The 127,502-nt window shown below is 45.9% G+C and overlaps 1 protein-coding gene across 1 annotated transcript; it reads right to left on the reverse strand.

Annotated features, from left to right (window-relative positions):
* Positions 1 to 300: 300 nt before the first annotated feature.
* LOC143767430 (uncharacterized) lies at positions 301 to 59,610 on the reverse strand. The gene is made up of 11 exons (XM_077255765.1): positions 59,571 to 59,610; positions 57,413 to 57,562; positions 57,104 to 57,283; positions 56,898 to 57,021; positions 56,717 to 56,814; positions 56,477 to 56,626; positions 56,168 to 56,347; positions 55,961 to 56,084; positions 55,790 to 55,881; positions 13,753 to 13,843; positions 301 to 1,155 (listed from the first exon to the last, which is right to left on the reverse strand). The coding sequence occupies exons 1-11, from the start codon at positions 59,595 to 59,597 to the stop codon at positions 302 to 304; spliced, it is 2,070 nt and encodes a 689-aa protein (XP_077111880.1). The 5' UTR covers positions 59,598 to 59,610; the 3' UTR covers position 301.
* Positions 59,611 to 127,502: the final 67,892 nt, after the last annotated feature.

A 127,502-nucleotide genomic window follows, 5' to 3' on the forward strand; every position in this document is an offset into this window, starting at 1 on the left:
GAATTCCTTTCCGATTAAAACATTTCCCACATTCTGAACATGAAAATGGTTTCTCCCCTGTGTGAATTTTCTGATGCTGAGCAAAAGATAAATTGTCTGAAAAACTTTTTTCACATTCTGAGCATGAAAATGGCTTCTCTCCTGTGTGAATTCTCTGATGTCTAGTAAGATCAGATTTCGATATACAGCATTTCCCACATTCCAAACATGAAAATGGCTTCTCCCCTGTGTGAATTCTCTGATGTTTAGCAAGATCAAATTTCGTTCTACAACATTTCCCACATTCTGAGCATAAAAGTGGCTACTCCCCTGTGTGAATTTTAAAATGTTTAGCAAGATTTGTTTTCCGATTAAAACATTTCCCACATTCTGAACATGAAAATGGTTTCTCCCCTGTGTGAATTATCTGATGCTGAGCAAAAGAGGATTGATCTGAAAAACTTTTTTCACATTCTGAGCATGAAAATGGCTTCTCCCCCGTGTGAATTCTCTGATGTTTAGTAAGATCATATTTCATTAGACAACATTTCCCACATTCTGAACATATAAATGGCTTCTCCCCTGTGTGAATTTTTTTATGCCGAGCAAGAGATGATTTGTTTGAAAAACTTTTTTCACATTCTGAGCATGAAAATGGCTTCTCCCCTGTGTGAATTCTCTGATGTTTAGCAAGGTCATATTTCGATATACAACATTTCCCACATTCTGAACATATAAATGGCTTCTCCCCAGTGTGAGTTTTCAGATGTGTAGCAAGATGTTTTTTCCAATTAAAACATTTCCCACATTCTGAACATGAAAATGGCTTCATCCCTGTGTGAATTTTCTGATGCTGAGCAAGAGTTGATTTGTCCGAAAAACTTTTTTCACATTCTGAGCATGAAAATGGCTTTTCCCCTGTGTGAATTCTCTGATGTTTAGCAAGATCATATTTCGATTTGCAACATTTCCCACATTCTGAACATGAAAATGGCTTCTTTCTTGTGTGTGCGCTTTGATGCTCACCATCCCTTTTGTTACATTTATTTTTCTTAAGGACGAGAGGTATGTCTGACATAATGGGATGCTCTTCAAAGGTATCGGGTGTGATACTAGGATCATTTGCACTAAAACCTGAAAATATCAGGTATTTTTCTAAGATCACGGTCAAGTTACCTGCCAAAAAAATGTGTATTTATTTTTCAATAGACATTGAATCATGGCTAAAAATGGATCTTGGGTTGCTGTGCTTCTTATGGTTATATGTCCACCTGCTTCACTTTTCTGCATGATCTAAATTATTATTATATAAATTGTGCCTTGCCACAATTCTATCTCTGAGCTCCTTGGCCAGTTCTTTTGACCTCATGATTCTCATTTGGTCTGACATGCACTGTGAGCTGTGAGGTCTTATATAGACAGGCGTGCGCCTTTCCAAATCAAGTCCTATCCGTTTAATTAAACACGGCTGGACTCCAATGAAGTAGTAGAACCATCTCAAGGAGGATCACAAGGAAACGGACAGCATGTGACTTAAATATGAGTGTCTGCGCAAACGGTCTGAATACTTATGACCATGTGATATTTCAGTTTTTCGTTTTTAATAAATTTGCAAAAATTTCTACATTTGTTTTTTTTTTCAGTCAAGTTGGGGTACAGAGTGTACATTAATGTGAAAAAACATGAACTTTTTTAAATTTACCAAATGACTGCAATGAAACAAAGCGTGAAAAATGTAAAGGGGTCTGAATACTTTCTGCACCCACTGTAAATGCTCCCCTCCCTTCTGAGCCCACAGTGTACCTTAACCTCATATTGTGTCCAAGTTTGGCATTTCTGAAGCAATAAGAGCACACCTAAATTATGGGTGCATGCCTCCAGAAGCACGGGCTGGGCATAACGTACTGGTGACTACATCGTACTGGTCACTATAGCGTACCGATCACTACAATGGCAGTTTGCAATTTTCACTCAGCAACATTCATTGCTGTTTGTTTCTGGTAAATAGCCATTGAGTCACTACACCTGTAGATTAATTTCCCAAGGGGTATAGTTTTCAAAATGTGGTCACTTGAAGGGGAATTCTGCTCTCCTAGCATTAAGTGGCTCTGTAAATGGAGTCCGCAAACTGTTCTAGGAAAATCTGTGCTCCAGGAGGCAAATAGTGCTATGTTCCTCCAGAATGTCTCCATATAGCTAAGTAGTACTGTACAGCTACATATGGGGTATTGCATACCTCCCAACCGTCCCGGATCCCGCGGGACTGTCCTGATTTTTACAGTCAGCCCCGGGATCCCGGGAGGGACATTAGTTGTCCCGCACTACGTGCCTAGGGCGGGGACAATGCAGGGGGCGGCACCTGAGTAACTTAGGTTTGTGGCTGTTTTTTTTTTTTTATAAAAGCTGGGCCACCTCCCCATCGACCCCGTCCCTTGTGCGGCGCTGCGCTGCCTGCCACACTGAGGGAGAGAGCCAGCAGCGATCAAGATGAGAGGTCAGCGACTCACTACCTCCTGTGTGTGCACGGAGCTCTGGCTTCTCCTGCTCTTATCTAGTATCCCGGCAGAGAAGGAGAGACGGGGGAGGTGCCGGGACAGTGCAGAGCTGTGAGCAGCCAGAGAAACTGAAGAGCTGCACATGGACATCAGCCGCCCCTGCACCACAGAGGAGAGTGTGTGTGTGTGTGTGTGTGTGTGTGATATGCTGCATGTGTGTGTGTGTGTGAGATGCTGCATGTGTGTGTGTGAGATGCTGCATGTGTGTGTGTGTGAGATGCTGCATGTGTGTGTGTGTGAGATGCTGCATGTGTGTGTGTGTGTGAGATGCTGCATGTGTGTGTGTCTGATGCTGCATGTGTGTGTGTGTGTGTCTGTTGCTGCATGTGTGTGTGTGTGTGTCTGATGCTGCATGTGTGTGTGTGTGTGTGTGTGTGATTCTGCATGTGTGTGTGTGAGATGCTGTGTGTGTGTGTGAGATGCTGCATGTGTGTGTGTCATGTGTGTATGAGGTATCTGGTGTGTATGAGGTATCTGGTGTGTATGTGATGGCTGCGTGTGTGTGATGGCTGCGTGTGTGTGATAGCTGCGTGTGTGTGATGGCTGCGTGTGTGTGTGATGGCTGCGTGTGTGTGATGGATGCGTGTGTGTGTGTGATGGCTGCATGTGTGTGTGATGGCTGCATGTGTGTGTGTGATGGCTGCGTGTGTGTGTGTGATGGCTGCGTGTGTGTGATGGCTGTGTGTGTGTGTGATGGATGCGTGTGTGTGTGATGGCTGCATGTGTGTGTGATGCTGCATGTGTGTGAGCTGCGTGCGTGTGTGAGCTGTGTGTGTGCTGCGTGTGTGTGAGCCGTGTGTGTGAGATGTGTGCATGTGTGTGAGCGTGTGTGTGAGCTGCGTGCCTGTATGTCATTATACAGTATGGAGAACTGTGGCCATTATACAGTATGGAGCATCATGTGCAGTCATTATACAGTATGGAGCATCATGTGCAGTCATTATACAGTATGGAGCATCATGTGCGGTCATTATACAGTATGGAGCATCATGTGCAGCCAGTATACAGTATGGAGCATCATGTGCAGCCAGTATACAGTATGGAGCATCATGTGCAGCCAGTATACAGTATGGAGCATCATGTGCGGTCATTATACAGCATGGAGCATCATGTGCAGTCATTATACAGTATGGAGCATCATGTGCAGTCATTATACAGTATGGAGCATCATGTGCGGTCATTATACAGTATGGAGCATCATGTGCAGCCAGTATACAGTATGGAGCATCATGTGCAGCCATTATACAGTATGGAGCATCATGCGCGGTCATTATACAGTATGGAGCATCATGTGCGGTCATTATACAGTATGGAGCATCATGTGCGGTCATTATACAGTATGGAGCATCATGTGCGGTCATTATACAGTAAGGAGCATCATGTGCGGCCATTAGACAGTATGGAGCATCATGTGCGGCCATTATACAGTATGGAGCATCATGTGCGGTCATTATACAGTATGGAGCATCATGTGCGGTCATTATACAGTATGGAGCATCATGTGCGGTCATTATACAGTATGGAGCATCATGTGCGTTCATTATACAGTATGGAGCATCATGTGCGTTCATTATACAGTATGGAGCGTCATGTGCGTTCATTATACAGTATGGAGCGTCATGTGCGGTCATTATACAGTATGGAGCGTCATGTGCGGTCATTATACAGTATGGAGCATCATGTGCGTTCATTATACAGTATGGAGCATCATGTGCGGTCATTATACAGTATGGAGCATCATGTGCGGTCATTATACAGTATGGAGCATCATGTGCGGTCATTATACAGTAAGGAGCATCATGTGCGGCCATTAGACGGTATGGAGCATCATGTGCGGCCATTATACGGTATGGAGCATCATGTGCGGTCATTATACGGTATGGAGCATCATGTGCGGTCATTATACGGTATGGAGCATCATGTGCGGTCATTATACAGTATGGAGCATCATGTGCGGCCATTATACAGTATGGAGCATCATGTGCGGTCATTAGACAGTATGGAGCATCATGTGCGGTCATTATACAGTATGGAGCATCATGTGCGGCCATTATACAGTATGGAGCATCATGTGCGGTCATTATACAGTATGGAGCATCATGTGCGGTCATTATACAGTATGGAGCATCATGTGCGGTCATTATACAGTATGGAGCATCATGTGCGGTCATTATACAGTATGGAGCATCATGTGCGTTCATTATACAGTATGGAGCATCATGTGCGTTCATTATACAGTATGGAGCGTCATGTGCGGTCATTATACAGTATGGAGCGTCATGTGCGGTCATTATACAGTATGGAGCATCATGTGCGTTCATTATACAGTATGGAGCGTCATGTGTGGCCATTATACAGTATGGGGCATCATGTGTGGTCATTATACAGTATGGAGCACTGTGTGGCCATATTTTTTTGTTTATAATTATTGTATATGAAACAGTGTGATCAGCAGTGCTAAATGGGTGTGGTTGGGACGTGGATATGGGTGTGACTAATTATGAATGGGTGTGGTCAGAGGCGTGGCCTAAAATTTGCCGCGGCGCGCTTTGCGCGCCGCAAACTTTATCCCTCTTTCCCGTCTTCAAAAGTTGGGAGGTATGGGTATTGTGGGACAAATTTTGGTGCCATTTTTACCCACTTCTTATGTGAAAATGTAAAATCTGGGGCTAAAACAAAATTTGGTAGTAAAAATTTAGTTATTTTTTCTTCACTGACCAATGGTATAAAATTCTGTGACACGCCCGTTGTGTCAGTATGATCACTGCATCCCTACATGAATTCATTGAGAGGTGTAGTTTGTAAAATAGGGTCACTTATGGGGGTTCTGCTGTTCTGGCTGTTCTGTATGGGCTATCCCAGTGGGTCATGGCACCTGTAAACCATAACAGTAAAATCTGGTGCTCTTTGCCTTCTGTGCTTTGCATGGTGCCTGAAAAATATTTCCCGATTACATGTAAGGTAGTGGCGCACTCAGGAAACAATGGACATACGTTTGTTGTAAAAAAAAATGTCCTATTAGCCCTTAGAAAAATTAAAAACTTGGGGCTAAAACAACATTTTAGTGGTAAAAATGTAATTTATTCTTTCTTCACCGCTCAGTGGTATAAAATTCTGTGAGGCACATGTGGTGTCAAAATGATTACTGCACTATTAGATGAATTCATTAGGGAGTGTAGTTTGGAAAATGAGTTCACATATAGGGGGATTCTGTTGTTCTGGGACCTCAGGGGTTCTGCCAATGTGACATGGCACCCTTAAACCATTCCAGCAAAATCCAAACTCCAATATGACACCGATTCCCTTCTGAGCTTTGCACAGTGCCTCAAAAGTAATATTCCCCCACATTTGGGGTATCAGCATACTCAGGAGAAATTGCACAACAAATTGTATGTTGCATTTTTTTCTGTAAACCTTATGAAAATGCAAAATTTGGGGCCAAAATAACATTTTTGTGGGGAAAATTTGATTTTTTTTTCATTTTCACGGCTCAACATTATAAACTTCTGTGAAGCACCTGGGCGTTCAAGGTGCTCAACACGCATCTAACTACATTCTTTGAGGGGGTCTAGTTTCCAAAATGGTGTCACTTGTGGGGGGTGTCCACTGTTTAGGCACATCAGGGGCTCTCCAAATGGGACATTATGTCTGCTAATGATTCCAGGAAATATTGCTTTCAAAAAGTGAAATGACGCTCCTTCCCTTCCGAACCCTCCCCAGCAGTAGTTTTCTCCCTCATATTGGGTATCGGCGTACTCAGGACAAATTGCACAACAAATTGTATGGTGAAATTTCTCTTGTTATCCTTATGAAAATGTAATATATTGTGCTAAAACATATTTCTGGGAAAAATTTGATTTTTTTTTAATTTTTACAGCTCAACGTTACAAACGTCTGTAAAGCACCTGAAGTTTCAATGTGCTCACCATACAACTAGATCAGATCCCTGAGAGGTCTAGATTCCAAAATGGTGTCACTTGTGGGGGATTTTCACTGTTTAGGCACAACAGAGGCTCTCCAAACGCAACATGGCGTCTGCCAATTTTTCTAGCAAATTTTGCATTCAAAAAGTGAAATGGCGCTCCTTCCCTTCGGAGCTCTGCCGTGCACCCAAACAGTGATTTTCTCCCTCATATGGGGTATCGGCATGCTCAGGAAAAATTAAACAACACATTTTGGGGTACATTTTTTCCTGTTACCCTTGAAAAAAAAATTTGATCTGAAGAAAAAAAAATTTGTGAAAAAAAGTTAAATGTTCATTTTTTTCCACATTCCAAAAAATCCTGTGAAGCACCTGAAGGGTTAAGAAACTTCTTGAACGTGGTTTTGAGCACCTTGAGGGGTGCAGGTTTTAGAATGGTGTCACTTTTGGGCATCTTCTATCCAATAGACCCCTCAAAGGAACTTCCAATGTGATGTGGTCCATAAAAAAATGGTTTTGTAAAAATAAGAAATCGCTGGTCAACTTTTAACCCTTATAACTTCCTAACAAAAAAAAAATGTTGGCTCCAAAATTGTGCTGATGTAAATTAGACATATGGGAAATGTTACTTATTACCATATATACTCGTGTATAAGCCAAGCTTTTCAGCACATTTTTTTTGTGCTGAAAACGCCCCCCCTTGCCTTATACACGAGTCATGGTCCAGAAAGCCGGTGGGGGAGGGGGAGAGGAGCAGTGGAGCAGGAGCAGGAGCCGGCGGCTGTGACATCATACTCACCTTCCTCGTGCCGTCGCTGAATCTCCCTGTATCTCCGTTGTCCTGATGGCAGCTCTTCCTGTGCTGAGTGGTCAGGTGGTACCGCTCATTAAGGTAATGAATATGCATGCGTCTCCACTTGCATAGGCGTGGAACGCATATTAATTACTATAATGAGCGGTACCACGTGACCACTCAGCACAGGAAGAGCTGCCATTGGGACAACAGAGATGCAGGGACATGCAGCGACGGCGCGAGGAGGGTGAGTATGATAGGGGGAGGACAGGGGAGAGCGGAGCCAAGTTATGCATGCAAGATGGGACGGGGAAGAGCCATGCATACAAGGATGAGACGGGGAGCTGAGCCATGCAAAAAGATGGGACGGGGGAGCCATGCATACAAGGATGGTACGGAGGGAGCCGAGCCATGCATACAAGGATGGGACCGGGGGAGCTGAGCCATGCATACAAGACGGGATGGGGGGAGCCATGCATACAACGAGGGGACCGGGGGAGCCATGCATACAACAAGGGGAGCCACACAGGGCAGCACAGGATGGGGGAAGCCACACAGAGCAGAACAGGGATGAGGGAACAATACATACCCGGCTTATACTCGAGTCAATAAGTTTACCCAGTTTTCCGTGACAAAATTAGGTGCCTCGGCTTATACTCGAGTATATACGGTAAGTATTTTGTGTGGCATATTTCTGTGATTTGAGGGTATGAAAATTCAAAGCTGTAAATTGCAAAATTTTCAAAGTTTTTGCCAAATTTCCATTTTTTCACAAATAAACCAAGTCATGGGGAGGCTTTGTTTTTACTTGCATTTTTATCTTGGTGCTATATGGTGTTTAATAAAATATAATTGCTTTTCTATTCTTGTATGCACCTTTTTCTGTATTGCTTTTTTTCTCTTGATAGTATTGAAAGGGTTAAGAAGCCCTCAAGAGGAGGAGAATGGATAGGAGACAAAATGAGTACTAAATCTTGAGGCTCGAAGAGATGGATCTCATCTAAATCTGTCACCATCTTATATACAGTATATTTCAGTATATTTTTCTCTTTTTATTATTATATCTCTTTTCTATGTTTTTAAGACATACTTTCTCCTATTGGATTAAGTGATTATTCCTATACCATGTAGTCACCAGTGTTTAAAATTCTGATAATGGGTATTGTTCCCCAAGCTATGAATAAGGACTGTGAACAAGCATGAAATGCGTTGGCAGAGATGTTGCCATAAGTGTATGTGTTTTTTGTTAGCAAATGCCTGCACAAAAGCAATAGTTTTAAGGCCAGGTTCATACTGCGTTAAAGCAGCCTATTCAACGCATAGCATTGACGGGCTGCGTTAACGCTATAGCATACATGCCATCGCGTTAAGCTATACCGCTAGCGCAGATGATTCATCTGCGCTAGCGGTGACGGAGCCTCAGACGCTCCAGCCCGCATCCGAGGCTCCGTCACTGAATGACAGCACATTGCTAGTGCATGCCTATTATGGCATGCGTTGGCAATAATGAGCCCGATAATAGGGGTTAATGGCAGAGTTAACGGACTGCGTTACACCGCGCTATGCCACGGTGTAACGTAGTCCGTCTAACGGACTGCCATAACGCAGTGTGACCCGAGCCTAACCAGGGAATGAAAGTGATGTTTTAACCCCTTCCCGACCTGTGACGCCACATAGGCGTCATGAAAGTCGGTTCCAATCCGACCTGTCTTGCCTATGTGGCGTCATGGAGGGATCGCGTCCCTGCAAATCGGGTGAAAGGGTTAACTCCAATTTCACCCGATCTGCAGGGACAGGGGGAGTGGTACTTCAGCCCAGGGGGGGTGGCTTCACCCCCTCGTGGCTACGATCACTCTGATTGGCTGTTGAAAGTGCAACAGCCAATCAGAGCAATTCGTAATATTTCACCTATGAAAATGGTGAAATATTACAATCCAGCCATGGCCGATGCTGCAATATCATCGGCCATGGCTGGAAACCCTGATGTGCCCCCCCCCCACAGCCACCGATCGCCTCCCCAGTCCTCAGTTCTGTCCCGTAGTCCCCTCCGTCTGCCTGTCCGCTCCCCCGTCCTCCTGCCCGCTTCCCCCGTGCTCCGATCCACCCCCCGTGCTCTGATCCACCCCCCTCATACTTACCGAGCCTCCCGGAGTCCGTCTGTCTTCTCCATGGGCGCCACCATCTCCCAAAATGGCGGGCGCATGCTCAGTGCGCCCGCCGAATCTGCCGGCCGGCAGATTCGTTCCAGGAACATTTTGATCACTGTGATAAAACTTATCACAGTGATCAAAATAAAAAAAATAGTAAATAAACCCCCCCTTTATCACCCCCATAGGTAGGGACAATAATAAAATAAAGAAAATATTTTTTTTTCTGCACTAGGGTTAGGGTTAGGGTTAGGGTTAGAGTTAGGGTTAAGGTTAGGGCTAGGGTTAGGGTTAGAACTAGGGTTAGGGTTAGAATTAGGCTATGTGCACACGGTGCGGATTTGGCTGCGGATCCGCAGTGGATTGGCCGCTGCGAATTCGTAGCAGTTTTCCATCAGGTTTACAGTACCATGTAAACCTATGGAAAACCAAATCCGCTGTGCCCATGGTGCGGAAAATACCGCTGTGTTGTATTTTCCGCAGCATGTCAATTCTTTGTGCGGATTCCGCAGCGTTTTTTTCACCTGTTCTTCAACAGGAATCCGCAGCTGAAATCCGCACAAAAAACACTGGAAATCCGCAGTAAATCCGCAGGTAAAACGCAGTGCCTTTTACCAGCGGATTTTTCAAAAATGGTGCAGAAAAATCTCACACGAATCCACAACATGGGCACATAGCCTTAGGGTTAGGGTTCGAATTAGAGTTAGGGTTGGAATTAGGGGTAGGGTTGGAAATAGGGTTAAGATTAGGCCTGTGGTTAGGGTTATGGTTAGGGTTAGGGGTGTGTTGGGGTTAGTGTTGTGGTTAGGGTTGGGATTAGGGTTAGGGTTGGGATTAGGGTTATGGGTGTGTCGGGGTTAGGGTTGTGTTTAGGGGTGTGTTGGGATTAGGGTTGTGATTAGGGTTATGGCTAGAGTTGAGATTGGGGTTAGGGGTGTGTTGGCGTGAGTGTTGGAGTTAGAATTGAGGGGCTTCCACTTTTTAGGCACATCAGGGGTCTCCAAACGCAACATGGCGCCACCATTGATTCCAGCCAATCTTGCGTTCAAAAAGTCAAATGGTGCTCCCTCCCTTCCGAGCCCCGACGTGTGCCCAAACAGTGGTTTACCCCCACATATAGGGGTAACAGCATACTCAGGACAAACTGGGCAACAATTATTGGGGTCCAATTTCTCCTGTTACCCTTTCAAAAATAAAAAATTGCTTGCTAAAACATAATTTTAGAGGAATGAAAAATTATTTTTTATTTTCACGGCTCTGCGTTATAAACTTCTGTGAAGCACTTGGGGGTTCAAAGTGCTCACCACACATCTAGATAAGTTCCTTGGGGGTGCTGAATTAATTTACCTATTGAGGTATGAAGTGACACATTAGTGAATAAAAGTAAAAAAATCTTTATTAACATATAGTTTTAAAATTACAATTCTTAAAAAGACAGGATGATGTAAACATCATCCTGTCTTTTTAAGAATTGTAATTTAAAAACTATGTTAATAAAGATTTTTTTACTTTTATTCACTAATGTGTCACTTCATACCTCAATAGGTAAATTAATTCCGCATCTATAATCGAAGTGCTAATGTTCTGCCTTTATCAAACCCTTCTTTTATTCGGATTATGGGATTAAAGTTCCTTGGGGGGTCTAGTTTTCAAAATGGGGTCACTTGTGGGGTGTTTCTACTGTTTAGGCACATCAGGGGCTCTGCAAACGCAACGTGACGCCCACAGACCATTCCATCAAAGTCTGCATTCGAAAACGTCACTACTTCCCTTCCGAGCCCAGACGTGTGCCCAAACAGTGGTTCCCCCCACATATGGGGTATCAGTGTACTCAGGACAAACTGGACAACAACTTTTGGGGTCCAATTTCTCCTGCTACCCTTGTGAAACTAAAAAATTGCTTGCTAAAGCATAATTTTAGGGGAAAGAAAAATGATTTTTTATTTTCACGGCTCTGCATTGTAAACTTTTGCAAAGCACTTTGGGGGTCAAAGTGCTCACCACATATCTAGATAAGTTCCTCTGGGGGTCTAGTTTCCAAAATGGGGTCACTTGTGGGGGGTTTCTACTGTTTAGGCACATCAGGGGTTCTTCAAAGCAACGTGACGCCCGCGGACCATTCCATTAAAGTCTGCATTTCAAAAGTCACTACTTCCCTTCCGAGCCTCGACGTGTGCCCAAGCAGTGGTTTACCCCAACATATGGGGTATCAGTGTACTCAGGACAAACTGGACAACAACTTTTGGGGTCCAATTTCTCCTGTTACTCTTGTGAAAATAAAAAATTGCGGGCTAAAAAATAATTTTTGAGGAAAGAAAAATGATTTTTTATTTTCACAGCTCTGCGTTATAAACTTCTGTGGGGGCTTAAAGTGGTCATCGCACATCTAGATTAGTTCCATGGGAGCTCTAGTTTCCAAAATGGGGTCACATGTGGGGGAGCTCCAATGTTTAGGCACACAGGGGCTCTCCAAACGCGACATGTTGTCCGCTAACGATTGGAGCTAATTTTTCATTCAAAAAGTCAAATGGCGCTCCTTCCCTTCCGAGCCCTGCCGTGTGCCCAAACAGTGGTTTACCCCCACATGTGAGGTATCAGTGTACTCAGGAGAAATTGCCCAATAAATTTTAGGATCCATTTTATCCTGTTGCCCATGTGGAAATGAACAAATTGAGGCTAAAAGAAATTTTGTGTGAAAAAAAAGTACTTTTTCATTTTTATGGATCAATTTGTGAAGCACCTGGGGGTTCAAAGTGCTCACCATGCACCTAGATAAGTTCTTTGGGGGGTCTAGTTTCCAAAATGGGGTCAGTTGTGGGGGAGCTCCAATGTTTAGGCACACAGGGGCTCTCCAAACGTGACATGGTGTCCACTAAAGATTGGAGCCAATATTTCATTGAAAAAGTCAAATGGCACTCCTTCCCTTCCGAGCCCTGTCGTGCGCCCAAACAGTGGTTCCCCCCCACAAATGGGGTATCGGCGTACTCAGGAAAAATTGTACAATAACTTTTGGGGTCCAGTTTCTCTTTTTACCCTTGGGAAAATAAAAAAAATTGTTGCTAAAAGATCATTTTTGTGACTAAAATGGGAAATGTTCATTTTTTCCTTCCATGTTGCTTCTGCTGCTGTGAAGCACCTGAATGGTTAATAAACTTCTTGAATGTGGTTTTGAGTACCTAGAGGGGTGCAGTTTTTAGAATGGTGTCACTTTGGGGTATTTTCAGCCATATAGACCCCTCAAACTGACTTCAAATGTGAGGTGGTCCCAAAAAAAAAGGGTTTTGTAAATTTCGTTGTAAAAATGAGAAATCGCTGGTCAAATTTTAACCCTTATAACTTCCTAGCAAAAAAAATTTTTGTTTCCAAAATTGTGCTGATGTAAAGTAGACATGTGGGTAATGTTATTTATTAACTATTTTGTGTCACATAACTCTCTGGTTTAACAGAATAAAAATTCAAAATTTGAAAATTGCAAAATTTTCAATATTTTAGCCAAATTTGCATTTTTTTTCAAAAATAAACGCAATAATTATCGACCTAAATATACCACTAACATGAAGCCCAATATGTCACGAAAAAACAATCTCAGAACCGCTAGGATCCGTTGAAGAGTTCCTGAGTTATTACCTCATAAAGGGACACTGGTCAGAATTGCAAAAAAACGGCCAGGTCATTAAGGTCAAAATAGGCTGGGTCATGAAGGGGTTAACCTATGTGGTGCTGGATTATCGTTGTACAAGTCCTGATTCTACATTTTCTCCGAATCCTTATCGAGGTCATACACGTCCATCATTTAAGAGGTTACTTAGCTCTTCTGTATGGCCACAGCATTAAGTTCATGGTGGGAATGGTGCACAACGCATGTCCTATACACATTAATACCAAGTCCAAGTCCCTGAAGGGTTTATATTTTATGAGAAATAATTATTTTTAATAATCCCCTTCCACTGATGGCCAGGTGCCCCACCAGTCTCCGTGTCTCCTCTTTAGGATGAACTCGTGACTGATTTAGCCAATCACTATCAGCAGCCTAGACTAATCCTTTCCTGCTGTAGATGGAGTTAGGCTGAAGCAATCACATGGCCAAAAGGTCAGAGCAGATTGTACAGAGATCTGCCCCATATGTTTCTTTGTGGGAAAACTGTATTATTTTAGTTTTTGCCTGTGAAATGTTGTATCTAAAAAGTTTTAATAGACAAAGATACTAAAGAGGGTGTTCTTTAGTTTAAGCACTAAATCTTTTGGTCAGTAAAAATGCACATCAAAAAGTTTTGAGAGAACAAGCCCTAAACATGAAACAGAATTCTACAGGAAGGATAATCTGTGATTTCTCTGCATTTAGTGATTACTACTCACCTTTCCTGTTATCTGCAGGAATCTTCCTTTTACACCGCTCATCACCCCACACATATGTCTCTGTAGTATTATTATGGGTCAGATCTTTACCCTGAAACAAATATTGTACAAGTCACAGACAGATGGAGAAGTTACATCTATGATCAGCTCTAATCCTGCCATCTCCACCGTTCTCATTACAAAAGAAAGAAATCTATAATACTGGTGAATAAAACAAGACCGAACACAAGACCTTCACAGCCATCTACACATCACAAGGGAGAGCTCATGACTAGTAATGATTGAAAAAATTTGTTACTCACATGAATAGTACGGTATTCGGGCTATTCGTTACTTGGCAAGTAGTTAGGTATTCACCTTGTCATATTCAAGTGACCCGTTGTCACGGGAGACCTAGGCAGGAAAGAGCTAATAACCCGGGCCCCTGCGATTTCCCTCAGACTAGGGAAACCCTGACTGACCCTCTCTCAGAGTTTACACTAATGGTGTGCATGTCTGAGCCTCCACCCTCGCCCTATCTCCTGTTTCAACCCTAGGCTGAAACCACCACCCAGTGAAGAGTCCACACTCCAATACCCACAGTTAGCACAGACAAGGATAACGGAAAAATAAGCACCACGCCACAGTCACACAGGAATACACTATAAATGCAAAGGGCAAAACAAATACAAATATAGGAAGGAGCAAATAAGACAAAGGGAAATACACCACCAGCAACGATACTCCAACTACTAGCTCACCACTCCAGACCGAGATAACCACGCACAAGACAGAAGCTATAATCGGCAACGCCCAATGTTCAGGAGAACTATTTAAAGGTAGTGGGCATGGCCCAGCTTCCAATCCAAGCAGCAGGTAAATTAACCCCAAAGCATCTAGATAAAACCTAGCCGACGCCAATGAGCACATAGTGGTCAAAAGCGGAATTACCGCTGTCTGTCAAACGACCTGGTCTGAACAGTGTCCGAAATGAGGGACCCCAGGACCCTCACGGTTTATAGGACCCGGCTTGTCCGGATGGCGGCGGTGAAAAAACCTGACCAGCCGATCCGCATGAACGTCCGAGGCTGGTACCCAGGACCTCTCCTCAGGCCCATAACCACACCAGTGTACCAAGTACTGTAAAGTGCGGCGCACTACACGAGAGTCAACCACCTTGGAGACTTCAAATTCCAAATTACCATCCACCAAGACTGGAGGTGGCATAGGCGCCATGTCCACGGAACCCACCACCTTCTTCAAAAGAGACCTGTGGAACACGTTGTGTATCTTGTACACCATAGGAAGCTCCAACCGGTACGCTACTGGGTTAATGACGGCGGTGACCCTAAACGGACCAATAAACCGTGGACCCAATTTAAGGGATGGTATCTTGAGTCTTATGTTTTTTGTGGATAACCACACCCAGTCATCCACACTCAGGTCCGGACTTGGCACACGCCTACTGTCAGCCACACGTTTGTACCTGTCACCCACACTCAACAGGCGCTGTTTAACTCTCCTCCAGACTGATGACAATTGTGCTCCTAACTGGTCTTCCTCCGGGATGCCGGAAGAGCCCCTCTGACTCAAAGTACAAAATTGAGGATGTAGCCCATAAGCACAAAAAAACGGAGACTCCCCAGATGACTCCTGGCGGTTATTATTGATGGCAAACTCAGCCAAAGGAAGGAACGTCGACCACTCCTCCTGGTTGTCTGAAACAAAGCAGCGTAAGTACTGTTCCAAATTTTGGTTCATACGCTCGGTCTGACCATTTGACTGAGGATGAAACGCCGAAGAATGAGACAACATGATCCCCAGCCGTGAGCAAAATGCTTTCCAAAATTTTGCCACAAACTGAGACCCCCTATCAGAAACGATGTCAGACAGAACCCCATGAAGTCTGACCACTTCCTGCACAAATACCTGAGCCAGAGTTTAGCGTTAGGCAACGAAGGGTAAGACACAAAGTGCTACAATTTTGAGAACCGATCAACAATCACCAAGATGACCGTGTTCCTAGCTGGAAGGCAAGTCAGTGATAAAATCCATGGAGATTTCCGTCCATGGCTTACAAGGTACCTCGAGAGGAAGTAGTGTGCCAACAGGACGGGAGCGGGGCGTCTTAGTCCTAGCGCACGTGGTGCAAGCCGACACGTATGAGACCATGTCCTGTCGGATCTTGGGCCACCAAAACCGATGTGACACCAACTCCAAGGTACCCCTAACCCCTGGATGGCCAGCCAGGACAGCATCATGATGCTCCGCCAAAACCTTTAAGCGGAGATGAAGCGGTAGAAACGTTTTGTTGATGTGAAGCGCAGATGGTACCTCCTCCTGAGCCTCGGCAATCTCAACCTCAACCTCGGTAGTGAGAGCCGAAACCACAGCACCCTTTTGGAGGATGGGTACTGGATCCTCCCGAGGTTCTCCCCCCGGAAAACACCTGGACAAAGCATCCGCCTTAGTGTTTTTAGAACCAGGTCTGTAAGTGACAACAAAGTTGAACAGCGTGAAACACAATGCCCAGCGAGCCTACCTGGGAGACAGACGCTTGGCAGACTCCAAATAAAGCAAATTCTTATGGTCGGTAATAACCGTAACCTGATGAACCGACCCCTCCAAGAAGTGTCGCCATTCCTCAAATGCCAGTTTGATTGCCAACAACTCTCTGTTGCCGATATCGTAGTTACGTTCAGCGGGTAACAGTTTCTTGGAAAAATAGGCGCACGGACGCAAACCGCTCAAGGATGAGCCTTGTGACAACACTGCCCCCACACCAACCTCAGATGCATCGACTTCTACAACAAAAGGTTTCGATACATCTGGCTGCACCAGAATGGGAGCCGAAACAAACCTGTTTTTAAGAGATTCAAATGCGCACACAGCAGCCTCAGACCAAACGGAGAAATTGGTACCCTTTTTAGTCATGTCAGTTAGCGGTTTAGCAATGATAGAAAAATCCTTGATAAACTTCCTATAGTAGTTAGAAAACCCAAGGAACAGCTGAAGTGCTTTCAGGTTATCAGGCCGTTCCCAATGCAACACCGCTTGCACCTTAGCGGCGTCCATTTTAAAACCAGAAGCAGACACAATATAGCCCAAGAAAGGCAACTCCTGTACCGAAAATACACATTTCTCCAGTTTTGCATATAGCTTGTTCTCTCTGAGAAGCTGTAACACCTGCCTGACATGATCTAAATGAGTATCACGGTCGCAAGAATATATGAGGATGTCATCAAGGTACACAATAACGAATTTCCCCAAAACATGTGAGAACACATCATTTATGAAATGTTGAAACACTGCAGGTGCGTTTGTCAACCCAAATGGCATCACCAAATTTTCAAAATGACCCTCAGGGGTATTAAAAGCCATCTTCCACTCATCACCTTGACAAACTCTTATGAGGTTGTACGCCCCCCTGAGGTCAAGCTTGGTAAACCACTTAGCACCTGCCACCTGGTTGAACAAATCCGGTATCAATGGCATAGGGTATGGATCACGAACCGTAATCTGGTTTAACTCCCTGCAATCCAGATACGGCCGTAGTCCACCATCTTTCTTCTTAACGAAGAAGAACCCTGCTGCCACTGGTGAGGATGAAGGCCTGATGTGCCCTTTGCTCAAACTTTCAGCAATGTAATCCTTTAGCGCTTGTCTCTCCGGACCGGAGATGTTAAACATCCTTGCTTTAGGCAACTTGGCCCCTGGTTTGAACCTGATAGAACAGTCATAGGAGCGATGTGGTGGCAACTCTGAACAACCCTTCTCAGAGAACACATCCACAAAATCCAGAAGTGACTCAGGAATGCTTGGAGTCACAGCAGAAACACATGTGGCCAAGCAATTCTCCTGACAGCAATCACTCCACTGAATTAAGTCCTGAGTTTTCCAATCAATAACCGGGTTGTGTGTAGACAACCATGGAAAACCCAGAACCAATTGTGCCGGAAGACTCTTGAGCACCTTACATGTAACCTGCTCGAAATGAAGAACCCCAATGTGGAGTTTAACCTCAGCCACGAACTTAGTAATCTCCCCCTGTGGGAGAGGAGCAGAATTGATGGTGACTACGCGGATAGGATGAGGCAGTTTTTCAATCCTAAAACCAGCAGTGCGCACAAACTCCTCATCAATGAGATTTGAGGCAGAACCACTATCCACAAAAACAGTGATTGGTAGCTCTCTGCCAGCGACAACAACTTTGGCAGGGAGCATGCACTGGGAAACCATCATGGAGGATATACATAAGCTCAGATTGGACTCCTCCACACCCTCTGAGCTTAGAAGTTTTCCGCCGTTGCGTTTTTCTTTAACAGCAGAGGACAGATACTAATAAAATGACCAGTTTTACCGCAGAAAAAACAGGCTCCCTGCTTCCTGAGTACAGGGGCTTGATTCTTAACATGTGATACCCCTGCGATTTGCATAGGTTCCGTGGGCTCACCTGCAGCAACCTCACGTGAACCTAAACCTTCACCCACAGGCGGCGTCTCATGATCCCCCTGACACAAACGGCGATCAATGCGGACAACAAGACTCATAGCGGAATCTAGTGAAGCAGGAGTCTCGTACATCAGGAGGGCTTTTTTAACCCTATTAAAAACTCCATGAATAAAGTGACTCCGCAGCGCAGGCTCATTCCAGTGTGTGTCAACCGCCCAGCGGCGAAATTCAGAACAGTAATCCTCTGCAACTCGCTCCCCCTGGCAAATAATGCGTATCTTAGATTCTGCTAGAGCCATTCTGTCAGGCTCATCGTAAATGTTTCCAAGAGAGGAAAAAAAACTCTCCACAGAGTCAAATGCAGCAGAATCAGATGGCAAAGAAAACGCCCATGCTTGGGGATCCCCGCTTAATAATGACAACACCAGGCCCACACGCTGAGCCTCATTACCGGAGGAGATCGGGCGCATACGGAAATACAGTTTGCAAGCTTCACGAAAAGAAACAAATTTACTGCGTTCCCCAGCAAATTTTTCAGGCAAAGGAAATTTAGGCTCAGCAACTTTACCTGAAACTCCGGCTTGCACATTAGACACTGCTAGTCCCTGTTGCTGTACTGCCCCCCTTAACTCAGTGACCTGTAGAGACAGCGCCTCCAACTGGCGGGTTATGGAAATCATGAGATCCATGGAAATAATGTTGGCCGATTATAATGTCACGGGAGACCTAGGCAGGAAAGAGCTAATAACCCGGGCCCCTGCGATTTCCCTCAGACTAGGGAAACCCTGACTGACCCTCTCTCAGAGTTTACATTAATGGTGTGCATGTCTGAGCCTCCACCCTTGCCCCATCTCCTGTTTCAACCCTAGGCTGAAACCACCACCCAGTGAAGAGTCCACACACCAATACCCACAGTTAGCACAGACAAGGATAATGGAAAAATAAGCACCACGCCGCAGTCACACAGGAATACACTATAAATGCAAAGGGCAAAACAAATACAAATATAGGAAGGAGCAAATAAGACAAAGGGAAATACACCACCAGCAACGATACTCCAACTACTAGCTCACCACTCCAGACCGAGATAACCACGCACAAGACAGAAGCTATAATCGGCGACACCCAATGTTCAGGAGAACTATTTAAAGGCAGTGGGCATGGCCCAGCTTCCAATCCAAGCAGCAGGTAAATTAACCCCGGAGCATCTAGATAAAACCTAGCTGACGCCAATGAGCGCATAGTGGTCAAAAGCGGAATTACCGCTGTCTGTCGAATGACCCGGTCTGAACAGCGTCCGACATGACACCCGTCCGGCATATTTGGCACTTTATTTGCAGCCAATGAACATGCTGGGCTGGCTTTCCAATCACATAAATGTTGCCATCTTTGGTATAGCATTACTGTGATTGGCTGGCCTTACAGCATCATAGGGACTATTTAAAGGCTTCCGGCGCCATCTTGCGCACATTGCAGCCAAAAACAGCGTAGAGAAAGCGTAGTTTCAGCGAAGGGAGAGTGAAAGTAGCATAGGGAGAGTGATAGGAGCTTATAGTATTTATTCCAAAAAGCTATTTTAAGAGCTGAAGATTGTCAAGAGATTACTTGTTTGTTTGGTGGGGATTTAAGTAGGGAGAGATTTAATAGGAGGGAGGGTGAGAGACAGGCAGCTGTGTTTTCTTATCATTGTGAGTACATCCTGCAGCTCTCTGCTATTTTCCACTTAATATACCTAATATTTGTCTAGCAGTTGTGCTACTTGCGTAATCTAAGTAGAAATAATTGTACATGACAATTGAGCAGGGGCAATAATCTTCATTACTCTGCATTTGGAGTGTGTCAGCAAGGCGTTCTCCAAAAAAATAGCCACACATTGCCAGATACAGTGAATTTCTACATAACACCTTTGTAAAGGTACTTGTAAAAAATGAAGCCAGATGAAACAACTGTAATTTGCAGCATCTGCCAAACCAAGCTAAGAAGAGGCAAGAACACTGTCAACCTGAGCACCACCTGCATGCAAAAGCACATGGCAGCCAAGCACCCGAATAGGTGGGTGGAACAACCTTGGTTCCAAACCTGTGTCTGAGGATCAAACCACTGCCTCTTCCCCTGTGTTACGGGCCGGCATTTCCAATCTGCTGACCAAGAAGCAGTCGCTGATGCCTCTTGCCCACAACCAGCGATTGCACACACACAACAGTCAGCAACCATGTCCACATTGTTGTCCCTGCGCAGCGTTCAGTTGTTCCTGAGCCAGACATTTACTAGAAAGCAGAAATATCTAGCCACCCACCCACCCAAACGCTAAACACCCGCATTGCCAGACTGCTAGCCCTGGAAATGTTGCCGTTTTGACTTGTGGATACTGAGTCTTTCCGCAACCTCTTGGCGGTGGCAGCCCCACAGTACTCGATTCCCAGCTGACACTATTTTTCCCGGTGTGCCGTCCCTGCGTTACATAAGCACGTGTTACACAATATCAGCCGTGCTCTGGCCAACTCAGTCACAGAGTAGGTCCACCTAACCACAGACACGTGAACAAGTTCTTGTAGAAAGAGACAATACATTTTCCTGATGGCACACTGGGTTAACCTGGTGGAGTCTGGGACAGAGTCAGAGGTTGGGACATCACACATCTTACCCACACCAAGTATAGCGGGCACAACTTCCATCAGGGTTTCAGTCTCCTCGTATTCCACTTCCTGTCCCTCATCCTCAGTGGAACTAACCTCTCCAGCACTCCCCAACTGGGAAATCTGCAGCACTGCCTTGGCGAATCGGCAGCACGCTCTGCTGAAGCTCATCTGTTTAGGTGATAAAGCTCACAATGCAGCCTAGCTGTTGAAAGGGATAAAAGAACAGACCGATCAGTGGTTCTCCCCGCTGAACCTCCAAACAGGTCTGGTTGTGTGCTATAAATGGGCTTAACTTGATGGATGCTTTAAAGCTTGGCAAGCTGGTACATGTTTCAAGCATGGCCCACATGATGAAATTGGTTATACAGCAGTTTTTAAAAGCATACCCTGAATTGCCTGACCTACTTGCCAAGGTACGCCATGTCAGAGCACATTTCTGTAAGTCATCTCAGGCTTTCTCCAGTCTAGCTTCGCTGCAGCAGTGCTTTTTTCTTTTGCTTTGTCACCGACTGATTTGTGACCTACCCACATACTGGAATTTGACCTTCCATATGTTGGCAAGGCTTAGTGAGCAGCAGAGGGCATTCTCTGAGTTCCAGCTTCTCAATGCCCATCAGAGTAACACTCAGCCCCCACACATAACTGCCAAGTGGTGTGGATCGCTGACCTATGTGAGGTTCTTCAAAACTTTTGAGTACTGCTCCAAGATGGTCAGCACTGATGATGCTATTATGACTGTAACCATCCCACTGCACTGTCTATTAAAATGTTCACTACAGAATGTGAAAGATGAAGCTTTGAATGCCAAGCAAGTGAAAGATGAAGCTTTGAATGCCAAGCAAGTGGCTATGGAGCAAGATTGTACAGTAGGTGATACCACACAGCCCAGCCTCACACAGTATTCTCAGGCCACATTGGGTGATGATGAGCAACAAGAGGAGGATGAGGAGGAACAGGATTTTTTGCTCTGTGCTACAGAGGGGACTCCCAATCCCAGGTTCATGCCTGTCCAGCATGGATGGCTTGTAGAGGAGGAGGCTATGTGTTGTGAGGAGAAGAGGATGGTTACTGTTCTTCCTGGTGAGGACACTGAACGTTTGAATCTTTGTAGTCTGCCACACGTCAGAGATCATGTCCAGATGCCTTTCCCAAGACCCTCGCGTGAAAGACATTTTGTCCACCATGAAATACTGCCCGTGTACCTTTCTTGACCCACGGTACAAGGATAAATTTTCTTCTCTAGTGTCGGAGGCAGACATGCCATTTTCAGTGTATGCATGCCAGAGGGCCCTAGTGGAAGACTTTCTCAAAAGATTACCCTCAGACAACGCTGGTGGCAGAGGTACTGGGTCTTTTCACCCACAAGGATTACAGGGGAGAGCCACAAACACCAGGTGCAACTCAATAGGGGGAGGGAATGTCCACCAACTGGGCCATTTTCATGAGACCGTACCATCAGCAAGGACTATCTGTGGGTGTTACTATGACGAGGGAGAAGTTGACCAAGATGGTGAAGGACTACTTAAGTGACCATACCAGCATCCTTCCTGATTCTTCAGTGCCCTTTATCTATTGGATGTCCTAGATACACACTTGGCCCGACCTCTCCTTGTACGCCTTGGAGGTACTGCAATGCCCTGCCACAAATGTGTTGTCTGAGCAGAATTCAAGTTCAGCAGGTGCAATCATAAAGGATAGGTGCACATAGCTGTAACGGGAAATGCAGACAATCTGACTTCTAAAATTGAACAAGGGCTGGAATTTGTCCAACTTTGTAAGCCCTATGGATGACAGCAAGGTTCATAGATTCATAGAATGGTAGAGTTGGAAGGGACCTCCTAGGTCATCTCATCCAACCCCTTGCTCAACGCAGGATTCACTAAATCATTCCAGACAGAAGTCTGTCCAGCCTCTGTTTGAAGACTTCCATGGAAGGAGAACTCACCACCTCTCATGGCAGCCTGTTCTACTCATTGATCACCCTGTCAAAAAGTTTTTTCTAATATCTAATCTGTATATCCTCCCATTCAGTTTCATCCCATTGCTTCTAGTCTTTCTTTGTGCAAATGAGACTAAAGATGATCCTTCTACAATGTGACAGCCTTTGAGATATTTGTAGACAACTATTAAGTCTCCACTCAGTCTTGCAAGCTAAACATTCCCAAATCCTGTAACCGTTCCTCATAGGACATGGTTTGCAGACCAGTCACCAATCTGGTCGCTCTTCTCTGAACTTGCTCCAGTTTGTTGATGTGTTTTTTAAAATGTGGTGCCCAAAACTGGACACAGTATTCCAGATATGGTCTGGCAAAAGAGGAGTAGAGGGCAATAATGACTTCACGTGATCTAGACTGTATGCTTCTGTTAATACATCCCAGAATTGCATTTGACTTTTTTGCTGCTGCATCACACTGATGACTCATGTTCAGTTTATGAGTTTATGATTTATTTGTATACCCGTCTTTTTCACATGTGCTGTTGCTTAGCCCTATTCCTCCCATTCTGTATATGCTTTTTTTTATTATTGTCCAGACGTAGTACTTTGGATTTTTCCTTGTTAAAAACCATTAGTTGCTGCCCACTGCTCCAGTTTATTTATATCTTTTTGAATCCTCTCTTCTCTAGTATTAGCTATCCCTTCTAGCTTTGTGTCGTCAGCAAATTTAATCAGTGTACCCTCAATTCCTTCATCTAAATCATTGATAAAGATGTTGAACAAAACAGGGCCCAGGACAGAACCCTGTGGTACCCCAATTGAGACATTCTTCCAACTGGATGTGCAGCCATTTAGACCACTCTTTGGGTCCAATCACTAAGCCAGTTATGAATCCACCTAACAGTTGCCTTGTCCATTCCATACTTAGCCATTTTTTCAATAAGGATGGTGTGAGATACTTTGTAAAATGCTTTGCTGAAGTCAAGATACACTATATCTACAGAATTTCCCTGATCCACCCAGTCAGTGATTCTGTCATAGAAGGACATTAAGGTAGTCTGATATGACTTATTAGTTACAAACTCATGCTTACTCTGGTTAATCACTTCATTCTTATCCAAGTACTTACATACATGTTGTTTAATAATTTGTACAAAGATTTTTCCTGGTATAGAATTCATACTCCCCGGCCTATAGTTCCCTGGGTTCACCTTCTTCCCCTTTTTGAAGATAGGATCAACATTTGCTCTTCTCCAGTCTTCTAGGACTTCTCCTGTTCTCCAGGAATTTTCAAAGATTATAGAGAGTTGTTCAAAAATTACTTCTGCTATCTCCTTCAGTACTCTGGGGTGTAATTCATCTGGACCTGGAGACTTGAATTCATTTACCGTAAATACTCGAGTATAAGCCGACCCGAGTATAAGCCGACCCCCTTAATTTTGCCACAAAAAATGGGAAAACTTATTGACTCGAGTATAAGCCTAGGGTAGGAAATGCAGCAGCTACCGGTGAATTTCAAAAATAAAAATAGATGCTCCATACTGTTCATTATTGCCCCATAAGATGCTCCATATAAAGCTGTGCCACATAAAATACTCCATACATTTCATTATGGCCCCATAGATGCTCCATATAAAACTGTGCCATATAGAATGCTCCATACATTTCATTATGGCCCCATAGATGCTCCATATAAAACTGTGCCACATATAATGCTCCATACATTTCATTATTGCCCCATAGATGCTCCACATAAAACTGTGCCACATATAATGCTCCATACTGTTCAATATTGCCCCATAAGATGCTCCATATAAAGCTGTGCCATATACAATGCTATGCCCCGTTCATTATGGCCCCATAGATGCTCCTTATAAAGCTGTGCCCCATATACAATGCTCTGCACCGTTCATTATTGCCCCATTGATGTGCCATAGAAAGCTGTGTCCCATATAGAATGCTCTGCACCGTTCATTATTGCCCCATAGATGTGCCATAGAAAGCTGTGCCCCATATACAATGCTCTGCACCGTTCATTATTGCCCCATTGATGTGTCATAGAAAGCTGTGCCCCATATAGAATGCTCTGCACCGTTCATTATTGCCCCATAGATGTGCCATAGAAAGCTGTTCCCCATATACAATGCTCTGCACCGTTCATTGTTGCCCCATAGATGTGCCATAGAAAGCTGTGCCCCATATACAATGCTCTGCACCGTTCATTGTTGCCCCATAGATGTGCCATAGAAAGCTGTGCCCCACATACAATGCTCTGCACCGTTCATTATTGCCCCATACATGTGCCATAGAAAGCTGTGCCCCATATACAATGCTCTGCACAGTTCATTGTTGCCCCATAGATGTGCCATAGAAAGCTGTGCCCCATATACAATGCTCTGCACCGTTCATTGTTGCCCCATAGATGTGCCATAGAAAGCTGTGCCCCATATACAATGCTCTGCACCATTCATTATTGCCCCATAGATGTGCCATAGAAAGCTGTGCCCCATATACAATGCTCTGCACTGTTCATTGTTGCCCCATAGATGTGCCATAGAAAGCTGTGCCCCATGTACAATGCTCTGCATCGTTCATTGTTGCCCCATAGATGTGCCATAGAAAGCTGTGCCCCATATAGAATGGTCTGCACTGTTCATTATTGCCCCATAGATGTGCCATAGAAAGCTGTTCCCCATATACAATGCTCTGCACCGTTCATTGTTGCCCCATTGATGTGCCATAGAAAGCTGTGCCCCATATAGAATGCTCTGCACCGTTCATTATTGCCCCATAGATGTGCCATAGAAAGCTGTTCCCCATATACAATGCTCTGCACCGTTCATTGTTGCCCCATAAATGTGCCATAGAAAGCTGTGCCCCATATACAATGCTCTGCACCGTTCATTGTTGCCCCATAAATGTGCCATAGAAAGCTGTGCCCCATATACAATGCTCTGCACCGTTCATTATTGCCCCATAGATGTGCCATAGAAAGCTGTGCCCCATATACAATGCTCTGCACCGTTCATTGTTGCCCCATAGATGTGCCATAGAAATCTGTGCCCCATATACAATGCTCTGCACTGTTCATTGTTGCCCCATAGATGTGCCATAGAAAGCTGTGCCCCATATACAATGCTCTGCACCGTTCATTATTGCCCCATAGATGTGCCATAGAAAGCTGTGCCCCATATACAATGCTCTGCACCGTTCATTGTTGCCCCATAGATGTGCCATAGAAAGCTGTGCCCAATGTACAATGCTCTGCACCGTTCATTGTTGCCCCATAGATGTGCCATAGAAAGCTGTGCCCCATATACAATGCTCTGCACTGTTCATTGTTGCCCCATAGATGTGCCATAGAAAGCTGTGCCCCATATACAATGCTCTGCACCGTTCATTGTTGCCCCATAGATGTGCCATAGAAAGCTGTGCCCCATATACAATGCTCTGCACCGTTCATTGTTGCCCCATAGATGTGCCATAGAAAGCTGTGCCCCATATACAATGCTCTGCACTGTTCATTGTTGCCCCATAGATGTGCCATAGAAAGCTGTGCCCTATACAATGCTCTGCACCGTTCATTGTTGCCCCATAGATGTGCCATAGAAAGCTGTGCCCCATATACAATGCTCTGCACCGTTCATTGTTGCCCCATAGATGTGCCATAGAAAGCTGTGCCCCATATACAATGCTCTGCACCGTTCATTGTTGCCCCATAGATGTGCCATAGAAAGCTGTGCCCCATATACAATGCTCTGCACCGTTCATTGTTGCCCCATAGATGTGCCATAGAAATCTGTGCCCCATATACAATGCTCTGCACTGTTCATTGTTGCCCCATAGATGTGCCATAGAAAGCTGTGCCCCATATACAATGCTCTGCACCGTTCATTATTGCCCCATAGATGTGCCATAGAAAGCTGTGCCCCATATACAATGCTCTGCACCGTTCATTGTTGCCCCATAGATGTGCCATAGAAAGCTGTGCCCAATGTACAATGCTCTGCACCGTTCATTGTTGCCCCATAGATGTGCCATAGAAAGCTGTGCCCCATATACAATGCTCTGCACTGTTCATTGTTGCCCCATAGATGTGCCATAGAAAGCTGTGCCCTATACAATGCTCTGCACCGTTCATTATTGCCCCATAGATGTGCCATAGAAAGCTGTGCCCCATATACAATGCTCTGCACCGTTCATTGTTGCCCCATAGATGTGCCATAGAAAGCTGTGCCCCATATACAATGCTCTTGTCACGGTACACGGGTATAACTGCTGCTGGGGAAACTGCATCCAGCAGAAACAGAGCTGGACCAGAAAACCGGGAAACTAACATGAACACCAACAGGACCTTTCACATGAGACAGAATGACTAAGTAGAGCAAAAGGACCTACGATCATGTGACAGAGTGGGAGGCGGTCAGGGGGCGGAGCCAAACGCTGGGGAAACAGGGAAGGGATAAGCATAAAAGAATAGTGAAACAAGCCGAAGTCGTACCAGGAGATTACAAGATACCAACAGGGATAGTCAGAGAATAGTCAGAAGCCAGGCCAGGGGTCAGTAATCCAGGAAAGCGAATAAAGCAGGTAACAGTAAGACACAAAGCAAGCCAGCACACACTACAGAGGTCAAGCACACAGACTGCAGAAAACCTATAGCTGACAGGGACACCACGTTAGGAGCGAGTATAAATAGCCCTCCCATGCTGAAAGAGAGGCTGAGAACATTTAACCCTGAGAGTACAAGACATAATCTTGTCCTAACCATGACAGTACCCCCCCTTTAATGGGAGGCCACTGGACTCCCAGGCTTCTCAGGGTACCTGGCATGAAAAGCCCGCACCAGTCGATCAGCATGCACAGAACTGGCCGGAACCCATGACCGATCCTCAATAGAATAACCCTTCCAATGTATTAAGTACTGAAGCCTTCGACGCATCCACCGTGAATCAATGATGCGCCCTACCTCATACTCTGGCTGACCCTCAACCAACACTGGCAGAACATTATGTGAGGAATCTTCTCTAACCGTCCCCACAGGTTTTAATAGGGACCTGTGAAAGACATTAGATATTTTGAAGGAGGCGGGCAACTGTAATCTATAGGCCACCGGGTTGATCACCTCTAATACCTTGTATGGACCTATAAATCTGGGGCCCAACTTCATAGAAGGTACTTTAAGTTTGATGTTACGGGTAGACAACCATACCTTCTCCCCCACTGTCAGTGTTGGAGCTGACCCCCTCCTTCTGTCTGCAAAATGTTTGTACCTCCTTTGAGCTTTGGAGATATTACCCTGAACCTCCCTCCAAAGAGTTCTTAACTGTTGCACCAGACCCTCAGCACCAGGGCAACCAGAATCCATACGGGAAAATTCTCCAAATTGCGGAACAAATCCATAGTTAACCTGAAAAGGAGATTTGCCAGTAGACTGATTAATACGACAGTTGAATGCAAATTCTGCCATGGGTAATACCTCACACCAGTCCTCCTGTCTGGAAGAGGCAAGACATCTTAAAATCTGCTCCAACGACTGGTTGGTGCGTTCAGTCTGACCATTAGATTCCGGGTGATAAGCAGAGGAGAAAGACAACGTAACCCCCAACTTTTTACAAAAAGCCCTCCAAAATCTAGCAACAAATTGCACACCCCTGTCAGACACCATATTCACAGGGACTCCATGCAACCGAACTATATGCTGAATGAACAAACGAGCTAAGGTTTCAGCAGAAGGCAATGTAGATAATGGCACAAAGTGGGCTTGTTTAGAAAATCTATCAACTACTACCCAGACTACAGAGTTGCCCTTTGAAGGAGGAAGATTAGTGATAAAATCCATGGACAGGTGTGTCCAAGGTTTATCAGGAATTGGCAAAGGTACCAATTCCCCGGCCGGCCGGACCAGAGAGCTCTTAGAGCGAGCACACACCCCACAAGAATTCACAAACTTTTTAATATCAGTACCCATAGAAGGCCACCAAAAATTCCTAGCTACTGCCCCCCGGGTAGCTGCAATCCCAGGATGTGCACTCAACACAGAGTCATGAAATTCTTGCAGAAGTGTTAGACGGAAATGATCAGGTACAAACAATTTACCTTGGGGTTTATTCCTGGGAGCTTGTGACTGTGCTTCCAAAATCTCTCTCTGTAACTCAGATGAGATTTCAGCCACAACCACTCCAGGTTGAAGAATGGAGGAAGGAGGTTCAGGAGGGGACACACAATCAAAACTCCGGGACAAGGCATCCGCCTTTACATTTTTAGACCCTGGTCGGAACGTAATGGTAAAATGAAACCGAGAAAAAAAAAGTGCCCACCGAGCCTGTCTGGGGGTCAATCTCTTAGCAGACTCGATATAGGCCAAATTTTTGTGATCCGTGATGACTGTAACGGGATGTACAGCCCCCTCCAAAAAATGCCTCCATTCTTCGAAGGCCAATTTAATTGCCAACAATTCCCTGTTGCCGACATCATAATTTCTCTCAGCTGAAGAGAATTTTTTAGAAAAAAAGGCACAGGGTTTAAGGTTAGTGAGGGTAGACGAGCCCTGAGACAACACTGCCCCCACCCCTACCTCCGATGCGTCAACCTCCACGATAAAAGGTCTCGACGGATCGGGTTGTATCAACACAGGGGCTGAAATAAAACATTTCTTCAGGGTCTGGAAGGAATTTTTTGCGGCCTCGGACCAATTTTTTACCTCCGCCCCTTTGAGTGTGAGGTCCGTTAAGGGTTTTACCACCTGCGAAAACCCTTTAATGAACTTCCTATAATAGTTAGCGAAGCCCAGAAATCGCTGCAACCCCTTCAGATCATGAGGCTGCACCCAATCTGAAATGGCCTGAACCTTCCCCGGATCCATGCGGAACCCATCCCCAGATACAATTAATCCCAGAAAAGACAGTTCTTGCATAAAGAATGAGCACTTCTCCAATTTAGCGTATAAATGATTCTCCCTGAGTCTCACAAGAACTGTCTGAAGATGGTGTAAGTGAGACTGACTGTCCTCAGAGTATATCAAGATGTCATCCAGGTAAATGACAACATAGCGCCCAATCAGGTCAGAAAAAACAACATTAATGAAATTCTGGAACACAGCAGGGGCGTTAGTGAGACCGAAGGGCATAACCAAATTTTCAAATAAGCCCTCGGTAGTCAGAAACGCTGTTTTCCATTCATCTCCCTCTCGAATCCTTATCAGGTTATAAGCCCCTCGTAAGTCATGCTTAGAAAACCATTTGGCCCCAGTAAGTTGATTACATAAATCAGGAATCAGAGGAAGAGGATACGTGTTTTTCACAGTAATCTTATTAAGTTCCCGAAAGTCGAGGCATGGTCGCAAACCACCATCTTTTTTCTTCACAAAGAAAAACCCCGCAGCGACGGGTGAAACAGAAGGCCGAATATGCCCCTTGCGGAGACTCTCAGTGATGTACTCTTTCATGGCTTGGCGCTCGGGCCCAGACAAATTGTACAGACGAGCCTTGGGCAATTTGGCTCCTGGGATTAAATTAATAGCACAATCACCAGGTCGATGTGGTGGAAGCGCCTCGGCCTCACTTTCGGAAAACACGTCTTCGAAGTCTTTCAGGTACTCCGGAATACCCTCCAGACCGACAGACGACACAGATACAGACTTTATCGGGTTAACAAAAGGTCCCGGGTTACAACACGGACCATCACTTTTACATCTCCATTGAGTAATCTCCCCCGCCCCCCAATCAATGGCAGGATTGTGGCGTTGCAGCCAGGGCATTCCCAAGACCAGTCCTGCAGGCAGATTATTCAACACAAAACAACTTAATTGCTCCACGTGAGTGGAACCCACTTTCAGAGAAAAAACATCAGTCCTGAAACAAATTCCATCCCGGGTAAGAGGAGATGAATCAACAGCCACAATTTTAACAGGGTTTCTTAACCTAACTGTCCCTATCTTATTACGAGTCACAACTTGGGCATCAATCAAATTAATGGAAGAACCGCAGTCAACAAAAGCCGTTGTCACCACAGGACCACCAGCAAGTTCCAATTTCACTTGGAGCACAAGTTTTGTATGAGAGAAAAAATGTACCTGGGAGTCTGGACAACCTCCTCGATTGTTGCCCAGACTCAGTCGTTTCTCAGATGGTTTCACAGAAGGGCAGGATGGACAATTCCTTTTCCAATGATCAGAGGCTCCACAGTAAAAACACAGTTGATTGTCCCAGCGGTGTCTTCTCTCTCTCTCAGAGACCGAGACTGACCCAATCTCCATGGGCACAGATACAGGTGCAGCGTCACATAATTTAGAGAACAATGAAGTCTCCTGTTGCATCATTCCTCTAGCACGGAGTCTCCGATCCATACGAACTGCCTGTGTCATGGCGTCCTCGAGGGTATCAGGAGGAGGATGAAGTGCCAAAGCATCCTTCAGACGGTCAGACAGACCCATGCGGAATAACCCCCTCAGGGCTGCATCGTTCCAAGAAACTTCAGCTGCCCAGCGCCTAAACTCTGAGCAGAACCATTCAGCGGAGTGCTTCCCCTGTGTCACACTCATCACCATATCTTCTGCAAGACGCACTCTATCAGGCTCATCATAAATGAGCCCCAGGGACTCAAAAAACAGATTCACAGACATACGCTCAGGAGCAGAGGGAGAGAGAGAGAAAGCCCATGCCTGCGGGGAACCCCTTAATAAAGACATAACTACCCCCACCCTCTGCCTTTCATTTCCAGAGGCCCTGGGACGTAACTCAAAAAACAATTTACATCCCTCCTTAAAGACCCTGAACAATTGTTTATCTCCAGAAAAAGTGTCGGGTAATTTTACCGGCGGCTCAGGGTCTGCTAAGGATACATCAAAGGGACCCCCCTCCCGGGACCGAAATGGAGCAGACACCTGTAAAGCACCTGCCACATCTCTCTGCACCTGTTGGTGTGAGTGGACCAGGGCTTGCTGTTCCACAGACAGCTTCTGCAAAAGCTGAGAAAGCTCATAAACCTGTGCGGTGAGATCCTGTACAGGGTCCATGGTATACAAACACCACCCCCCACACCAGGGAGAAATCTATCAAGGTCAGCTATAATGTCACGGTACACGGGTATAACTGCTGCTGGGGAAACTGCATCCAGCAGAAACAGAGCTGGACCAGAAAACCGGGAAACTAACATGAACACCAACAGGACCTTTCACATGAGACAGAATGACTAAGTAGAGCAAAAGGACCTACGATCATGTGACAGAGTGGGAGGCGGTCAGGGGGCGGAGCCAAACGCTGGGGAAACAGGGAAGGGATAAGCATAAAAGAATAGTGAAACAAGCCGAAGTCGTACCAGGAGATTACAAGATACCAACAGGGATAGTCAGAGAATAGTCAGAAGCCAGGCCAGGGGTCAGTAATCCAGGAAAGCGAATAAAGCAGGTAACAGTAAGACACAAAGCAAGCCAGCACACACTACAGAGGTCAAGCACACAGACTGCAGAAAACCTATAGCTGACAGGGACACCACGTTAGGAGCGAGTATAAATAGCCCTCCCATGCTGACAGAGAGGCTGAGAACATTTAACCCTGAGAGTACAAGACATAATCTTGTCCTAACCATGACAGCTCTGCACCGTTCATTGTTGCCCCATAGATGTGCCATAGAAAGCTGTGCCCCATGTACAATGCTCTGCACCGTTCATTGTTGCCCCATAGATGTGCCATAGAAAGCTGTGCCCCATGTACAATGCTCTGCACCGTTCATTGTTGCCCCATTGATGTGCCATAGAAAGCTGTGCCCCATATAGAATGCTCTGCACCGTTCATTATTGCCCCATAGATGTGCCATAGAAAGCTGTTCCCCATATACAATGCTCTGCACCGTTCATTGTTGCCCCATAGATGTGCCTGTTGTGAATTCCGCTCTTGGGCTCCCTCCGGTGGTTGTAAATCGCATTTTTGTGAGTTCTGCTCTTGGGTTCCCCCCGGTGGTTTTAAGTGGAATGGCTGCTCCTTGGATTTAGCTGTAGCAGCTGCTTCCACTGATTGTCTCTTCTGGCTCGGCTATTTAACCTGGCTCTGATCTTCAGCCATTGCCAGTTGTCAATGTTTCCAGGTTTGAGTCACATCTCTCCTCGGATTTCCCTGATATTCTGTCCAATTCAGCAAAGATAAGTCCTTGCTTGTTCTTTTGCTGTCCACTTGTAGTGGACTTAATCGTTCAGCTCAGCCTATGTTTTTCCTAGTCCAGCTTGTCAGTATGTATGTATTCAGTTAAGCTGGAAGCTCTGGGGAAGCAGATTTGCCCTCCACACCTTTAGTCAGGTGTGGAGATTTTGTAAACTCTGTGGTGGATTTTTCTAGTTTTAATACTGACCGCACAGTATTCTATCCTGTTCTATCTATCTAGCTAGAAGTGGCCTCCTTTGCTAAATCTTGTTTTCATTCTGTGTATGTCATTTCCTTCTCCACTCACAGTCAATATTTGTGGGGGGCTGTCTATCCTTTTAGGATTTTCTCTGAGGCAAGATAGCTTTCATGTTTCCAGCTTTAGGGGTAGTTAGTTCTCCGGCTGTGACGAGGTGTCTAGGAGTGACAGGAACATCCCACGGCTACTTCTAGTGTTGTGTTAGGTTCAGGAACTGCGGTCAGTACATGTACCACCTCCTCCAGAGCTTGTCCCATGTTGCTCCTTAATCACCAGACCATAACAGTACAACTGGCCAACCATGTGTTAAATGCATCTCAAAAGAAGGAAAAAAAAGTTCTGAGCCATTTTTTTTTTCTGCAGTCTGTTTTGTCTTTTTTTTCCCCTTAATCTCTGGGTGGTTCAGGATTTTGGCGCTGACATGGATGTTCAGGGTTTGTTTTCTCGTGTGGATCAACTTGCTGCAAGAGTACAGAGTATCCAAGATTATGTTGTCCAGACTCCGGCTTTAGAGCCTAGAATTCCAACTCCTGATTTGTTTCTTGGAGACAGATCTAAGTTTTTGAACTTTAAAAATAACTGCAAATTGTTTTTTGCTTTGAGACCCCGTTCCTCTGGTGATCCCATTCAGAGGGTGAAAATTGTTATCTCTCTGCTGCGTGGTGACCCTCAGGACTGGGCATTCTCCCTTGAGTCAGGGGATCCGGCATTGCTTAATGTACAGTAGATGCATTTTTTCAAGCGCTCGGATTATTGTATGATGAACCTAATTCTGTGGATCAGGCAGAGAAAACCTTGTTGGCTCTGTGTCAGGGTCAGGAAGCGGCAGAATTATACTGCCAGAAATTTAGAAAGTGGTCTGTGCTCACTAAATGGAATGAGGATGCTCTGGCTGCAATTTTCAGAAAGGGTCTTTCTGAAGCCCTTAAGGATGTTATGGTGGGGTTCCCCACGCCTGCTGGTTTGAACGAATCTATGTCTCTAGCCATTCAGATTGATCGGCGCCTCCGCGAGCGCAAAGTTGTGCACCATATGGCAGTGTCCTCTGAGCAGACTCCTGAGCCGATGCAATGTGATAGGATTTTGACTAGAGCAGAACGGCAGGGATTTAGACGTCAGAATGGGCTGTGTTTTTACTGTGGTGATTCTGCTCATGTTATCTCTGATTGCCCTAAGCGTACTAAGAGAGTAGCTAGGTCTGTTACCATCAGTACTGTACAGCCTAAATTTCTCTTATCTGTGACCCTGATATGCTCATTATCGTCCTTTTCTGTCATGGCATTTGTGGATTCAGGCGCTGCCCTGAACTTAATGGACTTGGAATTTGCCAGACGCTGTGGTTTTTACTTGCAGCCTTTGCAGAGCCCTATTTTTTGTGAATTCCGTTCTTGGGCTCCATCCTGTGGTTATGAATGGTATTTTTGGGAGTTCTGCTCTTGGGCTCTTTCTGGTGGTTTCTAGTGGAACTTAGCAGCTGCTTTCACTAATCGGTTCCCTGGCCTTGCTATATAACTTAGCTTTAGTCTGTAGTCCATGCCAGCTGGCAATGTTTTCCTGTTGGATTCAGTTCTCTCCTGGAAGTTCTCTGTTGGCCAGTCCATTTCAGCTCAAGATAAGTTTGCTAATTCTTGGGTTGTTCCCTGCTTTTGACCTTCTGTTCAGGGTTAAGTTATGTCTCTTTTGTCCAGCTTGTCATTATGAAATACTCAGACTAGTTGGAAGCTCTGGGGTAGCAGATTTGCTCTTCCACACCGTAAGTCGGTGTGGAGGTTATTTTTTGTAAACTCTGCGTGGATTTTTTAGTTTTTATACTGCCCGCACAGTATCCTTTTCTATCTCTGTCTATTTAGATAGTATTGGCCTCCTTTGCTAAAATCTATTTTCATTTCTGAGTTTGTTGTTTCCGTCTCCACTCACCGTCAATATTTGTGGGGGGCTATCTTTCCTTTTGGGGGTTTCTCTGAGGCGAGATAGTTTTCCGTTTCCATCTTCAGGGGTAGTTAGTTCTTAGGCTGTGACGAGGCGTCTAGGAAGAGTTAGGAACGCTCCACGGCTATTTCTAGTGTTGGTGCTAGGAGTAGGGATTGCGGTCAGTAAAGCTACCACCTCCCCAGAGCTTGTCTATTATTTGTCTTACCCACCAGGTCATCTCAGTGCTGCTCCGTAATCACCAGGTCATAACACCTATTCCTCTGAGGGGCCTAGATGCTACACCATTGGCCAAGAATAAACCTCAGTACTGGACTCAGCTGACCATGTACATGGCTCCAGCACATCAGGAAGATTGTCGTTTTCTGGTGTTGCATAATTTGCATGATGTTGTTGTACTGGGTTTTCCATGGTTGCAGGTACATAATCCTGTGCTGGATTGGAAATCTATGTCTGTGACTAGTTGGGGTTGTCAAGGGGTACAGACTGACGTTCCTTTGATGTCAATTTCCTCTTCCCCCTCTTCTGAAGTTCCTGAGTTTTTGTCGGATTTCCAGGATGTATTTGATGAGCCTAAGTTCAGTTCCCTTCCTCCACATAGGGACTGTGATTGTGCTATTAACTTGATTCCTGGCTGTAAGTTCCCTAAGGGTGGACTTTTCAATCTGTCTGTGCCGGAGCATGCCACCATGTGGAGTTATGTTAAGGAGTCCTTGGAGAAAGGGCATATTCGGCCGTCTTCGTCACCAATGGGAGCGGGATTTTTTTTTGTTGCCAAGAAGGATGGCTCCCTGAGACCCTGTATTGATTATCGCCTTCTTAATAAGATCACGGTCAAATTCCAATACTCTTTACCTTTGCTTTCTGATTTGTTTGCTCGGATTAAGGGGGCTAGTTGGTTTACTAAGATTGACCTTCGAGGGGCGTATAATCTTGTCCGTATTAAACAGGGTGACAAATGGAAAACTGCATTTAATATGCCCGAAGGCCATTTTGAATACCTTGTGATGCCATTCGGACTCTCTAATGCTCCATCTGTGTTTCAGTCCTTCATGCATGATATCTTCCGGAATTATCTTGATAAATTCATGATTGTTTATTTGGATGATATTTGGATTTTTTCCGATGATTGGGAGTCTCATGTGAAACAGGTCAGGATGGTATTTCAGATCCTTCGTGATAATGCTTTATTTGTGAAGGGGTCTAAGTGCCTATTTGGAGTTCAGAAGGTTTCTTTTTTGGGTTTCATTTTTTCTCCCTCGTCTATAGAAATGGATCCTGTTAAGGTCCAAGCCATTCATGATTGGATTCAACCCACATCTGTGAAGAGCCGTTCATCGCCGTTTCATTGCCAACTTTTCCAGTGTGGTTAAGCCCCTGACCGATTTAACGAAGAAAGGCGCTGATGTTACGAATTGGTCCTCTGCGGCTGTGGAGGCCTTTCAGGAGCTTAAACGCCGATTTACTTCTGCCCCTGTGTTGCGTCAGCCAGATGTTTCTCTTCCTTTTCAGGTTGAGGTTGACGCTTCTGAGATTGGGGCAGGGGCCGTTTTGTCTCAGAGGAGTTCTGATGGTTCTTTGATGAAACCGTGTGCCTTCTTTTCCAGAAAGTTTTCGCCTGCAGAGCGTAATTATGATGTAGGCAATCGGGAGTTGTTGGCTATGAAGTGGGCATTTGAAGAGTGGCGACATTGGCTTGAGGGAGCCAAGCACCGTGTTGTGGTCTTGACTGATAATAAGAATCTGACTTACCTCGAGTCTGCCAAGCGGTTGAATCCTAGACAGGCTCGATGGTCCCTGTTTTTCTCCCGTTTTGATTTTGTGGTCTCGTATCTTCCGGGATCTAAGAATGTTAAGGCTGATGCCCTCTCTAGGAGTTTTTTGCCTGATTCTCCGGGAGTCCTTGAGCCGGTTGGCATTCTCAAGGAGGGGGTGATTCTTTCTGCCATCTCCCCTGATTTACGGCGGGTGCTTCAGGAATTTCAGGCTGATAAACCTGACCGCTGTCCAGTAGGGAAACTGTTTGTCCCTGTTAGATGGACTAGTAAGGTAATTTCTGAGGTTCATTGTTCGGTGTTGGCTGGTCATCCTGGGATTTTTGGTACCAGAGATTTGGTTGCTAGGTCCTTTTGGTGGCCTTCCTTGTCGCGGGATGTGCGTTCTTTTGTGCAGTCCTGTGGGACTTGTGCCCGGGCCAAGCCTTGCTGTTCCCGCGCTAGTGGGTTGCTTTTGCCTTTACCGGTCCCTGAGAGGCCTTGGACGCATATTTCCATGGATTTTATTTCGGATCTTCCTGTTTCCCAGAAGATGTCTGTTATCTGGGTGGTTTGTGACCGGTTTTCTAAGATGGTCCATTTGATACCTTTGCCTAAATTGCCTTCCTCCTCTGATTTGGTTCCATTGTTTTTTCAGCATGTGGTTCGTTTGCATGGCATTCCGGAGAATATTGTGTCTGACAGAGGTTCCCAGTTTGTTTCTAGGTTTTGGCGGTCCTTTTGTGCTAGGATGGGCATTGATTTGTCTTTTTCTTCGGCGTTCCATCCTCAGACAAATGGCCAAACTGAGCGAACTAATCAGACCTTGGAAACCTATTTGAGATGCTTTGTGTCTGCCGATCAGGATGATTGGGTGGCTTTCTTGCCGTTGGCCGAGTTTGCCCTTAATAATCGGGCTAGTTCGGCTACTTTGGTTTCGCCTTTCTTTTGTAATTTTGGTTTTCATCCTCGTTTTTCTGCAGGGCAGGTTGAGCCTTCTGATTGTCCTGGTGCGGATTCTGTGGTGAACAGGTTACAGCAGATTTGAACTCACGTGGTGGACAATTTGAGGTTGTCCCAGGAAAAGGCCCAACGTTTTGCTAACCGCCGTCGGTGTGTTGGTCCCCGGCTTCGGGTTGGGGATTTAGTCTGGTTATCTTCTCGTCATGTTCCTATGAAGGTTTCTTCCCCTAAGTTCAAGCCTCGGTTTATTGGTCCTTATAAGATTTCTGAGATTATCAATCCGGTATCTTTTCGTTTGGCCCTTCCAGCCTCTTTTGCCATCCATAATGTTTTCCATAGATCTTTGTTGCGGAGATATGTGGTGCCCGTTGTTCCCTCTGTTGATCCTCCTGCCCCGGTGTTGGTTGAGGGGGAGTTGGAATATGTAGTGGAGAAAATTTTGGATTCTCGTTTTTTGAGCCGGAAGCTTCAGTATCTTGTTAAGTGGAAGAGTTATGGCCAGGAGGATAATTCTTGGGTTGTTGCCTCCGATGTCCATGCCGCCGATTTGGTTCGTGCTTTTCACTTGGCTCGTCCTGATCGTCCTGGGGGCTCTGGTGAGGGTTCGGTGACCCCTCCTCAAGGGGGGGGGGGGTACTGTTGTGAATTCCACTCTTGGGCTCCCTCCGGTGGTTGTAAATCGCATTTTTGTGAGTTCTGCTCTTGGGTTCCCCCCGGTGGTTTTAAGTGGAACGGCTGCTCCTTGGATTTAGCTGTAGCAGCTGCTTCCACTGATTGTCTCTTCTGGCTCGGCTATTTAACCTGGCTCTGATCTTCAGCCATTGCCAGTTGTCAATGTTTCCAGGTTTGAGTCACATCTCTCCTCGGATTTCCCTGATATTCTGTCCAATTCAGCAAAGATAAGTCCTTGCTTGTTCTTTTGTTGTCCACTTGTAGTGGACTTAATTGTTCAGGTCAGCCTATGGTTTTCCTAGTCCAGCTTGTCAGTATGTATGTATTCAGTTAAGCTGGAAGCTCTGGGGAAGCAGATTTGCCCTCCACACCTTTAGTCAGGTGTGGAGATTTTGTAAACTCTGTGGTGGATTTTTCTAGTTTTTATACTGACCGCACAGTATTTTATCCTGTTCTATCTATCTAGCTAGAAGTGGCCTCCTTTGCTAAATCTTTATTTTTATTCTGTGTATGTCATTTCCTTCTCCACTCACAGTCAATATTTGTGGGGGGCTGTCTATCCTTTTGGGATTTTCTCTGAGGAAAGATAGCTTTCATGTTTCCAGCTTTAGGGGTAGTTAGTTCTCCGGCTGTGACGAGGTGTCTAGGAGTGACAGGAACATCCCACGGCTACTTCTAGTGTTGTGTTAGGTTCAGAAACTGCGGTCAGTACAGGTAGCACCTCCTACAGAGCTCGTCCCATGTTGCTCCTTAATCACCAGACCATAACATGTGCCATAGAAAGCTGTGCCCCATATACAATGCTCTGTACCGTTCATTGTTGCCCCATAGATGTGCCATAGAAAGCTGTGCCCCATATACAATGCTCTGCACCGTTCATTGTTGCCCCATAGATGTGCCATAGAAAGCTGTGCCCCGTATACAATGCTCTGCACCGTTCATTATTGCCCCATAGATGTGCCATAGAAAGCTGTGACCCATATACAATGCTCTGCACCGTTCATTGTTGCCCCATAGATGTGCCATAGAAAGCTGTGCCCCATATACAATGCTCTGCATCGTTCATTGTTGCCCCATAGATGTGCCATAGAAAGCTGTGCCCCATCTATAATGCTGCTGCTGCAATAAAAAAAAAATGACATACTCACCTCTCTTGCTGCCCGCAGCTCCTCAGCGTTCCGTCTCGGCGTCTCTCCACACTGACTGTTCAGGCAGAGGGCGACGCGCAGATTAGTACGTCACCGTGCCCTGTGACCTGAACAGTCAGAGCAAGAGGACGCGGAAGACAGAGCGGCGCCCGGCGTGTGGAATGCGGACAGGTGAATATGACATACTTACCTGCTCCCGGCGTCCCTGGCTCCTTCTCCCGGACAGCTGGTCTCCGGGTGCCCCAGCCTCTTCCTCTGTCAGCGGTCACCGTTACCGCTTCATTAGAGAAATGAATATGCGGCTCCGCCCCTATGGGGGTGGAGTCCGTATTCATGACTTTAATGAGCGGTCCCACGTGACCGCTGAACAGGGGAAGAGCTGCGGCACCCGAAGACCGTGGGACTGCAGGGACAGCGCCAGGAGCGCCGGAAGCAGGTAAGTATGCCTCAGACATCTCTCCCCCTCACCCGCCGACCCTGCCGCCGACAGTGACTCGAGTATAAGCCGAGAGGGGCACTTTCAGCCCAAAAATTTGGTCTGAAAATCTCGGCTTATACTCGAGTATATACGGTATGTTAGCTAAGTGTTTCCTCATTATCTTTCTGTTTATAGATATCCTGGATTCTTCTATTCCTTGAATATGACAGTGAAGATCAGTTGATGTTACATTTCCTTTCTGAGAGAAAACAGATGAAAAATATGAATTTAAAAGTTCAGCCTTCTCAACATCCTTTCTTACCATTTCATCATTTTCATCCTGTAAAAATCCTATAGTATCTTTGACTTTTCTTTTACTTTTGACATATCCCCAAAATCATTTTTATTGCTTTTGATGTCTCTTGCAAGCCTTAACTCTGTCAGCTTTAATAATCTGATTTGTGCCCTGCAGTTTTCTGCAGACAGAATTATAGTCTTCTTTAGATATGCCTCCCTCGTTTCATTTGATAAACATTTCTTTCTTCCTTTTTAGCATGTGTTTAAGTTCTGTGTTTATCCATCCTGATTTCCTTAAATGCTTCATATTCTTACCTCTTTTTGAAATTGTTAATGATTGTGCTTTGAGAATCTAATTATTCAAGATTTCCCATCCTTCCTGGACATTTTTGTCCTTAAGGATATCCAACCATTGGATCCATACGATTCTCTTTCCGAGTCCCTTAAAATCTGCCTTTCTGAAATCTAACCATGAAGTCTGAGTCTTCACAGGTCTCCCTCCTCTAGTTATCCAAAATTCTAAAATAGCATGGTCGCTACCTCATAGGGTTCCAGCCACTCTTACCTCCTCAACCATTTCCTCCCTGTTTATAAGGATTACATCCAAGGTAGCAGATCCCCTTGTTTTATCCCCCACCTTTTGGAAGATAAAGTTGTCAGCAAGAGAGGATAAGAATTTACTTGACCTCAGGGCCGGACTGGGACTAAAATTCAGCCCTGGCATTTGAAGTCACACAGGCCCACTTGTCGCATGGTGACTGTATAATATCTTTGTACACTTGTAGGCTACAAGAAGTGAGGGGAGTGTAACACGACTATATAACATATAATTACAGCTGTATCCAGCATTACAGCTCAGTCCCCATAGAATGTAACACAGCACAGCCCCCATAGACTATAATACAGCTCAGTCCCCATAGAATGTAACACAGCACAGCCCCCATAGACTATAATACAGCACAGCCCCATAGAATGTAATACAGCACAGCCCCCATAGAATGTAATGCAGCACAGCCCCCATAGAATGTAATACAGCCCAGCCCCCATAGAATGTAAGACAGCCCAGCCCCCATAGAATGTAATACAGCACAGCCCCCATAGAATGTAATACAGCACAGCCCCATAGAATGTAATACAGCACAGCCCCCATAGAATGTAATACAGCACAGCCCCCATAGAATGTAATGCAGCACAGCCCCCATAGAATGTAATGCAGCACAGCCCCCATAGAATGTAATGCAGCACAGCCCCCATAGAATGTAATACAGCCAGCCCCATAGAATTTAATGCAGCACAGCCCCCATAGAATGTAATGCAGCACAGCCCCCATAGAATGTAATGCAGCACAGCCCCATATAATATAATGCAGCACAGCCCCATAGAATATAATGCAGCACAGCCCCATACAATATAATGCAGCACAGCCACCATACAATGTAATGCAGCCAGCCCCATAGAATATAATGCAGCACAGCCCCATAGAATATAATGCAGCACAGGCCCATGGAATGGAATGCAGCCAGCCCCATAGAATATAATGCAGCACAGGCCCATGGAATGGAATGCAGCCAGCCCCATAGAATATAATGCAGCACAGGCCCATGGAATGGAATGCAGCCAGGCCCATAGAATATAATGCAGCACAAGCCCATAGAATATAATGCAGCACAGGCCCATGGAATGGAATGCAGCCAGCCCCATAGAATATAATGCAGCACAGGCCCATGGAATGGAATGCAGCCAGCCCCATAGAATATAATGCAGCACAGGCCCATGGAATGGAATGCAGCCAGCCCCCATAGAATGTAATGCAGGCATCCACCATACAATATAATGCAGCACAGCCCCCATAGAATGTAATGCAGGCAGCCCACATAGAATGTAATGCAGGCAGGCAGGCAGCCCCCCCCCCCAATAGCCCCACAATCCAGTCATCGCTCATTGATAAAAAAAAACATACACTCTACTCACCTCTCTCCTCGTGCCCCGCGCTGCTCCTGGCTCCGGTCTCAGCAGCTGCAGTCTGCCCGCCCGGTCACACAGCAGGTGCGCGATGATATGACGTCATCGCGCACCCGCAGTGTCAGCGGCAGGCAGAGCGGGGAATGATGGGAGAGGGGGCGTCTGTAGACGCTCTCTCCTCCATCATTGCATTCAACTGTACCGGCGTCTATGACGCCGGTATAGTTGAATGCGGGGCCGGGAGTGTGCCGCGACAGCGTGCGGAGTGTGCCGACAGCGGCACACTCGAGCGGCCCACTACTGCCATCGGCCCTTCTGGCATTTGCCAGAACTGCACGATGGCCATTCCGGCCCTGCTTGACCTGTTAGTTTTGCCTGAGATTCCCAAAAAATGTCTGGATGGTTGTAATCTCCCATGACCACTATGTCATATTTTTTTGGATAGCTTGGCCATTTGATGCATAAAGAGTTCATTCATATCTTCAGCTTGCACAGGTGGCGTGTAGTAAATGCCTACAATGGTGTCCTTTCTGTTGTTCTCTCCTTGTATTCTTACCTAGTTTCCACAGAACTCCCAGTCTCTGAAGCTTCAATCTCTGTGCAGATATACGCTTTTCTAACATACAATGCCACACCTCCTCCTCGTTTATCAATTTTGTTTCTTGCAAATAAGTTGTATCCTTCTAGCCTTGTATTCCAATCATGTGTATTGTCCCACCAAGTTTCCGTGATTCCAATGACATCATATTTCTTCTCCTGTGTTAGTAGTTCCAATTCTCCTTGTTTGTTGCCCATGCTTTGTGTCATTTATCCCCACATGTATTAGCAGGAATGGGTGGTCGTCTGTAGGTCTGAAGAGTCCTGATATTCTGTCAGACACATCTTTAATTTTTGCATCTGGAAGACAGCACATTTCTCATGAGGTTATATCCGGTCTGCAGATAGCGGCCTCTCAACAGGGAATCCCCCATGACCATAATTCTCCATTTCTTCTTCACAACATTTTTCTTTCTCCATCCAGGAGGACTATGAGGGCGTTGTTCTTTGTGGGTTAAGTCTTATCTTGATGTATTTCTTCATCGTTCAGAGCCTGGTATTGGTTCCTGAGCAGTATGGGTGCTGACTGCCTCCCGATCCTCCTGCTTCTCTGGGTCACATGCTTCCATTCCTCTGTTTCTTCTGGTGCACTTCAAATTTCTTCTCTTTCTGTGACATGAAGAGATAATTCTGCTCTGTCTAAGAACTCTTCACCTTCCTTAATGGTTTTCAATGTAGCTAACCTCTCTTCTAGATTTTGCAACTTTTCTTCCAACAGGAACACAAGCTTGTGCAGCGCCTCAGAGTCCTGGTTGTTGCAGTACTGTGGCTCCGCCGCTAAGGTGGGCTATGGTACGTCTGACGGCACTGAAGGAGTTCATCTGACCAGGTATCACATACACCAATACATTTCACAGTCTGGCCTCCAGGGGGAGCTATGGTTACTATTCATTAGGCCACTCCTCACAGTCTGGTAAAACTGGGGGTTAGGCAGGAAGTGAGAGAGAACACTGACTGGGTTGGAACCAGGCAACACCTTGTGGCAGAGGGTGTTGTAGGGGAAGATTCGGTAGGGTCCCTGTCAGGGATGGGATCCTGACAGAGGCCTGGCAAACAGAGAGAAAGCTACGGAACCGCGCCTGCACTTGATAGCGGCGGTGCCCTAAGAAAGGACAAGAAGCGAGATTTATTGTGCTGAGTGAGAAACGAGATCAAAGCAAGAAGGAGAATACCAGTAGGAGTCGTGCTGTAAGATCGAGGCAACATCCTACTGAGGTGCAAACAACCGGCGGCCGGAACGCCGAGGAGGTACAGAGCTCTAAGCCATACTTCAAACCAACGGCAGGACAGTCAGTCACAGGCGGGCTGTCTCACCTAAATCACCTACGCAGACATAGGGGTCAACCTTTGGAGAGGGGCGACTCTAGGGTCCCGGAAGAGCTCCGAGCCTACCCGTCATACGGGTGTGTCCCAACCATAACACCAGGGAGGGACGGAGGATTAGCAGAAGATCATCTAATCGAGTTGTGAGGGAACAGGAGAAACAGACACAACAGTTGTGGGGACTATCCCGTAAGCTCAGCAGGGGAGGACCACAACACATAGCGCTAGTAGGAAGGCACAGATTTCCACCTAAAAAGGGAACTCTGGAGGTGCCATCGGACCGGCTGGACTTGCGCAGCCTGGTTAACCGTATTCCGGATTGAGGACTTTGAGACCTTCAGTAAAGAGGTAAAGAGACTGCAACCTGGTGTCCTCGTTATTAACTGCGACCGGCACTACACCGCACCACTACCAACACCTATTATTTATTTGGAGCGCCCCTCAGCAGGGTTACAGACCGGGCCTAGCCACCGTGACAACCCCAGAGCAGAGACTCAGAGGCCCGGTACCGGGTACCCCTCGGCCCTGCGGCAGTGGGGGCGCTGCAAACTTGGAGTCACGAACAGGATCTACTTAAGCCTGAGGAATCGGGTCATGTGTGCCTTGGAACTGTAATTTACTGTGCTTGGACTGTACTTTATTGCAAAGACTGTGTGTTGTCGCTTGCCGCCAAAAAGTTCCCACCAAAAGTCGCCGCCATTGCAGCGCCACAGGGAGCGCAGAGGGAGAAGAAGGGCGTGCCATGGGAGGAGACTACCAGAACGGCGCCAGAAGTGGCGACCGCCCCCTCCGACTCCTGCTGCGAGAGGACGACCTACCCAGCAGCAGAGGAGAACCGCCCCCTGATTTGCAATGGCGGGAACGAGGTGAAGAAGGAGCCCGACCTCGGAGAAATGGCAGAGCCAGGTGCATGCGTTGCCGCCAAATGCCAGACAGCGACAATGAGCAGCAAGTGCCCGAGCAACAGCGAGGTGATCCCGGCTTGTCCTCACCCATCAGAGGCGGACTCGCGTCCACCGCCGGTGAAGGACCTGAACTCCTTGGAGCCGCCAGTGGAGGAGCCGAGCCTACCTATCCCAGCCGCGGAGCCATGGAGGGCGGAGCCACATCAAGAGGCCACTCCGGAAGAGCCGCGGTCCGGGCTGCAGCCGATTCCAGTGTCCTCGTCAACGGAACAGATCGACATCGGTGGAATCACATCAGGCGCAGGTATGGACGGCACCCCTACTCCCCCGGCCGATTCTGCTCTCCCGACCAATCCGGCTCCCCTGACCGATCCCGCTCCTATGACCGCTCCTCACCCCAGCAACAATAACCGTTTCCTCTCAGTGGAGCGGGTAGTCCTCACCCCCGACGCGATGGGGAAGCTGGTACCTCCACTACCGACCAAGATGGGGGAACCCATAGATGTAGGCCCGGACGGGGTGATCCTCCGGTGGGACACCCCCTGGAACGAGCCGTATGGAGCTCCGGGGGAGAGCCTCACCCTTGCTGTGCTCACTTGGGAACAGTATAGACAATGTCTGATCCAACACTGGAAAAACCGAGATGGAACAGAACAATCTGATATGCCGAAGACGCAACACAGGAAGCCTGCGCATAACAGGAACGACGTGGTAAAGCGGGGGACTGTGCTAGCCTTCCACCCGAAGAGGGGTTGGGGCTCCATACAGGAACCGGGACTACCAACTGACGTCTTCGTTACTAGCTACAACGTAAAAACTCCCTGCTGCAGTCGAGATGGTGACCCATTGCAAAGGGGGGATCAGGTGATCTACACTCGCCGCCGGAATGCACAAGGATGGTGCGCTCGGAACGTCCACCGGTGTGAACCTGAGGGAGCGTCACCTGTTGCCGTGGCCCCGATTGATCCAGATTTGACAGATCTCGTTAATATCACCACCGTCCGCCTTGTAGCAGCCGCCGAGCTTGCAAGCAGGGTTAGCCTTCAAATCCAGACACCGGCTGATCTGATGGCACCTGAGAGACCAACTACCAGCACAGGTGCTGCCTCGGTCGGGGATAGAAGACCACCCCCTGTACAGCCACCATCAGAGTAAGCAAAAATGCTTTAATGATTGTAAATAGTTCATTGTTTTTCTCTGTTACTTTGCTGATAAAACCCGTAGGGGTTAGTAGTGAGTCCTCCTAGGAGCCATATAGAGATGGCTCAGTGATCCTAAACTGAAAGAAAAATGATATGTTCTATACTGTGTATAGTAGTGGAAGGACAGTAGGCTCGGGCGGAAAGGAGCGGTCCTGTAACAGAAAGGAGAGGCAGTAGGTCTGGAGCAGTTAGGACAGGCGGTCCTGCAAATTTAAAGAAGGAGAATGCATAAAAGTTAATTAGCCTTATATGTGATATAAGAAGGTCTTTAGTGGATTTAGCGAGTACGTCCTTAAAGGCAATGTTAAATTATTGTTTACAAGTTTTGCACTGAGTAGAATACCCGGTTGGGTAAGAAAAGTTATTTATAGTAAAGTTATTTAAAAAGTATTTAACCATGTTTGTAACGTTAAAGTGTCCTCACCTCCCATAAAGGGAAGCTCTGTTAAAAAGTTGACTTGTACTTGCATTTTCAAAATTGTATGTCTTTTTGCTGACATGTATTGTTGTTTTCTTCCCAGTCCAGGAGTACTGGATTTAACCGGGGGGGGGGAATGCAGCGCCCCAGAGTCCTGGTCGTTGCAGTACTGTGGCTCCGCCGCTAAGGGGGGCTATGGTACGTCTGATGGCACTGAAGGAGTTCATCTGACCAGGTATCACATACACCAATACATTTCACAGTCTGGCCTCCAGGGGTAGCTAAGGGTACTATTCATTAGGCCACTCCTCACAGTCTGGTAAAACTGGGGGTTAGGCAGGAAGTGAGAGAGAACGCTGACTGGGTTGGAACCAGGCAACACCTTGTGGCAGAGGGTGTTGTAGGGGAAGATTCGGTAGGGTCCCTGTCAGGGGTGGGATCCTGACAGAGGCCTGGCAAACAGAGAGAAAGCTACGGGACCGCGCCTGCACTTGATAGCGGCGGTGCCCTAAGAAAGGACAAGAAGCGAGATTTATTGTGCTGAGTGAGAAACGAGATCAAAGCAAGAAGGAGAATACCAGTAGGAGTCGTGCTGTAAGATCGAGGCAACATCCTACTGAGGTGCAAACAACCGGCGGCCGGAACGCCGAGGAGGTACAGAGCTCTAAGCCATACTTCAAACCAACGGCAGGACAGTCAGTCACAGGCGGGCTGTCTCACCTAAATCACCTACGCAGACATAGGGGGCAACCTTTGGAGAGGGGCGACTCTAGGGTCCCGGAAGAGCTCCGAGCCTACCCGTCATACGGGTGCGTCCCAACCATAACACCAGGGAGGGACGGAGGATTAGCAGAAGATCATCTAATCGAGTTGTGAGGGAACACGAGAAACAGACACAACAGTTATGGGGACTATCCCGTAAGCTCAGCAGGGGAGGACCACAACACATAGCGCTAGTAGGAAGGCACAGATTTCCACCTGCAAAGGGAACTCTGGAGGTGCCATCGGACCGGCCGGACTTGCGCAGCCTGGTTAACCGTATTCCGGATTGAGGACTTTGAGACCTTCAGTAAAGAGGTAAAGAGACTGCAACCTGGTGTCCTCGTTATTAACTGCGACCGGCACTACACCGCACCACTACCAACACCTATTATTTATTTCGAGCGCCCCTCAGCAGGGTTACGGACCGGGCCTAGCCACCGTGACAACCCCAGAGCAGAGACTCAGAGGCCCGGTACCGGGTACCCCTCGGCCCTGCGGCAGTGGGGGCGCTGCACTTGCCTTTCTGGCATGTGAAGTTTGGCTTTTCCATTGGTACGTCTGTGAAGTTGTAGCAAGAAATGCAGCTCCCCAAATGGCTCCTGGCCTCATTCATGTTCTTTCTGTTAAAGAGATATCAAAGCGGTGAAAAACGTAGGTGCACGGTTTGCAGATGCCTTCCTTGCAACAGCCAAAATCCAATGTTCTTTGAGCTCGCGGAGACTCTTCACTTATCCCAGAATGCACTGGGAATATGCAAATTCTCTCCTCAGGACACCTCCCTTGGTTTACCGATCTGCTTCTTTCAGCTGAAATGGCCAAAATCCAATGTTCTTTGAGCTCGCGGAGACTCTTCACTTATCTCAGAATGCACTGGGAATATGCAAATTCTCTCCTCAGGACTCCTCCCCTGGTTTATGTAAATGCAGGCCAAATGTTTTTTTTTTGGAAGTTGCCTTAATGTCCATCCCTTACCATCCAAAACCATTTTGTTCAGGTAATCAACTCCTCCTCCTCCTCCACCAACTCCTGCTTCTGCAACAAGTACTTAGTGTTCATCTATGTATAACCCACGTGGGTATTGTTTTGTACTTTTTGAAACTTGTACTCTATTTCTCTACCTCTTGTAATAGCTGCTAAGTGTATTGTGATGTTCCCATCACGGCGTCTTTCAGCTGGTCTGAGAGAAACCCCTTGGCTAATTTTTTTTAAACCTTTGCACATTGTGCAATGGTGAATCTAGGAACTCTATCTCTACCTAGTGTTATAACTGCAAAATGTATTGTGAGGTCCCCATCACGGTCTCAGCGTGTATGATACAACCCCCTTGAGGTAATTTTTGGAAACCTTTGTACATTGTGCAGTGTGTCTGATAAGCTGATGTTGTTTTTTGGGTCTGCAGTTGGACATTTTGGAACATGAATGCATTAATATGCTCCTCACAATTCTTCACGTTTCAGCCTTACATGGAATAATAATATGAGCAATATAACATGTTCTACAGGGTGGGCCATGTATATGGATACACCTAAATAAAATGGGAATGGTTGATGATATCAACTTCCTGTTTGTGGCACATTAGTATATGGGAGGGGGAAAACTTTTCAAGATGGATGGTGACCATGGCGGCAATTTTGAAGTCGAACATCCCTTTGGAGGATATTAGCTACTTACAAATGACACCCTTACAAAATCCAGCTGCTGAAAAATCTCAACGAGGATGACCCAGATCGGGGTGCTGAATTTGCAAAATGCACAAAACAAAAATTGGAACAGGACCCTCAGTTTACACAGAACATTATGTTCAGTGATGAGGCAAACTTTTTTGGGTGGGCCATTTATATGGATACACCTAAAGCAAATGGGAACAGTGACAGTTTTCTTGCGTAGGGTGTCTTGCATTGAAATCTGCTGCAATGACCCGGGTACTTCGTTCACCAGAGATCAACACAATTTCATTTAGCTCCTCACGTGTTAACCTTTGTGACATGTCAATGGATGTAAACAAAGAGAAACTTGTAAATAACTCATGAAAGAATAAAGTTACGTTAAAACCAAGCATAACATTTGTTTTTCTTGTGAAATTCTCAATAAGTTTGATTTGTTTTCCCATTGGAAAAAATAAAGCTGGATCCAAAATGGCTGACTTCAAAATGGCTGCCATGGTCACCACCCATCTGGTGAAGTTTTACCCCTCCCATATACTAATGTGCCACAAACAGGAAGTTAATATCACCAGCCATTCCCATTTTATTTAGGTATATCCATGTACATGCCCACCCTGTATATATATATATATGCCTCTAGTTCAAAAATCTTACCCAAACATCCCTTTACAAAGGGAAATTCGACATAATACATCTGTTAGCATATGCCATATACTGCTCATATACGCAGCACCCAAGAAGGTGGGAGGAACACCTGGGTAAAAAATCTGTGTCTGAAACCACTGGCCCTTCCCTAGTGTTACGTCATTACCACTCTGCTGTTCAGGAATGAGGCACTGAGACCTTCTGTACACAACCTGCAGTTGCACAGACACAACAGTCAGCAACCATGTCCAGTTCATTGTCCCTGAGCAGCGTTCAGTTGTCCCGTGTCCGCATATAGGTCTGTTCACAAATTGTTAGTTAGATAGGGCATACATATTCTTTAGCAATTTACATTGTCCGATGCTGGATAAAGACCATTGCTGACTTTTCCAGGCTCCTAAATGAGACTTGTGTCTCTTTACTAAACTGTTGCTTCCTTTAAATTTTCTAAACTTGGGTCCTTACAAAAAATGGTGGTGGGGCATTGGCCAGTTTCTGTATATTTTAAGCACGTCTAAGAGACTGGGATAATACGCTCCACAGACCTATTCAGGCCGCAGCCTTACACATATCGGAACATGGTCATTGCCACGCTAAGGCCTTTACCTGAGCTCTGCAGCACTACCTGTCACCTTATAGTCCACAGACATCAACACTCTCTGGAACATATCCTGTAATTACTCCATTGTTGCTCAAAACCATGCAAAAGATACATTCTGCCTGGTTGGGTAGTTTCCAGAAGTGCATAGGCTTGTGTAGATTGGTCAATAGCACTCCTGTCTCTTTCCCTTGAGGAATCTGCTTCCAAGTAAAATGACGCTTGCACATGTTCTTGACATGGGTTTCTGGCCTGACAGACTGACCATAATACAGGCATACACTGCATTCCGAATTTAATGCTTTTGGTGTCTGGTAGAATACAATTTACAGACATTGATCATACAGCTCCCCCAACTCCTGTATTTTATTCACCTTACAGCGGCTTCACCCGCTATGACAGTGGTTCCAGTGGCATCAGGTGGCAAAAGTGGATTGTGAACCTTACAAAATGCAGATTTCAAAGCAACTGGTGGCTCTCCGCAAATTGTAAGCGAGGGCCGCATAATGATATGGCGATGGACATGGTGGTGGTTTCCTGGCAAAGCCCAAAATTCAAATGAGCATGTTTAAAATGGCATTGTAAAGGGATGGGGAATATGTATTCCACTAACTTGCTGACTATTTGACATGAGGGAGGGACCTCCTGAATGTAGGAACGGAAGCTCTCCCAAATGTATGATACAGGGTCACCAGAGGGCCCTTAGCAAACTCAGGTTAATGATAATAAATAATAATTTTATTTCTATAGCGCCAATATATTCCGCAGAACTTTACATTTTAAAGGGGACTTGTACAGACAATAGACATAACAGCATAACAATGAACACATAGATCAAAACAGATACCAAGAGGAATGAGGGCCCTGCTCGCAAGCGGTAGGCCAGTCTGAACAAATGCATTTTTAGGTTGCACAGCACCTGCTGGCTCTCTGCTAATTGTCAGCCAGGGTCGCATAATGACATGGCGGTGGACATGGTGGTGGTGGCGGGCAAAGCCCAAAATTCAAATGGGCATGTTTTAGCTGGCATTGTAAAGGGATGTGGAATATGTATTCCACTATCTGGCTAACTATTTGGCATGAGGGGGGACCTCCTGAAAGTAAGGCCGGGGTCACACTAGACAGGAATACGGACGTATGAGAGGCGCAAAAACAAAGCATTGCACACTGACCAATGTTTCTCTATGGGGCAGCTCCTATCTGGCATATATTTCCCGGCCGTATTTAACGGGCTGAGAAAATTGCAGCATGCTGCGTTTGTAAGCGTATTCCGAGAAGAATACGCCAATGAAAGTCTATGGGGGCGAGAAAAATACGGAATACACATGGACCATGCATGTGACTTGTGAGAAATACACACCGGTGTTAGAGAGAAAAGCCGACAATTCAGTGCGGTGTACAGTAAAATCACACTGACAGGTTAGAATGGAATAGATAAAATAAATGTCCACACATAGAATAGGTAGGTATATATATATATATATATATATATATATATATATATATATATATATATACAGTACAGACCAAAAGTTTGGACACACCTTCTCATTTAAAGATTTATCTGTATTTTCATGACTATGAAAATTGTACATTCACACTGAAGGCATCAAAACTATGAATTAACACATATGGAATTATATACTTAACAAAAAAGTGTGAAACAACTGAAATTATGTCTTATATTCTAGGTTCTTCAAAGTAGCCACCTTTTGCTTTGATGACTGCTTTGCACACTCTTGGCATTCTCTTGATGAGCTTCAAGAGGTAGTCACCGGGAATGGTTTTCACTTCACAGGTGTGCCCTGTCAGGTTTAATAAGTGGGATTTCTTGCCTTATAAATGGGGTTAGGACCATCAGTTGTGTTGTGCAGAAGTCTGGTGAATACACAGCTGATAGTCCTACTGAATAGACTGTTAGAATTTGTATTATGGCAAGAAAAAAGCAGCTAAGTAAAGAAAAACAAGTGGCCATCATTACTTTAAGAAATGAAGGTCAGTCAGTCCGAAAAATTGGGAAAACTTTAAAAGTGTCTCCAAGTGCAGTGGCAAAAACCATTAAGCGCTACAAAGAAACTGGCTCACATGAGGACTGCCCCAGGAAAGGAAGACCAAGAGTCACCTCTGCTTCTGAGGATAAGTTTATCCATGTCACCAGCCTCAGAAATCGCAGGTTAACGGCAGCTCAGATTAGAGACCAGGTCAATGCCACACAGAGTTCTAGCAGCAGACACATCTCTAAAACAACTGTTAAGAGGAGACTTTGTGCAGCAGGCCTTCATGGTAAAATAGTTGCTAGGAAACCACTGCTAAGGACAGGCAACAAGCAGAAGAGACTTGTTTGGGCTAAAGAACACAAGAAATGGACATTAGACCAGTGGAAATCTGTGCTTTGGTCTGATGAGTCCAAATTTGAGATCTTTGGTTCCAACCACCGTGTCTTTGTGTGATGCAGAAAAGGTGAACAGATGGACTCTACATGCCTGGTTCCCACCGTGAAGCATAGAGGAGGAGGTGTGATGGTGTGGGGGTGTTTTGCTGGTGACACTTTTGGTGATTTATTCAATTTAAGGCATACTGAACCAGCATGGCTACCACAGCATCTTGCAGCGGCATGCTATTCCATCTGGTTTGCGTTTAGTTGGACCATCATTTATTTTTCAACAGGACAATGACTCCAAACACACCTCCAGCCTGTGTAAGTGCTATTTGACCAAGAAGGAGAGTGATGGGGTGCTACGCCAGATGACCTGGCCTCCACAGTCACCAGACCTGAACCCAATCGAGATGGTTTGGGGTGAGCTGGAACGCAGAGTGTAGGCAAAAGGGCCAACAAGTGCTAAGCATCTCTGGAAACTCCTTCAAGATTGTTGGAAGACCATTCCCGGTGACTACCTCTTGAAGCTCATCAAGAGAATTCCAAGAGTGTGCAAAGCAGTCATCAAAGCAAAAGGTGGCTACTTTGAAGAAACTAGACTATAAGACATAATTTCAGTTGTTACTTTGAAGAAACTAGACTATAAGACATAATTTCAGTTGTTTCACACTTTTTTGTTAAGTATATAATTCCACATGTGTTAATTCATAGTTTTGATGCCTTCAGTATATATATATATATATATATATATATATATATATATATATATATATATATATTTATATATAATAGATAGCATAAAAGATGGTAATTCAATCTCCTTATGAAACCCGACAGGATATGAAACATGGTTTACATACAGTAAACCATTTCATATCCGTTATATTTTTACATATTCCTCACTAATGATGTTAGTAGAGAGTGTGTGCAAAATTTGGGAGGTCCAGGTGTTAAAATAAAGGGTTAAATCACGGAAAACTGGTGTGGGCTCCCGCTCTATTTTCTCCGCCAGAGTGGGAAAGCCAGTGACTGAGGGCAGATATTAATAGCCTAGAGAGGGTCCATGGTTATTGCCCCCCTCACGGCTAAAAACATCTGCCCCCAGCCACCCCAGAAAAGGCACATCTGGAAGATGCCCCTATTCTGGCAAATAGCCTCTCGCTTCCCACTGCCCTGTAGCGGTGGGATATGGGGTAAGAAAGGGTTAATGCCACCTTGCTATTGTAAGGTGACATTAAGCCTGGTTAATAATGGAGAGGTGTCAACAAGACACCTATCCATTATTAGTAATGTGGACTGAGAGCCCTCACAAATGTTAACCCCTTCATGACCTTGGGATTTTCCGTTTTTCCATGTTAATTTTTCGCTCCCCTCCTTCCCAGAGCCATAACTTTTTTATTTTTCCGTCAATATAGCCATCTGAGGGCTTATTTTTTGCGAAACAAGTTGTACTTTTGAACAACATCATTGGTTTTACCATGTCGAGTACTAGAGAACGGGAAAAAAATTCCAAGTGCTGTGAAATTGCAAAAAAAGTGCAATCCCACATGTTTTTTGCTTGGATTTTTTGCTAGGTTTACTAAATGCTAAAACTGACCTACCATTATGATTCTCCAGGTCAGTACGAGTTCATAGACACCAAACATGTCTAGGTTATTTTTTATCTAAGTGGTGAAAAAAAATTCCAAACTTTGCTAAAAAAAATTGCGCCATTTTCTGATACCCGTAGCGTCTCCATTTTTCATGATCTGGGGTCAGGTGAGGGCTTATTTTTTGTGCGCTGAGCTGACGTTTTTAATGATACCATTTTGGTGCAGATATGTTCTTTTGATCGCCCGTTATTGCATTTTAATGCAATGTCGCGGCGACCAAAAAAAGTAATTCTGGCATTTCACATCTTTTTCTCGCTACGCCGTTTAGCGATCAGGTTAATCCTTTTTTTTGTTGATAGATCGGGCGATTCTAAAAGCGGCGATACCAAATATGTGTAGGTTTGATTTTTTTTTATTGATTTATTTTGGGGTGAAAGGGGGGTGATTTAAACTTTTATATTTTTTTATTTTTTTCACTTTTTTTTTTTACTTTTGCCATGCTTCAATAGCCTCCATGGGAGGCTAGAAGCTGGCACAACGCGATCGGCTCTGCTACATAGGAGCGATCATCAGATCGCTGCTATGCAGCAGAAATGCAGGTGTGCTATGAGCGCCGACCACAGGGTGGCGCTCACAGCTACTGGGGATCAGTAACCATAGAGGTCTCAAGGACCTCTATGGTTACTATACAGAAGCATCGCTGACCCCCGATCATGTGACGGGGGTCAGCGATGAGCTCATTTCCGGCCGCCCGGCTGGAAGCGCCGGTTAAATGCCGCTGTCTGGGTTTGACAGCGGCATTTAACTAGTTAATAGCGGCGGGTGAATTGCGATTTCACCCGCCGCTATTACGGGCACATGTCAGCTGTTCAAAACAGCTGACATGTCCCGGCTTTGATGCAGGGCTCACTGCCGGAGCCCCGCATCAAAGCGCGGTATCTGACCTCGGACGTACTATCCCGTCCGAGGTCAGAAAGGGGTTAAAGTAAAAAAGAAAGATTTTTTTTCCTTTTTTATTTTGCTTTATATACATGGAAATATGAAGGAAATAATGTTTCTTAGCATTTTCCCTTTAAAAAAATGTTGGTTTGGTTTTGTAGAAAACCTGCACAATAGTCTGACAACATTATTCCCGGATATCATATGTGAGTCAGAAAAGCATGCAGGCATCTTTTCCATGCTGTTCCCATTTAGTTTTAACTTTTTCCCATCCATTTCAGCTTTTTTCTCATGCTCTCAGACCTGTTTGTTGGGTCAAGCAGAAATATATTTGGCTTTCCCATTGACTTGCATTGGATTCGTTATTCGGTACGAATACACAGATATTACAAATTATTCATGCCAGTTATCCCTAATCCGAATATTTCACTATTCGATCACCACTACTCATCACACCTTCTTTCCACCTACCTGATGAGGAATATTGTGATCTTCTTCTTTACAGTCGTGTGGAAGAAGAGGACAGGGGCATCTTTCTGGTGTTGTCCTATTACTGGATAGAACTGGAGGAAACACATACAGGGACTGAATTCATTCTTTACATACAGATAATTATAGGCCGTGTGTATTTAGTCCTATTACCTGGTGATGTGAGGGGCTGGGGAACCTCCATCATGACGTCCTTATACAGATCTCTGTGTCCTTCTAAATACTCCCACTCCTCCATGGAGAAATAGACGGCGACATCCTGACACCTTATAGGAACCTGACACATACAATGATACCGTCATCTCCCTGATCCCTTCATAGTGTTACTATATAATGTCCCAGCATTCCCAGCAGTGTCACCTCTCCAGTCAGCAGCTCAATCATCTTGTAGGTCAGCTCTAGGATCTTCAGGTCATTGATGTCCTCATGTGTCAGGGAATGAGGTGGAGGCCCTGTGATTGGGCTCAGGGATCTTCCCCATCCCTCAGACACAGGGGCCTGACAGCGCTCACTAGAGGTCTTCTTCACTACTGTGTAATCCTGGTTATGGAGAGACACATTAATAAATCTCACTACAGACATTTCCAGAGTCCTCACCTCTCCAGTTCTGTCCATCTGTTATTCCTGTAGATAATTATTATGTAATGTGATGTCATCAGAATCTCTGACCTCTCCTGAAAGCCGGAAGAGGATCTCTAAGGTGAGGTGCAATACACTCTCCGCCATATTGTCACTGCTTCTATCCATCCTTGACGGGCTAATCAGGAAAATTCTCTTGCATAGAAGATCTCCAGTGAGAGGATCCGATATTGCAGGGACCTGAATGGGAAGAAGGTCAAACATCATAATCTATTCAATATGTAAGAAGAAATTGTCTCCACATCACATTTTCATGGTGGCAACATGTACCTGATAATCCTGAGGAACATTGAGATTTTCTTTTTTACAGTCCTGCGAAAGAAGAGGAGGTGGACATCTCTCTGGTGTTGTCCTCTTACTGGATACAACTGGAGGAAACACATACAGGGACTGAATTCATTCTTTCCATACAGATAATTATAGGCCGTGTGTATTTAGTCCTGTCTATTACCTGGTGATGTGAGAGGCTGGGGAACCTCCAATATGACATCCTTGTACAGATCTTTGTGTCCGTCTAAATACTCCCACTCCTCCATGGAGAAATAGACGGCGACATCCTGACACCTTATAGAAACCTGACACATACAATGATACCGTCATCCCCCGATCCCTTCATAGCGTTACTGTATAATGTCCCAGCAATCCCAGTAGTGTCACCTCTCCAGTCAGCAGCTCAGTCATCTTGTTGGTGAGTTCTAGGATCTTCTGGTCACTGATCTCCTCATGTATCAGGGTGTGAGGTGGAGGCCCCGTGATTGGGCTCAGGGGTCTTCCCCATCCCTCAGACACCGGGGCCTGACAGCGCTCACTAGAGATCTTCTTCACTACTGTGTAATCCTAGTTATGGAGAGACACATTAATAAATCTCACTACAGACATTTCCAGAGTCCTCACCTCTCCAGTTCTGTCCATCTGTTATTCCCATAGATAAGAATGATGTAATGTGACGTCATCAGAATCTCTCACCTCTCCAGTAAGCCGGAAGAGGATCTCTAGGGTGAGGTGTAATATCCTCTCCGCCATCTTGTCACTGCTCCTATCTATACTTGATGGGTCAATCAGGAAATTTCTCTTACATAGAAGATCTCCACTGAGAGGATTCGATATTATAAGAACCTGAATGGGGAGAAAATGAGCTGATATAATATCGTAAAGAATCTATTACATACTGTATGTTATGAAGAAATCTTCTCCACGTCACATCTTCATGGTGGCAGCATGTCGGACACATGATCTCCATAAACCATCATGTAACAGGACAGTTACATCTCAGACATACCGGCATCTAATATCATCATTGCAGTGATGTAAACAGACTAAAGGAAACAATGAACGCCTGAGTGATGGAGTGGAAATATGTCATAAAGATGGAGCGTGGCCTGAACTCAATGTGTTTTGTGTCCTTTCCTCAGAATCTGCCATCTACACGGATAAAGGTGCAGATTACTAATACAGGAGACGTTTTGGTCACAGGGACTCTGGAAATACAAAGTGCAATGACACTGGGAGGGTCCCGGGGAGCGGCTATGAGGGGGATTTACAGGAGTCGTTAATTATACCTGCCGCAATTATAAATGTCGCCTGAAGAAACCACTATAGAAACAAGTCCAGTATATAGAACCACAGAGAGGCTTCTACAGGGGACATGTGCGCTTCTCTCTATTCATCGTTTATGGGACGGAGGAGAACCACACCTCCCAACCGTCCCGTATATCGCGGGGCAGTCCCAATTTTGACAATCTGCCCGATTTTGTCATGGTGCTGGATGAGGGTAAGAGCTAAGCTTATGTTTGGGATCAGGAGGGGTTTACAGTGTGGATGTAGCAGAGCCATGTGTGTATGAAATGCATGGAGTGGAGCCATGTGTGTATGAGGTGTACGGAGTGGAGCCGTGTGTGTGCAAGGTGTACGGAGCGGAGCCGTGTGTGTGCAAGGTGTACGGAGTGGAGCCGTGTGTGTACAAGATCTCCGGAGTGGACCCATGTGTGCAAGGTGTACGGAGCAGAGCCGCGTGTGTACAAGGTGTACGGAGCGGAGCCGTGTGTGCGAGGTGTATGGAGCGGAGCCATGTGTGTACGAGGTATACAGAGCGGAGCAGTGTGAGCAAGGTGTACGGAGTGAAGCCGCGTGTGTACGAGGTGTATGGAGCGATGACGGGTGTGTACGAGATGTACGGAGCGCAGCCGCACGTGTAAGAGTAACTATGTGTGGCCATTATACTGTACGCAATATCATGTGTGGCCATTATACAGTATTGAGCATCATGTGTGGTCATTATACAGTATGGAGCATAGTGGGGCCATTATACAGTATGGAGCATCATGTGTGGCCATTATACAGTATTGAGCATCATGTGTGGTCATTATACAGTATGGAGCATAGTGGGGCCATTATACAGTATGGAGCATCATGTGTGGCCATTATACAGTATGGAGCATCATATGGTGCCATTATACAGTATGCAGCACTGTGGGGCCATTATACACTATGGAGCATCATGTGTGGCCATTATACAGTATTGAGCATCATGTGTGGCCATTATACAGTATGGAGCACTATGTGTGGCCATAATACTGTGTGGCCATTATACAGTATGGAGCACTATGTGTGGCCATAATACAGTATTGAGCATCATGTGTGGCCATTATACAGTATGGAGCATCATGTGTGGCCATAATACAGTATTGAGCATCATGTGTGGCCAATATACAGTATGGAGCATCATGTGTGGCCAATATACAGTATTGAGCATCATGTGTGGCCATTATACAGTATGGAGCATCATGTGTGCCTATATTTTTTTGTTAATATTTATTGTTTATGAAACAGTGTGATCAGCAGTGCTAAATGGGTGTGGATGGGATGTGGATATGGGTGTGACTAGTTGTGAAATGGGTGTGGTCAGAGGCGCGCAGCAAACTTTCTCCCTCTTTCCCTTCTTGAAAAGTTGGGAGGTATGGGAGAACCAAGCGTGGCTCTAACTGGTGACAATGCAGGAAGACGATGAGAGAATCGCTGACGTTTTCTACCCTCAACGTGACAGGTTCCCTTATATGAAGCCCAGAATGACAAATACAAATGTTCTAGCGCCTGCGGCCAGTAATGGGGAATCTCCAGCACCTACCTCCACCTGCAGAGCCGCACACCACATATATGGCTGTTCTGTGCGCACAGGACCTGTGATGAGGTCACAGGAGGGGAGGAGTCAGGGGTCACATGATCAGGGGCCTCAGTATATACAGGACTGTGCTGGTTGTCCTGATGCTGGAGGAGCGGAGTCCAGGCAGCGCACATAGGGAGCTCCAGGGGGCACGTTCCCGTACAGCCGACCACTTGCTCAGGAGACTTCAGAGCATTTACAGAGAGATGAACCAGCGGTACATAATCACCAGGTTTTGCCTCAAAACTTCTATATCGTGATTTTTTTCTAAAATTAAAAGAAGACAGACAAAATTTAAATAGAGTGGGTATGGAAAGTATTCAGACCCTTTAAATTTTTCACTCTTTGTTTCATTGCAGGTGGTCATAAGTATTCAGACCCTTTGCTCAGTATTGAGTACAAGCACCCTTTGAGCTAGTACAGCCATGAGTCTTCTTGGGAATGATGCAACAAGTTTTTCACACCTGGATTTGGGGATCCTCTGCCATTCTTCCTCGCAGATCCTCACTGGTTCAGTCAGGTTGGATGGTGAACGTTGGTGGACAGCCATTTTCAGGCCTCTCCAGAGATGCTTAATTGGGTTTAGGTGAGGGCTCTGGCTGGGCCAGTCAAAAATGGTCACAGAGTTGTTCTGAAGCCACTCCTTTGTTATGTTAGCTGTGTGCTTAGGGTCTTTGTCTTGTTGGAAGGTGAACCTTCGGCCAAGTCTGTGGTCCAGAGCACTCTGGAAGAGGTTTTCATCCAGGATATCTCTGTACTTGGCCGTATTCATGTTTCCTTCAATGGCAACCAGTCGTCCTGTCCCTGCAGCTGAAAAACACCCCCATAGCATGATGCTGCCACCACTATGTTTCACTGTTGGGATTGTATTGGGGAGGTGATGAGCTGTGCCTGGTTTCTCCACACATAACACTTGGAATTATCACCAAAGGTCTATCTTCGTCTTGTCAGACCAGAGAATCTTATTTCTCATAGTCTGGGAGTCCTTCATGTGTTTTTTAAAAAACTCTATGCGGGCTTTCATATGTCTTGCACTGAGGAGAGGCTTCAGTCGGGCCATTCTGCCATAAAGGCCCGACTGGTGGAGGGCTGCAGTGATAGTTGACTTTGTGGAACTTTCTCCCATCTCCCTACTTCACCCCTGGAGCTCAGCCACAGTGATCGTGGGGTTGTTCTTTACCTCTCTCACCAAGGCACTTCTCCCACGATTGCTCAGTTTAGCTGGATGGCCAGGTCTAGGAAGATTTCTGGTGGTCCCAAACTTCTTCCATTTAACGATTATAGAGGCCACTGTGTTCTTAGGAACCTTGAGTACTGCAGAAATTCTTCTGTAACCTTGGCCAGATGTCTGCCTTGCCACAATTCTGTCTCTGAGCTTCTTGGCCAGTTCCTTTGACCTCACAATTCTCATTTGGTCTGACATGCACTGTGAGGTCTTATGTAGACAGGCGTGCGCCTTTACACATGAAGTCCTATCAGTTTAATTAAACACAGTTGGCCTCCAATGAAGTAGTAGAACCATCTCAAGGAGGATCACAAGGAAATGGACAGCATGTGGCTTAAATATGATTGTCTGAGCAAAGGGTCTGAATACTTATGACCATGTCATATTTCAGCTTTTCTTTTTTAATAAATATGCAAAAATTTCTACATTCCATTTTTTTTTCAGTCAAGATGGGGTGCAGAGTGTATATTAATGAGAAAAAATGAACTTTTTTAATTTTAAAATTGGCTGCAATTAAACAGAGTGAAAAATTTAAAGGGCTCTGGATACTTTCCGTATCCACTGTATATCTCTATATGATAATAAACTGGGTAGTTTGGGTAGTTAATGAGATGCTGCTTTTTTCTGTACACAAAGAATCAAATTGATTATGACAAGTACTGTACATACATTAAGGTTGAGGACTCTGATCTGTACAGGTGCCCACAAGGGGATTACCCTCTACCCCTATGGACCAGGCCAAGCATGAAGACAGACCCTCATTTATGAATATTCTTTCTTGTGCTCACATCGCAGCCGCCGGTCAGAGAGACGCGGTTCGCACGCTGTCAAAAAACAGCATGAGCGCTCAGCTGTGATCGAAGGTATAAAGTTTACCTCCAGTCACTCAGTGGTGTCAGATGATGGGACAACTGCTCCCATCATCCGACACTATGCTGCCACTAATAACAGCAAGAGCAGGAGAGGCGGATGGGAGTATTCATCAGCTGCTCCTGCACTGTAACTAAATTTTTTTTTTTTTTTAATGAAGTGGATTCCCCTGTATTTTTGTTAACCAACCAGGCAAAACTCGCAGCTGGGGGCTGCAACCATCAGCTGTCACCTGCAGCAAGGCTAGTTATCAAGAATAGAGGGGCCCCCACGCCGTAGTTTTTCTCACTGAGCTAGCGGGGATGTCATAGAGGTCACCGCAGTTCAGCCCAGATGGAAACGGAGCCTCAGTGACCGCAGGTAACTTCTATGACGTCACCTCCATTCACTGAGGCTGCGCTCGCAGCAGTTCATTCACCAGTGGTTCTCAGCCTGGACGTTCGCATCTTGGCACCGCCCAGGTTGAAAACTATTTAGCCCCAAGACAGGGATTACGGCGTGGGACAGAACGACAACAGGTATGATGTATTGTTGTTTTATTATTTTTGGTTTATTACAGGAGATTGAGGGATTCGGTGGAATTAGGCAAGGTGTTAAGTATGGTTTAATTAAGATTATTAAAAAAGTCTGTGTCTTTCTTTTTTCTGGCTGTGTCTTTATTTATAATACAACTGTAGGATTAGTAATGGATAGGTGTCTTATAGACACCTCTCCATTACTAAGCCGCAGGCTTGATGTCACCTGACAATACAAAGGTGACATCAACCCCACAAATATGAACCCCATTTACAGGGTAAGTGGGAAGAGCCAGGCAAAGCGTCAGAATTGGCGCATCTAATAGATGTGCCTTTTCTGGGCAGCTATGGGCTGCTATTTTTAGGCCGGGAGGGCAATATCCATGGCCCCTTACCAGCCTGAGAATAACTAGCCTTGCTGAAGCTGACAGCTAAGGGTTGCAGCCTGTTGTGAATTCCGTTCTCGGGCTCCCTCCTGTGGTCATGAATGGTACTTTGGTGAGTTCTGTCCTTGGACTCCCTCTGGTGGCTTTGAGTGGAATTGCTGGTCTTTGAGCTTGGCTTCCTCAGCTGCCCTCGTTTATTGCTAGGCTTCCCTATTTAACTCCACTCAGATCGTTACTTCATGCCAGCTGTCAATGTCTTAGCACTGGTTCAGATCTCTCTGGGATTTTTCTGATGACCTGTCTACTTCAGCAGAAGCTAAGTCCCTGCTAGTTCATTTGTTGTTCATTGCTTTTTTAATATATTTCTTAGTACATTCTATGTTCTTGTCCAGCTTGCTATCATGATATTTCCTTGCTAGCTGGAAGCTCTGGGGTGCAGAGTTGCACCTTCACATCGTGAGAGTCGGTGTGGGGGCCTTTTTGCATAGTCTGCGTGGTTTTTTGTAGGTTTTTGTACTGACCGCACAGTTCCCTTTACTATCCTCTGACTATTTAATGAAGTCTGGCCTCCTTTGCTAAAACCTGTTTCATTTCTGTGTTTGTGACTTTCCTCTTAACTCACAGTCAATATTTGTGGGGGGCTGCCTTTTCCTTTGGGGAATTTCTCTGAGGCAAGGTAAGGCTTTGTTTCTATCTTTAGGGGTAGTTAGTTCTTAGGCTGTGAAGAGGCGTCTAGGGAGAGTTAGGTACGCTCCACGGCTATTTCTAGTGTGTGTGATAGGATCAGGGTTGCGGTCAGTAAAGCTCCCACATCCCCAGAGCTTGTCCTTAATTTCTTGTTACCCATCAGGTCATTCCGGGTGCTCCTAACCACCAGGTCCATAACAGTACAGCTGGCCAACAAAGTGTTAATGCATCTCAAAAGAGGGATAAGAGAAGTTCTGAGCCCATTTTTTTTTCTCTGCAGTGTGTTTTGTCTTTCTTTTCCCCTTAATCTCTGGGTGGTTCAGGACTCAGGTGCAGATATGGATATTCAAGGTCTGTCCTCCTGTCTGGATCAACTCACTGCAAGGGTACAAAGCATTCAAGATTATGTAGTTCAGAATCCTATGTTAGAGCCTAGAATTCCAATTCCTGATTTATTTTCTGGGGATAGATCTAAGTTTCTGAATTTCAAAAATAATTGCAGACTGTTTCTTGCTCTGAAACCCTGCTCCTCTGGTGACCCCATTCAGCAAGTTAAAATTGTTATTTCTTTGTTACGTGGCGACCCTCAAGACTGGGCATTCTCCCTTGCGCCAGGAGATCCTGCATTGCTAAATGTAGATGCGTTTTTTCTGGCACTTGGATTGCTTTATGATGAACCTAATTCAGTGGATCAGGCAGAGAAAATTTTGCTGGCTCTATGTCAGGGTCAGGATGAAGTAGAGGTATACTGCCAGAGGTTTAGAAAGTGGTCTGTGCTCACTCAATGGAATGAGTGTGCCCTGGCAGCAATTTTCAGAAAGGGTCTTTCTGAAGCCCTTAAGGATGTTATGGTGGGGTTCCCCACGCCTGCTGGTTTGAATGAATCAATGTCCTTGGCCATTCAGATTGATCGGCGTTTGCGTGAGCACAAACTTGTGCACCATTTGGCGGTGTCCTCTGAGCAGAGGCCTGAGCTTATGCAATGTGATAGTGTGAAGGAAGAAATTAAGAAAGAATCTCCATTTTTGTGCTTTTCGACTCCATTTTGTTGTTTTGATATAAATTTTGTTAGTAGGCTAAAGGTTACAGCTGTTATGAGATTTTGATGAGACCTTGATTGTTGCAACCTCGGTAGAACATGAGACTGAGGGTGTATTGTTCTACAAAACTTTGACGCACAGATTGTTCCTGCATTCTTATAGGCTAAGAACCGTGAGCGTGTTCTTATGCTGATTGGTTGAAGTGTAATTTCTATGATTATGATAAAGTCATGCAGAATAAACGGGGGCTAGAGATCAGCTCGATCCCCCATACAGAGACACACGTCTCCGTCTGGTCATTTTCAGTTGCCGGCAACACTTTATATATTAATTTGGAAATCACTGGGTTAACCGTGAAGGATCACTTTAAATCCTCCCTCAACAGTTGGTGCCGAAACCCGGGATCCAAGCAGGAACGCTTCTGCCCCCCGGAGGACAACAAGACAAAGGATCCTCGGGCCGGACACAGGCACTGGAAAATTGGGACTGATCATCCCCCACAACAACCACGGTAAGTTGGCAGTTATACTGTCCAGACTGACCGTTTGGTGTGGTTTTCCTGTGTTTGTTGCTGCAAAGAGGATCTGAGGTTTGTCCCCGGAGGTGGGATGATTCTTGGGTGGAATCATATAGAGGTGTAGTTCCGTTGGAAGCCCAGTGCTTGAACCGTACCTCATAAGGGACGGACACCCCGGATTAACCAGTGATGTAATTCTCTTTACAGTCAAAATACCCTGAATTCCTGATCACTGTTAGAATCAGGAGCGGTGAGGTGATCGAAGATTGGGTAGGATGCGTAACTCAGGAATACATAGATATATATGTGTATGTCCAGGGGCGTCCGGAGGGGTTAAGTCTGAGACGCCCTCCTCCTTTCACTGAGTACCGCGATTTGTGCGGTGAGGTGATCGAAGATGGGTAGGATGCATAACTCAGAAATATATTGATTTAAATATTTCCAGGGGTGTCCGGAGGGTTAAGTCTAAGACGCCCTCCTCCTTTCACTGAGTACCGCGATTTTGGGCTGTCCCAGAGGGGGACAGGTAAAAACCCTGAGTGGAATAGGCCACACAGCTGCTCTGGTAACTATACACGACTAAGTAGGGGTATTTAACTCTAAAGGAGAATCAGTCCGTGGAAGAAGAAGACTTTGAATTGTGTGATGAAAATTTGATATTGTTAGCCCAAAGAAGGGAAAATAAATCTGTCAGGAATGCAGGGAAAATATTCTCAATCTGGTATGTGAATTGTGCGATGAAGATTTTGTAGAAATTAATTAAGTCTGAGAACTACTGTATTTCGTTTGTGTTTGTCTTTGAAATATCAGATGGGAGGGGTTGAGCAGCTGCGTTGTGGTTTTTCTTCCTTTCTGCACTGAGGAATGTTGTGATTTTTCTTATCGCTGTTTCTGAAAAGGGAGGGCGCGCGCGCGTCGCTGCGCTTTTGAGTTTTTCTGTGTTTTTAGTGTTGTATGTGCTGGTAGATCTGTGAAATATTGTAAACTGAAAGTGAAATCTGGTTGTACCTTTCAATCCCAAGGCACCAATATCCATCCTATGATCCGGCTGCGTGGATCTGTGATGTATGCGGAGTTACTAATTCTTAGTGTAGAGAGATCTGTTACATTTACTCCAAGTGAAGGCTGGGGAGGGATAGTTTCCAAATCATTAAGGGTGGCATAATGTATAATGTGAACCTGGATGGGGGAATATATGAGAGTGGGGTTGATTTCTGTAATGCTTTAAAAGTTTGGGCACAAGATAGATTAGCGGACCAAGTTACCTCCCTCACAGATGTCACACAGGACAAGGGGGAGACTGCCGAGAAGTTTTATGGGCGTCTTATGGTAGTGTTTAAAGATTTGGGATTCTCATTGTATAATAAAGCCCATTCACACCTATTTGTGGCAGCATTAATGTCCGGCCTTAAATCTGAATTGAAGGAGGCAATAGTGTCGGTCAGACCCGATATTGAGATTTCCACTCCGGATGATGCATTAAAAGTAATTAAAAGTTTTCAAAAGAATTTAGCACGTTCTGCATCAACAGGAAAATCAAGGGTTAAAAAAGTAGCTGCAGCAGTGTCTGCTCCAATTCTAGCCCCCACCCCAGGTACAAGAATGCAGCTGGCTCCTTATCAGTGGCCTGCCCAGCAGCAAATTCCAACTCCAGCCCTCCCACCTTATACGAATTCAGTCCCATACTCAAATATTTCTTTTAACCCTATATCTGGAGGTATCGCTCCCCAGCCCCGCCGCACCAGTTCTCATTTGCAGTGTTGGCGCTGTGGCCGGCCCGGTCACTTTCAGAGAAGTTGTCACACCCCTGCTGACAGATGCTACCCTCAAGTTCCCCCTTCCAGTCACAACCTGAATACAGGGAACCCCAGAGGATACCCCAATTACAGACAGCCTCAAAATCCTGATAATCGCCCATACTGAAGCGGCCAACTCTATAACCAGGTCATCAGATGTACCTACGGATATCCCTATTCAATTCTCAGATCAAGAGCTTGTTTTAATTAGAGTAGATAACAGACCCAATAAATATACTCTTATAAAACCTATCCCTGTGGGACCTATCCCTGAAGTTACTGCTCAGTTCGTAATCTCTCCCTCATGTCCGGTAAATTTACTGGGGGCAGATTTATTATCACAGTTCCGCTCCAGAATACAATTCCAAAATGATGGTCAGATGGTCCTTGCGTTATATAACCCCTATGCAGATGAACATAATGAGATCTGTATTCTACATGCCCTTCCCACGGTTATGATGGTCCTGATAGACCCAGATTCTCCCCCAATAATGCCTGTAGAACCAGTAAAAGTGTTTCTCAAACCTGGTGCCCCTTTTTCTAAAGTCCATCAATACCCTTTGAAATATGATCAGGAGCAGTGTCTCAAGGGGCAAATACAAATGTTATTCGATAATGGTGCCCTGATACCCTGTGTTTCCCCATGTAACACACCCTTGTTTCCCGTTAAGAAAAAGACCCCACCCGGCCAACCCCCTGTGTACCGGCTGGTACAAGATCTACAGGCATTTAATGCAGTTACTGTTCCAGAAACTCCGGTGGTGCCTAAGCCACATACTCTTTTGTCCCAGATATCTCAGGATGCTGCTTGGTTCATAGTTATCGATCTTGCCAATGTCTTCTTCAGCATTCCATTACACCCAGATTGCCAGTTCTGTTTGCATTCACTTATCAGGGATGACAATTGACGTGGACAGTTATGCCAAAGGGGGGCCAGTCATAGCCCAAGAGTGTCAGGCCTACCTTGCCACTTATGGCCCCTTGCAACCAGGAGAGGCTATGGCCACCCCACACGATGTATATAGTATCCTTAACCAAGTACAACCTAGCCACATGTCCATGGCTAGACAGCTGCGATTTCAGTGTGCTATTCTCATGCCTACTAATGTGACTTTGAAAAGGTGCACTGTCCTGAACCCCGCTACTCTTCCCCTAGTTCCTATGGATCCAAAGGGGGGAGGAGTAGGTGTCATGAAAAAGGACACTTTTTCTTTCTAGAATGGATCCAGAGGAACAAGATTAGGTTTCCAAACCACATGATTGTCTAGAATTGATGTCTCAGGAAACGGCTGGTCTCTAGTGTGCCTATTCTAATGCTGATTTTGAGCTTTTTGTAGATGGATCCCGTCACCAAGATGACCGAGGATGCTACTGTACCAGATATGCTGTGGTCTCAGAACATGAGGTAATCAAGGCAGAGTCAATGCCAGCTCATATGTCTGCACAAGAAGCAGAAGCTCAAGGCGCTCACAGAAGCGTGCAAACTAGCAGAAGGTAAGACTGTAAATATCTACACTAATTCCAGGTATGCTTTTGGCATTGCACACGGTTATGGGCCTATCTGGAGAGCCAGGGCCTTCCTGACAGCAAATGGCCACCCCTTTAAACATGCTGAGGCAGTCCAACAACTTATGAATGCACTACAGTTTCCCACCTAAGCAGGCATCATAAAGGTAAAGGCACATAGCAAAGGCACTGATGGACGGACAAAAGGGTAACGCACTGGCAGACCAGGCTGCCAAGAAAGCAGCAAGCACTCCTGTAGCCTCTCAAGTACATCACCTAGACACCCCACCATCTCCACTTGTGTTGAAAGACATCTTAGCCCGGTTACAAGAACAGGCAAGTAAGGAGGAGAAAAATAGGTGGCAAAAGATAGGGGCTTGCTCTGATACCGTCACTGGACTATGGGGGAGGGGTGAAAAGGTCTGCCTACCACAGGTACTGTACCCAATGATGGCACAGGTTCTGCACAGGAATGTGCACCACTCGAAGACGGCCATGTGTGACACCCTACAGAGACAATGGATTGCCTCCGGGTTTTCCACCTGCGCAGAAAGGCAGGTACAGAGCTGCATGATATGTGCCACACATAATCAGGGTAGGACAGTGAAAACCCCATCCAAACACACTCCCCGGCCCTTTAACCAATTCCAGAGACTGCAGATTGATTATATTCAGTTACCCAGGGTAGGGACGTATGAGTATGTGTTGGTCTGCATTGATTTATTTTCAGGTTGGCCAGAAGCCTACCCAGTTGCCAAAGCTACGGCTAAGACAACGGTGAAGAAACTGATGGCTGAGATCATATGCAGGTATGGAGTTCCTGAAGTCATCGAAAGTGATCGGGGTTCCCATTTTACTGGAGAGATCATGTCAGAGGTAATGGCAGCACTGGGGGTAAGTCAAGCATTGCATACTCCATACCATCCGCAGAGTAGTGGAAAGGGGAGAGACTAAATGGAACTCTTAAGCTTAAAATCCAGAAGGCAATGACAGAGACTGGTAAACCATGGACAGAATGCCTTCCTCTAGCTTTGTTTTCAGTAAGACATACCCCAAACAGGAAGACAGGACTGTCACCGTATGTACCAGGTCTTGACTAGCTATGTGCAGGCCTTACATGGACACCTTGCCAAAGTGCATTTAACCGTTTTCAGTTCTCTTCCAGACCCAGACAAGGTTCCTGGACACCATCCCTTTGTGCCAGGAGACCTGGTGTATGTGAAAAAGTTTGTGCGCAGAGATTGTCTCCAGCCGAGATTTGAAGGACCTCACACGGTGATCCTGGTCACCCCCACTGCAGTAAAACTTGAAGGAAAGAGCACCTGGATCCACGCCTCATATTGTAAAAGAGACCGAACCAGTGTTTAGTCACAGTGGTGACTGAAGGGAAATGTTGCTATTGTTTTTGATCCTGGAACTGAGGGCCATCCTTGCCCCTACCTCTTCGGCCCCTAATGTAAATAAGAATTCTGGCCCCACTATTCTCTGGATAAACCTGACAGCCCCGGTGAATATCTGGCGATTTGATTTCTGTGATGTAGTCAAGTGTCCCGAGACTGAACGGGTGGTAGAGGGAATCATCCAGTTTTATATGTGTGTTACCAGAAATGACAACAATAATTGTTATTATTGGTCAGATGCTGCCTGGAATACGGGAGATGATTGGGGATATAAATCTAGTGGAGCCATGTTCCCAAGGATAGGACGGGTAGGAGTCTTCGTGAGAGAATGCATCTAACAGCCCTTCTGCAACCACTTAGGGGCTGTAAATGGGGTAAAAGTTGTCACCCCCTCCTCCTAAATCTCGAAAGCCCCCAATCTGCTGACCTGCAGACATTTGTACTGGGAAGGCATTATAATTATGTATTTAGTAGTGGATACCATGGGAATTTAGGCCATATACAGCTCCAGGATATTAGTTTCAGACCAACCAAAGCCCCTGTTACCAGTACACCTAAAACAAGCCCAGGTGAGCGTTTGCAAAATGTAGTTAATGAAGTGATCCCCATTCCAGGTCTCAGTTGGCAAGAGGTTTTCTCCATAGAAATACAAACAGCCCCAAGGAAAAACCTATGGTTAGAATGGGTGAGATACAATGTAAGAGTCCAGAATATCTCTGTAGGATGTATTGCTTGTTCTGCTGCGAATACACATCTCTACACACATGCATTGCTTTTTCCTGATGACAACACCACTGCCTGTGTCATGAACTTGTTGAAAGGTTTGAAGTCCACTGATTGCCCAGATTATGTCCCACTAATTCATGAGGAACCTAAACTAAAGGTCCCAGGAGAAGTAACCGTATTAGCTGACAATTACACCTGCTATAATTCCCACGACACCACAGGTACACTAGTAGGGATCTTCGAGACAGGTTTCTACAAAGGGAGCAGTTCTCTAGATACTGATTTGCTAACCAAACATACAGAATATATGTACGACATTTATTGGTTATGTGGAGATGGTAAGCTCCGTCCTAGGTTGCCTAATGCCTGGATAGGGCAATGCACCCTTGTTAAACTAGCCATGCAGTTCAAGATTTTACCTTGAGATCCAAAGATACCTGATGAACTTACCAGAAAGAGGAGAGGTTTTGATCAGCTCCACATGAGTTATGAAGAAGATCCACTAGTATATATTGATGCCATTGGAGTGCCAAGGGGGGTGCCTGACCAGTTTAAAGCCCAGAACCAGATTTATGCCGGCTTTGCTTCTATAATCCCACAGGTGCAGATTAATAAAAATGTTGAATGGATCAAATATATGTATATATTACAGTGAACAAAGATTTGTCAATTATAGCTGTGATGCCTTTTAGGGTATAGTTGAGGATTTGGGCCCTAACACTTGTATGACCCGTGCTGCAACCCGACCTAAGAGAATTACACTGAATCCTGTCCAGACAAGATCACATGCAGTGACATAAGAAGCTGACACAGGATTGTGGTTGGTGGATACTGGAGACACTAACTTTTGGGAGTAGGCTGACAGTAATCCTTTTGGGAAGGAGCTGTAGACCAGCATGTCATGTCGCCCCCACCACCAGAGAACCAACCACATCAGGTAGGGTAAGACAGATACAGGAGTATTATCCCTGGAGGCCCTCTGACTAGCTATGCAAAAACAATTGGCTGACCCTGAGAACCAACCTTTCTCATTTTACAAATAAATAATGATAATATGATGGACGTATAAGTGCACCTAGGCAGGCCTAGGTAGTTAGTGAAAGCAATCCCGACTGGCACCTTCCTCAATCAAGAAGTAGACCCACCAGAGTACGATGGTACTGATCCAGGGGAGATCTCTAAGTATGTCCCCCTCAAGAGAGTAGACAGAACCCCTCATTCTCAGATGATGCTAAGAGATTTAGTTTAGGGACAGTGGGAGAACTCCATGTGAAGTTAGTGAAGGGTTCAGCTGCCTGGAGGCCTCTCGCTAGGGGAGAGTTTCTGAGGTGTCTGGATGAAGAAATCCACCTCCCCTTTTCCCATCACATGGACAGTCTCGAAGGATCTTTCTTTAGGGAAAAAAATTTAGTGTTTAGGGGGGATTGTCAAGGTGAAAATATATTTTCTTATATACTTTTTGTACTGCTATACTCTCATACTGTGAAACAATAACTTTTTCCTATGCTTGCAGATATAACTGTATTTAAAATGGCTGCCAGTATTCACCTTTATCCTTGTTATGTATGTAATACTAAAACTTGTTTTTTGGTGTATTTCTGTGTGTATTAGGAAATTCTGCACTAGGATAACTAGTGATGAAACCAAAAGCGTTGCTATCTCTGCTCTTCTCTACACCGATTTCACAAAGTTATCTGATGAAGATGTTGAAGCCAAGCGCATGGCTATCTTCAAAGGATCCCCACTACTGTTATCAATAATTGTTATTCGTAAATTCTAGTATACAGGGGGGACAGGTACGCCGCAGCAGCCATGGCTGGTAACATGGCACCAGCCATGTGAAGACCAGTACCCCTCGAGCTTAGAGCTTGGGATAGTATCTCTGATGTTGGACATTAATTAACAAAATTTATCTAGGGGGGAATGTGAAGGAAGAAATTAAGAAAGAATCTCCATTTTTGTGCTTTTCGACTCCATTTTGTTGTTTTGATATAAATTTTGTTAGTAGGCTAAAGGTTACAGCTGTTATGAGATTTTGATGAGACCTTGATTGTTGCAACCTCGGTAGAACATGAGACTGAGGGTGTATTGTTCTACAAAACTTTGACGCACAGATTGTTCCTGCATTCTTATAGGCTAAGAACCGTGAGCGTGTTCTTATGCTGATTGGTTGAAGTGTAATTTCTATGATTATGATAAAGTCATGCAGAATAAACGGGGGCTAGAGATCAGCTCGATCCCCCATACAGAGACACACGTCTCCGTCTGGTCATTTTCAGTTGCCGGCAACACTTTATATATTAATTTGGAAATCACTGGGTTAACCGTGAAGGATCACTTTAAATCCTCCCTCAACAATAGGACTTTGACCAGAACTGAACGGCAAAATCACAGACGTCAGAATGGGTTGTGTTTTTACTGTGGTGACTCTACTCATGCTATCTCTGAATGTCCTAAGCGCGCTAAGCGGTTCACTAGGTCTGTCACCATTAGTACTGTACAGCCTAAACTTCTCTTGTCTGTTACTTTGATTTGCTCTTTGTCATCCTACTCTGTTATGGCATTTGTAGATTCGGGCGCTGCCCTGAACTTGATGGACTTGGAGTTTGCCAGGCGCTGTGGTTTTTTCTTGGAGCCTTTCCAGTTCCCTATTCCATTAAGGGGAATTGATGCTACGCCATTGGCCAAGAATAAACCTCAGTACTGGACTCAATTGACCATGTGCATGACTCCTGCACATCGGGAGGATATTCGCTTTCTGGTGTTGCATAATTTGCATGATGTTGTCGTGTTGGGTTTGCCATGGCTGCAAGTTCATAATCCCGTATTGGATTGGAAATCAATGTCTGTGTCTAGTTGGGGTTGTCAAGGGGTACATGGCGATGTTCCTTTGATTTCAATTTCTTCTTCTACTCCTTCTGAAGTCCCTGAGTTTTTGTCGGATTACCCTGATGTATTTGATGAGCCCAAATCCAGTGCCCTACCTCCTCATAGGGATTGTGATTGTGCTATAAATTTGATTCCTGGTAGTAAGTTCCCTAAGGGTCGACTTTTCAATTTATCTGTGCCAGAACATGCCGCTATGCGGAGTTATATAAAGGAGTCCTTGGAGAAAGGGCATATTCGCCCGTCTTCGTCACCGTTGGGAGCAGGGTTCTTTTTTGTGGCCAAGAAGGATGGTTCTCTGAGACCCTGTATAGATTACCGCCTTCTCAATAAAATCACGGTCAAATTTCAGTACCCTTTGCCTCTACTGTCTGATCCGTTTGCTCGGATTAAGGGGGCTAGTTGGTTCACCAAGATAGATCTTCGAGGGGCGTATAATCTTGTGCGTATAAAACAGGGCGATGAATGGAAAACAGCATTTAATACACCCGAGGGCCATTTTGAGTACCTGGTGATGCCATTTGGGCTTTCTAATGTTCCATCTGTGTTTCAGTCCTTATTTGCAGGACATCTTCCGAGAGTATCTGGATAGATTCATGATTGTATATTTGGATGATATTTTGGTCTTTTCGGATGATTGGGAGTCTCATGTGAAGCAGGTTAGGATGGTATTCCAGGTCCTTCGTGCTAATGCCTTGTTTGTGAAGGGGTCTAAATGTCTTTTCGGAGTTCAGAAGGTTTCCTTTTTGGGCTTCATTTTTTCCCCTTCTACTATCGAGATGGACCCTGTTAAAGTCCAGGCTATTTATGATTGGACTCAACCTACATCTGTGAAGAATCTTCAGAAATTCCTGGGCTTTGCTAATTTTTACCGTCGCTTCATCGCTAATTTTTCTAGTGTGGTTAAGCCTTTGACTGATTTGACAAAGAAAGGTGCTGATGTGGTGAATTGGTCCTCTGCGGCCGTTGAGGCTTTTCAAGAGCCGAAACGTCGTTTTTCTTCGGCCCCTGTGTTGCATCAGCCAGATGTTTCGCTCTCTTTTCAGGTCAAGGTTGATGCTTCTGAAATTGGTGCAGGGGCTGTTTTGTCTTAAAGAAGCTCTGATGGCTCTGTGATGAAGCCATGTGCCTTCTTTTCTAGAAAGTTTTCGCCTGCTGAGCGTAATTATGATGTTGGCAATCGGGAGTTGTTGGCTATGAAGTGGGCATTCGAGGAGTGGCGACATTGGCTTGAGGGAGCCAAACATCACGTGGTGGTCTTGACGGATCACAAGAATCTGACTTATCTCGAGTCTGCCAAGCAGTTGAATCCTAGACAGGCTCGATGGTCGCTGTTTTTCTCCCGTTTCGATTTTGTGGTCTAATACCTTCCAGGCTCTAAGAATGTGAAGGCTGATGCCCTTTCTACGAGTTTTGTGCCTGATTCTCCGGGAGTCCCTGAGCCGGCTGGTATTCTCAAGGAGGGGGTGATTCTGTCTGCCATCTCCCCTGATTTGCGGCGGGTGCTGCAGGAGTTTCAGGCCGATAGACCTGACCGTTGTCCACCGGAGAGACTGTTTGTCCCTGATAGATGGACCAGTAGAGTTATTTCCGAGGTTCATTGTTCGGTGCTGGCTGGTCATCCTGGGATTTTTGGTACCAGAGATTTGGTGGTTAGGTCCTTTTGTTGGCCTTCCTTGTCGCGGGATGTGCGTTCTTTTGTGCAGTCCTGTGGGACTTGTGCTTGGGCCAAGCCTTGCGTTTCACGTGCCAGTGGGTTGCTCTTGCCTTGGCCGGTCCTGAAGAGGCCCTGGACGCATATTTCCATGGATTTTATTTCGGATCTTCCGTTCTCTCAGAGGATGTCTGTCATCTGGGTGGTTTGTGATCGCTTTTCTAAGATGGTCCATTTGGTACCCTTGCCTAAATTACCTTCCGCCTCTGATTTGGTTCCATTATATTTTCAGAATGTGGTTCGTTTGCATGGAATTCTGGAGAACATTGTGTCAGACAGAGGTTCCCAGTTTGTTTCCAGGTTTTGGCGGTCCTTTTGTGCTAAGATGGGCATTGATTTGTCTTTTTGTTCGGCTTTCCATCCTCAGACAAATGGCCAAACCGAACGAACCGATCAGACCTTGGAAACCTATCTGAGATGTTTTGTTTCTGCTGATCAGGATGATTGGGTGACCTTCTTGCCATTGGCTGAGTTCGCCCTCAATAATCGGGCTAGTTCGGCTACTTTGGTTTCGCCTTTTTTTTGTAATTCTGGTTTTCATCCTCATTTTTCTTCAGGGCAGGTTGAGCCTTCTGACTGTCCTGGTGTGGATTCTGTGGTGGACAGCTTGCAGCAAATTTGGACCCACGTAGTGGACAATTTGACGTCCCAGGAGAAGGCTCAACGTTTCGCTAACCGCCATCGCAGTGTTGGTCCCCGACTTCGTGTTGGGGATTTGGTTTGGTTGTCTTCTCGTTATGTTCCTATGAAGGTTTCTTCTCCTAAGTTTAAGCCTCGTTTCATTGGTCCTTATAAGATTTCTGAAATTCTCAATCCTGTGTCATTTAGTTTGGACCTTCCAGCTTCTTTTGCCATCCATAATGTGTTCCATAGGTCGTTGTTGCGGAGGTATGTGGCGCCTATGGTTCCTTCCGTTGATCCTCCTGCTCCGGTGTTGGTCGAGGGAGAGTTGGAGTATGTGGTGGAGAAGATTTTGGATTCTCGTATTTCGAGATGGAAGCTTCAGTACCTGGTTAAATGGAAAGGCTATGGTCAGGAGGATAATTCCTGGGTTGTTGCTTCCGATGTCCATGCTGCCGATTTGGTTCATGCCTTTCATTTGGCTCGTCCTGATCGGCCTGGGGGCTCTGGTGAGGGTTCGGTGACCCCTCCTCAAGGGGGGGGTACTGTTGTGAATTCCGTTCTCGGGCTCCCTCCTGTGGTCATGAATGGAATTTTTTTTTTTTTTTTTTTTAAACATGTGGAATTTTTTTTTTTTACTTTTTTACTTTGTCCCAGGGGGGGACATCACAGATCACCGATCTTACAGTTTGCATAGCACTCTGTGAGATCGGTGATCTCACTCATCGCTGCAGGCTTAGAGCTGCAGCCTGCTCCTGACCCAGAAGTACTCCCTGCAGGACCCGGATGCAGCCCCGTGGCCATTTTGGATCTGGGGACTGCAGGGAGAAGACGCTCGGTGCAAGGTGAGTACATTCCCTTGTACCGATCGTCTCAGGGAAGCCCGCTGGTAGCCCCCTCCCTGCGCGATGCTTCCCTGTACTGCCGGCACACTGCAATCATGTTTGATCGCGTTGTGCCGGGGGTTAATGTGCCGGGGGCGGTCCGTGACCGCTCCTGGCACATAGTGCCGGATGTCAGCTGTGATAGGCAGCTGACACCCGGCCGCGATCGGCCGCGCTCCCGCCGTGAGCGCGGCCGATCGCTATGACGTACTATCCCGTCGAGGGTCAGATAGGCCCAGGTCACCTCGACGGGATAGTACGTCTAAGGTCACAGAGTGGTTAAATCCCCCCTCACAATAAATCCCTCATCCCCACTCCAATTCTCCCCACAAACATTAAGCACACCCATCCCCACTCCAATTCTCCCCACAATAAATCCCCCCTGTTGTGAATTCCGTTTTTGGGCTCCTGTTGTGAATTCCATTCTCGAACTCCCTCCTGTGGTCAGGAATGGTACTTCTGTGAGTTCTGTCCATGGACTCCCTCTGGTGGCTGTAAGGCTACGTTCACATTAGCGTTAAGCTAATGTGCGTCGGGTTTGCGTCGGCGACGCAGCGGCGACGCATGCGTCATGCGCCCCTATACTTAACATGGGGGACGCATGCGTTTTTTTTGTTGCGTTGTGCAACACATGCGTCTTTTTTGCCGCAAGCGTCGGACCAAGAAAACGCAACAAGTTGCATTTTTCTTGCGTCCGATTTTCGGCAAAAACCGACGCATGCGTCGCAAAACGCAGCGTTTTTGCGTGCGTTTTGACGCGTTTTTGCGTGCGTTGTGCGTTGCGTCGCCGACGCAACGGCGCACAACGCTAGTGTGAACGTAGCCTAAGTGGAGCTGCTGGTCTTGAGGTTGCTTCCTCAGCTGCCCTCGTTTGTGGCTGGGCTGGCTTCTCTATTTAACTCCACTCAGATCGTTACTTCATGCCAGCTGTCAATGTATCAGTACTGGTTCAGATCGCTCTTGGATCTTTCTGATTACCTGTCTACTCCAGCAGAAGCTAAGTCCCTGCTAGTTCATTTGTTGTTCATTTGTGTACTAAATATGTTTCTGAGTACTTGCTAAATTCTTGTCCAGCTTGCTATCATGATATTGCCTTGCTAGCTGGAAGCTCTGGGATGCAGAGTGGCACCACCGCACCGTGAGTCGGTGCGGGGGTCTTTTTGCACACTCTGCGTGGTTTTTTGTAGTTTTTTGTGTTGACCGCAAAGATCCCTTTTATATCCTCTGTCTGTCTAGTAAGACTGGCCTCCTTTGCTGAAACCTGTTTCATTCCTGTGTTTGTGACTTTCCTCTTAACTCACAGTCATTATTTGTGGGGGCTGCCTTTTCCTTTAGGGAATTTCTCTGAGGCAAGGTAAGGCTTTATTTCCTCTCTTTAGGGGTAGTTAGCTCTTAGGCTGTGAAGAGGCGTCTAGGCAGAGTTAGGCACGCTCCATTTCTAGTGTGTGTGATAGGATTAGGGTTTGCGGTCAGCAGAGTTCCCACTTCCCAGAGCTTGTCCTATTTTCAGTTTAACCATCAGGTCATTCCGGGTGCTCCTAACCACCAGGTCCATAACAGGCTCCCTCCTGTGGTTGTGAACGGTACTTTTGTGAGTTCTGCCCTTGGGCTCCCTTTGGTGGTTTCAAGTGGTATGGCTGCTCCTTGAGCAGCTGCCTTCACTTATCGTTTTTCCTAGTCTGGCTATTTAACTTGGCTCTGGCCTTCAGTTCATGCCAGCTGTCAATGTCTCAGCGTTTGGATTTAGTTTTCTCCTTGGATATTTTCTCATGGCCTGTCCATTTCAGCAAAAGATAAGTCCTTGCTAGTTCTTGTTAGTCCATTTATTTTGGACCTTATTGTTCTGCTCATATTAAGTTTCTTTTGTCCAGCTTGTCATTATGATATATTCAGGCTAGCTGGAAGCTCTGGGGTAGTAGATTTGCCCCTCCACACCGTGAGTCGGTGTGGAGATCATTTTGTAAACTCTGCGTGGATTTTTAGATTTTTAATACTGACCGCACAGTATCCTTTCCTATTTCTGTCTATCTAGATTAGAAATTGGTCTCCTTTGCTAAAGTCTGTTTTCATCTCTGTGTATGTCATTTTCCTCTCCACTCACAGTTAATATATGTGGGGGGCTATCTTTCCTTTTGGGAATTTCTCTGAGGCGAGATAGCTTTCTGTTTCCATCTTAGCGGTAGTTAGTTCTTAGGCCGTGACGAGGCGTCTAGGGAGAGACAGGAATGTCCCATGGCTATTTCTAGTGTTGGTGTTAGGAGTAGGGTTTGCGGTCAGTAAAGTTACCACCTCCTCAGAGCTTGTCCATGTTATGTTTTAACCACCAGGTCATATCAGTGTTTCTCCTTAACCACCAGGTCATAACACCCCCCATCCCCACTCAAATTCTCCCCCCCACAATAAATCCCCCATCCCCACTCAAATGCTCCCCCACACAATAAATCCCATATCCCCACTCAAATTCTCCCCCCACACAATAAATCCCCCATCCCTACTCCAATTTTCCCACCACACAATAAATCCCCCATCTCTGCTCACATTAAATCTCCCCCCACACAATAAATCCCCAGAACCCCAATGAAATTCTCCACCCACACAATAAATCCCCCCATCTCCACTCAAATTCTCCCCCCACATAATAAATCCCCCTATTCCCACTCACATTAAATCTCTCCCCTGCACCTTTGGTGTCTTTATGAATACCTCACAGACCCCAAAGAGGTACCGGTCCTCAAGCAAAGGCCACCGTCCCTAGGCGCAAAAGTTCAGTTATCCAGCAGGAGACACCAGAGATTCAAGACATAATCCATGTCCAAACTCCCCTGCCCCATGCTCCCTGGAGAGTCAGGAGAGGGAGTGAATAGTCCTCTAGGAGACCTTGATTTAAATGCACTTTTTAAATGTGATTTTTAAAAAAATGTGCCAGCCAAATTGCAGTTGTGCTAGTTCTACGATGGAACAAGGAAGTGTTCAGTGTTCCTTGAGGGCAGGAAGCCCTAGAGAAAAAAAAATGAGAAAGTCCAGTACTGGCCAGCACGGCCACCATTGAAATCAAAGTCTTGCAGTGTGTTTTCCCCAGTTCGTTTGCACACACCCCTAGATCATGGAACTGAAAACACTTAGAGAACTTTGCTGGTGTGTAACCTTGATCTTTTCCCCAGAGACTAATGGGCAGCAGACCATTCTTTTAAAAGGGTTTGTACTCTGCAAACAGGAGGGAGTTGGAAAACTGAACAGGATGACCCGAGGATTGTGCCCAGTTATTGCTCCTGGACTGTCGTAGGTTGGCCAAAGGGCCGTTGTGTTTCAATTTGGATGCACTGTGTCTGGATACCCAGAGCAGTGGGATCAGGGTCATGTGGAGCCTTATTTAAAAAGAACTTGGACACTTTGTGTCGGAGTCCCCAGAGCGATGGGACAAGGGTCAGGTGGACCCATGTATCAGGAGGATGACATGATGAGCATGCCAGGTTGAAGAGAAGGACTCTGGCCACTGGGCTGCCCCCAGGAATTTTGGGGCCCCATACTGGCAAAATGTTTGTGCAACCCTGGAGACTCCACTCAGGCTCCACCCCAGCTCCGCCTCCAACTCTCAAACCTTCCACAGTCCCACTGCCCACTCATAGAAAAGCTCCACACCTTCACCACGTCCTCATTAATCACATATTTTCTGTTCCCATTTAACACCAGATCACATACATAGCCAGCAACTCTTGTTTTGGCTAAAGTTTTTTTTTAAGCCGCCACCAAGACAAGGTAGACTCTTTTGGCAGCACCATACTCTACTCTAAACTATTAAGTATTTGTTAAACTATCCTGTACTCTTTTTAGGTATATTTTTATTTATGTTTCTTTAAGGGAATGCGTCACATAAATTTCTTAAAATGACCATTAACCCCTTAATCCCATTGGACATACTATCCCATCAAGGTGACCTGGGACTTAATTCCCAGTGACGGGATAATACGTCCAGCGCGATCAGCAGCGCTCACGGGGGGAGCGTGGCCGATCACGGCCGGGTGTCAGGTGACTATCGCAGCTGACATCCGGCACTATGTGCCAGGAGCGGTCACGGACCACCCCCGGCACATTAACCCCCGGCACACCACGATCAAACATGATCGCAGTGTACCGGCGGTACAGGGAAGCATCGCGCAGGGAGGGGGCTCCCTGCGTGCTTCCCTGAGACAATCGGTACAAGGTGATGTACTCACCTTGTACCGAGCGTCTCCTCCCTGCAGTCCCCGGATCCAAAATGGCCACGGGGCTGCATCCAGGTCCTGCAGGGAGTACTTCCGGGTGCAGATCAGGCTCTGGTAAGGCTGCACGGCTCACAAAAATCGGAATAAAAAGTGATCAAAAACTGTCACGTGTCCGAAAATGTTACCAATAAAAATGTCAACTCGTCCCGCAAAAAACAAGACCTCATATGACTCTGTGGACCAAAATATGGAAAAATTATAATGGAGACGCAAAATGTGGAGACGCAAAAACTTTTTTGCTATAAAAAGTGTCTTTTAGTGTGTGACAGCTGCCAATCATAAAAATCCGATATAAAAAACGCTATAAAAGTAAATCAAACCCCCCTTCATCACCCCCTTAGTTAGAGAAAAATAATAAAATTAAAAAAATGTATTTATTTCCATTTTCCCATTAGGGCTAGGGTTAGGATTAGGGTTAGGGCTAGGGTTAGGGTTGGGGCTAGGGTTGGAGCTAAAGTTAGGGTTAGGGTGGGGGCTAAAGTTAGGGTTAGGGTTGGGGCTAAAGTTAGGGTTAGGGTTGGGGCTAAAGTTAGGGTTTGGATTACATTTACGGTTGGGATTAGGGTTGGGATTAGATTTAGGGGTGTGTCAGGGTTAGGGGTGTGGTTAGGGTTACCGTTGGGATTAGGGTTAGGGGTGTGTTTGGATTAGGGTTTCAGGTAGAATTGGGGAGTTTCCACTGTTCAGGCACATCAGGGGCTCTCCAAACGCGACATGGCGTCCGATCTCAATTCCAGCCAATTCTGCGTTGAAAAAGTAAAACAGTGCTCCTTCCCTTCCGAGCTCTCCCGTGTGCCCAAACAGGGGTTTACCCCAACATATGGGGTATCAGCGTACTAGGGACAAATTGGACAACAACTCCTCAGGTCCAAGTTCTCTTGTTATCCTTGGGAAAATAAAAATTTGGGGGGCTAAAAATCATTTTTGTGGGCTCTGCGTTGTAAACTGTAGTGAAACACTTTAGGGTTCAAAGTTCTCACAACACATCTAGATAAGTTCCTTGGGAGGTCTAGTTTCCAATATTGGGTCACTTATTGGGGGTTTCCACTGTTTGGGTACATCAGGGGCTCTGCAAATGCAACGTGACCCCTGCAGACCAATCCATCCAAGTCTGCTTTCCAAATGGCGCTCCTTCCCTTCCAAGCTCTGCCATGCACTCAGTGGTTCCCCCCCACATATGGGGTATCAGCGTACTCAGGACAAATTGGACAACAACTTTTGGGGTTCAAATCATCCTGTTACCCTTGTGAAAATACAAAACTGGGGGCTAAAAAATCATTTTTGTGAAAAAAAAATGAATTTTTATTTTCACGGCTCTGCATTATAAACTGTAGTGAAACACTTGGGGGTTCAAAGCTCTCAGAAGACATCTAGATAAGTTCCTTAGGCGGTCTACTTTCCAAAATGGTGTCACTTGTGGGGGTTTTTAATGTTTAGGCACATCAGGGGCTCTCCAAATGCAACATGGCGTCTCATCTTAATTCCAGTCAATTTTGCATTGAAAAGTAAAATGGCGCTCCTTCCCTTCCGAGCTCTGCTATGCCCCCAAACAGTGGTTTACCCCCACATATAGGGTATCGTCGTACTCAGGACAAATTGCACAACAACTTTTGTGGTCTAATTTCTTCTCTTACCCTTGGGAAAATAAAAAATTGGGGTCGAAAAGATCATTTTTGTGAAAAAATATAATTTTTTATTTTTACGGCTCTGCATTATAAACTTCTGTGAAGCACTTGGTGGGTCAAAGTGCTCACCGCACATCTAGACAAGTTCCTTAGGGGGTCTACTTTCCAAAATGGTGTCACTTGTGGGGGGTTTCAATGTTTAGGCACATCAGGGGCTCTCCAAATGCAACATGGCGTCCCATCTCAATTCCAGTCAATTTTGCATTGAAAAGTCAAATGGCGCTCCTTTCCTTCCGAGCTCTGCCATGCGCCCAAACAGTGGTTTACTCCCCACATATGGGGTCCATTTTCTCCTGTTACCCTTGGTAAAGTAAAACAAATTGGAGCTGAAATAAATTTCTGGTCAACTTTTAACCCTTATAACTCCCTAACGAAAAAAAAATTTTGGTTCCAAAATTGTGCTGATGTAAAGTAGACATGTGGGAAATGTTATTTATTAAGTATTTTGCGTGACATATCTCTGTGATTTAAGGGCATAAAAATTCAAAGTTGGAAAATTGCAAAATTTTCAAAATTTTTGCCAAATTTCAGTTTTTTTCACAAATAAACGCAAGTTATATCGAATAAATTTTTACCACTATCATGAAGTACAATATGTCATGAGAAAACAGTGTCAGAATTGCCAAGATCCGTTGAAGCATTCCAGAGTTATAGCCTCATAAAGGGACAGTGGTCAGAATTGTAAAAATTGGCCCGGTCATTAACGTGCAAACCACCCTCGGGTGTTGTGAATTTGGATTCTGGGCTCCCCCGGTGGCTACTGGTGGAATTGAACTGGTGTCTTCATCTTCTCTGTTCACCTGTTCCCATCAAGATGTGGGAGTCGCTATATAACCTTGCTGCTCTGTTAGTTGCTTGCCGGTCATCAATGTTATCAGAAGCCTCTCTGTGCTTGTTCCTGCTCCTAGACAACTACTAGATAAGTTGGACTCTTGTCCATGTTTGTTTTTGCATTTTGTTCCAGTTCACAGCTGTAGTTTCGTTACTGTGTCTGGAAAGCTCTTGTGAACGGGAATTGCCACTCTGGTGTTATGAGTTAATGCCAGAGTTTTAAAGTAATTTCTGGATGGTGTTTTTTGATAGGGTTTTCAGCTGACCATGAAAGTGTCCTTTCTGTCTTCTGCTATGTAGTAAGTGGACCTCAAATTTGCTAAACCTATTTTCATACTACGTTTGTTATTTCATCTCAACTCACCGCCAATACATGTGGGGGGCCTCTGTCTCCTTTCGGGGTATTTCTCTAGAGGTGAGCTAGGACTAATATTTTCCTCTGCTAGCTTTATTTAGTCCTCCGGCTGGGCTGGGCATCTAGAATCAACGTAGGCATGCTACCCGGCCACTGCTAGTTGTGCGTTAGGTTTAGTTCATGGTCAGCTCAGTTCCCATCTTCCAAGAGCTAGTTCCTATATATGCTTATGCTATGTTCTCTTGCCATTGAGATCATGACAGTTTGACCGGCCCGCAAAGTGTTAATTGTTTGGGCTGAAGCAGGAGAAAAAGAAGTGTTGAAGGGAAATTTTTTTTTTTTTTCCCCTCAGAGTTTGGCTGCCTAGCCCTTAATTGCTGTCTAGCTGCTTCTTACCTCCTCTTAACCCTTGAATGGCTCTGTGTCCACCTGTTTGTAATGGATCTTCAGAGTGTAACTGCAGGTTTGAATAATCTCGCCACGAAGGTACAAAATTTGCAAGATTTTGTTTGTCATGCACCTGTATCTGAGCCGAGAATTCCTTTGCCGGAATTTTTCTCGGGGAATAGATCCGGGTTTCAGAATTTTCGAAATAATTGCAAATTATTTTTGTCTCTGAAATCTCGCTCTGCCGGAGACCCTGCACAGCAGGTCAGGATTGTGATTTCCTTGCTCCGGGGCGACCCTCAAGACTGGGCTTTTTCATTGACACCAGGGGATCCTGCGTTGCTCAATGTGGATGCGTTTTTTCTGGCCTTGGGGTTGCTTTATGACGAACCTCATTTGGAGCTTCAGGCAGAAAAAACTTTGATGTCCCTATCTCAGGGGCAAGATGAAGCGGAAATTTACTGCCAAAGATTCCGTAAATGGTCTGTGCTTACTCAGTGGAATGAGTGCGCCCTGGCGGCGACTTTCAGAGAGGGTCTCTCTGATGCCATTAAGGATGTTATGGTGGGGTTTCCTGTGCCTGCGGGTCTGAATGAGTCCATGACAATGGCTATTCAGATCGATAGGCGTTTGCGGGAGCGCAAACCAGTACACCATCTGGCGGTGTCCACTGAGAAGTCGCCAGAGAGTATGCAGTGTGATAGAATTCTGTCCCGAAGCGAGCGGCAGAATTTTAGACGGAAAAATGGGTTGTGTTTCTATTGTGGTGATTCTACTCATGTTATATCAGCATGCTCTAAGCGCACTAAAAAGCTTGGTAAATCTGTTTCCATTTGCACCTTACCGTCTAAATTTATTCTATCTGTGACCCTGATTTGCTCTTTGTCATCTATTACCACGGACGCCTATGTCGACTCTGGCGCCGCTTTGAGTCTTATGGATTGGTCCTTTGCCAAACGCTGTGGGTATGATTTAGAGCCTTTGGAGACTTCTATTCCTCTGAAGGGGATTGACTCCACCCCATTGGCTAATAATAAACCACAATACTGGACACAAGTAACTATGCGTATTAATCCGGATCACCAGGAGATTATTCGCTTTCTGGTGCTGTATAATCTACATGATGATTTGGTGCTAGGATTGCCTTGGCTGCAATCTCACAACCCAGTCCTTGACTGGAGAGCTATGTCTGTGTTGAGCTGGGGATGTAAGGGGGCTCATGGGGATGTACCTGTGGTTTCCATTTCATCATCCATTCCCTCTGAAATTCCTGAGTTCCTGTCTGACTATCGTGACGTCTTTGAAGAATCCAAGCTTGGTTCGTTACCTCCGCACCGAGAGTGCGATTGTGCCATAGATTTAATCCCGGGTAGTAAATACCCAAAGGGTCGTTTATTTAATCTGTCTGTGCCTGAACATGCTGCTATGCGAGAATATATAAAGGAGTCCTTGGAAAAGGGACATATTCGTCCATCGTCATCTCCCTTAGGAGCCGGTTTTTTCTTTGTGTCAAAAAAAGACGGCTCTTTGAGACCATGCATTGATTATCGGCTTTTGAATAAAATCACTGTTAAATATCAATACCCATTGCCGTTGCTGACTGATTTGTTTGCTCGCATAAAGGGGGCCAAGTGGTTCTCTAAGATTGACCTTCGTGGGGCGTATAATTTGGTGCGAATCAGGCAGGGGGATGAGTGGAAAACCGCATTTAATACGCCCGAGGGCCACTTTGAGTATTTAGTGATGCCTTTTGGTCTTTCTAATGCTCCGTCAGTTTTCCAGTCCTTTATGCATGATATTTTTCGCGATTATTTGGATAAATTTATGATTGTGTATCTGGATGATATTCTGATTTTTTCGGATGACTGGGACTCTCATGTCCAGCAAGTCAGGAGGGTTTTTCAGGTTTTGCGGTCTAATTCTTTGTGTGTGAAGGGTTCTAAGTGTGTTTTTGGGGTACAGAGGATTTCCTTTTTGGGATATATTTTTTCCCCCTCTTCCATTGAAATGGATCCTGTCAAGGTTCAAGCTATTTGTGATTGGACGCAGCCCTCTTCTCTTAAGAGTCTTCAGAAATTTTTGGGCTTTGCTAACTTTTATCGTCGATTTATTGCTGGTTTTTCGGATATTGCTAAGCCATTGACCGATTTGACTAAGAAGGGTGCTGATGTTGCTGATTGGTCCCCTGATGCTGTGGAGGCCTTTCGGGAGCTTAAGCGCCGTTTTTCCTCTGCCCCTGTGTTGCGTCAGCCTGATGTTGCTCTACCTTTTCAGGTTGAGGTCGACGCTTCTGAGATCGGAGCTGGGGCAGTGTTGTCGCAGAAAAGTTCTGACTGCTCCGTGATGAGGCCTTGTGCCTTCTTTTCCCGTAAATTTTCGCCCGCTGAGCGGAATTATGATGTTGGGAATCGGGAGCTTTTGGCCATGAAGTGGGCTTTTGAGGAGTGGCGCCATTGGCTCGAGGGGGCCAGACATCAGGTGGTGGTATTGACTGACCACAAAAATTTGATTTATCTTGAGACCGCCAGGCGCCTGAATCCTAGACAGGCGCGCTGGTCATTATTTTTCTCTCGGTTTAATTTTGTGGTGTCATACCTACCGGGTTCTAAGAATGTTAAGGCGGATGCCCTTTCTAGGAGTTTTGAGCCTGACTCGCCTGGTAACTCTGAGCCCACAGGTATCCTTAAGGATGGAGTGGATGCTCTGGTGGAGAGATTGCATCAGATCTGGGGGCAGGTGGTGGACAATTTGAGGTTGTCCCAGGAGAAGACTCAGCTTTTTGCCAACCGCCACCGTCGTGTTGGTCCTCGGCTTTCTGTTGGGGATTTGGTGTGGTTGTCTTCTCGTTTTGTCCCTATGAGGGTCTCTTCTCCTAAGTTTAAGCCTCGGTTTATCGGCCCGTATAAGATATTGGAGATTCTTAACCCTGTTTCCTTCCGTTTGGACCTCCCTGCATCCTTTTCTATTCATAACGTTTTTCATCGGTCATTATTGCGCAGGTATGAGGTACCGGTTGTGCCTTCCGTTGAGCCTCCTGCTCCGGTGTTGGTTGAGGGTGAGTTGGAGTACGTTGTGGAGAAAATCTTGGACTCTCGTGTTTCCAGACGGAGACTCCAGTATCTGGTCAAGTGGAAGGGATACGGCCAGGAGGATAATTCTTGGGTGAATGCATCTGATGTTCATGCCTCCGATCTGGTTCGTGCCTTTCATAGGGCTCATCCTGATCGCCCTGGTGGTTCTGGTGAGGGTTCGGTGCCCCCTCCTTGAGGGGGGGGTACTGTTGTGAATTTGGATTCTGGGCTCCCCCGGTGGCTACTGGTGGAATTGAACTGGTGTCTTCATCTTCTCTGTTCACCTGTTCCCATCAAGATGTGGGAGTCGCTATATAACCTTGCTGCTCTGTTAGTTGCTTGCCGGTCATCAATGTTATCAGAAGCCTCTCTGTGCTTGTTCCTGCTCCTAGACAACTACTAGATAAGTTGGACTCTTGTCCATGTTTGTTTTTGCATTTTGTTCCAGTTCACAGCTGTAGTTTCGTTACTGTGTCTGGAAAGCTCTTGTGAGCGGGAATTGCCACTCTGGTGTTATGAGTTAATGCCAGAGTTTTAAAGTAATTTCTGGATGGTGTTTTTTGATAGGGTTTTCAGCTGACCATGAAAGTGTCCTTTCTGTCTTCTGCTATGTAGTAAGTGGACCTCAAATTTGCTAAACCTATTTTCATACTACGTTTGTTATTTCATCTCAACTCACCGCCAATACATGTGGGGGGCCTCTGTCTCCTTTCGGGGTATTTCTCTAGAGGTGAGCTAGGACTAATATTTTCCTCTGCTAGCTTTATTTAGTCCTCCGGCTGGGCTGGGCATCTAGAATCAACGTAGGCATGCTACCCGGCCACTGCTAGTTGTGCGTTAGGTTTAGTTCATGGTCAGCTCAGTTCCCATCTTCCAAGAGCTAGTTCCTATATATGCTTATGCTATGTTCTCTTGCCATTGAGATCATGACACTCGGGGCTTAAGGGGTTAATACCACATACAAGGGTCAAATACTCCCACACCATGGCCAGACCACATATTACCACTAGTGATGAGTATACTCGTTGCTCGGGTTTTTCCAGAGCACGCTCGGGTGGTCTCCGAGTATTTGACTGCTCGGAGATTTAGTTTTCCTTGCCGCAGCTAGATGATTTGCGGCTACTAGACAGCTTGATTACGTGTGAGGATTCCCAAGCAACCAGGCAACCCCCACATGTACTCAGGCTGGCTAACAGATGTAAATCATTAATCTTTATAATAATCTTTATATAGCGCTAACATATTCCGCAGCCGCAGCGCTTTGCAATTTTCAATCATCATCGCTGTCCCCAATGGGGCTCACAATCTAAATTCTCTATCAGTATGTCTTTGGAATGTGGGAGGAAACCGGAGTGCCCGGAGGAAACCCACGCAAATACGGAGAGAACATACAAACTCTTTGTCCTTGGTGGGGTTTGAACCCAGGACTCCAGCACTGCAAGGCTGCAGTGCTATCCACTGAGCCACCGTGCTGCCCAATCATTCAGCTGAGGCAAGGAAAACTAAATCTCGGAGAAGTCAGAAATACTCGATGACCACCCGAGTGTGCTTGGGAAAATCCGAGCAACGAGTATACTCACTCATCACTAATTACCACCACATAGTGACCGAATACTACAATATTGATCATTAATAAAAAAAAAATACTAATTTTACCATAAGTGCCATTATACACAGGAGTCGTGTATACAGTACAGTGTATAGTTTCAGTGTACAGATAATACAGTGATCACCAGTGACATTAGACACAGAAACTCTGTATACACTGTAGTGTTAGTCTACAGGTAATAGAGATCACAAGTGGCATTATACATAGAAGTTGTATGCATAGTGTCATTGTTCAGATAATAGTGATCACCAGTGACATTATACACAGGAGCTCTGTGTATAGTGTCAGTGTACAGGTAATGCAGAGATCACCAGTGACATTATACATAGGACCTCTGTATATAGTGTCAGTGTTCAGATAATACAGTGATCACTAGTGACATTATAAACAGGAGCTCTGTATATAGTGTCAGTGTGCAGATAATACAGTGATTACTAGTGACATTATACACAGGAGCTCTGTATATAACATATAGTGTAAAAGTAATACACTGTTGACCAATGACATTATACATGGGAGCTCTGTATATAGCATATAGTGTACAAGTAATAAAATGCTGACCAAAGACATTATAAACAAGAGCTCTGTATAGAGCATAAAGTGTACAAGTAATACAATGCTGACCAATGACAATATATACAGGAGCTCTGTATATATCGTCAGTGGACTGGTAATGCAGAGATCACCAGTGACGTTATACAGTCCTGTATATAGTATCAGTGTACAGGTAATACAATGATTACCAGTGACATTACAGTATACACAGGAGCTCTGTATATATAGTATCAGTGTACAGGTAATACAGTGATCACCATTGACATTATACACCGGAGCTCTGTATATATTGTATAGTGTACAAGTAATACAATGTTCACCAATGACATTATACACTGGAGCGCTGTATATAGTGTCACAGCACAGATAATACAGTGATCATCGGTGACACTATACACAGATCAGCATACAGTGTCACTGCACAAATAATACAGTGATCACCGGTGACATTATACACAAGACCTATGTTTATAGTATACAGTGTATAGTGTCATTGTACAGGTAACACACTGACTCACCGGTGATGAATGTAGTTGAAGTCCTTCATCTTCATCCAGCAGAGACCGCCATTACTTCTAGCCAGGACTTGTCTCTGCAGAAAATAAGTGTTCTAGAGCACATACCCCAATTTTCCCTCAAACATTACACTACACCAGATGAAGAAAAAAGCGACCGTGTTGCCCTGCACAGTTGCAGGACCTCTCCTCCTCCACACTGAAAAGAATATCCTCAAAAATAATATCCTTTAATTAGCCCCTGCAGTAATAATATCCCACATCCTGCCCCCACATGTCCTACCATTCTGGACCCCACGTGTCCCATTGTACTTCATGTCTCTCCATAGTGCCCCCATAGTCATTCATAATAGCATAATGCACCCCATAGTCATCCATAATAGTATAATGCACCCCATAGTCATATATATTAGTATAATGAACCCCCATAGTCATATATAATAGTATAATGCACCCCATAGTCATATAATAGCAAAATGCACCCCCAAAGTATTCAGAAAGTATAATGCACTTCCATAGTTACATATACTAGTATAATGCACCCATAGCCATATATAGCGGTTTAATGCACCCCATAGTAGTATAATGCACCGCAATAATAGTATAATGCACCACCATAGAGAAGCATGCCTCAATATCTTCCTAGGAGAGGAAGTCAGATGGGGAATCGCATAAGGGAGTTGGGATGGTACTCATGGAAGCTGCAGGGCCGAACGGAGTATCCCAGGACTTAGAAATGTCAGTCCAGGAAGGGATAGCTCAGGAAAAGTGAACAGTGGATATCAGAATGTGGTGTGTTATACACTTTGAAAACATAAATACTTGTGCCCAAAACTGCGTGTCTCATGATGAAAATAGACAGTTAAGTAAAGTGCTTTATTACAAAAACGAATTGGATGTACTCTAATGTGTGTGCGGCGGTAAATGAAATTGAAGAAGTGGAGAAAGCTTGCGACTAAAATGTGAGTGTTACGCACCATGCATAGCACAGGAGAATCAGGACATTGTTTATTTGTGGGGTACCAGGGTGTGGAAACACAGCACCTTCTCGCCCATGCATACCACCCTGTGCACCTTACAGAGGGGCAGGAAGAAGCTGCAGTGAACTTATCTCTTCTCTCCCAGCCCAGCCAACCTGACTCATGCTGACCTTGGTTTTGGCAACAGGTTCACTTTAAGGTTCAGCTACAATGCATAAATAAATATATAACCGCCATCAGGTTTTTTCATCACAGAAAAACTGATGAAAATTCTTAACAAAATGACAGTTATCAAAAGAACTGATAAAACTCAGACTTTTTTTTGCACATAAAAAATCACTGATGTCTAAATTAGCATTAGAAGTAAACAGAGATTCAATTTCTTGCCACACTTGTGAGAAGATATACAGTCTGCATGGACCAATATTCCTGCATTTCAATTTTTTGTGACAACAAATTGCTTCACTTAGAAAGGGCAGAGGAGGCCCAACATAGTAATAGATGGGTGTCTCTAATAAAGTGTCCAATCAGGTTATAGATGCTTTATTTCCATTGTTTGATCTTTGATAACAGATGTTTATTGTTGACTGCTTACATTTATTAGTCATCATTTAGTGCTTTAAATTGTTTTCCATTTCTCTTTTATGACGACATGTGAATTTACATTGACTGTTACTCAGCCAAGTAAATTATTAAAAGTGTCTATATACTTAATTAATTTTTTTACTCAAAAAATAATCATACAAAATGTTTCCAACATTCTGAAAATGAAAATTATAAGTATAAGACGCACCGAACCAAAAGACGCACCCCAAATTTTCAGAAGGAACATAGGGGAAAAATGAATGCGTAAAATGGGGGTCCTTCTTACAGTCCAAATTCATCTTACTGGGGGAGATCGGCAGCGCAGGTGGAGCGGGGGTCACAGGGGGTGTTCGGTGGTCCGGCAATGATATGACCACAGCATTGCAGCAATGGAACTGCGGGGGCTCTGAGCTTTCACAAAATGTCGGCGGTGCCTCCACACCACTGAGCACCGCTGAATACTGCCGCACCAGCCTGGGATGGGAGTGACATCATCGCCCTGCAGCGTCGGACCACAGCAGAATCGTCCAACTCTGCTCACGCCACACTACTGGTAAGTGTATTCTTACTATAAGATGCATCCCCATTTTCCCCCCTAATTTTGGGGGAGAAAAGTGCGTCTTATGCTCCGAAAAATATGGTACTTTCCTGCGTAAGTTCTCTAAAGTGTGACTAGATTTGATGTTTGTAAAATATTTCCCACATTCTCATCAGAAAAATGGCTTCTCTATTGTGTGATTTCTCAGATGTCTAGTAAGCTTTTTTCTGTTGAAAACATTTTCCACTTACTGAACATGAGAATGGTTTCTTCTAAGTGAATATTCCTATGCAAGATCAGATTTTGAAGACAAGCATTTCCCACATTCAAAACATGAAAATGGCATCTGTGTGTGAATTTTCAGATGTGTAGTAAGATTTTTTTTTCTGATTAAAACATTTTCCACATTGTGAACATGAAAATGGCTTATCCCGTGTGAATTCTCTGATGTTTAGTAAGAATAGATTTCGATATGAAACATTTTCCACATTCAGAAAATGGCTTCTCCCGTGTGACATCTGTGATGACTAAGATGCAATTTCTCTGTAAAACATTTCCCACATACTAAACATGAAAACAGCTTCTCCCCTGTGTGAAATCTGAGATGTTTATCAAGGTGTGATTTCTGTGTAAAACATTTCCCACACTCTGAACATGAAAATGGCTTCTCACCTTTGTGAATTTTCTGATGCTGAGCAAGAGATGATTTGTCTGAAAAACTTTTTACACATTTTGAGCATGAAAATGGCTTCTCCCCTGTGTGAATTCTCTGATGTTTAGTAAGTTCAGATTTTGTTATAAAACATTTTCCACATTCTAAGCATGAAAATGGCTTCTCCTCTGTGTGAATTTTCAGATGTGTATTAAGATTTGTTTTCTGACTAAAACATTTTCCACATTCTGAACATATAAATGGTTTCTCCCCTGTGTGACATCTGTGATGTCTAACAAGATGTGATTTATCTGTAAAATATTTACCACATTCTAAACATGAAAACGGCTTCTCCCCTGTGTGACATCTATGATGTCTAAGACATACCTCCCAACCGTCCCGGATCCCGCGGGACTGTCCTGATTTTGACAGCCAGCCCCGGGATCCCGGGCGGGACACTAATGTCCCGTGCCTAGGGCAGGGACAATGCAGGGGGCGGCACCTGAGTAGCTTAGGTTTGTGGCTGTTTTTTTTTTCTTATACATGCTGGGTCTCCTCCCGACCGATCCCTCCGCCCCCGCCCCCTGTGTGTGCGGCGCTGCCACGCTGAGGAAGAGAGCCAGCAGCGATCAAGATGAGAGGTCAGCGACTCACTTCCTCCTGTGTGTGCACGGAGCTCTGGCGTCTCCTGCTCTTAGCTGCTATCCCGGCAGAGGAGAGACGGGGGAGGTGCCGGGACAGTGCAGAGCTGTGAGCAGCCGGAGAAACTGAAGAGCTGCAGTGCACATGGACAGATCAGCCGCCCCTGCACCACAGAGGAGATTGTGTGTGTGTGTGATGTGTGTGTGTGTGTGTGTGAGATGTGTGATGCTGCATTTGTGTGTGTGTCATGTGTGTATGAGGTATCTGGTGTGTGTGATGGCTGGGTGTGTGTGATGGCTGGGTGTGTGTGTGTGATGGGTGTGTGTGTGTGATGGGTGTGTGTGTGTGATGGGTGTGTGTGTGATGGCTGGGTGTGTGTGTGTGATGGCTGGGTGTGTGTGTGATGGCTGGGTGTGTGTGTGTGATGGCTGCGTGTGTGTGATGGCTGGGTGTGTGTGATGGCTGCGTGTGTGTGTGTGTGATGGCTGCATGTGTGTGATGGCTGCGTGTGTGTGTGTGTGATGGCTGCGTGTGTGTGTGTGTGATGGCTGCGTGTGTGTGTGATGGCTGCATGTGTGTGATGGCTGCGTGTGTGTGATGGCTGCGTGTGTGTGTGTGTGTGATGGCTGCGTGTGTGTGTGTGTGTGATGGCTGCGTGTGTGTGTGTGTGATGGCTGCGTGTGTGTGTGTGTGTGATGGCTGCGTGTGTGTGTGATGGCTGCATGTGTGTGTGATGGCTGCGTGTGTGTGTGATGGCTGCGTGTGTGTGTGTGATGGCTGCGTGTGTGTGATGACTGCGTGTGTGTGTGATGACTGCGTGTGTGCGTGATGACTGCGTGTGTGTGTGATGGCTGTGTGTGTGTGTGTGATGGCTGCGTGTGTGTGTGTGATGACTGCGTGTGTGTGTGATGGCTGTGTGTGTGTGATGGCTGCATGTGTGATGCATTTGTGTCAAAGCTGCATGTGTTTGTGAGCTGCGTTTGTGATGCTGCGTGTGTATGTGTGATACTGTGTGTGTGATGCTGCATGTGTGTGAGCTGCGTGCCTGTATGTCATTATACAGTATGGAGAACTGTGGCCATAATACAGTATGGAGCATCATGTGGGGTCATTATACAGTATGGAGCATCATGTGCAGTCATTATACAGTATGGAGCATCATGTGCGGTCATTATACAATATGGAGCATCATGTGCAGCCAGTATACAGTATGGAGCATCATGTGTGGTCATTATACAATATGGAGCATCATGTGCAGTCATTATACAGTATGGAGCATCATGTGCGGTCATTATACAATATGGAGCATCATGTGCGGTCATTATACAGTATGGAGCATCATGTGCGGTCATTATACAGTATGGAGCATCATGTGCGGTCATTATACAGTATGGACAGGGGCGTAACGACCGCGGTCGCAGCGGTCGCCATTGCGACCGGGCCCCGCAGGTCAGGGGCCCCGGGCCGGCAGGTCAGGGCAGGGCCGGGCTGGACATCGGGCACTTCTGGCAAATGCCAGAAGAGCCGATGCCAGTAGTGGGCCGCTGCACTGTTCCTCCCCCCCGCCGCCGCCGCCGCATTTAACTATACCGGCGTCTATGACACCGGTATAGTTCAATGCAATGATGGAGGAGAGCGTCACCTGACGCTCCCTCTCCCATCATTCCCCGCTCTGCCTCTGACAGTACACTGCGGGTGCGCGATGACGTCATGTCATCGCGCACCTGCAGTGTCCTGGGCAGACTGCAGCCACCAGGAGCAGCGCGGGCAAAAGGAAAGGTGAGGAGATTTTTTTTTTTTCTTTTTCACCGGACTGTGGGGCCATTATCGGGGGGGGGGGGGGGTGGGGGGAGATGAGATGCGGGCTGTGCTCTATATACCCCTGTGCTGGCTGTGCTCTATATACCCCTGTGCTGGCTGTGCTCTATATACCCCTGTGCTGGCTGTGCTGCATATACCCCTGTGTGGGCTCTGCTGTATATATCCCTGTGCGGGCTGTGCTCTATATACCCCTGTGCTGGCTGTGCTGTATATACCCCTGTGCGGGCTCTGCTGTATATACCCCTGTGCGGGCTGTGCTCTATATACCCCTGTGCGGGCTGTGCTCTATATACCCCTGTGCGGGCTGTGCTCTATATACCCCTGTGCCGGCTGTGCTGTATATACCCCTGTGCTGGCTGTGCTGTATATACCCCTGTGCGGGCTTTGCTGTATATACCCCTGTGCGGGCTGTGCTGTATATACCCCTGTGCGGGCTGTGCTGTATTTACCCCTGTGCGGGCTGTGCTGTATTTACCCCTGTGCGGGCTGTGCTGTATATACCACTGTGCGGGCTGTGCTGTACATACCACTGTGCGGGCTGTGCTGTATATACCACTGTGCGGGCTGTGCTGGATATACCACTGTGCGGGCTGTGCTGGATATACCACTGTGCGGGCTGTGCTGGATATACCACTGTGCGGGCTGTGCTGGATATACCACTGTGCGGGCTGTGCTGGATATACCACTGTGCGGGCTGTGCTGGCACCCAACACCATGTTGCAGTGCAGGAGATTCCTGCAACAGTCCGAGGCGTATCTAGGGGAAGGGGGTGGGGGGGCGTCACGGAGGTAGGGGGGGGGGCCCCATTTGGAAGTTCGCACCGGGGCCCATAACTTTGTAGTTACGCCACTGAGTATGGAGCATCATGTGCGGTCATTATACAATATGGAGCATCATGTGTGGCCATTATACAGTATGGAGCATCATGTGTGTTCATTATACAGTATGGAGCATCATGTGCAGCCAGTATACAGTATGGAGCATCATGTGCGGTCATTATACAGTATGGAGCATCATGTGCGGTCATTATACAATATGGAGCATCATGTGTGGCCATTATACAGTATGGAGCATCATGTGTGTTCATTATACAGTATGGAGCATCATGTGCAGCCAGTATACAGTATGGAGCATCATGTGCGGTCATTATACAATATGGAGCATCATGTGCGGTCATTATACAGTATGGAGCATCATGTGCAGCCAGTATACAGTATGGAGCATCATGTGCGGTCATTATACAATATGGAGCATCATGTGCGTTCATTATACAGTATGGAGCATCATGTGCAGTCATTATACAGTATGGAGCATCATGTGCGTTCATTATACAGTATGGAGCATCATGTGCGGCCATTATACAGTATGCATGCGGTCATTATACAGTATGGAGCATCATGTGCGGTCATTATACAGTATGGAGCATCATGTGCGGTCATTATACAGTATGGAGCATCATGTGCGGTCATTATACAGTATGGAGCATCATGTGCGGCCATTATACAGTATGCATGCGGTCATTATACAGTATGGAGCATCATGTGCGGTCATTATACAGTATGGAGCATCATGTGCGGCCATTATACAGTATGCATGCGGTCATTATACAGTATGGAGCGTCATGTGTGTTCATTATACAGTATGGAGCCTCACGTGTGGCCATTATACAGTATGGGGCATCATGTGTGGTCATTATACAGTATGGAGCATCATGTGCAGTCATTATACAGTATGGGGCATCATGTGTGTTCATTATACAGTATGGGGCATCATGTGCGGTCATTATACAGTATGGGGCATCATGTGTGGTCATTATACAGTATGGAGCACTGTGTGGCCATATTTTTTTGTTTATAACTATTGTATATGAAACAGTGTGATCAGCAGTGCTAAATGGGTGTGGTTGGGACGTGGATATGGGTGTGACTAATTATGAATGGGTGTGGTCAGAGGCGTGGCCTAAAATTTGCCGCGGCGCACTTCGCGCGCCGCAAACTTTGTCCCTCTTTCCCATCTTCAAAAGTTGGGAGGTATGATAACTGTTATTGCAATGTGGAAATATGTCATAAAGATGGAGCGCGGCCTGAGCTTGATGTGTCTTATGTCCTTTCCCCAGAATCTGCCATCTACGCGATTAATGGTGCAGATTATCAATACAGGAGACGTTCTGGTCACAGGGACTCCAGCACCTACCTCCACCTGCAGAGCCGCACACCACATATATGGCTGTTCTGTGCGCACAGGACCTGTGATGAGGTCACAGGAGGGGAGGAGTCAGCGGTCACATGATCATGGACCTTGGTATATACAGGACTGTGCAGGTTGTCCTGGTGCTGGAGGAGCGGAGTCCAGGCAGCGCACATAGGGAGCTCCAGGGGGCACGTTCCCGTACAGCCGACCACTTGCTCAGGAGACTTCAGAGCATTTACAGAGAGATGAACCAGCGCTCCATAATCACCAGGTTTTACCTCAAAACTTCTTTGAGTTTTTTTCAGACCCTCATTCATGAATATTCTTTCTCGTGGTCGCAATGTTTCAGCTCACAGACCCTTCCTCAGGCTTAATATAGACAGAAAACCAGTATAATATGAGAAAGTATAACAAGGGGCTCAGCAATCAGAAACCTGTATTACAGAGAACATTTATAGCGTGAGGTAAAAGGGAGCCAGAATCTACAGTAAAAGCAGCTGTGGGTTACATAAGGAAGTAGCCAAGGAACCCCCAGCATGTAAATGCAGCTTGATATTATTATCGGCCTTCGCCTTAATCTTGAGCCATGGCGACTTCATGGATGAACAATCTGTAGGAAGATCGATCTTGTGCAATAATAATAATTTTATTTCTATAGTGCCAGCATATTCCGCAGCGCTTTACATTACAGAGGGGACTTGTACAGGCAATAGACATAACAGCATAACAATGAACACATAGATCAAAACAATTACCAAAAGGAATGAGGGCCCTGTTTACAAGCTTACAATCTATGAGCAAAAAGGGGAGACACAAAATGGTATGGATGGTAACAATTGCTTTAGTTCGGACCTGCCATAGTGTAAGAATCAGGTGTTCATGTAATGCTGCGTGAACCTGTTATCTTCCTAAGTATGTATAAGTACAGACACAGAGGGCTATTAAATGCATAAAGCGTGTGAGAACATGATGCTAGGAACCTGATTATGGTAAAAATTTTGAATGGGCAACACAGGGATAGTTAAGTTAACTTACTATGCAAAAATCATGTATTACCAAGGGAAGACCAAAATAGCTTACAAACGAAAAATAACCCCCGTAAAATGGAATACTTTATTCAATGAAATACTAAAAAACCATACCCCTATCTAATAGGTCAGTTTAAAGGGGACAATAGTCCCGACATACATAAATAGACACCCTATGCTGGTACAATACCGAAAATGAGTCATATAAATGTCCTGTAAAGGTGATATAACATTAGTGGTATACAGTATTTAGCTGAAAGGGTGTATGGATGTATGTGCACTATCCCTAACAGTAAAGCAAATATTTATTTGCGACCCTAAGGTCTCTTCCTACCTAGGTGCGGAGGTTGGCACCCTGAGAAAAAAGCGAGAATGGCGCCCCCGCTCGTGCGATGGCTATCCCTGGTCTCCTATTAACTCCTTATAAGGGATAGAGTGTGAAACAGAAGGCCAGGTGGCTGTCAATAACTTGTAATAGTATGTGATACCACTAGTACAGCATATCAGGCCCACCCCCCACAATGTGATGTAAGGTAAAGGATAGATGTAAAAACTTCAATATCACTAGAAATAGAATGATAAACTGAAACCATAGGACAAGTGACACCTAATACACGCATAAGGTATATCCAGCACTGTAATGGGCTGACAAATATACAATCATAAAGGATACTAATGCCATAAGAAATACTAATGCCATAACAAAAAATGACAAAAGACAAAAGAGACCCCACCATATATCCCTGGATATGTATAGAATCTGGTCTAAAGGGAATGCAGTAAGTAGTAGAGATACATAAAAATAATGATTATAGTATACTCATCTGCTGCATTAATCAACCTCAGCCGATCATTCATCCAGTAATAGTGGCTCACAAGGTGAATCGGGGCAAACACACTCTGCAGAAAACCTCTGACGCGTTTCCCCCAATATGACTGGGTTCATCAGGAGAGTCAGGATAACAGCATGGCAGTAAAAAGATATGCAAAAAGATAGGGCTAGTAGAGGGAGGAAACAAAAGGAGTTCAGTTTTTGACAGGTTCAGTTTCAGATAGCGGGAGGACATGATGTTAGAGATAACGATAAGACAATCACTGGTGTTTTCTAAAAAAATCTAAAAAGGCAGGCGTGATATCAGGAGAAGTGTATAATTGGGAGTAGGGTTGAGCAAAATGGATCGGACAAATTAAAAAATCGACGACTTTCAGCAAAGTCGGGTTTCATGAAACCCGACCCGATCCTAGTGTGGGATCGGCCATGAGGTCGCCAATATGGGCGCAAAAGTCGCGTTTCATATCACGCTTTCAGCGCCATTTTTCAGCCAATGAAGGAGGACGCAGAGTGTGGGCAGCGTGATGACATAGGTCTCGGTCCCCACCATCTTAGAGAAGGGCATGACTGATTGGCTTGCTTTCTGCGGCGTCACAGGGGCTATAAAGGGGCGTGCACGCCGACCACCATCTTACTTCTGCCGATCTTAGGATAGGGAGAGGTTGCTGCAGCTTCATCAGAAGAAGAGATATAGTTAGGGAGGGAAGATTAACCCCCAAACTGCTTGTGCTGCAGCAATTTCCACTGTCCAACACCACCTTTTTTTTGCAGGGACAGTGGAGGCTATATTTTTGTGCATCAGCTCTGTAGCTTATTAGGCTGCCTTATAAGGCTCCCTGATAGCTGCATTGCTGTTTGCACGCTGCTGTGCAAACCAACTGCTTTTTTAAAAGCAAAATCCTGTTGCTCCTTTCTGCAGTTATCTTGTTTATTTGTCCACACTTTTGTGTGCAGCAGTCCTTTTTATTGCTGCCATACTTGTCCTGAGATCATTGTAGGGAGATTGAAATTGTATTACGGTCCTTGTATTTTTTCATATATCTTCCAGCCACTTTCTGCCACTTACATTGTGTTGTTTTATACACTGGGCCTGAGTTTTGGTTCAGTCTCAAAAAAAAAAAAAAGTGAGATTCAAATTCTCACAAAGTGGATATACTTCAGTCCTGTTAGTTTGTCGTATGTCAGCCAGCCACTCTCTGCCACTTACATTGTGTTGTTATATACACTGGGCCTGAGTTTTGGTTCAGTCTCCCAAAAAAAAGGGAGATTTAAATTCTCAACAAGTTTATATACACCTTCTACCTTGTTTTACAGTACCATATAAAGGTTAGATTTTCCAAAAAATGAGTGGATGGGTGGAAGAGCCTGTGGGTGGTGGTTGCCAGCTGGTACTGATGGTGGTGGTGGTGCATCTGGTGGTAGTGGCAAAAGCACAATAGCACCTAAGGCTGGAGGTGTTGAGCCAGCGTCATCGTCTGGCTACACAAGGCCTCGAAGGCTCCCTTATCTGGTGAAAAAAGGACACGTCTGGCTACCCAAAATGTTGATGATCTAACCTTCATTAAAATGAACCAATCATGGATTTCAAATTATTTTGCCCCACCTTCCCCTGCTGACACGTAGATCGCCTGAAAAATGTCTTGCTTTTGGCCTCCTCTTACTGACTTCTCCAATTCCTCCATTTGCAGCTGCTGAATGTCCACCATAGGCCATTTTTATACCTCCCTAAATGGGCTGACTCCCCCCACAGGGCCGTGGTCACCACCTGGCGCAAGCACCCATGCGAGTACCGTTTGCCTGGACAGGTGGGTGGGCCCACTCTTGGGCGACGGCACTGGCACAGGGTCCCTCATAGTACAATGAAGTGTCTCTGACGGTGGTGGTGCACAACCAATGTCAGACACACCGTCGTAATATGAGGGGCCCTGTGCCAGTACCGCCGCCCACGAGAGAATGTTCCCCCCCAGCTCGAACAGTGCTCTACCACTTGCAATACTTACCTCTCCCTGCTCCACCACTGTGTAGTCTGTGCTGTTAAATCCTTCAATGGCACTGCCAATACAAATTTGTTGAAATTATAGATGATAGTTAAAATATACAGGGGCCCTGGCATCCATTTAGACCAGTTAATACTTTGCGCCTACTACCACTGTCTGCTACTCAGCAGAGGAGCCCACCCCTGTACCTAGCTATGCCACCTGTTTATTTATGAACAATTTTTTGGCAGACATTTAGCCCACTTTATTATTTGGGCCTACTAACTGTGTCTGCCACTCATTACAATTTTCCAACACTGAGCAAAGCAATGTTGCCTGTTTATTTATGAACAATTTTTTGGCAGACATTTAGCCCACTTTATTATTTGGGCCTACTAACTGTGTCTGCCACTCATTACAGTTTTCCTCCACTGAACAAAGCAATGCCGCCTGTTTAGTCCTGTTACCACATTTGAACTGCATTTAGCCTACTTTATTATTTGGGCCTATATCTGTGTTTCCTCCTCATCCTGCCCATTGCCCAGCCACTGCTAGATGAGTCTGCTGGTACATTGACCCAGACCACTACATTCCCCTTGCACTCTACACAGCCAGAATCTGACCCTGCTGAAAGTCAGGTTCCCCTTCCCGCATAGTATACCACCTTACACGGGGACAAAGAGGAAGGTGCAGATGAAAGTGCAGGTTCCTTCATCAGGTGGGGTGCATACTCGTTGGCGATGTCACTGGCACAGGACCCCTCATAGTACGCAAAAGTGTCTCTGCCAGTGGGAGGCGCCACCCGCCGTCAAACACACCTCCATATTATGAGGGGCCCTGTGCCAGTGCCAACGAGTGCCCCCCCCCCCTGCTTGCTCAGAATCACAGCACTTGCAAAGTTGAAATACTTACCTCTCCCTGCTCCACCGCCGTGACGTATTCCGCGTTTCCTGGCCCCACGAAAATCTTGAGCCAGCCCTACCCCCACAACTTTAGCCAAATGACCCCCAGTTTTCAATGCCTAACTATTATTATAAAGTAAATTAAGATTGACAAGCTTAAGTAATAAGAATTGATGTTTTTGGCATTAAAATGGGCACTGTAGGTGTTTTCCTGTCCTCCACTCACTGCCGACTTTGATTCCCCATTGACTTGCTTTGGGTCTCGTGTTTCAGTCGGCCCCCGACTTTTCGCAATAATCGGCCGATTTCACCCGACCCGACTTTTGACAAAGTCGGGTTTCGCGAAACCCGACTCGATCCGAAAAAAGTAAAAGTCACTCAACTCTAATTGGGAGTCATTGGTACTGGAAACCAAATCTACTAATTGTTTGTCCAATAGGGGTAGTATACAAAGAGAAGAGGAGGGGGCCTAGAACCGATCCTTGAGGAACCCCAACAGTAAGGGGAAGAGGAGGAGCCAGCAAAAGATACAGTGAAGGAGCGGTCAGAGAGATAGGAGGAGAGCCAGGAGAGAACAGTGCCCTTGAGGCCGATGGAGTGGAGCATAGTGAGGAGAAGCTGGTGATCCACAGTGGCGAATGCTGCAGAGAGCTCCAAGAGAATTAGCATAGAGTAGTGACCATTAGGTTTAGCTGTTAGTAGATCATTAGAGACTTTGGTGAGAGAAGCTTCAGTAGAGTGTAAAGAGCAGAAACTGGATTGTAGAGGGTCGAAAAGAGAGTTATCTGAAAGATAACTGATAAGACAGGAGTGGACCAGGCGTTCCAGGAGTTTAGAGATGAAGGACAGATTAGAGACAGGTCTATAGTTAGCGGCACAGTTTTGGTCGAGGGATGACTTTTTAAGTGACGGATGTATGATGGCATGCTTAAATGAGGAGGGAAAGATACCGGAAGAGAGAGAGGTTGAATATTTTTGTTAGGTGAGTGGTGACAGCAGGGGAAAGGGACTGGAGGAGATGTGATGGAATGGGGTCACTGGTGCAAGTGGTAGGGTGAGAAGATGCAAGGAGCCTGACTACTTCATCTTCTGTGACTGGTTCAAAATCAGAAAGTGAGCAAAATGTAGTAGGGGAGGGAGGACAGTGCATGGTATGAGGGGATTTGTAGATAATTTCCTGTCGGATATGGTAAATTTTTTCTTGTGCAAGCCTAGATAGGTCCACGATAGTCTTCTCTGCCATTATTTTAAGTATATCAAACCATCGGGTTGCTGATCTTCCTCTTTGCCTTGTTCCTTCAAATGTTCCAACCATAATGTCCTTTTCCAGTGATTGCACTCCTCGTAAGATGTGTCCAAAGTAGGCAAGTCATAGTCGAGTGACATGTCTGGCTTGATGTGTTTCAAGATTTATTTCTTTGGTCTTCTTGCCAACTTTCTCCACCACCATATTTCGAAGGTGTCGATTCTTCTCCTATCTTGTTTCTTTATCGTCAAGATTTAGCATCCACAGAAAAGACCAAATTATGTAGCCATGTCTTCGCCACAATGAAATGTTCCTCGATTTGAAGACCTTGTCCAGAAACTTCATTGTTGATTTGATCATAGCTATTCTTCTATTGACTTCCATTGGAAGAAGTATGCAAATCTCATACTTTCACTTTACCTGACCATCCAGTCTTGCCACCGGCACCAGAGGATCCTGTCAGTGTGCTGTGAGCGGTGTGTGTTTTGAGAATTCAGATAACTAGTGTGCCTGCAGACTTTCATCACAAACCTGGACAACCATTTTAAATATAATGTTAACTATAATGTCTGCCTGAGACCAAAAGCTCAAAAGGCTACCCTGGACAGATGTGGCACAAGCAACTCTGTCTGTCAGACTCCAGAGAAATCCCAATACCTTTAACCCTGTACATGGATCTGATTTTCAAATAGGTTTCAGTGGAAAGCTACCATGAAAGGGCTTCCATTCAAAGGTATTAATTGTCGCCAAGCAGGGTCAAAGCAGAGAGGTCACATCAAGGACAAAATCAGGATCCATAAGGATAGTCAAAAATAAGGTGGGGTCAATACTGGAATACACTATGCAAAACTCTACCAGAAGATGCACAACTGGTCAGGGAAACACTAGGCTATATCTGGCAACTTTCAGCAGCAAGCTTGAAGCCTTAGTAGGGTGTGGCGCTCTCCAACTGGCTGAAACAGGGAGCTGTTAACTCAGGGGTGGATTAAGGGTAGCCAGGGCCCCGGGCTGTTCAGACACTGTGGGCCCCCCCGATCATGTGACGGGGTCATGCGACGGGGTCATCATATACCTGAACCAAATTATTCCAGAAAAATAGTTGCTGTGTGAAACTATAACCTGTCAAACATCCATTGATCTAGTCAATTTACCCTTCAGTTAGGAAGAAAAAAAACCCACAATACTATCACCATAAGTGCCAGTATTCACAGGAGATCTGTACTTAGTTTGCAGTGTCTGTGTAGAGGTAATACAGTGATCACTGGTGACATTATACACAGGACCTCTGTATATACTATACAGTGTATAGTGTCAGTGTATAGGTAACACTGACTCACCAGTGAAATTTCTAGGTGAAGTCCTTCATCTTTTTCCAGCACAGACCACCATCACTTCATCCAGCCAGGACTTGTCTATGCAGGAAATAACACAGTTATCTCGAGCTCCGCTTGCAGAACACAATACTTAATTTCTATCAACTTCTACATTACACCACATGAAGAAAAAAAGGCGACATAGTGTCACTCTACACAGTAACAGGACCCCCCCCATTTAAAACAGTGTCCTCAAAAAATAAAATAAATACATCACTGCAGTAATAATATATCTTAATTAGCCCCTATGGTAATAATAATATCCCCCATCCTGGCCCCGTGTATCTCATTCCTGGCTTCACCCATATGTTCTCCCATCCTGCCCTCATGAGTATCCATTCTGCCCCATATGATCTCCCCATCCTGCCCCATCAGTCTCCATCGTATCCATCCTGCCCCATGATCCTGCACGATCTGTCTCCAATCCTGCCCCATGTCTGTCATTCTGCCCTGTGTCTCCAATCATTCCCCGTATCTACATTCTGCCCATGTCTCCAATCCTGCCCCATCTGTCTCCAGTCCTGCCCCCATTGTCCAGCATCTCTGCCCCAATGTCCAGCATCTCTGCCCCCAGTGTCCAGCATCTCTGCCCCCAGTGTCCAGCATCTCTGCCCCCAATGTGTCCAGCATCCTGCCCCCAGTGTGTCCAGCATCTCTGCCCCCAGTGTTCAACATCTCTGCCCCCAATGTGTCCAGCATCTCTGCCCCCAGTGTCCAGCATCTCTGCCCCCAATGTCCAGCATCTCTGTCCCAATGTGTCCAGCATCTCTGCCCCCAATGACCAGCATCTCTGCCCCCAATGTGTCCAGCATCCTGCCCCCAATGTGTCTAGCATATTGCCCCCAGTGTGTCCAGCAATCTGCTCCAGTGTCTCCAGCATACTGCCCCCAGTGTGTCCAGCAATCTGCCCCAGTGTCTCCAGCATATTGCCCCCAGTGTGTCCAGCATTCTGCCCCAGTGTGTCCAGCATATTGCCCCCAGTTTGTCCAGCATTTTGCCCCAGTGTGTCCAGCATCCTGCCCCCAGTGTGTCCAGCATCCTGCCCCCAGTGTGTCCAGCATCCTGCCCCCAGTGTGTCCAGCATCCTGCCCCCAGTGTGTCCAGCATCCTGCCCCCAGTGTGTCCAGCATCCTGCCCCCAGTGTGTCCAGCATCCTGCCCCCAGTGTGTCCAGCATCCTGCCCCCAGTGTGTCCAGCATCCTGCCCCCAGTGTGTCCAGCATATTGCCCCCAGTGTGTCCAGCATCCTGCCCCCAGAGTGTCCAGCATCTCTGCCCCCAGTGTGTCCAACATATTGCCCCAGTGTGTCCAGCATATTGCCTCCAGTGTGTCCAGCATTCAGCCCCCAGTGGGTCCAGCATTCTGCCCCCAGTTTGACCAGGATATTGCCCCCAGTGTGTCCAGCATATTGCCCCCAGTGTGTCCAGTATATTGCCTCCAGTGTGTCCAGCATTCAGCCCCCAGTGTCTCCAGCATTCAGCCCACAGTGTCTCCAGCATTCAGCCCCCAGTGTGTCCAGCAATCTGCCCCAGTGTCTCCAGCACATTGCTCCCAGTGTATCCAGCATTCTGCCCCAGTGTGTCCAGCATATTGCCCCCAGTGTGTCCAGCATTCTGCCCCAGTGTGTCCAGCATCCTGCCCCAGTGTGTCCAGCATCCTGCCCCAGTGTGTCCAGCATCCTGCCCCAGTGTGTCCAGCATCCTGCCCCCAGTGTGTCCAGCATCCTGCCCCCAGTGTGTCCAGCATCCTGCCCCCAGTGTGTCCAGCATCCTGCCCCCAGTGTGTCCAGCATCCTGCCCTCAGTGTGTCCAGCATATTGCCCCCAGTGTGTCCATCATCTCTGCCCACAGTGTGTCCAGCATATTGCCTCCAGTGTGTTCAGCATTCAGCCCCCAGTGTGTCCAGCATATTGCCCCCAGTGTGTCCAGCATATTGCCCCAGAGTGTCCAGCATATTGCCCCCAGTGTCTCCAGCATTCAGCCCCCAGTTTCTCCAGCATTTAGCCCCCAGTTTCTCCAGCATCCTGCCCCCAGTGTGTCCAGCATCCTGCCCCCAGTGTGTCCAGCATCCTGCCCCCAGTGTGTCCAGCATCCTGCCCCCAGTGTGTCCAGCATTCAGCTCCCAGTGTGTCCAGCATTCTGCCTCCAGTGTGTCCAGCATTCTGCCTCCAGTGTGTCCAGCATCCTGCCCCCAGTGTGTCCAGCATCTCTGCCCTCAGTGAGTCCAGCATATTGCCCCAGTGTGTCCAGCATATTGCCCCCAGTGTGTCCAGCATTCAGCCCCCAGTATGTCCAGCATCCTGCCCCCAGTGTGTCCAGCATCCTGCCCCCAGTGTGTCCAGCATCCTGCCCCCAGTGTGTCCAGCATCCTGCCCCCAGTGTGTCCAGCATCCTGCCCCCAGTGTGTCCAGCATCCTGCCCCCAGTGTGTCCAGCATCCTGCCCCCAGTGTGTCCAGCATCCTGCCCCCAGTGTGTCCAGCATCCAGCCCCCAGTGTGTCCAGCATTCTGCCCCCAGTGTGTCCAGCATTCTGCCCCCAGTGTGTCCAGCATTCTGCCCCCAGTGTGTCCAGCATTCTGCCCCCAGTGTGTCCAGCATCCTGCCCCCAGTGTGTCCAGCATCTCTGCCCTCAGTGAGTCCAGCATATTGCCCCAGTGTGTCCAGCATATTGCCCCCAGTGTGTCCAGCATTCAGCCCCCAGTGTGTCCAGCATTCAGCCCCCAGTGTGTCCAGCATTCAGCCCCCAGTGTGTCCAGCATTCAGCCCCCAGTGTGTCCAGCATTCAGCCCCCAGTGTGTCCAGCATTCAGCCCCCAGTGTGTCCAGCATTCAGCCCCCAGTGTGTCCAGCATTCTGCCCCCAGTGTGTCCAGCATATTGCCCCCAGTGTCTCCAGCATTCATCCCCCATTGTCTCCAGCATTCAGCCCCCAGTGTGTCCAGCATTCTGCCCCCAGTGTGTCCAGCATTCTGCCCCCAGTGTGTCCAGCATCCTGCCCCCAGTGTGTCCAGCATATTGCCCCAGTGAGTCCAGCATTCAGCCCCCAGTGTGTCCAGCATTCAGCCCCCAGTGTGTCCAGCATTCAGCCCCCAGTGTGTCCAGCATTCAGCCCCCAGTGTGTCCAGCATTCAGCCCCCAGTGTGTCCAGCATTCAGCCCCCAGTGTGTCCAGCATTCAGCCCCCAGTGTGTCCAGCATTCAGCCCCCAGTGTGTCCAGCATTCAGCCCCCAGTGTCTCCAGCATTCATCCCCCATTGTCTCCAGCATTCAGCCCCCAGTGTCTCCAGCATCCTGCCCCCAGTGTGTCCAGCATCCTGCCTCCAGTGTGTGCATCATATTGCCCCCAGTTTTTCCAGCATTCTGCCCCAGTGTGTCCAGGATTCTGCTCCAGTCTGTCCAGCATCCTGCCCCCAGTGTGTCCAGCATCCTGCCCATAGTGTGTCCAGCATCTCTGCCCCCAGTGTGTCCAGCATCTCTGCCCCCAGTGTGTCCCGTATATTGCCCCAGTGTGTCCAGCATATTGCCCCAGTGTGTCCAGCATTCTGCTCCCAGTGTGTCCAGCATCCTGCCCCCAGTGTGTCCAGCATCCTGCCCCCAGTGTGTCCAGCATCCTGCCCCCAGTGTGTCCAGCATTCAGCCCCCAGTGTGTCCAGCATTCTGCCCCTAGTGTGTCCAGCATCCTGCCCCCAGTGTGTCCAGCATCTCTGCCCTCAGTGAGTCCAGCATATTGCCCCAGTGTGTCCAGCATATTGCCCCCAGTGTGTCCAGCATATTGCCCCCAGTGTGTCCAGCATTCAGCCCCCAGTGTGTCCAGCATTCTGCCCCCAGTGTGTCCAGCATTCTGCCCCCAGTGTGTCCAGCATATTGCCCCCAGTGTGTCCAGCATATTGCCCCCAGTGTCTCCAGCATTCATCCCCCATTGTCTCTAGCATTCAGCCCCCAGTGTCTCCAGCATCCTGTCCCCAGTGTGTCCAGCATCCTGCCCCAGTGTGTCCAGGATTCTGCCCCAGTCTGTCCAGCATCCTGCCCCCAGTGTGTCCAGCATCCTGCCCCTAGTGTGTCCAGCATCTCTGCCCCCAGTGTGTCCAGCATCTCTGCCCCCAGTGTGTCCCGCATATTGCCCCAGTGTGTCCAGCATATTGCCCCAGTGTGTCCAGCATTCTGCTCCCAGTGTGTCCAGCATTCTGCCCCTAGTGTGTCCAGCATATTGCCCCCAGTGTGTCCAGCATATTGCCCCAGTGTGTCCAGCATTCTGCCCCCAGTGTGTCCAGCATCCTGCCCCCAGTGTGTCCAGCATATTTCCCCCAGTGTGTCCAGCATATTGCCCCAGTGTGTCCAGCATTCTGCCTCCAGTGTGTCCAGCATCTCTGCCCCCAGTGTGTCCAGCATTCTGGCCTGGGCCCCCCGGATTGCTGATCGCAATAAAAAACCAACAACCTAGTTCTCCTCACCTGTCCGTGCTCGTTCGACGATGCTCCCTCCACCAGCCCACACTCGCTGGCGACTGACAATGACATCAGATGCCGGCGACGTGCGCGCTGCGGCTGACTTCAGCTGCCAGCCTCCAATTGGCTGGCGGCTGTTAACTATTGACGTGCGGCCGCGCGCCCGCACGTCAATAGCGTTAAACTGCAGCAGCGCCGGTAGGGGCCTGGTGAGCAGATGAGACGGGGCCCGATGCGGGCCCCCTCTGCCCACCGGGCCCATACGCCAGTCAGGGCAGTAATGCCCTGATGGCGTTGGTCAATCTGAGCGGTTGCCCAGGGCCCTCCCACACCACTGGGCCCTGGGCTACCGCCCAGATTGACCTCATTATAATCCGGCACTGTGTTAACTCCAGCTGGAAGCACACACACCTATACTGCCAAATTGATGGCACTACAGGTCCCAGCCACTCTAACCTTAGTGGCTGGACAGAGCGAGCCGTCCAGAGCTCCTGGTTGTGACATTTCTATCACCAGCGCCGCCAGCAGAGTGAATAAGGTGGCGACTGGGGAGAGAAACTTAAGTCGCAGGAGCAGGTTCTGGTAGAGATGTCACAACAACTACTCAAACAAATTGAGAATAGTGAGGGGGCGCCTAACTCAATTTTTGCCCTGTGTGCCAAAAAACCTGGATACACCTGTAGGGGGTCATTTAACAGCTGTCATTTACATTTCTATCATGAGATTAGCCTCAGGGACTTTCGTGACTTTTTACTCTATGTTATCAATAACAGAGAATAACAATATTTTGAATTTTTAAGGACAGAAAACCATTAAAATAAAAAAGCAGAAAAAAGTTTTATTGAGTTTTATAGCAAAAAAAATACCCTTTTTTCTAATGCGCTTTAATCCTTTTCCGACATCGGGCATAAAAGTGCGCAGATGTCGGACTCCCTCCTTTTGATGTGGGCTCCGGCATTTAGCACGCGCTTCCGGCAAATGCGCCGGAAATACCACCCATCGGTGACCCCGTCACATCATTGCGGGTCACCTATAGGTTGGCATGACAACCAGAGGTCTCAAGCAGACCTCTATGGTTGTCACTGCTGGATTGCTATGAGCGGCGCCCGGGGGTTGGCGCTCATAACAAGTGAGCAATTCTGCTACATACAGGCGATCTAATCATCACCTATATATAGCAGAGCCAATCGGATTATGGCAGTTTCTAGTCTATTGAAGCATGCAAAAAGTAAAAAGAAAGTTTTAAAAAATATTAAAATAATAAAAAAATCTAAAAGTTCAAATCACCCTCCTTTCGCCCCATTCAAAATAAAACAATAAAAAAATCAAACATACACATATTTGGTATCACCGCATTCAGAATCACCCAATCTATCAATATAAAAAAATGAATTAACCTGATCGCTAAACGGCATAATGGGAAAAAAAAGTAAAAAATCCAGAATTATGTTTTTTTGGTCGCTGCAGCATTGCATTAAAATGCAATAACGGGCGATCAAAAGATAGTGTCTGCAACAAAATGGTATCAATAGAAACGTCAGTTCGGCACGCAAAAAATAAGCCCTCACCCAACCCGAGATCAGGAAAAATAGAAACGCTATGGGTATCAGAAAATGTTGCAATTTGTTTTTTTAACAAACTTTGGAATTTTTTTTCACCACAAAAAATAAAAAATAACCTAGACATGTTTGGTGTCTATGAACAGGTCAATTTGAGCATTTAGTGAACATAGTAAAAAAAAAAACAACTGTGGGATTGCACTTTTTTTGCAATTTCGCCGCACTTAGAATTTTTTTCCCGTTTTTCAGTGCACAATATGTTAAAACCAATGGTTACGTTCAAAAGTACAACTCATTCTGCAAAAAAAAGTGCCCTCACATGACCATTTTGACCAAAAAATAAAAAAAGTTAAGGCTCTGGGAAGAAGGGGAGCACCAAATGAAAATGCAAAACCAAAAATACCTCTGGTCATTAAGGGGTTAATATTTTATTTCAAAATCCATATATTTCATTTTTCTATCAACATAACTGTATGAGGGATTTTTTTTTACTGCTGGATGACTCGTAGTTTTGAGTTGATCGATTCATAATAAACTGAATAACATGGAAAAATTTCCAAGTGGGGTGAAATGGTGGAAAAAGTACAATTCTGATATTATTATTTGGGTTTCATTTTTGCAGTGATCAGTATGTACTGTAACATGATTGTTCAAGTCAGTATTCTTACAATGATTCTAATTTTACAGACAGCACATTTAAAGGGAACATGTCACTTGATTGTTGCTGCTCAATCCAAGGACAGAATGAAGCAGTGCCAGACAGCGTGATTGCAGTCAGGTATTTTTTCGTTTGAAGAGATGGCTGGGAAAGAATTAGTCTGCTGCTTCTTCTCACTGCCCAGCTCTTGGTAATTTCATAACTCCCAACCATCCCAGATCCCAGCGGGACAGTCCTGATTTTGAGACTCTGTCCCGCTGTCATGGCCGGTATCCCCTTTTTCCCACATTGCCTCAGACTAAAGGTACTGCCGCTTTAAAACCCCTTTCCGATCTGTGACGTGTATGTGGCATCATGGCGGTATCGCGTTCCTTCAGGTCAGGAGACCAGGGTCACTGAAATGTCACTCGACCTGCAGGTACAGGAGGACCTCTAGTTGAGCCCGGGGGGGTGGCTTTGCCTCCCCATGGCTACGATCACTCTGGTGACCTCTTTGTCACCACCTCCAGATCTGATTGGAGCTAGCGTCCATGTGACGCTATCCCTCAAATCAAATGTGGAGGAGCGGAGTGAACTGTGGCTGCCATCGCTTTCCATCCTGATCCCAGGAGCTGCAGAGCAAGGTCCCTTCTGCAGCACTGCTGCCGCCACCACCTGATCACTGCCGTCGCCTGACCACTGTTGCCGCCTGACTGCCATCTGGTACTCCCCTCTGCTGCTCTCCACTCCCCCCGCAGTCCGATTCCACCCCGACCTCCGCTTAATCCCCCTGCGCCCCCCGCTGCTGCCGGCTCCATCTCCGCCTTCATATCCATCTGCTTCATCTCCTCGCCCCCTCCTGCCCCCGGTGATGACCCCCCTGCCCCACTGATTGCCCTGCTGATCACCCCCTGCCCCACAGATTGCCCCGTGGATCGCCCCCCTGCCCCGGCGATCGCCCCCTGTCCTGATGATCGCCCCCTAGAGTTGGGCTAAAGTGAGTTGGGCTAAAGTTAGGGTTAGGATTGGGGCTAAAATTGGGGTTGGGTGTTAGGGTTAGGGCTGGGGTTAGGGTTGGGATTAGGGGTGTGTTAGGGTAAAGTTTGTGTTTAAGGTTGGGATTTGGGTTAGGTTTGTGGTCAGTGTTGTATGCAGCATCATGTGGGGCCATTATACAGTATGGAGCATCATGTGGGGCCATTATACAGTATGGATCACTGAGGCCATTATACATTATGGAGCATCATGTGGGGCCATTCTACAGTATGGAGCATCATGTGGGGCCATTAGACAGTATGGAGCATCATGTGAGGCCATTATACAGTATGGAGCATCATGTGTGGCCTTTACACAGTATGGAGCATCATGTGTGGTTATTACAGTATGGAGCATCATGTGAGGCCATTATACAGTATGGAGCACTGTGGGGCCATTATACAGTATGGAGCATAATGTGTGGCCATTATAAAGTATGGAGCATCATGTGTGGCCATTACACAGTATGGAGAATCATGTGTGGCCATTATACAGTATGAAGCATCATGTGAGGCCATCATACAGTATGGAGCATCATGTGGGGCCATTATTCAGTATGGAGCATCATGTGTGGCCATTATACAATATGGAGCACTGTGTGGCCTTATTTTTTTCTGTTTATAAATATTGTTTATGAAAGTGTTATCAACAGTGCTAAATGGGTGTGGTTGGAGCGTGGATATGGGTGTGACTAGTTGTTAAATGGGTGTGGTCAGGGGTGTGGCCTTAAATTTGGGCACGCCCAAAACTTTGTCCCTCTTTGCCTTCTTCAAAATTTGGGAGGTATTGGTAATTGACAAGTCTCATCCTACATAAACACATGGGACAGACTGTCTATCACTAAGAGCGGTGTAAGAGGGTGATCGGGATGGTCATGTGCTTCTCCATTGATTAGAAAAATGGTTATAATCTGTGTATATGAAAAAGTGTTTTATATTGCACAGAACCTTATAGCATCAAGGTGCACAGTTAGTGTATTGCTATAATATGTGGATTCCTCAATGTGTTCTGATAAATGTAACCCAGGAATATAGAAAACAGTCGGGCGCACATACAGCCTATTACTCCTGGTTCACCCCTCCTCAGTTAAGAAGCGTATATCAGCCACTCCGGACCAAAGGTGCTCATTCGGAAAAACACAGTTACCGATAATGAAAAAATTAACAAAAGAGAAGAGCACTCACCGTCCGTGCAGAAGTCCGTTTTTATTTATGTGGCATTACAATAAAATAGCAGAGCATGGCAGGGAGGAACTGTGGAAAAGGACGACGGCCGTTTCGCACTCCTGCGCTTCTACGGGTCCGATGGTGGCCACAGGTGGGTAATCTATTATATTGAGTCACATCCGCTATGGGAGTGTTTACCCACCTGTCCACGTCACCACTTTTTCATACTCCTACTAGTAAATAAAAAATTAAAAGCAAACTACTTAGAGCATATTATACATAAAATAGAGATTAGATCTGTAAGCACATATGAATAGCATCAATCATTTTTTTCCTAAGAGATCTAGAGAAAAACAGACATGTCTATTCTCTCGTTTAACCCTAGAGGACCTGTGGCATTCACCTTCATTATCCACCTCCCCTCCCTTTGTAATAACAGCCTGTTATGATCACCACCTTGTTCTGGTAGCGCTACTCGTTCTATACCTGCGAAACGTAGACATGTCGCATCTCCCTCATGGGATGTGCACATGTGATTAATAAGTCTCGGGACTCCTTTTCCCGTACTAATAGACCTAAAGTGTTCCCTAACTCTCACAAACAAGGGACAGATGGTTTTACCTATGTAGTAGAGACCGCAGAGACAGAACATTACATTTACCACAAATTTAGTTCTGCAGGAAATAAACTCTTTAACAGTAGTGCATACTGGGCCAATTTGAAGAGTTTTGCCCGTAATATGGTACGCACAAAAATTGCATTGTCCACACTTTACATTGCCCTGTGGAATTCCTCTAGTTAGCGAGTTGTCATTTTTAGATTTAATTCTATTGTGCACCAAAATGTCTTTCAAGTTCTTCCCCCGACGACAGGCAAATAGTGGACCTTCACCTACCGGGTCTTTTAATGTCGGGTCACCCTCTAATATATGCCAATTCTTACGTATGGCCATTCTAATGTGACTGTCCATAGGACCATATTGGAAACTGAAGACGAATTTTTTAGATTTGCATCCCGCGGCATTCCTCTTATTATTTTCCTTTTGTCCCAAAGTGTCGCCGCTGTCCACCCTCGCCAACGCCTGTGCTAAAATGGAAGGAGGGTAACCTCTGTTTCTAAATCTATTGTACAAATCAAGGGACTGCCGTACAAACCCCTCATTACTGCTGTTAACTCTCTTTACTCTAAGAAATTGCCTATAGGGGAGTGATTTCTTTGTATAATAGGGATGCGCACTTTGGAAATGTAAAAGGGAATTTGTTGCTGATGGTTTGCGAAAAATCTCTGTTTGAATACCCTCTTCACTAATCCATATTTTGACATCTAAAAATTCAATGCTAGAACCTCCAAATACCGATGTAAATTTCATATTCATATCATTCGTTGATTCCAAATATGTCACAAACGACTGAAAGGCCAATTGGTCCCCATCCCAGCCGATAAAAATATCGTCCACAAACCTTAGGTAAAATTTTATGTGTTTTAAGAATGGATTGTTGGCCGCATACACATAACGCTTTTAAAAAACGGCTAGATACAAATTAGCGAAGGTACATGCAACGGGCGTACCCATTGCTGTACCTTCGGTTTGGAGAAACCATGAAGAATCAAATTTAAAGGCATTGTGGGTGAATACAAATTTAAGACCATCGCAAATAAACACAATTGTTTTGTCATCTGTGGGAGTGAGATAAAGAATGACAAAACAATTGCGTTTATTTGCGATGGTCTTAAATTTGTACTCACCCACAATACCTTTAAATTTGATTCTTCATGGTTTCTCCAAACCGAAGGTACAGCAATGGGTACGCCCGTTGCATGTACCTTCGCTAATTTGTATCTAGCCGTTTTTGAAAAGTGTTATGTGTATGCGGCCAACAATCCATTCTTAAAACACATAAAATTTTACGTAAGGTTTGTGGACGATATTTTTATCGTCTGGGATGGGGACCAATTGGCCTTTCAGTCGTTTGTGACATATTTGGAATCAACGAATGATATGAATATGAAATTTACATCGGTATTTGGAGGTTCTAGCATTGAATTTTTAGATGTCAAAATATGGATTAGTGAAGAGGGTATTCAAACAGAGATTTTTCGCAAACCATCAGCAACAAATTCCCTTTTACATTTCCAAAGTGCGCATCCCTATTATACAAAGAAATCACTCTCCTATAGCCAATTTCTTAGAGTAAAGAGAGTTAACAGCAGTAATGAGGGGTTTGTACGGCAGTCCCGTGATTTGTACAATAGATTTAGAAACAGAGGTTACCCTCCTTCCATTTTAGCACAGGCGTTGGCGAGGGTGGACAGCGGCGACACTTTGGGACAAAAGGAAAATAATAAGAGGAATGCCGCGGGATGCAAATCTAAAAAATTCGTCTTCAGTTTCCAATATGGTCCTATGGACAGTCACATTAGAATGACCATACGTAAGAATTGGCATATATTAGAGGGTGACCCGACATTAAAAGACCCGGTAGGTGAAGGTCCACTATTTGCCTGTCATCGGGGGAAGAACTTGAAAGACATTTTGGTGCACAATAGAATTAAATCTAAAAATGACAACTGGCTAACTAGAGGAATTCCACAGGGCAATGTAAAGTGTGGACAATGCAATTTTTGTGCGTACCATATTACGGGCAAAACTCTTCAAATTGGCCCAGTATGCACTACTGTTAAAGAGTTTATTTCCTGCAGAACTAAATTCGTGGTATATGTAATGTTCTGTCCCTGCGGTCTCTACTACATAGGTAAAACCATCCGTCCCTTGTTTGTGAGAGTTAGGGAACACTTTAGGTCTATTAGTACGGGAAAAGGAGTCCCGAGACTTATTAATCACATGTGCACATCCCATGAGGGAGATGCGACATGTCTACGTTTCGCAGGTATAGAAAGAGTAGCGCTACCAGAACAAGGTGGTGATCATAACAGGCTGTTATTACAAAGGGAGGGGAGGTGGATAATGAAGGTGAATGCCACAGGTCCTCTAGGGTTAAACGAGGGAATAGACATGTCTGTTTTTCTCTAGATCTCTTAGGAAAAAAATGATTGATGCTATTCATATGTGCTTACAGATCTAATCTCTATTTTATGTATAATATGCTCTAAGTAGTTTGTTTTTAATTTTTTATTGTTTATATACTAGTAGGAGTATGAAAAAGTGGTGACGTGGACAGGTGGGTAAACACTCCCATAGCGGATGTGACTCAATATAATAGATTACCCACCTGTGGCCACCATCGGACCCGTAGAAGCGCAGGAGCGCGAAACGGCCGTCGTCCTTTTCCACAGTTCCTCCCTGCCATGCTCTGCTATTTTATTGTAATGCCACATAAATAAAAACGGACTTCTGCACGGACGGTGAGTGCTCTTCTCTTTTCTTCATTTTTTCGTTCTGATAAATGTATTAGATATAAAGGATCAGATTAGTACATAGGACATAAAGTTGGGTATAGTGCAGTGGTGAGCACAATAAGTTCAGGAAGTAGACAGGTTTAGGATAGAAACAGTTAATGTGTTCAGGAACAGCTCGGTGTGGGGGGGCAGGGCGATTTAACAAGAGGAACACTTCCTGGTTAGTGCAGTCAGTTAGGTCGGAGTCACACTAGACCTTAATACAGATTTATTATCACATCGCACTCGGACCAATGTTAATCTATGGAGCAGCTCCCATCATCCGTTATTTTTTCGGCCATATTATACGTGCGAGAGAAATCGCAGCATGAGTGGGAAAGTTTCTGAACATTTTCCCATGCTGTCAGTTCACCGTGGGTCAGGCGGGGAGTTTGCACATACTCAGTTATGTCAGAGGTAGTTGGCCCTGCCTGACCTGAGGTTAACTTGACAGCTTGGAAAAATGTTCAGAAACTTTCCCACGCTACAGAGTTCATGTCCGGTCAGGCGAGGAGGCTGCGCAGACAGCTTTTCATTCATTACTCCCTGGTTTACAGCCCATCCGGTAGCATTAGCACCGCTCCGGGTTGTAACTTATTTAACCCCTTGAGATGGATTACAGCGTGGGACTTGACTGTACGGCGGACAGGTATGGGATATTGTTTCTTTTTTATTTTGGAATTTTTTACAGGAGAACGTGGGCTTTGCTTGGATTGAGAGTGCAATAAAGATGGTAAACCTGTGTGTTTCATTAAAATACTAAATTCTTAATGTGTGTATTTTTAACCCATTCATACTATTGGATTAATATGGATAGGTGTCTTACATAGCACAAGCAAAGTATATGTAGAAGTATGGAAAAATCATAAAGCATCAGAGGCTTATTGGAGAAGATTTGCAGGGGGGATAAAGGCCCTTAGACCTCGCTTACATGAGTGTATAACATGGCAGAGGGCATCTGATGTTTTATCGGATAGTATTCAGGCCAATTTTATACTATGGGCAGTGCTGATCTGTGATTTTTTTCTACAGAATGAATTGTTCTGTGGAAAAAATCACAGTATACTGTGAGAGCCTCTGGATTGAGACTGTTTCAGACTGCTGCCCTGCAGCAATATACATGAAAACTTTTTTGGAGAAAAAGCAGTTACTTCCACTTACAGTATAAAATAATATGCATTATTTCAGATCTATAAAAACAGTTCTGTCGGCTCATACAGACATTTCTGATGTTTTGCAAGCGTTGCTTAATCATAGAAATCTCTGTGGTTAAGGGCGGTCAGAGATGTCTGGATGATCTGACAGAACTGTTTTTTCTGGATCTGACAAAAAATATCATTTTTTTAAGTGGCCGTACCTGCTTTTTCTCTTGAAAAAAGCTTTCATGCATACCTCACCACCCTTATTGTATAGAGGGAGGCCTCACTAATGCCAGGTCACTTATCTGCTACTGTAGCAAGAGATAGACTGGAAAGGAAAGGCGCCATGTATGAGGGTAATGTACAGCAAATGATGTATTGAGGGTGGTGGAGCGCAAATGATGAATTGGGGGATGGGGAGAGCAAATTATGCTGTATTGAAAGTGGGGGAGAGCAAATGATGAATTAAGAGTGATGGACAGCAAATCATGTATTGAGGGTAAGTGGTAGTGAGCTCAAATGATGAATTGACGGTGGGAGACAGAGGTGTTGTGAACTATACTTTTTGGCTCCCTCTTGTGGTCTCTTGTGGTTTGGCACTTGGATTGTCTTTTCCCAGGTTGGTACTCACCTGCTTCGTTAGGCCTGGGGTGTTGCTATTTAAACTTCCTGGATTCTCTGTCCAGTGCCTGGCATCGTTGTAATCAGTTCATTTCTGTTTGCTCCTGTCTTCAGGTCCTGGTTCTTTGCAAGATAAGCTAAGCCCTGCTTTCTTACTTTTGTTTATTTGCATTGTTCTTATTTTTGTCCAGCTTGTACAAAATGTGATTCCTGATATCGCTGGAAGCTCTAGGGGGCTGATATTCTCCCCCCTCACCGTTAGTCGGTTTGGGGGTTCTTGGATATTCAGCGTGGATATTTTGCAGGGTTTTTTGCTGACCATATAAGTCATCTTACTATCTTCTGCTATTTAGTCAGTGGGCCTCTCTTTGCTAAAATCTAGTTCATTCTTACGTTTGTCTTTTCTTCTTGCCTCACCGTTATTATTTGTTGGGGGCTTGTATTTCTTTGGGGTCTTTTCTCTGGAGGCAAGAGAGGTCTTATTTTCCCTGATAGGGTTAGTTAGTTCTCCGGCTGGCGCGAGACGTCTAGGATCAACGTAGGCACGTTCCCCGGCTACTGTTAGTGTTTGTGCTAGGATCAGCTATATGGTCAGCCTAGTTACCACTTCCATATGAGCTGGTATTTATGTTTGCAGACTTGCTTTAATCTCTGAGATCCCTTGCCATTGGGATCATAACAGTATGCCATGCCATTAATAGTTAATGTATTGCTGAAGTGGGATTAAAAGAAAAGAAGTTCTGAGGTTTTTTTTTCCTTTCTTCCTCCCCTTTATCTCTGAGTGGCTTGAAGCTTTGCTGCAGACATGAATGTTCAGACCTTGATTACTAGTGTGGATCAGCTTGCTGCACGAGTGCAGGGCATTCAGGATTTTGTTGTTAGCAGTCCTATGTCAGAGCCTAAGATACCTATTCCTGAGCTGTTCTCTGGAGATCGATTTAAATTTAGGAATTTTAGGAATAATTGTAAATTGTTTCTATCTTTGAAACCTCGTTCGTATGGAGATTCAGCTCAGCAAGTTAAAATTGTTATCTCCTTCTTACGTGGCGACCCTCAGGATTGGGCTTTCTCGTTGGCGCCAGGAGATCCGGCATTGGCGGATGTTGATGCGTTTTTTCTGGCGCTCGGATTGCTTTATGAGGAGCCTAATCTTGAAATTCAGGCAGAAAAAGCTCTACTGGCTATCTCTCAGGGCCAGGATGAAGCTGAGGTGTACTGCCAAAAATTTCGGAAATGGTCCGTGCTTACTCAATGGAATGAATGTGCTCTGGCCGCAAATTTCAGAAATGGCCTTTCTGAAGCCATTAAGAATGTGATGGTGGGTTTTCCAATTCCTACAAGTCTGAATGATTCTATGGCGCTGGCTATTCAGATTGATCGGCGTTTGCGGGAGCGCTAATCCGCTAATCCTCTCGCGGTGTTGTCTGAACGGACACCTGTCTCAATGCAATGTGACAGAATCCTGACTAGAACCGAACGACAAAATCATAGACGTCAGAATGGGTTGTGTTTTTACTGTGGTGATTCTACACGTTATATCAGCATGCTCTAAACGCCTAACCAAGGTTGTCAGTCCTGTCACCATTGGTAATTTGCAGCCTAAATTTATTTTGTCTGTGACTTTAATTTGTTCATTGTCTTCCTACCCTGTTATGGCATTTGTGGATTCAGGTGCTGCCCTGAGTCTTATGGACTTTTCGTTTGCCAAGCGCTGTGGTTTTGTTTTGGAGCCTTTAAAAGTTCCTATTCCTCTCAGAGGAATTGATGCTACGCCACTGGCGGAAAATAAACCGCAGTATTGGACACAAGTGACCATGTGCATGACTCCTGAACATCGGGAGGTGATTCGTTTTCTTGTTCTGCATAAAATGAATGATTTGGTCGTTTTAGGTCTGCCATGGTTACAGACCCATAATCCTGTTTTGGATTGGAAGGCTATGTTTGTGTCGAGTTGGGGTTGTCAGGGAATTCATTGCGATTCTCCGCCGGTGTCTATTGCTACTTCTACTCCTTCAGAAGTTCCTGAGTATTTGTGTGACTATCAGGATGTATTCAGTGAGTCCAGGTCCAGTGCTCTTCCTCCTCATAGGGACTGCGACTGCGCTATAGATTTGATTCCTGGCAGTAAATTTCCTAAGGGACGATTATTTAATTTGTCAGTACCCGAGCATGCCGCGATGCGTTCTTATGTCAAGGAGTCTTTGGAGAAGGGGCATATTCGTCCATCCTCTTCCCCTCTTGGTGCGGGATTCTTTTTTGTGGCCAAGAAAGACGGGTCTTTGAGACCTTGTATAGACTATCGGCTTCTGAATAAAATCACTGTTAAGTTTCAGTATCCTTTGCCACTATTGTCAGACTTGTTTGCTCGGATTAAGGGTGCCAAGTGGTTCACCAAGATAGATCTTCGTGGTGCGTACAACCTTGTGCGCATTAGGCAGGGAGATGAATGGAAAACTGCATTCAATACGCCCGAAGGTCATTTTGAATACTTGGTGATGCCCTTTGGGCTCTCTAATGCCCCTTCAGTGTTTCAGTCCTTTATGCATGATATCTTCCGGAAGTATCTGGATAAATTTATGATCGTTTATCTGGATGATATTCTGGTTTTCTCGGATGATTGGGATTCTCATGTAAAGCAGGTCAGGATGGTGTTTCAGGTTTTGCGTGATAATGCTTTGTTTGTGAAGGGCTCAAAGTGTCTCTTTGGAGTGCAGAAGGTTTCCTTTTTGGGTTTTATTTTCTCCCCTTCTGCTGTGGAGATGGACCCAGTCAAGGTCCGAGCTATTCATGATTGGACTCAACCCACGTCTGTTAAGAGTCTTCAGAAGTTCTTGGGGTTTGCTAATTTCTACCGTCGCTTTATCGCTAACTTTTCTAGTGTTGTTAAACCTTTGACAGATATGACCAAGAAAGGTTCTGATGTGACTAATTGGGCTCCTGCAGCCGTGGAGGCCTTCCAGGAGCTGAAGCGCCGGTTTACTTCGGCGCCTGTTTTGTGCCAGCCTGATGTCGCACTTCTCTTTCAGGTTGAAGTGGATGCTTCTGAGATCGGTGCTGGGGCTGTTTTGTCGCAGAGAGGCTCTGGTTGCTCTGTGATGAGACCATGTGCCTTTTTCTCTAGGAAGTTTTCGCCTGCTGAGCAGAACTATGATGTTGGTAATCGGGAGTTGTTGGCCATGAAGTGGGCATTTGAGGAGTGGCGTCATTGGCTCGAGGGTGCTAAGCATCGTGTGGTGGTCTTGACTGATCACAAAAATCTGATGTATCTCGAGTCTGCTAAGCGCCTGAATCCTAGACAGGCTCGTTGGTCATTGTTTTTCTCTCGTTTTGACTTTGTGGTCTCGTACCTGCCTGGTTCGAAGAATGTTAAGGCTGATGCTCTTTCTAGGAGCTTTGTGCCTGACTCTCCTGGAGTCTCGGAGCCAGCTGGTATTCTTAAAGAGGGAGTAATCGCGTCAGCCATATCTCCTGATTTGCGACGTGTGTTGCAGAGATTTCAGGCTGGTAGACCTGACTCTTGTCCACCCGACAGACTGTTTGTTCCTGATAAATGGACCAGCAGAGTCATTTCCGAGGTTCATTCCTCGGTGTTGGCAGGGCATCCGGGAATTTTTGGTACCCGAGATTTGGTGGCTAGGTCCTTTTGGTGGCCTTCCTTGTCACGGGATGTGCGGTCATTTGTGCAGTCCTGTGGGATTTGTGCTCGGGCTAAGCCTTGTTGTTCTCGTGCTAGCGGGTTGCTTTTGCCCTTGCCCGTCCCGAAGAGGCCTTGGACACACATTTCCATGGATTTCATTTCTGATCTGCCGGTGTCTCAAGGTATGTCTGTCATCTGGGTGGTGTGTGATCGTTTTTCCAAGATGGTCCATTTGGTACCCTTGCCTAAGTTGCCTTCCTCTTCCGATCTGGTTCCTTTGTTTTTTCAGAATGTGGTTCGTTTACACGGCATTCCGGAGAATATCGTGTCCGACAGAGGATCCCAGTTTGTGTCCAGATTCTGGCGATCTTTTTGTGCTAAAATGGGCATTGATTTGTCATTTTCATCTGCCTTTCATCCTCAGACTAATGGTCAAACGGAGCGAACTAATCAGACACTGGAGGCTTATTTGAGATGTTTTGTTTCTGCGGACCAGGATGATTGGGTGACCTTCTTGCCATTGGCTGAGTTTGCCCTTAATAATCGGGCTAGTTCCGCTACTTTGGTTTCGCCATTCTTCTGCAACTCTGGTTTTCATCCTCGTTTCTCCTCGGGTCATGTTGAGTCTTCTGACTGCCCTGGGGTGTATTCCGTGGTGGATAGGTTGCAGCGGATTTGGAATCATGTGGTGGACAACTTGAAGTCACAGGAGAAGGCTCAGCGTTTTGCCAACCGCCGCCGCGGTGTGGGTCCCCGACTTCGTGTTGGGGAATTGGTTTGGTTGTCTTCTCGGTATGTCCCTCTGAAGGTCTCCTCTCCTAAGTTTAAGCCTCGCTTTATTGGTCCTTATAAAATTTTGGAAGTTCTTAACCCGGTTTCTTTTCGTTTGGATCTTCCTGTGTCGTTTGCCATTCACAACGTGTTCCATAGGTCTTTGTTGCGGCGGTACGTTGTGCCTGTGGTTCCTGCTGTTGAACCTCCTGCTCCGGTGTTGGTTGAGGGCGAGTTGGAGTACGTGGTGGAAAAGATCTTGGATTCTCGTCTCTCTAGACGGAGGCTTCAGTATTTGGTCAAATGGAAGGGCTATGGTCCGGAGGATAATTCCTGGGTGGTCGCCTCGGATGTTCATGCGGCCGATTTGGTTCGTGCCTTCCACGCTGCTCATCCTGATCGCCCTGGTGGTCTTGGTGAGGGTTCGGTGACCCCTCCTTAAAGGGGAGGTACTGTTGTGAACTATACTTTTTGGCTCCCTCTTGTGGTCTCTTGTGGTTTGGCACTTGGATTGTCTTTTCCCAGGTTGGTACTCACCTGCTTCGTTAGGCCTGGGGTGTTGCTATTTAAACTTCCTGGATTCTTTGTCCAGTGCCTGGCATCGTTGTAATCAGTTCATTTCTGTTTGCTCCTGTCTTCAGGTCCTGGTTCTTTGCAAGATAAGCTAAGTCCTGCTTTCTTACTTTTGTTTATTTGCATTGTTCTTATTTTTGTCCAGCTTGTACAAAATGTGATTCCTGATATCGCTGGAAGCTCTAGGGGGCTGATATTCTCCCCCCTCACCGTTAGTCGGTTTGGGGGTTCTTGGATATTCAGCATGGATATTTTGCAGGGTTTTTTGCTGACCATATAAGTCATCTTACTATCTTCTGCTATTTAGTCAGTGGGCCTCTCTTTGCTAAAATCTAGTTCATTCTTACGTTTGTCTTTTCTTCTTGCCTCACCGTTATTATTTGTTGGGGGCTTGTATTTCTTTGGGGTCTTTTCTCTGGAGGCAAGAGAGGTCTTATTTTCCCTGATAGGGTTAGTTAGTTCTCCGGCTGGCGCGAGACGTCTAGGATCAACGTAGGCACGTTCCCCGGCTACTGTTAGTGTTTGTGCTAGGATCAGCTATATGGTCAGCCTAGTTACCACTTCCCTATGAGCTGGTATTTATGTTTGCAGACTTGCTTTAATCTCTGAGATCCCTTGCCATTGGGATCATAACACAGAGGACTGTTAATGATGAATTGTAGGTGAGGAGAGCAAATAATGATGAATTGAGGGTGGCAGAGAGCAAATAATGATGAATTGAGGGTGTGGGAGAGCAAATAATAATGAATTGCAGTGGGGGAGTGGAAATAACAATGAATTGGGGGTGGGCGAGAGCAAATGATGCTGTATTGGGGTTGGGGGGAGCAAATGAATATGAATTGAGACTGCAGGTTTGGAGAACGGAAAATGATGATGAAGTGAGGGTGGGGATGAGCAAATGATGCTGTATTGAAGGTTGGGGAGCAAGTGATAAATTGAGGAGGGATCCGGTTACTGTGCAGGGCGGCACTATGTCGCTTTTTTCTTTATCTGACCTAGTGTAGAAGTTGGAGAAAAAGTGGGGAATGCGCTCTGAAAGTGGTGCTCTACATAACAGTGTGTTAGTTTCTGTAGAGGCGAATCCTGACTGGAAGAAGTGATGGCGGTCTGTGCTGGATGAAGAAGAAAAGCGAAGATGAAGGACTTAAACTAGAGACATCACTGGTGAGTCAGTTTGTTATCTGTACACTGACACCATGCACTGTATACTATATACAGATCTCCTGTGTATAATGTAGCCTGCTCGGGAAATCTCGAGTAACAAGTATATTCGCTCATCACTAATCCCATGTCATTTTACAATATCTCTAATGAAAATTTGCTCCAAGGTCTTGGCGTCAGGCAAAGCTGGTAGCCCAATGTAATGTGACATTTTACTGAATCTGTCCACCGCCACCAAAATTATAGTATTACCTGACAAGTGACAAAATCAACCTATAAGTGAGTCCAAGGTCTACTGGGAATCGCCAATAGTTGGAGAGACCAAGACTGACATGTATGAGAGGTTTTAGAATGCACACAGACACTGCAGGCGGCTACATACTCCTGGATGGAGCTCGAGGAAATTTAGGCAGGGGCATATCACTCCATCTTTCTTCTTTACAAAGAAAAACCCTGCAGCAATGGGGGAAGAGCATGGCCAGATATGACCCTTTGCCATACTATCCTCAATATAGTCCTTCATGGTGTACCTCTCTGGACCATAGATATTATATAGTCTAATTTTTGGCAGCTGGCCCCAGTGACAAGATTAACGGCAGTCATAAGTATGATGGAGAGGAAGTTCTTGGCACCCTTGCTCCGAAAACACATCCCCAAAGTCAGACAGGTATTTAGACACAGACTGGGTATCCAACCTTGCAAGCCGGGTGCCCAAGCAGTGTCCTTGACAATACTCACTCAACTTTACCACGTCCCAAGTCTGCCAATCTACCACACGGTTGTGTAGTGAGCTGAGGTAGTCCAAGAACTACAGGAGAGGGCAAAGCCTCTAGCACATAACAGTCAATACCTTCTGAGTGCATGGCCCCTATCTATAGATGTAACCGTTGGACGACTTGAGTGGAATACCCCTGTCTCAAGGGTGCGGAGTCTATGGCGATTTGATTATAGCTCTGAACAGTGTATGTGGTTTGAAGCCCTGAACCTAAACAAACCTAGCATTTATCAAGTTAAACTCCACCCCACTGTCCAGAAATAAGCACCTTATTTTTGCCGAGATGGATTTCAGCAGGTAAAAAAAATTGTGTCCTATCCACGGAGGAGATATGTACACCCGGGTTGCTAACCTCCACGCAATCCAGGCGCCTTTGATTTTCTGGCAGATGTTTACAGAGAGGGAAGGACATGCACCCACAAAAATGCCCTTTGTCTTACAGTAAAAATATACTCCCCTTTACACCGAACTACTGTCCGATTTCCTTGCCTTAGCTTCTGAATCCACCCTCAGTCTGTACCCTTCCCCAATCCAGGGAAGAGTGGAGTAGTACTGTACCATAATACACCAACCAGACTAACAAGGTAATACGAACAGGGATAAAGGAAAATACTGATCATACAAAAATTTACTCACAAAAACAAGAGAGGTATACACCAGGGAGTGGAGGTTGGTGTAAAACCAAAGTAGAAGAAAGGGAATTAACACACACTCAAAAACGAAAGTCTCATATAAATCCACCAAATGTCTTCTCAAATAACAACCAACAACCTGCAACCATGCAGCAAAAGCTAACTCTGACAATGAGTGTTTGCAAGGGCATAGATTATATAGGAGATGGGAGTAGCTAACAGTGAACAACTGAGCCTTAATGCATGAAAGCTTCCAGGAATTCAACTGAGCAGATCAACCCCTGCATGCTAAAAGAAACCTGCACAATTTAATATGAAGGTGAAGTGCTTCTAATCAGTGCTGGAGTAGGAGAAATTAGGCACTGGCTCCTCTCTGTTGCGGTTAACCCATGGAGCTACTGCCAGATGCTCCATTATTATTACATAGAGCAGAGGAGAGAAGGGGCATCCATGTCAGGTACCATTGTGGATATGAATTGGGGAGGATAAAAATCCGTTTTCCTTAACTCTGGCCAATGGGGTCCTGTAGAGTGAAGAGACCTTCTTAATAAAATTTGTTGCCCAGCCCCAACATACACTCACCGGCCACTTTATTAGGTACACCTGTCCAACTTCTTGTTAACACTTAATTTCTAATCAGCCAATCACATGGCGGTAGACATGGTCAAGACAATCTCCTGCAGTTCAAACCGAGCATCAGTATGGGGAAGAAAGGTGATTTGAGTGCCTTTGAACGTGGCATGGTTGTTGGTGCCAGAAGGGCTGGTCTGATTATTTCAGAAACTGCTGATCTACTGGGATTTTCACGCACAACCATCTCTAGGGTTTACAGAGAATGGTCCGAAAAAGAAAAAAAATCCAGTGAGCGGCAGTTCTGTGGGCGGAAATGCCTTGTTGATGCCAGAGGTCAGAGGAGAATGGGCAGACTGGTTCGAGCTGATAGAAAGGTAACAGTGACTCAAATCGCCACCCGTTACAACCAAGGTAGGCCTAAGAGCATCTCTGAACGCACAGTGCGTCGAACTTTGAGGCAGATGGGCTACAGCAGCAGAAGACCACACCGGGTACCACTCCTTTCAGCTAAGAACAGGAAACTGAGGCTACAATTTGTACAAGCTCATCGAAATTGGACAGTAGAAGATTGGAAAAACGTTGCTTGGTCTGATGAGTCTCGATTTCTGCTGCGACATTCGGATGGTAGGGTCAGAATTTGGCGTAAACAACATGAAAGCATGGATCCATCCTGCCTTGTATGGAGCATCTTTGGGATGTGCAGCCGACAAATCTGCGGCAACTGTGTGATGCCATCATGTCAATATGGACCAAAATCTCTGAGGAATGCTTCCAGCACCTTGTTGAATCTATGCCACGAAGAATTGAGGCAGTTCTGAAGGCAAAAGGGGGTCCAACCCGTTACTAGCATGGTGTACCTAATAAAGTGGCCGGTGAGTGTATGTAGAGAGAACACTAATTGACCCGGTCAAAGGCCTTCTCTGCATCAATATAGAGCAGGCACATTGGAAAACATTTGACCCTAGCCCGAGCC

The sequence above is a fragment of the Ranitomeya variabilis genome, chromosome 4 (genome assembly GCF_051348905.1).
Source record: "Ranitomeya variabilis isolate aRanVar5 chromosome 4, aRanVar5.hap1, whole genome shotgun sequence".
In the NCBI taxonomy this organism is placed as follows: Eukaryota; Metazoa; Chordata; class Amphibia; order Anura; family Dendrobatidae; genus Ranitomeya; species Ranitomeya variabilis.

What these genes read in the sequence shown, in the direction of transcription:
- LOC143767430 (XM_077255765.1), bottom strand. Translation starts at nt 59,597, where the DNA reads ATGTGGTGTGCGGCTCTGCAGGTGGAG. An exon ending in CCAGCCTCTCACATCACCAG is followed by an intron (nt 56,815 to 56,897) that starts GTAATAGACAGG and finishes TGTTTCCTCCAG; the next exon opens with TTGTATCCAGTAAGAGGACA. An exon ending in TCCTGCAGATAACAGGAAAG is followed by an intron (nt 1,156 to 13,752) that starts GTGAGTAGTAAT and finishes TTTTTTTGGCAG; the next exon opens with GTAACTTGACCGTGATCTTA.